The sequence below is a fragment of the Channa argus genome, chromosome 8 (genome assembly GCF_033026475.1).
Source record: "Channa argus isolate prfri chromosome 8, Channa argus male v1.0, whole genome shotgun sequence".
NCBI lineage: Eukaryota > Metazoa > Chordata > Actinopteri > Anabantiformes > Channidae > Channa > Channa argus.
The window spans coordinates 19675671-19788014 of NC_090204.1; the positions used below are offsets into that span (position 1 = coordinate 19675671).

Genomic DNA, 112344 nt, shown 5'->3' on the forward strand with positions numbered 1-112344 from the left:
AGAATTGTCCTGTATGTTTTACGCCACTTTTATGCTCCTGCGGTTCAGAAACCCCCACACAGTATGAACTATATCATTAAGGAAAACACTCATTTTCATTTGGATGGAAGATTGTTGCCCCTGATATAAATACCTGCAGTCGAGTCTGAACTGGGGCAGGGAGGGAAGAGGTCAGGGACGACGACGGGGGGAAGGCTTTCTTTTTCTGATCCAGGTACAGTGAGCAGCTCAGGAATGCAGCAGTGGCTCAGAAAGCAGACATCCTGATGGGCGGCAGATGTTGGAAAATATTTCAGAGCAACATGTTCACTTTAGCTAAAACGGTTTTTCCAAATACACACACACACACACACACACTCCCAGATACTCCGATATCTTATCTGTTCACAAACAGCTATAAAAAAACGGCCTCAGTCAGAATGCATAACAGTTCTGCACCACTTTCCTGCATAGCTGCTGGAAACAAGTCTCATTCAAGTGCATTTAATAATATATTACACATCCTGCATACCGCACAGGATGTGCCCACTGAGGTTTTACAGATTGCTTAGATAAAAGGCTTCTGAGGTTCACCTAATCACAAAGATGTGTGGATCCCCTGGCAGCCCAGATTTACAGTGAGCTCTGTTTTTGCTCCCACCCTCTTTGTTTCTTCCTGACCAAGAAAATTTCCATGTCTGCCTTTCATAACTTTACAAAGTGCCATACGACCAGACTGTCATTGGTCTTGTTAGGACAATGCAGCGAACTGTGTTATGTAATGGCGTCTGCGTGCATGTTATGTGAGCAGTGAGCTTTTGTTCATCCGCAGTTCTACTCTCTAATGTCTAGATAAGCACAGTAGCGAGGTTCACACTCCCTCGACTCTCTCGGAGAACAGAAAGATCATGTTTATTGTTAGAATTAAACTGTGGCGCTCCAGCCAACATAGCACAAAGCTTTAAAAACTACTGCTCTCAGACTCACAGGCAAACAAGAGTCTCACACACAGGCGCCCGTGCAATTAAATCACTCAACGACTACCTCATTCCCTGAACCCCAAATGTGTTTATATGACAAAGACATTAGCGTTAAGGCTTCATCAAGCACTACGTCATGCTGTGCAACCAGAAGCTAACAGGATTGAGAGTGACTATTACAACCCGCTGGAAGCTGCCGAACACTGATGTCAGTTATTTTACAACCCCCTGCTTTGTAATCTCAGGTTAATGTTCACTGTTATAAGCAACCCAGGAGCAAGAAACAAAAAAGGGTGAGAGCACGGCCACTAAGCACAAAGGCAGAGGTACAGTCTTGTTTTCAAATGCACCATCTGCTGGACAAAAAAGGGAAAAGCAGTCTGAGGAGGATTATTATTTTTTTTTTTCATCCACCTGCAAATGTTAAACATGTATTGTCTTAAATGTGCAACTGAGGGTGATGTTTTACAAGTGCTACTTTACACACACACACACACATACACACACACAGACAAAGCAGTGACACTAGTGCACTCTGCTCCAGATGCCCATCTGCAATTATATAAGAATACCTGATGAGGGGGTTTAGGGGAAAATCAGAGTCAATCCCTCCCAGGCTGTTGGGCTGTTCAGCCTGTGCTAGTGCAGTGATTATTTGCTCAAACAAGCTAAGCATTGATGGGAGCGCTCGGCTTCTTGGCATCTCCAGTCTCAGCCCCGATGGAGACTACATTGGACTGAATGATTGCCAAGTGAACAAATACCATCAACAGCTGAGCTAATGTTGACATTTGCTGCTCTCACTATTGTTTGAAATGGGCCGACAGACCAGTGAGAGCACATCAGTTGTACTGCTGCCTGTAATGCCCTTAAAATGTTAAACGGATGCTGCAGCTACAGAGTCTAGAGGATAGTGCTTTCCTAAAGAAAGTGCTACAGCCTTTTATATCCTAGAGATGCTCACAACTGGCACAGGAACGTTTAGTAAATGTCAATATCAATTTCTTCAAGGGTGTTTTAAATGTGCATCACTATAGTTTTCATCAAATTCAAAGGCGTTTTATTGATTTTTAGAAATGTCCTTTTAGCTTCTAAACAGTGGTGGGTCGAAGGAGCAGGATTTTGCTGATGTTCACATGGAACATTAAGTGACAAGAGTGATGTGTTTTCCAACTTTCGTTTCCCACATTCTGGGTAATTGCCGCCTGGTTTCCACTATTGTGAAAGGATAAGGTCATTATATTGCAAACCACTTTCCCCTTTAATACGGTCCCTGATTTCGTCTGCGTCTTTTGATCTCTAACGCAGGCGGCGTTTGTGCCGTGGAAATGTGGCTAATGAGTGGCAACTATGACTCTAAGGTTACTGCACTACAATGTGTCTGCTGACCTCCTCTTTTCGCCAACTGCAGTTAGGCAAACACACATAAAACTACAGTGACACTGGCCGTGCGTTCAGCAGTCCTAATGCCAGGGTCTGTGGTCAAAAACGAATAGAATAATCAGAGTGGGGCACAGTGATGTCCGACCTGTTTGACGGGAGTCCATGATCACATCAGCGGGATCGAGTCACGTGATTGGTTCAAAGGTAAACATCTTCTAATTGGATATATTGAGGTAAAACGTTTTGAAAAACAGCTGCAGACTCCTAAAAACTGCACAGAACTTTTAATGCTTTTGCCTCAGTGTCATAAAAATATCTTGATGCACGATAAACTTTGGTTATAATCGGCTCGACATATACAATATAATACAATAGCAATAAGGTCTAAGCACAGGTTTGTTTGTTTTTTACAAATAATCTAGACCAGGTGTGTCAAGGACGTCTCAACAGAGAGGAATTCAATGGGATGCCTACTCAGAGGATTAAAACAGGTTATGCTTTTATGCTGTGAGCTTCCCTGCATGTGTCTCTTTAAAGGATAATTTCAGTCATTGATTGATTACGGGCAAAATGAGAAAATAACCAAAGTCCTTTAAGAACCAAGGGGACTCATCACAGAGACCTCATTTTACCACAATCATGTTTTTTCAACCACTAACCAGATTCGTGACCAGAAAGGTGGTAGAAACATAGTCAGACATTGGTAATCGGCCTGCGTCCCTGCTTGCTGGTGTCCATCGTGCACCTATCTACCTGTTAATCTCATGGTCCAGACACAGAAATATTTGAATGGCTTCACAAGCTGGAAATACACAAGTCTGAAACTAACTTAACCTGAACAGCAAACACAGTTGAAAAGGGGACTGAAGCATCAGCATCATGATCGGTGGGATCATTTGGTGATTTGAAAATATTTTGGTGACATCAAGTCTACCTAGAATAATGTAGCAGGATAATAGAAATGACCAGAAAATCTTGCGAAGCATTGCCCGGTAATCTAGTAACTAGCTCAGAACGATAACTGGTTAATAATAGAACCCAGAAAAACACAGGCAAAAAGCTCACACAGTTGGTTTGGACTGTCAGATTGATGTAAGACAGACAAAAGGGGAAAAAGTGAATCACTTCCTGCAAACATCCCACAGGGAATCAGTCTCCAAGGTGACTGCAGCGACAACACTGCTGGGCTGTTTGTGTTCAAGTGTGGCAGCGGCATTCGTTTATTCTAAAAGCAAGCATGAGAATTGCATGTTGATTTGTGAAGGAAATGTTTGGGAAACATCCCAAAGATTGAGCCTGTGCTCCCTGAAACTGTCATGTTCCTGTTGACCAACTTGTTGCACTGCAAAATAACCATCTTTAGATATGAGCTTGACAATGAACAGGCCTTGCGAAAACCACGTGGAGTCTTCCAAAAGGTCACAGACGGCCTCGTTTAGCAGTACCTGCCTGTGCTTGGCGAAAAACATTAAGAACATTGAAATATGCACATAGAATTACAGACTTGATTTCAGCTAAAAAGAGTTTATTTGTGATCACTGAGAATGTTTTCCATCCGTTTTTAAAGGTTCTACTTGTTAAATTATTCTTTGAGTGCCATGTGAAAATGGAAAGGTGCTCAGGTGCTTCACTACCTGCTTTTCCTGATGCAGATGAATGTTCCCGAACAAAGTCCCCAGAGAAGAGCTGTGTCCCAAAGCCTGTCTCATTAAAAAAACAGCTTTCCACACAGTACAATTACGTCCTGCCCACCAAATCAAGACTAATTAAGTGTAAACCAACTTCAGATATTTCAAAGGCCAATTAAGTTAAATTGGAGCCATTATTTCCAATGCATGCGTTGCCCACAGTCTAAAAACAGCTCCGATTTAGTTTTAACAGCAAACAGAAAGAGAAACAGCTTTTGTGTGGTCGTTCTGAGCAACTTTATTGAGATAGAAAATTAAGAGAATTGCCAATATAAAATGAGAAGTAATTCACTCCAGACAAAGCCTCAAAAGAGAGAACATGTGTGCCGGCACCAGAGGATACTACTTTATACTTTCATCCATTTTAGGTTTCATCAAATTCTGTGGATTTTGAGGAATATGAAAGTGCAATATTATACAGGTATATTAGTAAAAGGTCACTGCTGGATGCGTCTCATTGAATAAACAATAGCAACAAGCTACCTGAGAAGTCATAACACAGCAGTTTAGTTTGGCATTTTGGGGAGAAGATAATGAAGATGAACCTAATTAATCTAATCTAAGTGTGAAGCTACAGGTAGCAGGGGATTAGCTTTAGACTTGAACATGGGTCTGAAAGTCAAATAACATTATCTCCCATTTGTTTGAGACATTTACATTTTTTTAAATTAATTTAGTTTGTATTTTGTTTTCAAGCAAAATGGTGTTGCAGCTAGTTGTCAGGTTCTCTCTGCCTGGAAAACGAATCAGAAGTCAAAAAACCTGTTTCGGCATGAGGCCTTGCCCAACAAATGGTTTTTATCACGAGGCTCTCATCCCAAAACGTCTGTTTTTCTAATCACCCGTAAAATCTTCTGAAATAAAAGTAGTAATAATTTAGAGACATCCTTCAGAGTGCTAAAGCCGGGCTTGACTTTTGTGGTATTTTTTAAAGAAAAAGTGGATGAGGGGTTGTTATCAATCTTCTCGTATAATTCTGGGCAGAAAAGTGAATGAGGACATTTCAAAAAATGTCCAATTACTCACTTAAAATGCTTATTCAGTTTAAATTTGTCAAACAGTCCAAAATATATGGCTACGGTAATAGGGATCCATGAGTCACATGTGATAATATGGCGCTTAACTTCAGAAGGCGAGAAAATATGTTGTCAAACATTGTCTGTCCACAGGCGTTAGAGTCAAAAAGAGGTTAGCAGGGGTCATTAAAGACACATCTTCAAAATCTTCAAGTCCCACAGCTGAGCCATACTGTGAATAGTTCTCTCAGATATTTCATGACATGGAAGTCTAATAACAATTATATACATAAAGTCCCAAAACAAGTTGCCTTTTATTGAAAGGTAATTTACACAGTGAGACACATTGTCACAAAAATGGGCATAACTTTTATTAGCTCACAGAGAAATGAAAATAATGAAGAAATTACTTTCACCTCATAATTGGTAAACAGACCGATATGCACTTCAGAGAATAATGTGTTTAAAAAATATTTTTTAATTTTTTACCTTTGCCTATGTGACAAAATGATGTTATTGTGATGATCACAAAGCAGGAGTTTATAACCAGCTCTCATTAAGAATAAGGAATAAAGATTATTAATGGGTGAGTGAAAATTACACCTTTTGAAAACATGGCTTCAAACTATTTCACCTCACGCTCTGCTTCATTCTTCAGCTTTCAGTCATATCACATTAATGCGATGAAATGGTGAAGGCTGAAGAAAACAGAAAAAAACTCAACCACTCTTTTTAAGGTAAAGAATGAGCTATGGAAGTTAATTGGTAAATAAGAATGATTACCTACAAATATTGCATTGTACAAACCACCTTTCCAAATGTGGATGTATAAAATGTCTTTATTTAAAAAAAATTCTTACAGATTATCTAAACCGAAATTAACAAAGATTATCTATCTATCCATCTATACACAAATACATACATACATACACACACACACGATGATACATTTAGTAAATTACTGTTGTTGTTTCTGACAATAATCTGTAAAATAAAAATAAATAAACCATCAATTTGCAGAACTGATGACAGACAGATGTCAATCAGATAAGTCCTGCCTCCTCCTTCATTTCATCATGAACATCTGGGTTCATCATTCCAATCCACAGCTGTCAGCGTTAATGGACTAATTCATCTTGACAGGGATGGATATCAACAGGCCCCGACTCTTTCACAGCATCCTCCTTAGTCACGCTAACCTCAGCACTCTCTGTAGCAGCTGACTTGTCATCAGCAGAACCATGTTCTCTTTTATGCACGGATTTCTGCTGCTGTCGCTGGGGTTATTAATACCACCATCAGCATAAATGTTCGCACTCTGTACTAGTTCATCTTTAATCATCTCCATGCCATCAGTGAGACCTTTGGTATCATCCCAGCTCTTGTTATAGGGTATTTCTTTCAGCACTCTTCACTACTGTCCCTGAGCTCTCCCTCCTCTAACTCTTTCTCTTCTGCTTCTCTCTTGGCCCTTTTCTGCTGTGGGGGTTCAATTTCAGGGCTCGTCTCTGAGGTTCCCATCCAGATGTTGGTTCCTCTGGGGGTGTGAGACCCTTGCAGCGATGGTGAAATGTGCTTCCTCTCATGGTCCACCCCTTCAGTCTTTGTTGCAATACTACTGCAGGCTGACACAGGTTCAGCTGAAACAATATTTATCATCCATTTATGAGGAGGATGATTAAACACTTTTAAGATGACAATAAAATTCTTACGTGTTCAAACTTATACACAAGTGATCATTTGTATCAAGATGGTTGAAGCACAGCGGGCTCCATGCTTAAACAGAAGCAGTGAGAAAGTAAGATGTCAGTAAGATGTTTTGGCTCCATGATGGTTTTCGGGATAAGGCATCGCGCCAAGCAAATAGTTATGCAATGAGGTAGGATGGACATGCGTGAAAGGAAGGCTGTAGAATAAATGACAGTAAAACCCATTTAAAATTAGAACCAAATAACCCTCAACATTAACTCCCCACAGTCTGGTGAATCACAAAACTAATTATGACGTGCAAGTGTGTGTAAAATTCACTTTGTCAGGCCAATGCATTTTTTTAACCAGTATCCTGCAAGAACTGATCTCCAAACAAGAAAAATTTAAAGTAAATGCAATTTAATTTCTTTCCTCTGCTGTGTCATGAGACAGTTAATAGGCATTGTTCATCTCTCATTAACCATTAACCTTATGGCACTTTATAAGAATCTAAACTTTAGCTTATTCACATACATACTGTACCTAAAATTATTATGTTGAGTTATGGGGGAGAATGGAGAAAACGGCCTAGTGTTAAAACTTTAACCGCGATATCTGTCAAACTTTGGCTTATTTATGTATGATAAAGTATGATAAATGAGATGGTATACATGAAACCTTTACCAGGAGCAGGAAGTCTTGCATCTCCACTTATATACATGGCATTCATGGTCATCTTGCTTCAGAGGAAACTCTAAATTTACTTGTACAGGGAGCTGATTTCCCAGTGATTCAAGAGGGACGCAAAATTGCAGACTGCCAACAATATGGTGGAATTCCAGAAATAGAAATTTCTTCCAGACGTCAGGAATTTTGGAATGTTTCTGAGGCTTTTTTGCTTTCCCTAAGGGGCGTGACACATAAAGTCAGCGCAGGGCCGTGAGTCAGCCGCCATCCGCATGGTTTTTGTGCCATATCCTATACCAGCAGCACTAGTAGGGCTCTGAAGCTTTGTGGCAAATTCAGCACATTTACAAACTACGGGCATTTTAGAGTCACCAGCCTAACGGGCTCGTCTTTGGACCGCGGGGAAAACCAGAGTTCCCAGAGGAAATCTGCACCAGCATGGGGCAAACACGCAAACCGCACACAGAAAGGCCACAGCCAGCAGGTGCAGTCAAACCGAGAACTTTCCAGCTATGAGGCGTCAGTGCTAACCCCTCCCCCACCATGCTGCCCCAACCTCACAACCCAATGATTCCACCTTATTACCTAAATGTAGCCATTTCCACCTTTGTCCAGGTTAACAATTTTTAGCTACAATTAACTACTTCTGGCAGCCCACCATCTTTGTCTGCAACCAGGGGTCTCTTCAGTGATTGTGCTCTGCCTGCCTTCACCATAAGCAGATGTCATGCTACTCCAATCTCCAAGCAGTACAGTACCGTGGTTTTGCTTTTAGCAACAGCCTCACAAGAGCCATGTCAACAAGTTTCTTACATTTTACTCATGGTTTATCGCATTAGGGCAGATTAGGATCACAAACCGAGCCTCTCAAGTGTGACATTAAATGGCTCACAGAGCAGCTGGATTTTGCCTATTTGGAGCTTGCTACAGCCTCAACATTACTTTATCCTCACTGGATACAGTGTAGCCACAGAGTCCGATTGCTTGTTATCACTTCCCGTCCAGCTTCCCAAGCCATGACATGTGGTATTATCAGAATGTTTCTATTGCGAACATAATGTGTGGCACCAACGCCTTATCACTGAAAACACAAATACACTCAGGCTAAAATTACCTCATTCGTCATTCAGTCCATCTGAGTCTGACAGTGTAATGATACTGAGGCAGATACTGTGCGACCATATTGTGCAAATCCTGATATGCGGCCACATTCTTCATTACTGCTGGCACTAAACATTAAGACACTGAGAGAAAAAAAGTTCATTCTGATATTCCATTTTCTCATTTTCTACCATTTCACAACTCACGAGGCCACTGTTCAGCAGAAACGCATGTCGGATCCTCTTTTTGGCCGTGGCTGCAGATGAGGTTAAGTTGGTGTGTGTGATGCTGTGCAGAACACACTCATTTCCATTGGGGTAGCATGTTGCCATAGTGAAAAATAAGGGAACAGTGAGGCTTAAAGTCTCAGCTGGAGAATGCCGGACATGATACAATGCTGCTGGAATCGGGGGAGTCAACAAGAGTTGGGGTTTTGGGACGACCCAGGTTTTTGATTCCTGCCATATATCCACCCTTTTGTTTAGTTACAGAAAACATATGTGAAAAGTGAAAAAAAAGGAAGCGTTAAGCTGAATACAATGAAATGAAAGAAATGAAATGTTTTGCGCAAAAAAAAAAAAAAAAAAAAGCATCAGTAAGTTTGTGCTGGTGCAGAGACAAGCTTAAGGGCAAGAGTGTTTTTGTTACCTGGTCCTTTTAGTGGATATTCCTTCCAGTGATCCTGCAGTACAACATGCAGCACAGGGTATTCTATCAGTGTTTTGTAGCTCAAGTTGTCCCTCAGGCTCTTCTCAATCACCAATTGATGGAACCTATTTTAGATACATTTGAAGCACAAAAGCCCAGAGAAGTGATTACAAGGCAGCACGACTATGGCATGAGTGGTAAACTCAAGCGAGGATACGAACAAGGACAGCAAAACAACGTCAACTGGCAATATGAGCGTTTTATTCCATGAGGCACACTGGTGGCTGAAGAACCTTTGGAGGATTTAAAAGAGATCTGAGCCATGTCTTGGCAAAGTCAGGAACCTGCTTGGTGTTTGTCTCAAGAGATGAAATCTGACTTTTCCAAGAATTAAAAAAAAAGTCCCTCACAGCCAGCGCCTTTAGCTTTTTCTATGGGAACATCAGTCTAGCTTTTGTTGTTTGTTCAAGTATTCCCGTTACGAATTAGAGACGGCCATAATTCAATAAATAAATGGATTCCCAACAGACATGGGTTCCATCTAAATTCAACACATGCACATATGTATAGCTTAGCTTTTCCTCATCAAGATACAAGGATTAATACAGTATATGCTGGATATACACCGATCAGCCATGCTGTGGTATTTGTAGAAGATTCTTAAAGTCTGGCAGCTTGTAGAGTCAGGGCTCAGGGGATCAGACTTCCTAAGAATCCTAAGTAGCACATCCACCTCAAACCCATTGTGGGTCCTTCTCGAATCATTTTTGCTGTGTGGCAGGGTGCATTGTCTTGCACCATCATCGATGCAAAAGAAAACATGATCAAAATCAAATCCAGCATCAACTTTTTAAGGAATGTGAGCTACAATAACTTCTCTACTGGAACTAATTACACTGGCCATTCTTTGCTCCCAAAATGTATTAATGAGCCTTGGCCGCTCATGACCCTGTCCCCGATACATTGGTTTTCCTTCCTTGGACCCCTTCTGGTCAGTACAGACCACTGCAGACTGAGAGCATCCCACAAGAGCTGCAGTTTTGCAGCTGTTCTGGCCCAGTCATGTAGCCTTTTGTCAAAGTCACTCCAATCCTTATGCTTGTCTATATCAACTTCAGGGTCAAAATGTTCGCTTGCTAAACTTTTCAATGCCATACATTTTTTTTTTAATGCAGGTTCTGTTATGATGTCCCATTGTCTCACCTGTGCAGAGCTCAACAGTGTGAATAAGTAAGAATGACTGATTCTCAAGTGCAGTGAATGTGAATGATATTAACAGATGTGAAGTTATAGTTGTGATGTTTCTGATGCAGTTTATGTGCTGTCTGACTCTCTAAAGGAGTGTGTCTCTCACACACACACACACACACACACACACACACACAAACACACACACACCCCTGATTTGTCAAATCATGGTAAAACTTAATGTCGGGGCAAGTTAATAAACCCATGCAATAATCACTTTAGCAAATTCTGTAGATGATTAAATATTATAGATAATTAAATCTTGATTAACTATGGACAATCTGTGGTCAACCATCATTAAATTTAGAATCGATAGACAGTCCTACTTGATATAGAGGCAGGTTCAGAAATATTGTTTTTTTTTTGTCATTTTGGCCTCTGTACACCACCACACTGTATCTGAAATGAAACACTGGAGATGTAAGTGAAGTCGAGAATTAAGCTACAATTCAAGCAGTGTGAGAAAACTGTGGCAATAACCTTTTGGGTTAAAGTCATTTTCAGTGGCTCCTAAAAAAATGGAACAAATAGCTGATGAGCAGTACGGCCACCACATCATTTGTCAATCAATGTGGTGGCAGTGTCATCTCAGGGGCATGTGTGGCTGCCAGAGGAACCGGGTCTCGGGTGTTTTTTTATGACCCCACTGTTGATAAAAGTAGCCAGAATGAAATCTGAAGTGTACAGGGTGCAAATCTGATAGGACACCGCTTCATACTGCAGGTGGATAATGACCCAAAACATACAGGAAAAGCTACCCGAGAGTTTCTCAAGGAAAAAAATATGGATTTCTTTGCCTGGAGAAGTTGCTCAAGTCGGTCACCTAATGTCAAGCCAATAGAGCAGCTTTTCACTTAATGAAGACAAGACTGAAGGCAAAAACACCCAAAAACAAGCAGCAGCTGAAGGCAGCTGCAGTAGAGGTCTGGCAAAGCATCTCAAGGGAGGAAACTCAGCATTTGGTCATGGTCCAAGGGTTCCAGACTTCAGGCAGACATTGACTGCAAGAGATTCTCATCCAAGTATTAAAGGCAATCCTGATGTTGGTAATTATGTTAGTTTGTTCAAATATTTATGAGCCAATTAAAATGGGGATGTGTGTATAAATATGGACATAATTCCTGAATGGCTGCCAAATGCCAAACCCCTCGTATTAATTCACATCTTCAGTGTTTCATTTCAAATTCATTTTAGTGGTATACAGATGCCAAATCCAAAAAAAAAAAAATGTATTGTTCCATCTGACTGTATATTGGCACCATTCACTGTGACTGTCATACCACTGACAGCCTTTAGATTATTGAACCGTTGTTTGTTTCACACCCACTCCCCAAGCTAATCAAAGACCTGCTATAACATGACATTTGCAGGTCTTTACTAAAAGGGTCTGCTTTCAAGAAGCCCTCGCCCTTGGAAGGGTTTCTTAGGTGGGCTAAATTAAATTTTACTTGACCCCACAAAATAAAATAATAACATAATTTTCTGGCTAGTCCTGCAAGACAGATTAAAAAACATTAGTGATGGCTTGGAGGCATCAATACACACAGGACACCTCTTGCCAAATGGCAACCAATAGTTGACATATCAGAACATTAGAACATTTAAAACGTCCATGTAAATCTATACAGAATATTAGACACACAGGTAGAAAACAATAAAGTAAAAAAATTAGGATCAAAGATTAAGCTGTAAAAACAGTTTGTAAATGTGTTATGAGTGAAGCAATTAAAACAGTTGCAGTGAGAATATAAAAGACTGCACCCTTTGGAAATGCGCTTTAAGAGACAAATACTCTGTCCATTCCATTTCTTTTTATGCCTAACTCGTAATAAATTCATGTCAATTGATGGCTTTTATTTCTGTGCGCATACAAGCTAAACTGAAACATACGTGTTTATTAACAACAGAGAAAGAAGCGTAGATGGCAAAAGCAGATTGCAACTCCCTGTGGTGTCAACTGGATTGTTAAAAACTCTGACCATTTCTAGAAACCCGGCTGGATGGATCAGCCAAGAACATGCACACATCTGGTCTCTATATAATGTTCTAGTGAATGAACGGAACAGAGGGTTAGACGGATGTTCTATTCAGGGAGGTTCCTATTGTTTTCCCTCCTCTGTTGAGACCCATCAGCGAGGAGATAGCTGTGGTGAGGAAATGATGAAAATATTTGCGTATTGAACAGACCTTATTATGATAACAAATAACGTTGAAAACTCAAGACTAATCTCGCACAAAATTGAATTGGACATGTTCATAAATATCCACTAGTTGGTAACAGCATTGTTTCTGCAAATACAACTAACTGTACAGTAACATATTGTAAGAAGATAAGCTGTCAGTTGGGCTCATGTTGAAGTCGGACACTGTCTGGATGCTATTGACAGCAAATGGCTTTTGGTTTTTGTTTTTTTAATGTCAGATTTTCTGTGGTTGCCAATAATATGTCCACATGCATCCTTATGCAATGACAGACCAGGGAATCGTTTATAAAAACTGAAAATGCACAAGTCAGACCTTGAAAGATTCATATGCTGCTTATGCCAAATGCAGAATGTCTAAAAACAAAAGTTAATGAGAAAGTGCAGACGTCTAAAATCTATGAGCCAAACACAGTATGCACTTACCGGCAGCAAGCAATACTAACGTTAAATTAGTGTTAATGTTACGCAGGCATTGCAATTCATTGTAAGTGTTTTACATTGAAAGACACACATTACTCATAATCTTGGCCGTGAACGGTTAGGGATTTTTCAAGATGGCCTAAATAAATATTGAGGTATAAAAGTCTCGGTCACTATAACTGATTCTGCACTGCTCAGTGATGATGTCACATTTAAGACTTCTGATTACGTGGCACACGGCTAGACTGTAATAAAAGCGGGGGTTGATATGAAGTTCTCACTCTATGCAAAATGCACTTTAAAGTCTGACTGCAACTCCTATGAAGATGGTAGAGACTCATTTCAGCATAGTTGAATTTCAGGCTAAACATCCTTTAATCACATAGTTGTTGCTTTTATGTAATATAAATCTATCTACTGTAAACAGCATGAAGCTTTCTGAATATATGGTCGACCTAAGCATGTGAAATATTAAAGCGTATATATTTAATAAAAGGGAAATGTGTGTTGTTCTACTCTTTATCTGAGAGATGACAGCTTGTCGTCTCTGCCATCAAATGTGACCATTTGAAACATTTGTTGACACTCTTCAGACGCCTTCGGGCACAATTCCACATCACTTTGTATCGACTATATCTTTTTGGACATACGTAGCCTGGCAAATAGCCTCAAAGAGGCTGTACAGAAGTAAGAAATCAATTCATTTAGAATCATTAACACAATCCATCTGTGACACGGAACAGTTATCCGTGGCTTGATATTTTGGTAACAATACCCCAAATCCTTCCAGCATTGCAGGAGACCGAAGGAAGCATCTGTTACACAGGAACATTAAGGTAGCTTTAGGGCGAGCTGAGAGAGAGCAGATCGGCAGGCTCAGGAGGACTAAAGAGAGGGTTTGCCACAAATATGCGAGAGAAAGCACCATTTCAGCAGGACAAAAACATCCCTGTCTTACAGGTACAAACAGTGGTTGAAAAACAGGGTGCGCACACAGAAGTTTCCTATTTGGGCTTCAAATGTAAAACATTTGGGCTCTGCTTCTGACACATCAACGGGCACACTGGTTCCGTGGGATTCAGCTGGCTGAAAGAAAAAGAAGCTGTAAGGGAAAGGAGGAGAGGGCATCCTCTGAATCCCAGGAGTGGAATGAATGAAAAAAAAATTAAATAAACAAATATCCAGAAGGGTGTGAATGGGTCTCTTGATGCACTGTCTCCTTTCCAGTAAGTGGATGTTGACTAGTTACACAGTCATATTTAGTTTAGCACAAGAACGTATGTGTTTGACTGGGTTGATATTCCAGTATACACGGAACCACAAATAATGCAGTCATACCTTTTGTGTTGGACTTGGCAAATGAGTTTTATGTAGTCATGCTGTAATACAGCTTGGGGGTTTGCTTCTAAGACTGCAGTACTGAAAATGATAGTGACTTTCTGACCTTCTTTGAAACTCCTAAAGGTCTGAGGGGCCTCTCTCATTACAGCTTTAGTCTGTGGCCATATTCTTGATATATCATATGACGGGAAAAGGTAAAAGAGAGAGAGTTTCGACAATTAATTACTTATTACTACAGACTTGGCAAGAAACTCGATATCTTCTTGTGTGAATCATGTTAATAGCTGCTAGAAGTCAGGTACAAAATCATTCTTTGGAAATGGGTTACACAATTACAACATGGAAGATAACTACTGTTGTGACTCATCTATTAAACATTTTGCAGGAAACATCAAGGAGACCAATGGCTAGGGACCTCTCTACCTTAATATCCCTATTTTATACAATACCACCTTTCTAGCACATACTGAGAGACCAAGGTACAATAAATCAATATACATAAACTGAAGTTCTTGATACATTATTTATCACCACACCCAGTAAACAACATTACAGCCATTGTAGAACAGAGCCTGGGGGCACAGACGATACAAATAAAGGCCTGTTCCTACTTTGAAGCTTGGCTTGAAATCTTCTGCATCTGTTTATGCATTCAAGCATTTTAAAATTCTACTTGTGATGCATGTTTTGCTCGAAAAGGATGACAGCAAATGCGGATTGCTGCCTCTTTGCCTCGTCAGTGATAAAGACCATGATGATTTCCACGCAGGTAGAGGAACATCACAAGCAAAGTGTGTGAATAAAACACTGGGGCAAGTGCTCAATCATCACACATTTAAACCGTAATGTCCTGTTACTGACACGGTCATGCAAATATCCAACCATTACCAATGCGGAAGACTCTGCATACGGCAATTATTTATGTGTCTGAATGTGGAATGGCTTTCCAATCTGTTTTCTAGCTCACTCTTATGTAATGAAAAAGGAGGAACCAAGTGTGTCTTATTTGTGTGATGTGTGAAGTTTGCATATATAACTGACTGTCACCTGAGCACAAGTATGGTATGAAAATGGTGTCACTATAAAAAAAGATCCAGAGACAAACATGACATTAAAAATCAAAAGTTTGTCCACTATGTTTTTTTTTTAGTATTTTTAAGGGTAAATTCAAACACGAGCCACAATCAAACAATGTTGTCCAGCAGCAGGAAACATTCGGGAAGATGGGGAAATTTCTTTAACCAGTCTTTTTAAGAGAATGTCCAGACAAATACTTTTTGGCCTCATCTTTCAGTAATTCCTCTTTATATGTGGCAATAGATTATTATTCATCTGCTTTGAACATGTGTGCAGCCCAGCACGTTTAGGCAAAAATCGAAGGACTACTACGTGTGAGTGTGTGTGTTACAAGGAAGAAGGGTGGGATGGGAAGTTTCCCGATAGTTCATGATGGTCAGGGAGGGTAAGTATTATAAGCACCGAGGATCATTATTCACTTCATGACTAAGTGAATATAGAGAACAGCGAAACAATTTGACAGCAGGCGAGGAAAATCGATATTCTAAACACAATCCTCTGACTGCCATTTAACAAAAGAGAATGGCAGGTAGGAGGGGAGAGAGAGGACACAACGATGGAACAACTGTGATCATAAAGAAATAGAAAGAAAACAGGATTTCCCTCCTAGGAAATTACAAGTCAGTGATGCCACGTTTATGAAGAAATATAATGTCCAGATAAACTGGATCAGCTTGTATACTTGGATTAAGGTCATGACTGATCACACAGAGAGCGTACGTGTGCAATCACAGGATTCGGATCCCCAAAAGAAATAGTAGCTCCCATGTGAATTTCTGTGGCAAGTACGGTTTGTGACAGGGAAAAGCTGTCATTGCAAGATTACTGTGCAGAATTGTATGGAATATCCTGTTCTGAAATTGATCATTTGAAGGAGAAAATTCTGTTTATTTTATTCTAAGGAGTAATTTTAATTACCTTGAATCATAATTACTTTACTTCGTGTAGGAACTGGCTACATTTGTTAAGAACTTGAAAACCGTATGAACAACCATGACAGATATGATTTAGAAAATGTAGATCGCCATTCAGGTGGTTGTGTGACTTACTGTACAACTATTCTCTCTCCCTGTGTTTTTTGCTTCTGTCTTCATTTGTCCTGTCCAACAAATATAAAAGCACATATGGCTCAACTAAAAACAAAGACGATTTGGAAGATTGGAAAGGTTAATCATCTATGACTCTGTGTTTATCCTTTGAATAAGCAAGTACCCAGGTTGTTATCCCGTAGGCAAGACCACAGTCTGTTATGCACCTATGACTTCAGTGACTCGAGAAAGACTAAACATATAACAACCATGAAAACATCATAGTCATCTCGGTGGTGGTGGTGGGGGGGGTGAAAAAAAAAAACAACAGGTGACAAGTACAGAGCGAATTTCACCTCACAGAGTTGGCCTTTCTCCCCTCAGCTTTCATGAAGACTTTCACGTGATCAAACGGAGCATTCACATAAATCTTCAACCTAAAACAGAAAGTCACATAAACAGAGGAGGTTAGAGAGTCAACTCCAACCTCACACAATGGAGACAAAAGACATGGGTAAACTGGCTGCCCAGTTTTTAAGGTGGCCACTGTAAAGGTCAAAACACAAAGGGCTCATTGATTGTAGCACAGCAAAGAGTCACATGCACACGTCTCTAGCGTACTGACCGATAGTGTGCATGTATAGGCTCTGACTGAGGCAGTGTGTGTAAGGGACATCCTCCACGCTAATGACTAAAGGAATCTAGTCTAAATGACCGGCTCAGTGAGATATCTGTTCTGTTACAGGTTAGATTAGAAATTACATTAGATTAAATTAGAAATACTGGGTTCAGCATTCAAAGAGCATTGTTCAGACTGCAATCCATGTCCAGAGATACATGAGCTTCCAAATGGGGGAAAAAGCTAGTAAAGAGTTGAAGTACAGCTGCGGGAATTATACAGAACATGGAGAGACCTTAACCAAATCCTATGTGACTGGAATTGGATTCAGTTGGTTTATACGAAAAATAAGGATTGAGGAAAAAAAAGAAAAAAGAAACCTACTGAAGACAGAAAGCCTACTCTGCCACTTTACCTATATATGTACTCTATAGGAATCATTCACATTTGAGTTTAGCTCCATTGCAACAAGGTGTGTTGGCCCAAATCAGCTTAGTTACACGTTTACCTATGGTTACTTTTACAATTTTACAGAAAAATGCATTTGAAATTTCTTGTGGACAGAACCTACCCAAGTAACCCAAGTTATATTTGTACCTTAAGATATTTTGTTATAAACAGGGCACTTGTGCACACAGACTGCTCCGCATTTAGTCTATAACTGAGCCATTATCCCTAAAGTCACTGTTCCCGAGCTCAGTTGCATAGGATCTGGACTAGCAGGCCGGCTATAGGGTCCATGTTGCAGAATTCTGTGTTTTGACAAGTGGTTCATAAATGCAGTGCTCACATCTTTACATATACACAAAAGCTCCCGTGTTATGCAATACTCCAATGACAATATGATGCAGTAGCAAATGAATGTGTCACACTAGTGTTTGTATTGAACGTGGTATTTGAGCTTGTACTCGCTTGTCACTGTATCTGCATTTAAACAGCAATTACTGTAAGAAGTTAAATTAGCTTTCTCGCCACGTTTCCTGATAAATTGAGAGTCTTGATAAAAGCACATCTTTTCAGCACTGCCTTTGGCTTATTATAAACACATCTTTGGCTTCAGCTTTACAAGATCTGAATCGTATAAAGCAAAGACAGAATATCTCTACCTAGCACATTACCATACACATATCTAGATTTTCCATCTGACTATCGGATCGGTACTCAAGAAAAGCAGAAGATTGATGTGGTGCCTCTATACACAACCAGAACAGAAATATAATGTGAAATTTAAGTGTCAGTGGACCAAAGCTCACTTTTGACGTTTCACAGGGTCCGACTCTGTAGGGTGGATGTATGTGGTCAAGATCTGCTCCAGGGTCTGCCTGTCAGACACCCTTAAAATGAGGACAGAGATGGCAGAGGAAACACCAATTGTAAGTGAAAACATGACGTGAAGATAAACATCCAAGTGAAACTGGATCTAAACGTAACTCATGTCAGACTACAGCAGAAAAAAAAGGTGCATTTAACTCCAGTATCGGAATGGTAAAGCCAATTTTCATTTTCTTTTGCTGTAAACTAACAATAATTGGGTTTAAGATCAGACAATGGATAAAAAACAAAATACCATCAAAATTTATTTACAAGAGCATATTATCAAATGGACAATTTTGTTATTTGATCCAAAAGCATTGAATAAAATACAGTTATTAAAATGTAATATCTGTTTGCTTTGACAAGCTTTTGCGAGCTTTGACTTCAGCCTCCTTTAAATTTGAATTAGATAAAAGGTCTGATGATTAATATGGCAAGTCCACTTCTTTGAGCTGGCAGCATGGTTGGATTACTGCATGATGTAGCTCCTTCCACTAACTTCAATGCATTTCTCTAGAAATAGGCGAATTAAATGTTTCTGTGGAACCCTGAATTCCTTCTGCTGCTACCATCATAAGTTACATCATCAATAAATATTAGGAAAGCAGTTCTGGAAGCCCAGGCCATGGCACTACCTGGATGTTTTATATGGTTAGCAGTTCATATCTTTTTCGACACTTTGGCTTTTCTGTCACTTTGGTAGAGGTTAGTCTTGGTCTCATCAGTCCATTAGTCTTTGTTGCTGAACATATATATCCCTCATCTCTGTACTTCTTACAGCTAGAGGCTTGTGAAACTTTCATCCCTGGTCTGTAGGGGTTGTTTGTTAGGTCACAGACAGTTTTCCTCGCAGCTCTCTCGATGCTTCTGCGGACAGCTGTTGCGTTTTTTTTTTTTGCCCAACCAGTTCTGTGTTTGCCGCTTATTACACCTGTGGTTTCGATCTTTTTCAGCATATTTGCAATGGTCGTATTAGCTATGCACAATGTTACTGCAATGCCTTTGATCGTTTCTCTTTTTTGAAAATCAAAATGACTAGTATTTCCTCCTATACAAGGCCAGCTGATCTTCTCCTGACTCATCCTTTTTAACAACCAAAAGTCTCAATGACATTAAAACCCAATGCTAAATCCAACGGGACTCTGATAAAAACAATAAATATTTTTTCACTATCAATCTCACAGTACGCACTGGGGTAACTAGAAACACTGGTAGGCCTCGTGGAATGGATAATGTTTGGATCATTTAATACAAAAGGGGCTTTGTTCCATGTTCTTTAAGATATGTTGGTAGCATCAAATAAAAGCTAAAATACTCAACTTGTGTCTCAAAATCCCCTTCTGCTCTTAAACCCAAATGTCAGTGTACAACTAAATTATTAGGCATGCAGTCCCGATTATTTCATAGGAAGTACCCCTTCTGAGTATCGATCATTTTTCTTTAAGCTCACATACAACTCGTCCATCAGCAGAAACAATCACAAGTATATTATTATTATAGATAATACATATTGTTGTGTAACTCACCTTCTTTGAATGAATTCAGTGTTGCTCTGGGGAAAGATAAGCTTCAGGTGCCACATGAACTGTTTTTCTCTGAAAAAGACAAAAAATAAAAACATATTGTTAGAGTTGATTAAAACCAGTAGGATGCATGTTTACAACAGAGACAGATGAGGTCACTAGTGCCCTCATAGTATAGTCTTCACAGTCAAATGCTAATGCTGTTGTTTAAATTGAGAATATGAAATGGATTCAGCTTTAATCAGTCCAAGACAATTCATCCGGCTGCTTCCAAGATCTTGTCCATCTGGGTAACTGTGTATGTACGTTTGACTGTTTGTGTAAATGAATAAACCAGAGTTACCATGGAGATCCATGACATATACACTCAATATTAGGACACCAGCTGCTGGATATCACATAATGACCACTTCTTCTGGGGTAATTGTTTGGGCAGTAGCTATAAAATGTGGTTGGGTTTTCTGGGTTGCTGGGCGTGCTTTACAACCAAACATTTATCCCCAAACCAGCTGCTGTGTTCATATCTACTACTGTCTCATGATACAAAAATAGCCCACAAAGTCTGGGAGATATGAATAATTGAAATAATTTCACCTTTTTTATCTTTTACAAAACATTTTTATCTTTGAAAAAAGCACATACAAGTAAATTTGATTGAACCAACAACTGTGAGATTGGTGGACAACCGCTCTACCTTCCTGCGCCACAGTCGCCAGTAACTTGCTATCACCTTTCACTCGTGGTCATAACCAACTGAACATTCTTGGAAGTTGCAGAACAACCACGAATTTCTCATGTTGTCATTATACAGGCAAGACATCAACATGCTTCTCCAGATTCATACCCCACGTACTGAGTGCTGAACAGAACTACAAAGTAATGCATAGACCGACGCCACAGAAGTTGCCACGTATAGGGTGGAGCTGATTCATCAAGCTCTCTTCAACATTAGAGTAGGGCAACTGGGGCCTTGACGGATCCAAGGAATGAAGTTAAAACATACCCTCAGAAAGAGGCAAAGCTTAATTGTAAGGTACATGCAAAGCCCCTTGTTATTAGAGATTTAGTATTAACCAAGGGCACAACTTGGAGGGTTTTTTGAGATCTGTAATAAAAAATGTTAGAGACCTTTAGAGTCATCTAAAACTAAACTAAAAAAAAAAAGGTTTTAGCTTCTCAGAGACTTGACGATTGAGATGAGATTTATTCACATTATGATGACTATTAATGGCAGCACCACATCTTTTGCCAATCCCTGGATTTTCATTTTACTCTATGCTGTGCTGGTGTTAAAGAGCTAAGCGGATGGAGGAATCATGAACTAATACAGCTAAATCCAGACTCAGATGCAGACACACAAAACGGCAATGAGGTGAGCATAACTGGTACACATTAGGACCCTCGACGAAATGCATATATAGTTTAGAGTGATCACGTACCTATAGAATCATGAAAACATGTATTAGAAAACACATCTATAATAAAAATAAAAAAAGAAGAACACACAATGAAATTGAGAGTAAGGAGGTCAAGCTGTAGCTAGTGAAGACAGCAGTAGGCATGTTGGGTTCGAAGGAAAGGAGCTGGGAGGGGATTCCCTACGCAACTGGAGGAGGGCACCTGACACCTCCAACCTCTTAGTCAGAGGAATTGAGATAGTTGCTTAGTTTCTCCTTTGGTGCGTCAGTGTATGTGCAGTTGCAAATCTAAGTGTGTGTGTTCGTACATGCAAGCAAATGAGGGTGCAGCACCAGGTGGGATGCAATTATTCTGTCATTACAGCAAATGGAAACTATGTTTCTTAGTGGAAAAAGGGCTTGCCCAAAGATGTACGCAGTCATTTCAGGAAAGGTCACAGTGCATGCCTGCGGTGAATGCCGTGATTTGTTGGCTATAAAAGTCAAAACACGTGAAAATGCTTTAAAAATAAAAGACTAATATTGTTACTTAACCGTTTACTCCTGAGGAGTTTTACGTTCTAATTCTGTTTATTTTGTCCCATTCTAAAACCTTAAAAATCTTAAGAAGAGAAAAACAAAAAAAGGTTGGTGGGTTCAAATTATTTTCAGCAGCACACGTTGCTTAGGAGGGATGAAAGCGGAATTGCTTCCCAAGGGGTTGCTGCTTCCTGTTTCTCAAATTGGCAGCTCAATAGTGTTTTGTTTCCCCTCACTAGGTTACACAAAAATGTTTTTGATAAAAATCACTAGTCTGGACAAAAACTTAAAAAACCCTTAAGGAAGGCGTACAGAAAACACGAATTCTAAAAACAATAGCCTGTTGTTTCATTTTTTTTCAAGAGAACAGCCATGTTTGAACTAAATAAAATAAAATACCTCACTGATTTGGCTGCACAAAGGCTCTTTTTGTATTACAGACTATTATCAACAGCAGAGAGAGGTATTTCTTACACACATACACACACACTTTGGATCAATCATCATATCCCAGAATTTTCATAGTAAAAAAACAGGAGTTTGTGTCGTTAAAAGCAACAAGCAGTGCTACTAACAAAGCAACATTTACATTTGTACTCCCCCCTTTCAGCCATACGACTTTTCCAACAACCAAATTGATAAATAACCCTTAATTAGAAAAATGACAATGTTTGTGTTTTAGCACTGAACCCTTTAAAGTCTCTTTCACATAAATCATCAAATCCTATATTTCTTCGAACTTAATCCGTGGGCAGCGAATGTGAGAACGTGAACGTGTATGTTTGTAAGACTAATGACGTGTGTGAGCACTTGGCTTTGTACAATTCGATGTATTAATGCCAACAAAACAAGAGACGGATCGAGCACAACACTCTTGCCTTTTGAATAGGTCCACTGAAATGACGTACTAGTTTGTGTTAAGCATAATGAACCCTTCAGCATTTTACGGTAAAACCGTCCTGGCTGTCTGTCTAAACTGAAATTAAGTCTGAGCAACTCTCTGTGGGAGACTTAAATAATTAAGCAGTTTTGGAGTAAAAAGAATATATTGCTGATTAAGTAAATGATTGGATTTGGTTGTGCCACCACCACTGGAGAGAAAAAGGTCTGGCTGGTGGTCTGGCAGTCAAAACAGAACTCCAACAGGCTGGATTAAGGATTGGACAGATCCAACAAAAATAGCGTAACATATGAAACCACGTATTTACCCATCAGAGGCAGATGTCACGAGTTGGGTGGCAAGTGGGTGTCAGTGGAATAAAATGACAGGACTCTGGAGTCACTCAACTGAGACACAACAAATAAATCCAGTATATCCCGTATATCCATGGTTGAATCCACAACCTCAGAGGATGGAGCGAAAAAGATGCCGATGGAAGAAATGCAGACAAAGATTTCAGGCAGCTTCATTATTTGCTGCACAAATTCTACAGTTATGATCTGGGTTTTCCTTCCCTGAGACATCCAGAAGACAAAGAAACTAATATGTTTGGGGTGTAAGAATTCATCACAAATAGCTTTGCGAGGCTTTGATGATCATTGCTGGCGTGACATTATCTTTACATATAGAGTAAGGACCTTACATGCTGGACCAGTGGACCTGTTGGTTAAGAGTAATACAAAAGGATAAACCAGGTCTTTAAAGCAGCTGCACTTGAGTAGGATTAATACTCCTGGTACCATGACTGCCTTTGCCACTAGTCCGTGTATTCTGCTGATGTAGCCATATTTAGACCAAACAAATCAGGGTGGCACTAAAAGAGACAGAAGTGTTTCATGGCCAAACGTCATTAACGATGCAGTTGCTCTGTCCAAGTAAGAAACTGTGTAATTAATTCGGAACAACTCATGAAAACCCAATTATTAAAATTCAGTCAACCGAACACGGCAAGCTTATGCTCTCTAGCACGTGCAGCACACTCGCATTTCGGATTAATTTACAGTTTGGAATTTTACTCAGAGCCAGAGAGCAGCATGTAGCTCACAGTCATGTGGCCAATTGTGATGACAGACTTTGCAACACTGATGAAATTGCTGCTTTGCCACTCAGATGTGAGGTTTACCTCGGATGGCAACCGGCAGAGACTCTGTTCTATATCAGCAGTGGTTAATCAAGCCAGTGACTGCCAGAAGACTGTCTGCTGGAGTGTACAAAGCATTTGTCTACAGCTGCGGAGGATTGTTTCATTTGAACTTAATTTTGGGAGAGAGCATGTGAGCATGCAAAGAAATGAATAATCGTCCCCCGCCATGCAATCTGTGGTAAAATGTGGTTCTGTCTGCTTTAAGTCAATTGGAACCTTATTTATCATGTGCAATATTTCTTATACCTCTCACATTTCTACAAACCTGTAATGAATGTCACTGCTACATTACAGTATTGTAAAAAAAACTGCATCAATTGGCCTAAAGGAAGTATTGAAAGCTTCAGCTGTGACTTGATGTACAAGTGCTTTTCCAGTGACCAGTCCCAGGGGGAGATGCCGTTGCTGATCGGTGATGTTCTGACACCCTATGGGAATAAGAGCAAACTATGGATGTTGGCAAGTTAACTATAGTTAAATTTTTACAGTTTTCTAGCGTCTGCAAAACATTGGATCCAGTGTAGTCTAGAATTTTGTAAAACTGCAAAAATAAATCTGGAAAGGTGCCTGTTTTTATCCCAAAAGTGCTATTCTGTTACGACTGGAGGCTAAAGATATTGAAGATGTTTCGCCTATAATGCGAAAGGATTATAATATTCGAAGAACTTTCATGGGAAAACCTGATTTGAAGGAGCTACAAGAAATGCTGACTTGAGGCTGTAACATGCTGTTGTGGAATGTACAGTATGTAGGAGAACATGCATAGGGTCTTTCACTAATGTTCACAAGGCTGCCGGCAAGTTTTGTGTTTTCTTGCATGAATGACCAAAATGTCTCTGCACTGGGATGTGGATTCATTTGTTTGATTTTCTAGACATGAGGAAGAGATGCAAGCAAAAAGATGTTGAAAAATATGATCTGAGTACACATGTTTTCAGAGAAATTAAAAGTCCTATCCTCTGACAGTCACAGCTGACACAGCTGGATCAGTTTGCAGCTGTTAAAAGATTTCTGATCAAACATAAGCAGATACTTCATTAAAATGTTTTATTGCTAAAAGATGAAAAACCCTGTCTCTAACTACAAAATTATTTTTGCTTCAGATTTCAGGTAACCTATAATAAAAAAAAAACATATTCACGATGATAAAAAAAAAGCTGTTTTTCTGTTAATAATCAGATCTACATTTTATACGGAGCCTATTTTATTGGCTAAACTGAAGAAAAAGTTTTACTTGATAGTGATTTGGAATTTGCCATTTGTCTCAATATAAAAATGCATTGTCAAATTAGTCCAATCATTCGTAGCATCCGATAGCTAATAGATTTTTTTGCCAATCTGAGTTCTCCAAAGGAGAATCTCATGTCCTCGCCCACGTGATGACAAGGAACAATTTCTTCATTCACTCGTAGCTTTATCAGAATATGAAGTTACAGCAAGATCGAAGGCAATTTGTTAAATCGGGTAACAGAAAACTGGAGCAATGCCCGTGTGAGAAATTTAGTTATTGAATTTCATGCTGCCTTTACAAAAATTTAAGCTAAAATCACAGACCAGCTTCTCTACAGACCTACTTAGTTCACTCAGTCCAAGAAATAAGTTTATGTGTAATAACTTTACTTCATCTAAAAAAGTATTAGCAACAATAAAACTTAACTCACAGTTACTTGCTGTTTAACATCTGTAAATTTCAAGTACAACAATTAGGTCTTTTCTAACAAAGAGAACTGGGTTCATTATGGCCGATTCCCAATATGTGGCAAACTAACACACATGGAATAAATCTACAGCAGCTTAAACTTCGAATTACCTCAAGTTCTTCCAGAAATATGTTCAGGTAATACCTACAGTAACTACATCTACACTAAGTTGTCCAGTCCACTCAAGCAGTCTATGAGAAAATGCTTTGCAATGCCAGGCTGAGGCTGTAGAAAACATAATTCCACCCTAACACAACTACTCCCAATGTTCTGCCAAATGCCAGCTATTATATGCTTACCCTCCAAAGGCTGGACTGAGAGGCAGCCTGTAATTTTTCATCAATCTCTTTACTGCATGTGCCTTGTTTTTGAAATTAGTCACCAGCAAGAGGTGGAAAGAAAATAGTTTTGCACCCACAATTTTATGTACAAACATTTAATCAAATAGACACATGCTCACACACACACACACACACACACACACACACACACACACCATTGCTAAGCATGAAAGCCCTCTCAAGTCAGCTGTCTGCCAGTAATGATCCTTCTCTGGCAGTGTGAGTGCGTAGCATGAATATGTCGCTAACCAGCTGCAGTTACACTGCTCACACATCTGCTTTTTATATTATGTACTTGGTACACTCTGAAGCACATTCTCTCTCAATCCCTCGCAATTTATTGTATTACTTTCATCCCATCCCCTGTGCCCATTTGTTGGTCTGTGAATACGATCCTGTTCACAGTGACACATGTGAGGCCATATCTAAGCAGACTAAACAAAGAAATTAAGACTGTGCAGCTGGCTTACGATTCTCCTAAGCACACGTACTATTTGCTGGAGTAGTTGTGAACTTTTCACACGCTGAACCTTTATAAAATAAGTATAACTTAACAGACACACGAGTCTCATCCTACAAAAGCTTTCTGTCATAATCTGACAAGCCTTGTGTGGAGAATGGGTAGTGCAGGGTTAGGGAGGGTGGATACAGTCTGCTATTACAACCTGACATAATGTTGCCTCATCCTGAGATGTGACGTGCACATTAACTTGCCTGCAAAACACCAGAGACAAATATGACAGAGTGGTAGATGTAAGGATGGAAAAGAGGGTGGTGAAAGGGAAAGTAACAACATAAAACCAGCTGGAGGGACTGACAAAGGGCTCTTTTAGTGGCAATCCTGATTGGGACCCAATGTTGCCCCTGGGCATTTTAGACTCGTAAAACTTTAATATGCACTTCAATGCCCCCCTCCCCAACCTCTTTTCTTCTTTGACCGAGGAATCCGAGTGGCAGGTCTCAGCCTCAAAAGAAAAGCAAAAATGAGTGGCAGTGGGCTGTCCAAAGAGGAATAAAAGGTGCCACAAATGAAAAGACCCCCAGTGGAATCGAATGAATTAGGAAAAATGCCAACGTGAAAGAAAAATACTAACTACTATTCTCGAGGGAGTAGTCGGTCTTTAGATGTGCAAAGTTGAAAACACTGGTAACTTCTCCCGAAACCAAAAGGAGATACCGACAGAAAACACCGACATTGTGTGCTAAATGTATGTCATTATGTATTAAGTGTATTTTAAATTGACCATGATAATGACATTTTCCCCCCTTTTTCCTACAATTTCATCATGTGGCCACAGCTTGTCTGTTTTTTTCCCTCTATAAAAACAGGGTCTAACAACACAGTGCTCATTCGAAGACTGAATTTCTGACTAAAAATCTTGACGCCGTAAAAAAAAAAAAAAAAATACCAAGGTCATCCAGCTACAATTGAGGGTAACGCAGAGAATGTATGTAATCATGTGTCAAATACACGTTTACATACGTTTTCTGTCCAACTTTTCTCTTCAAGCTTAGATAATATATTTACATAAATGGCCCTGATTGAATAGGAAAAGAATATTGAAATAATCTCCTCACTTTTATACTTATTTGTAACTGCCAAGAGTTTACATATTGAGGCTTAAGTGTGTTACTATGACAATGAAAGGGACAAATCGAAAGCTACTTTACTGCAGCATTGAATACAGCTCCCGTAGCCTTGGCTGCTTTGAAGTTGCAAATACATCAGGACTTAGAACAGGACAGAGATCCGACAAGGGGCCAAACAAATAGCTATGACTTCCCAGTTTAAAAGGCTCATGTCTCGTACATAACAGGAACCGTAACCTCGGCCATGTAATGTCTTAAACTCTCATGCAATTTTTGCTACCTTCAACTTCAGTGACACCTCAACTACCTCAGGTAACTTATATGATATTCATGAGCAGGTATCCATGATTGATCTTCATGCACAGGAGCGCCCGGAGAGAACCTAAATTAGGGGCCAGCTCTAAACAGAAATGCTGTTAGGGCTTCACAAGAGTGCCATCGTGTGGTAAAGCAAAACACCAGTAATCTGACAAGTTCATTTTTGTTACAGACAGAGCAGGACTTCACCAGAAAAGTGTTAAGAGCTGTCTTTGTCTGTGAGAACGCTTATTATAAACAGTCTCACAATGTTTGGACCAACACTTGTGCTGCTCGGATGGAAATTTAAACACCCGTGGTTTTACCATTACTTCAGCTTGCGTTTCGTCTTTTCCATGATGTGGTAACAACAGCATATAATAATTAAATATTTAAATATGATGACTATGGCTGAGATAGTAATGACGAAGTAAAAGTTTTTGTTATCTTCTTCTATAATTAATAAGGATTTCAATGTTCATTTCAACGTGCCAAAAGCAAACGGCAAGTCAAAAACAAGTGACTTGCTCACCTCTGCCGTTTTGGCTACACTGAAATATTAATTGTGCTAAAATGTGATGCTTTTGTACTTCCTGCACCATTTCATTTTTTAAATAACATTTAACGACAGTACAGATGCAGACAAAGAAGAATAATAAATCGAAAAGGATGTAAACTGTAAAATTTTTTCATTCAATCATCTACAGTTTACTCCAAACAACAATTCATTTTTTGCAATATGCTGAAGACACTTTGTTTTATCATCAAAAGAGAGCTGTTAGATGAAAGTTCAGAATTTCAGCTTTCATTTGATGGTATTTACATTCAAAAATATAGAGCACAGCTTCTTTTATATCAGATCACCCACATTTTATCTCTTCCAAAAGTATTGGAACATGTTATTGACAGGTGTTTATTGTCACCTGGGCACGTCCTGTGAGATTAAATGAGAACTCTTGAATTTAGCAAACCATTTTATAAGACAGTAACTGTTGTAAAAATGGTAAATCATCATGAAAGCCAGAAAGCTCTTTTTGGGAGAAAAGCAATGCATTTGGAATCTGAATGGCTGCATTGTGTAAACATTGGGAGTAGCCGATATAATAATACAATAATATTCGATACAATAATATGGAATGTTTTTTATGTTTTTTATGTTTATAGATGGTTAAAAAAAACTATTTTACATCAGTTTAGGTTTAAGTTAGGATCCTCTTACCCTTAAATAACATTTAAAGGACATAAACATAACCCTAAACCTAACATAACTGGTTGTGCATTGCAGAAATGATCAAGGAGTGTATAAAAGTTATAGTAAAATAATAAAAATTATATCAGTGCAAATGTTTGCATCTCATGAATCCATTAAAAATAAACTTGAATTTCTGATAAAGGAAAATTTAGTTTAGCTGAAAATGTATTAAATATTATGTTGATGAAAAAAATGTATTTGTCTTACCCTTTCACACATCACAATAAGGGGATTCAAACTTTTGCACCCAACTGTATGTTGTTTAACATATAGATATTAATATATAAAACTTTTATCAGATATGCATCTTCTGGCTGTAAACATATATGTCTTCAGTGTACTACTACTACAACAATAAAAAATATTAATCTCACTATTCCAATACATTGGGAGGGGATTTGATATCTGAATAACTGGGTTCTTACTTCGTGAAGAAGGTGGAATTTTCTCTGCTCCTAGTGAAGGTGACGGGAAGGAACCTTAACGTGATGTTCATTTTCCGGGCGTTGGATGCTAGCCTCTTTGCCTGGACGACAAAAAAGTACAGTGTAGCACAATAGTACAGTACAATATTAGAGCTGTAATAAGTTGATTTATTAACAAACAGACAAAAAAAAAACTAGCCAAAATTCATTGTGTAGGTCACTTTTAAGAAATTATGTCAGGTATTTTACTGAAAAACTGTGAATGCATTCCTCTACACTGTTTTCCGATAACTGATATAAAACTGATAACTGAAGATTAACTGATATAAAAATTACCATTACTATAGACAATATGTCCATTATGTGTATGTCAGTGTGCCCTAAACAGTACTGGTACATGCACAGTTCTGACAAAACACCAGTTGAGTAAATCTGGCTTAAAACAGAAACCTTCTATTCTTAGCCTTGAGAAGATTTGTTGTGACCACAGGCTGGCTGACATTTCAGTTCAGTTCAAAGCCAGGGGGGATATTCTCTAAGAACAAATAGGATTTATTGATGCAGAACATCTGTTCTGCATCAATAAATCCATCTTTGCAGGTTTCATTAACACTTAAACCAAAGATGACCTGTACCTTTTCTTACTGCTCTCATCTGAATTTGAAAGAACGGGCTTTTCCTTTCAGGCACTCATGTAACTCCTGCATGATAATTGGCAAGTAAAGACAGTAAAGGAGATTTATGAAAAGCTAGGTACCTGGGTAGTAAGACATTAATTCACTAACTCCCGAAGCTCATCGGGTGCCAAACGGTTATCTCTCACTAACAATAAGCCTCATTATTTTCATTAATTCGTGACCACTGAAGCAGTCACGGCCTCCAGACATCCCATAAAAGAACATGCATTACTCCATGCACGTATCAAATATCACTGTGTTTTGCTGTAGTAACTGTACAGGTGAAAGCTGGCAGAGAGAGTGAGTCTTACATAAATCGGAGTGTGTGGTTTGGAACAACAGCTGGAAGCATTGCGTAACTCCTACGCCACAAATTATACAAGAGAAGTAATAAAAGCTGAAAGAAAAAAACACTGAGAGGATCCTGGTTTCTACTGTTTACTATTATTGTTTTAACTTTTGGATTTTTTTAACAAGAGCATATCAACAAAACAATAACAAACTAACCTCAAAAGAAAATGTTGAATTTTGGAACCAGCATTTTGTAAATTGATAAAGTGATTATTTGGATTTGGAGAATATAAGGAGCAATAAACCTTAAACTTTGCTCCTACTCACAGACCTAAGAAATAAAAGCTATTTGACATGTTAATAGCTCCATGTTTCTCAAGAACAGATCTCAGATGTCTGTGATGCAGAACCAGAAGTTAGGTCACACGTTATTTAATATCAGACTGACAGAACAAGGTAAAACTGGTTGTGTAAGAAGTAAGTGTACAATTCGGAAAAGGGTATTGTTTACTGACTAGTGGCATTTTAGCAGCACGTTTAGCAGCAGCAATTTTCCTTTTTTTTGCATGTGCAAGTATGTTCAAAGCTTCTTTATTGTGTGCACTTGTCAATGCGGTACCTAATTGCGACTCTTAAATAATTTCTCTCATACACTTTCTTCAATGTTTCAGTTTTGCTTAAGCTGGACCAGTGTGTAACTCCTGAACACTGCTTTGTGCAGTAAAATACTTTAAATCTTACCCTGTATAAACTTTAAATCTTACCCTGTATTTTGCAAGAATTTGGCCCAAGATCGTTTTTCAGCACTTGAGAGAAGAGTCTTGGCTGAACAATTGTGGAGTGCTGCTCTTTTTAAAAGTCAACACATTAGCAGTAGCTACAAAAATGCAGCGAGAAGCATCTGGTTTTAGTTCCCTAAACAATTCACACGGAGTTTACTCTTGCACCGGTTTTACCAACCGAAAAACCTCTGACAGCTTTGTTTTGATAAATAAATACGCCGCTGACCTAATGTGAAGTCTCATAGATAACAGGTCAATTAGTTAGAGCTTAATAGAGTACACTGATGGGGGCCTGGTGGATTAATAGGTTGGGATGCAGGTTAGAATCCCACCACAACAGGTGAGGCCCCGCTCAGCCATCAAGGGCCACCTTGGTGCCAGTCCCAAGCCTGGACAAAATGGGAGGGTTGCGGCTAGAAGGGCATCCGGAATAACAAGGGAAAAAAAATCCCTCATCCCAAATCAAAGTGTGGCGACCCCTAAAGGGACAAGCTGGAAGCCACTGATGTATAATAGAGCCTTCTGACAAAACGTTTGTGATAACTATGATATCCAACTTGAGGCACTGGCATTTTTGATACCTCCTATTCAGTCAGAATTATTGAACATCACTGGCAACAGTGCAGAGATACTCCCTTCTTACGGGTTTTGAGGAAGGCTCACCCAGAACAATTTCTGCTACCGTATCTTTAAGCTACATCTCAATGACTCACTTTTGAAGTGGTACGAGGAGCCCGGACGAGATTGTCTCTGTTGGCACCATCAGCAAATCTCCCCGTATCCTCCAGAAACCTGTAGTCTACGGCACAGGTAAGAATCAAAAAGCAAAGAGACAAAAGTAAATGAGAAGCATTTCTTTTCATTATTGAAAAAAAAAATTGGGCAGGAGTAAAGAAGACACTCACCACTTAAAAGCGCCATTTCATCAAACTGTGACAGGGTCACAAAGGCAGTTTTATCTCGGACTCCACCACATCCTGAATCAGTTTTGTGTTTTTTCACACATATCAAGCTAGGAAAAACAAAAACAGACGTACGTTAACGACATATCAGCTTCCGACAGCTCGGATGATTGCTTTGCTTAGCATCAAAGCTAACTGCAAGCTGACAAATTCCAAAGTGACGCTGAAAAGAAAGGCACTTCAAGAGTATGTAAAAGCTGTCTGCCAATGTCTGCTTGCTCAAATGTCTGAAATTTTTCCCGCAATGGTCACAAAGCTCATCCCTTGTCTGATGCAGTGATTAGCCAATAAATCAATCATCAGGAAAATATCCTGAAACGATTTAGATAAGAATATTGCTAAATATTTCCAGCCTGCAAAATTTAAAGTTTCTCCAATTCCCGATATAACATCTCAGTTTGTAAGCAGATTATTATTATAAGTGCGGGAGCTGCTTGGTGGTATATCATCTACAGAGCAGAAACTACTGCTTTAGCGTCTATGTAATGGAACGACAAGAGAAATGTTTTATGCACTAGGATGATAATCTCACCTGCAAGAAAGTGTAAGACAGCCAGGGCACCTGTACTTCGCCTCCTCTGACCCACATACAGCACAACTGTTGGACAAATAACATGTCAGCATGGTACAAACAGAAACTGTAAGATGCAACCTTGCAAATAAAAGGGAATCTTGTGCTAAACACTGCGAACCAGGTGCAACAATAACGGTGTCAAGTTCGGATTTTGATTATGCAGATAACTTAAAGAAGGCTTGACTGTAATGAATGGGACACACAGAACAGCTGGTGTGCGTAGTTCTGTAGGCTGAAAAATCATCGGGGATAGTTAGAAAAAGACACACTCCCAGCAACGCTTCGGGTTTTAAAAGACCGTCTGCGCGATTTCAACCATCTCCGGGATATTTAACGTAAACACAAACCGTCAGCCAGCTGTGTGAGGCTAATATTAGCACTCGCTAACTGTTACCTAGCTTATTTTAATCCCCCTTAATACATTTTACATGCTTTGTTTTTTAGCTCATGGGGGAATCTGCTGATTTATTTGCAAACAGCACGGGTGTCAAAAAGTAGTTCCGTCAGAACAGAACAGAATAGCCGTGAGCTAGCTAGCTATCTAGCTCTTAGCAGTCTGCTCATGACTGTGTCCTTTAATCTACTTACATCGACAGAGAAATTTTCCTTTTCGGCCCTTTCTGCTCTTCTTCGTCCCCCCTACTCTCGTCTTGGTTCTCCACAGCTGACATGTGGTCCGTTGTTGGCAGACTTAGAGAGCACATTACTGCAAAAGCGTAAGCACACGTTGGACACCACCGGCGGCACCAAAACAAACCGTCTTCCGCCGGTGGCACAGGCAGCACGTGGAGATGAGTTCCGTTTGGAAACTTCCGTGCTGGCGCCTCCCGGTGTTTGTCGGTGGTAACTACAACAACCTCCAGTAGTGTTGAACATAAAGATGCTCAAAATCCTGATTGGATGAGCATTTATGCAACATTTGTATATTGTCATTCACTTTACTTATAGAACCTACAATTAAACACAGGTCAGCTTTTCTCTTAGGAAGTGAACTGTCTGCAGATGGTTTCACATCTGAGCTGTTTATTTTCCTAGAGAATCTAATTGGGCTTGTTTTTGCTACAGTCTGTAAAAAGTTTAAACAATATTACCTATTCTCCAAATGGCCTTATGTGACGAATGGGGTTAGTCAAAGCTGGTTAACCAATTGGGAAAAGTAAGCACCAAACAGGGGCCCCAATAATATAATTAGGGTCAACAGAATTGAATCATTCATTTCTAAAGAGACATGTCAACATAATGTTAACATATTTTTTTTACTTACTATTAAGTTTATTTATTCCAAAGTTGTTTTTGTATTAATCTGCTTTATTTGTGTCTTTCTGTCATGTTAACACTGAAAACCTCAGACAAGGGTTGGTCGAACCTTCCAATATTATTAACCAACTAATCCTTTCAGCTTCATTCCTGTTCATTTTCCAGGCATTTGAGGCTCAAAACAAATCTTTGCCCGGGGTCTCCCCATGTCAAACGTTATGACATTGCAGTTTAAACAGGAAGTTTGGCGTTTGCACAGGAGTGGCATTTTTCCACATTTCACATCACATGGTTGACTTTACCATGCTGCTTTTACATTTTACCACAATATGCCATTGTTTCTTGATGACAGGCAAAAGGAAATCTTCTGCTCAGTGTTATTTTCAGAAGAATACAAAAGTCATTTCAATTATTCATTTGAGTAGAGAAATATCACAAAGAGCATCTTTTCTGCCAATACCGCTGATTGTGCTCACACACATTCACCCCTGGAAACTAGCCTAGGCAGTAACAACAGTGACTCTTTCACTTCCCCCCCACCCATAATTACCCTGCCAGGGTATCAGTTTACATCTTCCACCCTAAGGCTTTCACTAATCTAAGATTTGTCTGAAGCAAATAATCTGTAGTTATATTAGTTTTATTTGTGTTACAGCTGCCAGAGTAACATTTTTTTTCTAATAAGCACAGAACCATTTGTGGTTAAAATGTTCAATTTATTTGTCAACGTATTTACACATTTCCATCCAAATTTATCCTCCACAGACTTTATGTAATTACACTTTGTTCAAATTGATATAACTTAATATAAAATAACTGTTATCTGTGTATTGTGACCCACTGAACCACCACTGAATTAAAAGTATGATAAACATAGTCACACAAACAATTTAAACATAAATACTTCTTTAGACTGAGTTGTGGTTGACCAAAAGGTTCTCTGAGAGTATAGCATACTGTAGTACAGTAATGTGGACACACACAAAAAGGGTTATAAATAAACATACAGTATACTGTCAATATATACACAGGAAATGTAAAAATTCACTGATGACTCATTCTTTGTTGCAGCACCAATGATAGATTTGCCCTAGGAACCTCTATCAAAATATGTAGTGTATCAAAAAATGGTTCATAAATTAAATTTACCAAATCAAAACAAGTACTTATAGAATGTAACCGGTACAAACAACACAAAACCAAAAAAAATTATTAACCTGACATCAGCAACTATTGTAGAAAGCAAATGAGCAGTGAGAGGTAGAGCACCATCTGTCCAGATGAACAGGTCTAAGGGGACAGGACTGAGACGAAAATACCGATGTCAATTAAAGCGAATGATTGGAAAAACGAAATATTGAAAGCAGTAACACATTATCCACATGCTATTGCACTATAATAAACCTTTATTTAGACAGCGCTCCTCCGTAGAGGCCTGGCACACTCCTTCGAGCTAGGTCCTTGTTCAGGATGGTTGGGGGGGTGTGTGATTTTGGAGCCTGGACATGCTGCTGCTAGGTGAGGCCATAACCTGTGATCGGGGACTAATTGTGGTTCAACGTGCAGCCAACCTAAGCACCATCTGAGTGAAAATTAGAAATGCTCAATGCATTTTTTGATAAATATTAGTATACACTGTTCTCCTCTGGCTTCCCTGGCTTGGAAGTTTCTCATAAACTGAGTTCCTCCATGTCGGTCGACTTTTGATCAGACTTTCACAAAGTCCCATTCAGGCTCTCCAACAAACATGACAAACTCCCATGGACACTCATTCCAGCTTGGTGTTCAAGCTCCTCTTTGGTAAGACGGCCATTTTTAAACGGCCTTGCATTTAAGTTGTTAATGAAAAGGTTAGAGGACACTGGCGTTGGCTGTCAGAGAAAGCAGACGGGCTCGATTTCGATACGTCGCTGACTGTTGGGCTTTGTGGGGAATTCCTGTATGTCAACGATGGGTAGCTGACGACTGTCCTGAGTATGGAAGAAGAAATATGACTGGTGCCAGCTGCCATCTTGGATCTGAAAGGGACAGAACAGTAAGGAAGAACATTAGTTCATTAATAGTCCAGATTTACAAAATACATCTTAGTACACTTGGAAATCTGTTGTTATAATTTCTTTCATAAAAATATTAGTAATTTGAGTAAACCAAGAGCTGTATAGTGAAAACATCTCCAAATCAGCCCCATAACTTACAGTAACTTCCATCATATGAACGAGGTGGTGAGATCCCCCAAATGAGTGTTACATAAGAATGCAAATGCACAAATAAATAAACCCTTTTTATGATCTTTGTGTATAAAAATGTCCATCACATCCAATGGTCAGTAAGACTTGGCCACTACCTCAACAGACAAATAACTAAGATAACTCCATAATGTACACATACATAAAAGATTGAGGAGTCGCTGCTTATTACCTTGCACTCATCTTTTAGCATGTGTGGTTCAAGTTGAGTGTCTTTCTCAAATATCTGCTTATTCCAGCCATGAAACTGGAGAGTGGTGTCTTCGGTAGAGCTGAAGCTGCTTGGTGGGCTGTCAGGTGGGTCATTTAGGCAGTGGAGAGTGATGCTGTGGCTGGCCTCACTGCTTAGCAAATGTAGGAACTTCATTTGGACTTTTCCTACGTCAAACTCCATCTGCGGGGGCACAGCACAGAAAGTAAAGGGATCATTCTGTGATCATAACCGCACCGAAGATGAGGATGTCAAACGCCTACAGGGCACGTATGCTGAATTAAAGACAGCATGATATAGATCACTGCTGAAGTTTTTAAGGTTAAATGGAAAAAAAAGAAAAAACAAAAACAACAACAAAATACTTGCTGCAAAGCAAAGAAATGATTTGAGCTTCATTAAACTTTTACCACTTGGGCTTTACCTTATCAGAGGCCAGTGGACGTAAACAGGTCTGTCCACCTGCAGTAAAGTTGCAGAACACCTCAAAGGCATCAGAAGTACAGCCCAGGTTTGGATCAATCCAGAACAACCCTAAAAGACCCCAATCCAAAGAGAGGACGAGCAGTGAGTCGGAGCAGGACAGCAGGATGAAGAATAGTTTAATACTTTACTGCCCATTCCCTTTCAGACACCTCAAACTCTCACCATCTTTGAGCTTGTGTTGACAGTCCAGCAGGTCTTTACATACACGAGCCGGGTTCTCCCTGGTACCCAGAGGCTGTTTGATGCTCTCAATCACACTGCTTAGGTAATGCAGAGTCTTCAGTATCTCAGTGTTCTGGTCTGGCAGGCTTATCTCAGCATTCTGAAAACTCTGGTCAACAATGGTAAAGACCACTAGGTTGAACTCTAAAAATGTACACATCGATTGCCAAAAACTAGCCACCCATCCATATGCTCAACTATCAGCATGCCAGTGAGTTCATCTATCAACCAGTCCACCCATGGGGCCCTTCCTCTACATAGAGTGAATGCTTTAAGGGCCTTACCTCTGTCCTGATGGCAGCGTTTGAATCCGACAGACTGTAGACTGCGGAATCCTCATACAGCCACCTCTGTGGATTCAAAATCAGGTTATAATTTTCAGTTTTCACGAAATATACAACAACCAGTGTCCTGCTGATTATTAAACTAAAACCTGTTAAGCTACACTCCTGTTTCCTGTCTATAAAAAGCATGGAAGTGTCAATACACGTCTGGTTTTTAGAGAAAACTAACATTATCTGAATACGCTTGTAGTGAGGCAAGTATTGCATCAATAAAACGGCACGTTCCTGGTTTCAGTAGGGGGTAGAATAACACGTTCCCCTCACCATAAACATAACAATAATTACAGAATGTGTGTTACCAAAAAGGCATCTGATACTTTTTTGCATTGTTACCATAGTTTGAGCAGGACACAGTCAATGATACAGGTCCAACACACAAACAACAGATATCTGGAGGTTTTTCAGACCTCAATCTCTAGTGAACCAAACCACAAAGGTGCCCTAGAAGGTCTCCACTGACACGATTTGTTAGCTCATCTATAGTTAAGCAAATTTAAAAAATACGGCTTGAGAATTTCCATCCGGCCGTCAGATCTATAGACACTTCTGTTTCTTTCTTTCAAGCATTTTGAAGCTTGCAGAGCACGACGGCTGGGTTTCAGGAGAAACGTAACAGCGTTTCGTCTGAAACTCTGCGTGTGATAAGTAACATGAAGCACTTACTGTCGGACCTGGGGCACCACGCGGTCCCTAAGGGGTGAAAAAAGAAAAACAGAGCAAACTGGTTCACTTTCCGATCAGCTGTTCAGTCTGTGTTTGACTGACTAAAATACAAACTGTATTATTCTTCACAATCAGATACTTTGTGATTATTTTTATATGTTATGTGTAATAAAATCCTGACATGTAATAACAAAGGTAATGCTTACTCTGGGTCCTGGACTTCCCTGTGGTCCTTGAGGGCCCTAAAAGTAGGAGTAAAACTGTGTTAAAATGGGTAAAATAATGTCATAAAAATATCGAACATAGAAAGGATTCATTCTTTTTTTTCTTATTGCAACGTCAAACACAAATTTACCACGTCATGAGCTGAAGGGTTTAAAAAACATTTGTTGTGTAATTAAAGTGCAGCCTCACAGAAAAAGACCAGGTGCAAACTCATGATTTAGTTTTTCCTTCACTTTTCTCTGTGATGCTCAGAAAAAGAGCAGTGGTATTTTTACGGTCCCTCATTGTGAAGGTGGTCACCTACTGCCCCCACCGGCTGGCCGGGAATGTTGTGCGATAACCATCCTACCAAGGGCAGCTGGACTTTATCAAAGATGTTAGTGGGGTTTTTGTTTCTTCAGATTCACATGTGTGAGTGTATGCACATATTTGGCATCGTCTGTTTGGCAAAAGGCTAGAATGACGGGCCCATTCCTGTATACAGTCCATTCGTGTGTGGTAGTGTAAACTGCCATGAGATGTAGACTGAACTGAGATTCTTATTTTAGTTTCTATTACAGACAGACGTGTCTGCAATGCAGCGATTATGCCGATTTCACTGTGGTTTACCATGGTAACATTTTGACAAGGCATTTCCTCAAGAGCGTTTACATAAGAGGATCTCGGAGTAATGCAAGGCCACACAGCAACCGTCCGGAGATACTGGCAGCATTCAGGAGGCATCTTTAAACACCGCCTTCGAGATTTACAGCGAGCTGCTTTGATAACTAGCCGAGCAATTCTTTCTTGCAAGGAATTTGCAAGTCTGACACTTAGTATAATCCTATCATATGTTATATCAGGATGTAAGTATGCATACTATAAATCATTATCATATCATCTTGACAAGCCCTCCGATTGGAACAGATCTTACCATTTCGCCATTGCTTCCTTTTGGACCCCTTGGTCCCTGTGAAAAAGAAAAAAAAAAAAAAAACACCCACAACGTAAATCTATGTGGATTTTCAGCATAGCAGTAATACTCCTATTAGCACATAGTGACTTTTTTAAAAATGTCAATTTTTGTTTATTGTTACATACTGTAGGGATTTCAAAGTTCAGATCATTAACTTGTGATAATGCATGAATTAAATATTTGCCTTGTCACTACATAGGTTAATTCTCAACACACACACACACAAAGAACATACAGGCTTTCCCGTTGGGCCGATCCTCCCTTCAGGGCCTACCGGTCCAGTAATTCCCTGAAAAGAACATAAGTGTTGAAGAGGAATAAATAATCCCACTTGATTACCATTAATAATGTGGTGTGCCTCATTATTAAACTTACCAGAATACCCATGGGGCCTTTAGGTCCAGGGAAGCCTTTCAGTCCCAAATCACCATTCGGTCCCTGTTTGAAACAAAATTCGCTTTTACAATTCAATTTACACGTCTTTGTACAGAGACTGCAAGCTCTAGGACTCTTTGATCATCTTTGGTTCATTCTTATCCATTCCGCTAAATTCTTCTTTAACGGTTTCAAGTCTCTTACCCTTGGGCCTGGAAAGCCCTGCAAACCAACCATCCCAAGATCTCCAGATTCCCCCTAAAAAAGACAAAGACATTCACAACATAGCAAGTGGCCTTGGATTTTACACCCTATTAGCAGTAAATTTAGCATGCATTTGACAAAAACATTATTAAAAAGTATACAAGGACACTCTACACAAATAATTTAATAATTTAAAAGAACTGGGGCACACACATAAACCTATATGATCACCCAGTGTCATATACACGCTGTGGGACTGAGTGTCTGCACTGTACTCTGTCGGAGAACTGTTTTTACAGGCAGTCACTAACATCCTCTAGACAGCTCCACACTGGGCCTAGTGGCTTTGGCCGAGATCTATACACGAGAAAACGTAAAGGGATCGGCCCCAAGGGCCCGAGTCTGCCCTTGATTTCACAACCATCACAGCAGATAAGTAGTGGAAGAAGGATTGAATTTTGTTTGCTTTTCTCTTCTTTCAGCAGAATCACAGAGGTAAAGTGGAGCACCTCTATTCTGGTCTCTGGAGGGTGAGGAGCTTACATAACTTGGCCTTAGCAGGCAGAATGTTTCCGTTCCTGGCCTCACCCAGACCATTTTTTACTCTGGAAAAGTGTCAGACAGATGCATTTTTAACCCCACCACAGTCTGGCTACCTACCAGAATTTGAAGCTCATATAGAGAAGCTTTAAAAATGTATATGAATAAAGTGATCTTTCATTAAAAACCATCCCTAAGGATGGTGTCAACTTAAGGTTATTGTCAAAACCTACACTTTTTTAATTCAACATTAAAAAACATTTTACAATGAATGATTACAGAAGAAGGGATCAATCTGTGGATCAAACATTATACACATGAGAAGGTAGGAAAACAGTTTTACATCACATATTCACATCAGAAGAACTGATCACATATAATTAACAGGAAACAATACTATATCTATACTATCAACATGTCATAATGTCCCTTCAAAAAAGCGCTGGCATCACAACACAACTATTGACACAAAATTATTCCAGGCTAAAGAAATGTATCTGAATCTGATTTTTACATGAAATCCTCACAAAGGTCTGTGTATACTTACTGGTTGTCCTTTAGGTCCTGGGTCGCCCTTCCTACCCTGGTCACCTGTAGCCCCCTCTACGCCTTTGATCCCGGAGGCCCCTCTGTCCCCTGGAAGTCCAGATTCCCCCTAAACCAACAGAACATTTTGCACAACTTAGGAAAATTTTTTTTTTTTTTCCATATTTGTTCTGGATAGACAAAGCGCAACAATTTACAATACATCAGGTGTATTTTCATGGCTGTAGATTCTTTCACCTTCTGACCAGGTGGTCCTCTTTCTCCAGGCAGTCCAGGAAGTCCAACTTCTCCCCTAGGACCTGGACGTCCAGCAGGTCCCTCTTGTCCCACTAAGCCCCTCTGAGCCTAAATAAAAACAACACAGTGTTTCCTCATAAGATAGTGGCAACACTTTTGCTACCTGCATTGTTTATATCCACGTTTACAGGTAGCTTTCTCAGCTTTGGGAGACATGCCAGTAATAAAACTTTTACAATATATAAGTGGCTCTTGGATCAAAGATCTTGGCTCAACAAACGACATTGCAACTCAGGTGATGATGCATAGTAATGCAAATGTAATAGTACTGCAGTGTAATACTTTTCACAATGAGTAACTAAGGCGTTACTTTAAGTAAAAAAAGGATAACATTACCTTTTGGAATAAATCATAATAAGTGCCTTCATGAAAACACATACAGTGCATCCTGAGAGTATTCAGACCCCTTTCAAATGTGTACATTTAGTCTGATACAGTCTGATACTACACTTTTTCAAATGAATTATTTTAGGAATGTTTTTTTTTTTTTTTGAGAATAAAACTGAAATTTTACATTGGCCCAAGTATTCAGACCTTTTTTAGAAGCACCTTTGGCAGCAATTGGAGCCACTTCGAGTCTTTTGGGTATGACGCGAAAGCTTCTGCACAGCTCGGTTGGGGCATTTTTTTTTAATAAGTGGACAGCCATTTTCAGGTATCTCCAGACATGTTTACAGTGTTCAAATCAGGGCTCTGGCTGAGCCACTCTAGGACATTCACAGAGTTGTCCCTAGGCCACTCCTGTTAGAATCGTTTTCATGTTGAAAGGTTAACCTTTCCACCCACTCTGAGGTCCTGAGCGCTTAAGGAACAGGTTTTTATTAAGGAAATCTAGTCCTAGTCCCTGCTGATGAAAACCAGGCGACAAGCACTTGGAAGAGTCCTGGTTGTGTAAAACGTCTTCCATTTGAGAACTATGAGAACTAACCTTTTTTCTAGATCTGTGTCTTTCAATAGTCCTGTCTCTGTCCTCTGCAGACAGTTTCTTTGACTTCATGGCTTTTGCTCTGTTACTGTATAGAGAGGTGTGTCCCTTTTCAAATCACGTCCAATCAATTTATTTTACCACAGGTGGACAAGATGTAGAAACACCTGGGCAACGATTAAGCGAAATGGGAGGCACCTTAGGTTCAATTGTTGCATAGGGTCTTTATACTGAGGCCAATGTCATATTGCAGTTTTTCCTTTTTAATAAAGTTACGGATGTTTCTCAAATTCTGATTTCACTTTGTGATTATGGGGTAATGAGAAAATGATGAATTTAAACAACGGTAGTGACATGCTGCAACATAACAAAATTAAAACAAGTGAAGGGGACCTGAATACTTTCGGAATGCACTGTTTTCAATAAGAAAATGCCATTCATCACCTGTCTTCCTTGTTTTCCTGGTGGTCCAGGAGGCCCAGTCGCTCCTGGAGCACCGTCGGGCCCTGGGTAACCCTTCATTCCCTTAAGTCCCGGTAAACCAGTTGGCCCCTGGAAAATGCCACATAAACTCAATCTCATTCTGAGAGGGATTTACAGACACACCATTATACTTATAACAATATAACGTTTCCACACTAGTTTATCCTCTTAAATAACCAATCGAATCAAAAAATAGACCTAAGTAAAGAGATGGATTCTTGCTGAACCAAAAATAACTCCTATGCACTGTGATCAGGTTTACTCTAGTATACTTGGATCTACAGTGTGTAACATTTCTCAAGTATTTTAGTAGAAATGTGTTGCAAAACTCATTTTATCGCATTTTTAAGGGTTTGCTGTCAATGTCTCTTGTAAAGTCCGAATTAAAGCACTGGCAATAATGCAGCGATATTGGCCCTTATATGGTTTTTGGGGTGGGGCTTGGCCCTCTAAACAGCCACAATTCCAAAAATCTTTGCCTACTAGGTTTTGCAGGATTGTTATTTATTGAAACATAATAATAATAACTAAAACCGGAAGGGCTGTGGAAAGTCTGCTGGAACGTAGCAGTAGAACAGCAACGGGGGGAATGGTACTGCTCATTTTTTGGGGAGTCAAGCCTAAGTAGAGAGGATATAATACTTACTTCAATGCCAGGAGCTCCATTTAGCCCCCTTGCTCCTTTCTTTCCTGCTAAGCCCTGGAAACACACACATGCGCACAAATAATAAAACATACATAAAAAATGTACAACTAATGCAATAATAATGCTATAAGAGGTGAGTGATAAATCTCACTCACCTCTTATAGAGGAGCATACATTTTATTGACCGTGCCCAATATGACTTATTTGGACAAGCCAAGCCCTGAACAAGCCCTGATATTATGGCTGTCAACGTTAATACCATTGCAAATTTATGCAAATGTAGCTTTGTTTTTCGTCACTGGTGCTCTTCAATCCTACACTCCCTGTTTGATGACCTACCTACCTCACCTGTGCAGAGCAGGATTGTGAGTAGGAAAGCTGAGCGATTCTCCAAATTTTATTGGCACTTAAATAGTGCACTTAGTGACGTTAACAGTTGTGAAGTCATAGTTTTGGCTGTAAAGGCAAATTTCTCAAGTTTTTATATTCTGATTAGCATAGAAGTGGACGAATTTGAAACTAATAAACTGACAACAGTGAAAACAGCATATTCAAAAAAACACTAACAGTTTCCAGTGTTTCCTGCCAGACTGCTACATTATTAATATTTCTAATCAGATGGGTCTATTGTACAATATACGTTGCACATGATTGGCAGTGCTCTAACCAAAGCCAAGTGAAATAAATGAATAGAAACACTCCCAGACTACTGAAAATGTTATATAATCAATTCTGCATACAAGCTGTTTCACATGTGGAAAAACCTGTGAGTACTTCACTTAAAAGCATTATGTGGAACTTGATTAAGACGACTCATAGATGTTTCACAGGGGAAATTAAATTATGTAATCAAAAGGCATATCATCAGATTTAAAGTCCAAAGAACATCTACAGTAAGAAAGTTTCAACAGAAAGCTTTGATGGCAATTTTGAAAACCACTATATCTGAAAGCCATTTAACTGCCAGGACAAAAGCAAAACATGTGGACAGACATAAGCTTTCAGTTTTTTCTCCATTAACATTTCACCATCGCTGAGCTGCAATCATCAAGTGTGTTGAACAGGCTCAAATGACAAACAGCTTCAAACTTTGTATCAGCATGCTCATGAGGTGACAGGTGAAAAATGAAACACCAGGCTCTGGCCAAATGTCTGTGGTTGGTCTCTCACTGGCAGCAAATAGGAGGATTTATTTCTTGATATGAACCCAGCCACCCATACCCAACCCTGTTGGCAGTGGCTGAGTGAGACTATGTTAACTGAGTTAGTGATTTAGTTGAGAAAAGAAGGCATTTCACTACAACAAAGAGCAGTCTGGTAACTGAAATATTTTGATGCTGAAACTGTTCATCTTGTTTACAGGTATGAGATCAGGAAAACCATTGGCTTTACTTTACAGTCTGACTGGAAAAATGTATGCTCGTATGCCTTCAAAGGCGATTGTCATGGACTTACTGGAGCTCCCATCTCTCCTTTTGGACCTTGTTCTCCAGGGAGTCCTGGTGATCCCTGAAAAAAGTGTATGAACAATAAGATAATATGTGACTCCACATTCTGTTTACTTGATAAACATGTGCAGTCTTTAAGAAAACCATCTTTGGCAAAGACAAACATGTCAAATTACAACATAATCCAATGTATAGTGTTACGCTGAATGTGCAGTGCTTCTTATTCTAAATCTGAATATTTTAGACACTGTTTGGGCCAACTTCAGAGAAACACTAAGACAAAAAAATATTTATATACTTAGTCTCAATACTGACCCTGGTATTTCTATATAATAACATTTACTGACTTACTGGTGGGCCTTGTGGTCCAATTGCACCACGAGATCCTGTGGTACCAATATGGCCCTGAAACAAATTTTTTAAATATAATTACATTTGATGACATGTCTGTAAAAGCTAACATTTACAATTCATTCTCCCATTCTTAACTGAAAAAAAAAACAACATTACCATTATACTATCAAGATAGACCACAGGTGTCTGTAACTAAACACGACTGATAGATTCTGCTCTCACATGAAGTGAAATAAAAGCAAGGAAGTACCTTTTAGCGTATTTCATAGCTGTCTGGGGAATGAGCATTCAATTGCCAAACTAAATATTAGCATTTTTTTTTTTTTATGACTTTATGGTTTATCTCCAGTAATGCTTCCCAGGGCTGCACTTAAAACAGTTAGACAACTGTTAGCCAACAGTTGGGGCCGCGAAATGAGAAACAGTACTTAATGACTCATATGCACCTCCCACACTTTTTATTAGAAGTACATTTACTGCCATCCAGCCTACGAGAGCAATACCTAAGAAGACAATCTACCTAAGTGGACGTAAGAAATGTCTTGACAGGGCTGGAAAAAAATGTGTTTTTATAAAAGAACCCTATTGCATCCGTCTTTTTCTTCATTACAGTGTAGACACATTTTTAGTCTGGAACACCAAGACCACTGTGACTGTGTCTGTATGCACATCTGCGTGTGTGTATAATTTTTGGAGCAAAGAATCCGTGACAAAAACACCAGATTTCCTCAGCCTTATTCATGGGAATTATGCAATCCTACACAACTTGTGTGGTCCGCCCCTACCTGACCAGAGCAGGATTTCAATAGTGCACTAAAGGACTACAAAAAACAAGTAGACAAACACCTCGAGCACTCACTGTGTAAAATGTCTGTCTGAATGATGTAATTGTTTTGTCTACCTGATACCCTTCGTCCCCTGGCTCTCCACGTTCTCCTCGTTCACCCGGGGGCCCCTGTGTAGACACATATGCACACACTCTATGGCTGTGACCTGTGGTTCTGTATCTTTACTAATGTAAACTGGAAAGGTGGAATTTCACCACAGATCCTACTTTTAGATCATTCACATTAACTTTCACTTCTGATGTCAATCAAGTGTTTAAGGATTAGAATGGAGAGTTTAAAGGAAAGCAAGACCTACTGGTTCACCTAAGGGCCCTGGTGGTCCTGGGGTCTTATTGTCATCGCCTGGATAACCCTGGAATGTAACAAACCAAAACATTATCATACATAGTGTACATGCATGCAGACCTACAAATGTGACTTTGAAGCAATTTGCATAAATCTACCCATTTATTTATTTGTTAAAATTAGTTCAACTCAAACACTAGTTTAGGTAACAAATTACCTTTTCACCTTTTGGCCCTGGTGGTCCAGTGGGGCCAGGCTTTCCAGGGTGACCCTAAAAAACCCAAACATCTTATTATTGTTCCTAAGGATTCAGTAATCCTTTTCCTTGCTACAACATGTTGTTGAGGTCCACCTTGAAGGCTGTCAGCATATTAATCAGAACTGTTTAACTATAAACACACTACCTTGCAGAGAAGCTCTTACATTGTGTCACTAAAGGATTTAGGGTTTGGCACAGACTCAGGAATCACTCAGCAACAAAAGTCAAGTGTAAAGGAAACCTGAGACCCTCTGCACATATAAGCACATGTTCAGAGTTTGGGACAAAATTAACTTGAGGCACTGTGTTCATATTATGCAACCCAAACCCAGTATTGTTGGCAGTGACCAGGCTTTCCAGGCCTTGGAGTTGCCTTGAGAAAAAAAACTAGCTACATTGTATTATTTGGATATTTAACAATACGGAATAATAGAATATAAATCTAAATATATATACCATAAGGATGACAGGAATAGGTACGTCAGCTAGAATGATCAACTTCTTCTAAGTGGATTTAAATTTGATGTATAAAGCAGATATAACACTTTTGACTTGATCCACGTTCTTGGTTTTGGTAACTGATCAATTTCTGAAACATCCCACATCTGTTTTGGGTAAATGCACTGTATGTCTAGTATACACGTGTATCCATGTCATATGTTCTTTGTACGAAACCACGGCCTGGAAAACTCACTGTGTATCCTGCCAGTCCTGGTTGCCCTTCTATGCCCATGACTCCAGGTTGACCCTGGAAACAACACAGAAAACACACACAACAGGATGCTGTGAAGCAGTTCTAGCACTGTTTGTTTTGCTTTTTTCCTTCTCTGTTTCAGTTAAATATAACCTTGGCCATAAACAGACACATGTGCAAACTGAATCCAGTGATCATTATGACTAAGCTGTAAATCCTTTCTCCACAGCTTTCACAACATGGTGTTAGTGGTTGCGCTGAGAATCTTCTACGAGGGAAACAAAGCGAATGTCCTTCGGCTAGATTATGCAAGACGAATCCCCAAACTAACATTTAGAAAAGATTTGCTATTGTGATGTTTAGTATCAAATCTAAAAATTGCCCCTAGGTGTGAATGTGAGTGAGAATGGTGGTCTGTCTGTGTGTGTCTCTCTGTGGCCCTGTGAAAGACTGGCGACCTGGGGGTACCCCGCCTCTCGCCCGAAGACAGCTGGGATAGGCTCCAGCCCCCCCACGACCCAAATAGGATAAGCGGCGACAGATTCTGGATGGATATTTAGTATTAAAAATACTACAACACAAAATTAAATACTAAGACTATTGCATTAACTACATTTCCTGAAGTATTTAACTAAAACACTACATGAGTCTAACTTGCACCATATTTAGGTTTCTACATAATACATAGTTATTTTAACACATGAAACATAATAGCTGTACTTGAAGCCATCTTTTCCTTAGCTTCAAAATGTTTGAGAAGAAAAGGTCCTCACAGGTTCACTCTGTTCTGAAGAACAAAAACAGGTTAATTTCCAAACCTGCCTCAGTCTAATCAGGTCGGTTCTCAGTTTACTGCTACAGATCTTGGGTCTTGTGTGTCGACATATCCAATACCTGAGTTGATTCATGAATACCCAAGAGTACATGGTGTCAGGTGAGCTCTGAGATGGGAGACAACTAATGAGATTTCTGAACTTCAACGCTCACCTGGGCTTTGTTCTGATAACAGAAGTGCAGCTGAGCTTATTTTAAGAGCTGGGAAATACCTCATTGGTTACAAGATATTATACTGAGATGGTACATTAGATAGGAATATATACAGTTGTCTTTGAAACAACACACAATTAATTTTCATTTACACGATTTAGAATTAGTGACATTGGATTAGCCTTGGATGTATATTTCGGTCAGGTCTGGCTGGAATCTTACCTGTATCTTAAAAGGTTCAGGCAGGTTTTCTATGGGTATGTTTTGGGTTAAGTCCAAAATTATGAATCTGTGAAGAGTTCTAGTTCAAAGCCACAATAAGATTTTGCAAATTCACTATTCCCTACATGTAAGACATTCACATGCAATTAGATCAGAGAGAAAAAAGGCAAGAAGAATGATAACTAACTGGTGGCCCTCGGGTTCCCCTGGCACCTTTTGGCCCTGGTTCGCCTGGCTGACCAATGTCTCCTCGTGTGCCTATTTCACCAGCAAGACCAGGGGGTCCTCTTTCTCCCTATACAGGTGTAGCATAATAAAAACGATAAAAAAGCAATGACAATAACAAAATGGGATATATATATATATATATAGGTATATATGGAAGTAGTGACATAATCCAAACACAGCGTTTAACCACCTTTTGCTGTAGGAATCATACATTTGTGTAAGAAAACATGTCCATCAATCTATCAAACCATTTGTCTTCTGTCTCACTTCCAGTTAGGTACTTACTCCCCACTTGAGTAAACAGCTTAACATGCAACCAAAATAATAGGTGCATGAAACGAGATGACTCAGTGGTTCTCTGGAACTACTTGAACATCAAAGTACAGTTTTGGTTAGTGTACTACCTTTCCCGGCTGTTTAGCTGGTGGCAGTTAAGCTGCCAGGAAACATGCTGCACTGAAAAAGTGGCGGTAAATGAGTCCCTTACCTTCCTCCCATGTCGTCCCCTGTTCCCTGGGGGTCCCAGTTTTCCTTCCGGTCCCTTTACAAGGAAACACAACAGAATAACACACATTTTCTAACTCTATTTTATATTCAGTGTCATTGACAACTGCAAACTTTAAACACCATCGGATCTCTTTCTTCAGCAACTTTAGCTGAACTCTAACATTTAATTTTGTCATATTTTGGATTCAGTTTCAGTTTGTTGACTGTTCTTCAAAGCACAAGTAAGCAAATCTGATAACATATAAACACCAACCTGCGGACCCTCATTTGGCAGCATCTTGACAGCAGGCAGTTTTACAAGCAGATGTGCACAAGATGTGATCAACAACTTTGTTGTTCAAAACCTTTTACCAGATTGTTTGGCTTTCAAAAACGTGAGGTAAAAATAGCTCTGTGAAGCACCTTTTCAACACCGGTGACCTTCCCGCATTTAGACACTGTAAAACATCTACAATCTGTGACAAAGTCATGCCCCAGTAACAAAAGGACTTGAGAAGGCTGACCCCTGCTGGGATCCTGAGGCATTATCTGGTTAAGAGGGCTACTGTATGCTACTCCATGAGTTACAGTAATTTAAAGATCTAATGGTGTTATTTTTATTTTTTATGATGACTAATACCTAAAAGGCTGTGTAAAGAGTGGTGAAGAATTAAAGGTAAAGCATAGTGAAGCAGGAAGCGGGAGAGAAGAATGGGTTGATTTTATTTAAGTTGCATATACTAGCTTTAAAACTGACAAACGTACACGAAAGCCTTGTTTCCCAGGCTCTCCGGGTGGTCCTGGGGGTCCAGGGGCTCCTTCTATCCCTTTATCACCTGGCTCTCCGACGGGCCCACGATCACCAGGTTCACCCTGACAGAGGTAGAGTAGCAAACAGCCAGAAATGCCAGAATGAAATATTGTTAAGTTATAATATATGAGTAATCTTGCATAAACAGACGTGTCATCTTGCGATATAATAAAGCTGACAAGCTTCTCTTCCTCATACATTCAAATTGTGAAATTGTAAGGAGGGACTTGGTTACTAAATGAATAGAAATCTCAGTATATGAATAGGGTTAACTTATTTAAATCCTGCTAATTCTCTTTGATGAAGTACAGCAAGTGGAGTCTATTATAAACTCATTACTACTGTTGCTTTATGGGGAACACAATTAACATTAAATCCATAACTCATTTTTAGTAAACATTACCTTGGCTCCATCTTTTCCTTGGGGGCCATCTTCACCAGGAAGACCATGTGGACCCTAGAAAAACATCACCTTTTTACATATTTACAATTTACCATTTACTTCAGACTGCAGCTGGCATTGATTGTCACTAGTGTGTGCAAAGGCACTTGAAACACACAGTCCAGTCAATGTGTCTTGAGGTACAATTGTACGTCACTGCCCCAAGGTCAAAAGTTAAACTGCTGAAGTTAGATACAAAAGGGTTTTGAGTAGGTATTAAGTTAGTAATGAAGTTCTAAAACGCATTTCTACTTTTTGTCAAATCACTACAATGGTGAGAGCAAGTTAAAAATTGAGGAAAACAATAGATACTGTTTTAATCTTGGTGAGAGTCATTTTCTAAATTAATCGTATTATCAACAATCAAACAAATATAGAGACTGTTCCCACAGGTGCTCTGAATAGTTCCTCCAGCGGTTTTGTGCCGCTTCCTTCAGGCCCTTGTACAGCAAAAGTGCAAATCGGAGCATCTGGGGCACCATTACTCAAAAATACATCAACTATGAATTTTGGAATGAAGAAACGTGTCACCTGGTGGATAGGTGTGTCTGGCTGACAGATGTGTTTTTAAATCAAATCCAAACAGCATAGACGAGTAAGCTACTCAAGGTTGCAGGCTGACAGACACTCTGCGTGAATAGAGGCAGTTTATTGTTGGTTTTTAGTGTCTGTATGGGTATTGTTGAAAATATGATTAATGTAGAAAATGACTGAAGCAGTGCTTTAACGTACCCATTTTGTGAAAACAATGAATGTCTTTGTTATGCATACAGTATGTATACATACACATAGCGGGAGGCACCGTAATAACGTGATTATCTGTTATTACTGATACAGAAAAGATGCAGTTAAGAAAAATAGCCACTGCAATTTCAGTATACAGAATATTCGATAAACAGAAAAGGCCTTGTCCTTTGAGCTGTGCATAGGAAACTGCTGACAAACACTGCAAAAGGTCCCAAAGCTCTTTTGTCCAAAAATGTTCAATTTCTCAGACATCATCTCGTTTTGTTTTCTTCTATCAGTTGAGATAATTAAGCACTGTGCGACAGGTCCGTCGTGTCTGGTGTTTATCAAACGGTAAAGAATGGTGAGTTTAAATCTCTGTGTAGTACAAAAATGTGAGACTTGAGTTGTCAAAGTGTTTTTTTACTGTATATAATCTGTCGAACAAAACCAATTCTATTAGTCTGCTCTCTTCACTCGACTAGATGTCTTCCTCAGAATGAGGGGGAGCAAACAAATGACCGAGTTAGATTTACCCAAACCCAAGGAAAGAAGGGATAAGTGGGATGTTTGCAGTTACTCACTCTAACTCCCTCCTGTCCTTGCTCTCCTTCAGCACCTGGAGGCCCAGCATCACCCTGCAGGGACATAAAACACAACGTGGGTATTCTAGAGGTCAGAAAAATGCTTTTAATTGTATTAACACTTCTACATTTAAACAAGCCACTGATAGTAAATGGAGGCAGTGCAAGACTTGACATCAGCTGTTATGTCTTCTACACAAGTTCAGAGCTTTCCACAATCGTTATAGGTGAAGTTCAGCATAACAAATAATGTTTAAGATACATGATGGTGAGAGGGGTGGTTGCAATAAAACACAGTAAGGTTGTACTGACCTTTAATCCCGGCTCTCCAATTGCACCTGGTTCCCCCTCTGCACCAGGCCCACCCTACAAAGATGGGCCAGGCATGAATAATATTTAATTTGTACTGTATGTACCAACTGCTGTAAGACAAAACAATAAATAGGTAATAATTAGGAATATTTATTATAAAAGTACTTCAGGTCCTTGCTCTCCCTCAGGTCCAGGTTCTCCAGGAGGTCCTTTGAGACCCTGCAAAAAAAGATGCCTTATGAACAGTAGATCGATGTTCAGTCAGAGTTTTAAAATAGCTGGAGTAAGAAAGCTGGAGACCAGCCAAAAGCAAGATGAGACCCGTTCAAAAGAAACATGCCTCCCAGCACTATTGTAACATCTCACCCTAATAAATATTTGTATCTGATTGTTTGACATGCTTGATGCCCCTGAGGGGTCAGCGGATTTCCAGAGAAGTCAAGAACTGGAGGACTAATGCAAAAAGGCAGAGAAAGGGTACTGAGCTTTAAGTTATTAGGAACACTACAAAAGTATTAGTTCTTTAAACCTCAAAGAACTCCCACCTAAATAATTAAAGTAAAATTATTTCAGCATGAGAGCACATGTGAGACCCAGCTTCTCCCTGAGGACTTTGTAAGTAGCAACGATTCTCTGCATACTATCTCCACCAGTCTTTACAGATTCCAGGAAGGTCAGTTTTAACAACGCGTGGGGTGTTTAAAGTTTCCAGGAACATCAAGAGTCAGAAGAACAGCATTCTTACTGATTCACCATGAGGTCCCCTCTCCCCGGTGCTGCCTGGAATACCTGGTTTACCCTGCAAACACACAGCCATGTCATTCGTCAGTTGTGTAATTAGAGAATAATAGATGTATAATACTAATTACCAGTAACCACAAACATGATAAGTGAGACATTTTGAAATGACTGGACTTGCTATTCAAGTCCAAATAGAGTGTTGCCAGGTCCAACATTACAGAGGACATTAGTGTGTGTGTGTGTGTAAGAAACAGATGGTTTATCTGACTATAAAATAGATTTAATAGAATTAGATTTGTGAAAAAGGGACTAGCTGTGAAATAAAATAGTTACCACACGTTGTGGGAAAACTACATCCTAATTTATCATAATAAAGGTTTCACAAAGCAAATTAAATAAAATTTTCATGCTTGCAAACATGACAAATTTTGAGGGGGATTTTTCAAAACACAAGAGGGCGCCATGACTCCAGAGCTGGAAAAAAAAAAAAATGCCATCACCTTGAGAATGTTAACACTCTCAATGGCAACATAATATCACAATATCAACAACAGCATCACCATCATAACAATAATTGACCCATGAATGATAACAAAGCAATTTCAAGTGAGTGACTACGCTCTTCAAGTGTAAAAGAGAAATTTGTTTTAAGTGAGATACAGAATTAGGAGCCTCTTACATAATTTGCCAGTCTCTGAGCTTAGGGGGGTTTCGACCCTTATAGGTTTTATTTTATTAGTTAAGTGGTGAAATTGTTCACATTTCTAGGAGGAGTTAAGGAGAAACAAAACTTAGAGAGGGGTTATGACGGCTGTTTGCATTAAGCATAGAAAGGTTATTGCATTAATGATTTTTCACACACTGAAAGACGCAAGTTTCGTTTATCACCATTTTCTTTCTGCTCTTCTGCCTTCTCTCTTTAAATCCCTTGTATGGTCATTTTTTAATTTCAATTTTCTCAAGGAATGTTGGTTTGGTTTGATTAAAACTTATTTAAACTGAGCAAATCCTTTTGTTGCAGCCCATCAAATATTACCCTTGAGGTCGGCTTTCTTCTTACTTAATGTTTTGTAGTGGTACACAGTCCATCCATGCATCCATTATCTGTAACTGCTCTTCTTGTGTAGGGTCTGTGTTCTCACCTCTTCAAATCAAATCATTCTCAGATCTGCTGTCTCACAACTTATGTGTCTAAACTGCAAAGTTTTAGTTTGACTTCGTCTTTCTAAGCCTGGGAAAGGGATGCAGTAAGGGCCAAGGGGCCAGGCTCCCGAATGGAAACCCCTTCAAACAACAGGCTATGACGTGGCCTCTGGTAAAGTAGCAGCCACTTCTTCTGAAACTAACCCTTTTTCCACTGCATGGTAGAATAATTGATGGCAGATACTTCATTTTCCACTGCATATATAGTTCCTGCTCAATGTAGCTGGTGGCTAAATATCGCTGCAAGCTGTGATTTCATCATTAATGCAGATAGACACAGGAACAATGGAGGATATTAAAAAAAATGCTCTTTTTGATTCCTGCTATGTTGCTGTTTTGAGACACAGCTCATTTTTCTACTAAAACTTCCTTTTCTGTGGCTTTACTGGAGCAAATAGTAATTCAATATCTTACAAGTGAGAAGAGGTTGAGACATTATTTGACATTTCTGTGTTGAAGAGATGCTTTTTGCTAAAATTAAAGGAACGATTAAGGAAAGCATCACTTACAGGCTTTCCAGGAGGCCCCCTCTCTCCTGGACTACCGGCCTTGCCCTTGAAAAAAGAAAAAAAATATTGTTACCACGTCTACCTTTTATGCATGTGTGTGTGTGGAGGGGCGGTTAACATGACACACTAGCTTTGCCACATGTTTGCACTTACAGTTTATAAAAACAAAACATTCTGCCAAATTATTAACAAAAACAAATGAGTAACAAGATTCCCTGTAAAATGGTTTTTAACATTGAAATACACAATGTAACTGTTCCAGATGGAGGCATAAAAGAATGTTGTTAATCTGGTCAGAAGTCTTTGAATTATACGACACCACTCAACATTAATAGCTGTTAAAGCTCTAATATTTTATTGCTATATGAAGAAACATTTGAATTAAATTTCTTTGATTATTTCAGCTTAGTGTTCCAAATTGTCTGGCTCAAAAAAATAGAACCATAACAGCTTTCTAAATATTATTGCCTCTTACGTTATTTTCATCACATCATAAATCTGGCTCTGTATTAAACAGTGACAGAACATTTTGTCTGAAGTTCGATGATAATACCTCTGTGTACACTCTTTTAGGCTTGGTTTTATTGGGATGAATGACTGAAACAGTATGAGAGGTAGATATACAGTAAGCCTCTTTTGCTTCTAGTATAAGTTGCTGGACAGGGTCAGTGGTTCGATCCCCGGTCCCGGCTATATTTATCGAAGTGTCTCTGGGCAAGACACTAAACTCCCAACAGCCCTGTTCCATCCCCAGCTGTGCAGTGGTGGCCCAAGCCCTTTATAAATCGGGGAGGGTTGCGTCAGGGGATCCGGCGTTAAAACTGTGCCAAATCAACATGCGGACAATGATCCGCTGCGGCGACCCTGAACTCAGCCGAAAGGAAAAAAAAAAAAGAAGTTGCTAGACAGTAAAATCCTCCTCGATCTATTGCACAAGCAGACCCCCTGAGAAGAGTTCCTTTGCCAAAGCAAAAATGGCAGTGACCAGTGTTTGAAGGGAGCAACTTTCGCTGAACACAAAGAAAACAAACAAATAAACATGAAAAAAGCAGATTTATGGTGAGATACTGTATGGAGAATCGTAGACAACATGGACTTAGCACAGCAGAGCTTGCATTGGGCTTTACATTTGTCAGCATTAATCACCTTAAAAAGATCCACGGCTTCCGGCTTGTCCCTTCATTAATCATCTTAAAACAGCTCGAAAATATATTTTTTGTCCTAAGCTTACCTGTGGAGGTGAACTTCGTATTGGGCCCAGTTTTTTTTTTTTTTTGCCCACTGGTATCGGCATCAGGACATCTCTAAAATGTCATAAAGCAATAGTGTACATTTGTCTGCCCTTGCCGAAAGAAATTCAAAGAAGTCTTGTTTCTCCAGTTAGCTAATGTTGTTGCCATCTTCGTACAAATAAATGTTCCTTGCCATAAGGTGTTGGTATTTGTCTGCTTTTGCAGCAATCGCAGGATACAGACGTCATCAATACCCTCACTAACGGTGAAATCTCTGGATTATTACCAGATCTGAGCGGACTGGGTAAAAGCTGCATAATGACAACTGAAGAGGACATTTGCATTATCACATACAGACCCTCTGGATAATATCTAGATAGACTCAGGTTTCCAGTGCATGTCTGAAAGGGGCTTGAGGTAACTGTGCCTATCTATCTGCACACCAGCGCTCCTCATAAAAATCATCGCAGAAGATTGATTCAAATTTACATTTAAATCAAAAAAATTAAATAAAAATTGAATATGTTTTCCGTGAGGTTAGAAGTTGCCCCTCAACAGGGGCAGGCCTAATACGAAATGCAGCAGGATGCTGAATGGAAAAATGTTAAGGTGTATGTAAATGGTACTTTCTCATTTTTTATGAACGTAAAACATTCATCCTGAAATGCTTACTGGACAAACAAATATTTACTTTGAAAGTATATTTACACTTACCTGTCTCACAACTTCCTAAACCTTTATCAACATTTCCTCCTTCCTTGTTACTCCTAGACTGGCTTGTATAAGCTGAAAGATGGTTGTATATGCATATTATTTCAAACAACACTTACTATGAATCCTGGCTCTCCTTTTGGTCCGATATCACCCTTTTCACCCTGCAAAGAACAAAAATGGCAGATTGTGGAAAGGCACTGTTTTCCCCTGAGGGCATAATATTAATAAATGATTCATTAGCTGTGATGAACGATATAACAAAAGCTATTTGAGCAAATAATTAAAGACACATTTCAAGCAAAAGTACTACATCTACCCAATAGTGTAGTAGATTGTGTGAGGGTGGTATGTAAGTTTACCTTGGTGCCCTCAGGACCTGGTTCTCCCATTGGGCCATCTGGACCCAGTGGCCCCTATAAAACACACCTTTTTACTTAAGAACAGGCTAGATTGGAAAACATTAGGCATCAATGGAACACTTATTCATTAGCATGTATTCTTGTTTGACAAAACCATCTCTCTTTGTTTGTCACAGCACCAAAGCAGAGGTAGTGTGACAAACATCTGTAAATACAACACAGCCCCCTCCTCTATTTTTATCTGACCACACTTTTACATCTTTTGCATCTATATACGTGTGCTGTGTCTCCACCTTTGATCCTTAACCTCTTGGGTCACTTTGCCCCGTTTCAGCTCCAGGAGCGTAATGTTTTCTGCCAAATGTTTCCGCTAAATGCTACTGTCACATTTGATTAAATTAATTTCAGCTCCTGGTCCTAAGTTGTGATAAATTCCCTAAAGCTATTAACCTGCATTACCTTGTATCCCTGATACATGTCATCAATCCAACTACTGGTTATCTAAAAGTATTAACACACATTATACAATAAAAGTGTGATTAAGGAAATTCGAGTGAAATCCCCATTATATTGTTTTGTTGATTGTCAGTGGCAAACACTGAATTGCATATCTGCATGCCAGAAAGGTAGGAGAAAATGCATTCAGCTATAATACAAATGCTACTTTGCAACTTTCAACTCAATAGTGAGCACACAAGCACAAACCAGGAACAGAGCAATGCGTTTAGAACTAGGTAACACCGTAGAATTGTTGTGCCCATTGTTTGCAGACCAAGCGAGTTTGTCCTGGAAGACATTATGACAATCAATCTTCAGTTGGCGAGACTTCTACAGTAGATTTGAGTTGGAATTGTAATTCCTGGAAATTCCCAGGAAATCTGGTCACAATTAAAATCCTAGATCTCTCGTTTCTTTCTAACCTGAAGGTGTCATTCTCGTAACAGCGACGCAGTGCCTCACCAGTATGACCACACCATATCCGTTTGACATTACCATAATGTCTTCCACCTTGTGATTCATGGGTCTGTTAAAACTGCTGTAAATCCAACCCAAGTGGAAGCATAAACACATGTCTTTTAATTGCTTTAACCTCTTTTTATCTGCATGGAGCTGTGATGCCAAACAGACATCTGTCTGACAAGTAAGGTTTTTATTGTCAATACTGAGTCGGAGTAGACTCCTAGTACTAACTAAAGGTAGAAATAACTCTTACCCTCCTGCCCTTTGGCCCAGCGATACCCGGGCTACCCCTCTGCCCCTGTGGACCCTGAAAAGAAAAACAATACAAAATCCAAATGGTAGTGAGCGACAGTAAAGATATGGTAAGGAAGCTTTCCATAGTGTTGCTTTGACATGATGCAGTTAGTCCACACTACAATGTTGAATCACAGGCACAACCTACTGTAATATCAGACATTTAGGACAGTCTACATTAAATCATGGGAAACAGGAAAACCGATCTCAAGTCATCCTCTACAATAACAAGAGCGCATTCCTCCTCTTAAACAAACTCAAGTTTAAGACAAGTTAATCTTATAGTTTGGGCATTTATAGTATCTACCCATGTAAGGAGATGAGTCAAAATAAAGTAGTTATGTAAAAAATAAATCAATCAAAAACTTAATAGATCAAAGTTAGTTTGAAAATGTATACGAGAAGTACCATCAGTAAAGATTGTTCTTTTTTCATTGCATAGACAAAGACAGATCTACATGCAAACACCTCAATGCCAAGAATCTCTATTTAGCAACAAGGTTTTGACACTTACAGGTGTACCTTGCATGCCGATGTCCCCTGGACTTCCTGGTAATCCTGGATAGCCCTTATACCAAAAACAGTATAGAAAGGTACAGAAAGAATTATGTCACTGTCTAACAGCATGTGGTACTGTACATAGTCATTTAATGTTAGAACCATTTATTTATTACCATTTATTCAATCTATGCTGCACTATACACTTCTTAGGGATTTTCTAAATGACTAGAGGGCAACAACAGTGCATCACTGGAAAACTGCACAGTTAAAGGTTAATCTGTAACTGGAAAGGATAAATCCGGATCTGTAGAACAAAACCGCGGAAGTAAAAAAAAAAAAAAAAAAACTCTTTCACTAGCAGTGACTTAATCATCCAACTTGGTGGGGAACCCAGGCTCCTCGAGGGCCCAGCCCTGCTTGTTTCCCATCTATCAGTGCAGCACAGCACATTAGTCATACTCTCGTCAGTCAGCCAATTAGCGAGCCTGCAAGCCAGTCTGCCAGCCAGCTAGGTCAGGATTGGGGCCAAAGCCACAGGCATGGAGTTATTTTGGGACAAAGGACTGAGATACAGGCCAGCCTCCTTCTACAAACTCATACAGCATTAGACAGTGGAAACACAGCAACTTGTTAGTACAAATCCGTTATAAAAGCATTCACAGCAAACACAGTAGCTGCTATCAGCCTGGAACTATCCAGGCATTCATTAAACACAATGCATAGATTTAAAATAGGTGTGGCACAATTCTGTTTTTTGGCCCTGATATGATCCAATTCCTTGGACCTCAAATACATCTGGCAAAACAGATTCTGATCTGATGCTTTTGTTTAGCCATTTTAGAATAAATGTTGATTAAAAATCTATCGGACACATTAAATTAACAACTACAGACCGTAAGCCGTAACACCTTGACCCACATTATAAAGGCCTTGGTTCAAAAATATTACGTTTATCATTTTAATTTACTGATACGGTATGAATGGGAGAATAAGTGGGACAATGTGACGTCTCTAGCTAATATGATGGCATCTTCTACAGTCAACATGTACACCTCCACTGCTGTGCCTGAGCCTGCTGTGAAGGTGAACAGCACTGTGGCAAAACTACGAGGTTGAGATTGCCAAAACCCAGAGTTCAGGAAAGTACAGATTGGATTGGGATCAGGGTTTTTTACATATACTGATACTTGAAAAAAAGATATGAGGGAGATAGCAAAGCACAATTAGTCGTAATTAGTCATCCTTCATTTCCATGAACTTAGCTTGCAGCTATCAAGCTGCGAGGTTGACAGAACTTGACTTGCAGCTAAGTTCATGAACTCAGCTTTGTAAACTCGGCCAGACAGTGATCCAAAAGAGATACTGAAAACATGTTTTTAAATCCAAACTCACAATAACTGCAGAAATTCTTGAAAAGAAAAAAAAAAAAAAATCACGAGACTGGAGCTTGTTAGTTCTCTGTTAAGTCGGCTTTCATTTCCATGAACTTAGCTTGCAGCTAAGTTATGTCTGCCAACACTTACAGCCAGAGCTGCTTACTGGTTTTACATTGATCATAGGTTCACATTTGTTAATGAAATGTACTGAAGCTCTGGGCATTTACCAACACTCCTTCAAGAGTCAGCGCTCTGTTGTATATCCTGAGTAATAATACTTACCCTTGGCCCCTTCTCCCCAGCGGGACCTGTTGGACCCGCTGGTCCTCGATCGCCCTGGTAGAAAACACAAAGTCTATTATAGTAAACTTTTAAACATCTTTTTAAACCCAGTGATACATTTTTCATGAATCCTCAGGTTTGTTCCACAAATTCACCCCTCTGACCTAAACACATCTGCTTTTGAAATATCGCCTGGCTCTGATTCTGAGAGGGATGCTTTAACCCTTTGGTAATCTGATCAACCGGAAGATTTTAGCCAAGTAAACACTTGATCTTGTCATTTCTGTCTTGGTGTAATAAGTATATTCTCTCTTCATGGTTACCCCATGTCGGGTTAACATAAGGCAGGGTCTGAATTTCAGAGCAAGGTCATGGGAATTGTGCATTATATTATGATTCCTGCAAATCTAGCCCTATTAGTGCTGTATATAATAATAGTTTTTTTTTTAAAAATATACATTAATGGCTAAAACATAAATCTACATCAAGAGAACTACTTTTTTTTTTTTACAAAATACATCAAAATCCGACAATGGACTAGTGCAAAAGGCAGTGCGAGTGAGTCCAACATTAGATTACACCTCAGGATCCTTGGACAGAAAGGTTCTCTAGACAAAGTACTTCCCTCTGGCAATGCCTTTGGTGAAATGCATACATTTATATGTCGGCAGTGCATTGACCCTTATTTCTCTTTCTCCCATAGTTAAGCTTCTGCAGGTATCTCTGGATTTAGAGTGTATTTGTTGGGTCTGCAATCGATATGGATATAATTTTAACTTAGGTTTAAGGTGAGACAACAGCACTTACTGTATATTGATATAGCTTGATGGCTTCCATAGTACTTTGTCATCTCTCTTCATAAGCTTTCTGCGACACCCTGCTACAACTACCCCACATGCATCTGTGTGGCACAAAGCATCAGTGTCCACACTACATAGAATTCACCTGGAGAACGCAGATTTTTTTTTTTTGCTGATTTCTCTGGCGTAACCAGGGTTTTAATATGCTTTTTTACTGAATGATCAAAGGCTTCAGACATGGCAAGGAGCAGAATATAAGACTGAATAAAAGGAATAGAGCTTGTTTTTGAAGTCCGCTCAAAGAGTAGGACATGTGGGAAAGATTTCAAATTACTAGTCTGCTGCATATATATGAGAAATCTAGATTCAACACCGTCCTGTTGTGAAGATGGTAACTGCATAGCTTACAACAGAGCTGGTGACAACTGTTGCCCTATATGCCTTGATTTTACAGCTGCAAAATCTAAATTAGTTGCTACTTTTACTTTGCCAAAAACGGGGGCTGAATAATTTTAAGTGCAAATGTAGATATAGAAAATACAGGACAAAATGACAAGCACAAATTCATAAAAAATTGAAACAACTAGGCTATAATTATTGTTAAAGACTAAAACTAAATACATATCTGATTATGAAACGAAAGACGGGTCACAATCAGTGGAGGTGCTTGTGACATTTAGCTTACTGCATAGAAAATGGTAAGATATATATTGTGTATGACCTTACAGCCTAAATACAATGTTTTCCATATCACCCAGAAATAATCTTCACTTAATTACATAAAATGCTTTAACATAAACCTGTTGTGCATTGGTGCTATAAAGCTGAACTGAACTGAAATCTAGAGAGAAAGTGTGTTTTCTAAAGACAAGTATCTGTGTGTGTGTGTGCGTGCGTGTGTTTTAGTAAAAATCAGTGTACATCAGATTGGCCGTGTTAATACTATAAACGTCTATATAGTTGTTTCCAGCTTTTATGATTTAACCACTCAGCTCCACTTCCTGCCCTATTGTAGTTTTGTTTACTACTCATCATCAGTCCTAATCACTTTCACTTGTCCCTCTGGCTACATATATACTCCGCTCTCTGCTCACTTTCCAGCCAGACTGTCTTGTGCTCACTATGGTCCTGATTCACCAGCCATTATTTTGCCACACAGATGGATTTATCCATTTTTTTTTTTTTGGCCAGTCTTTTGCCTGACCAGTCTGTCCAAGGAGCAGGCCTGTCTCCCTGCTCTAACTTATTCCCTGCCGGCCTGCAGGAGACACTGCCTAGTAGGACCCTATTTGTCACCCAGAAGACCCCAGACCTTTCCCCCACTTCAACTCTTCTGTCTGTCAGCTTTTACCTTTGCCTTTTTGAAAAGTTTGATTTGGACCTTGATTATTTAGCTTTGAACTTGAGCTTGAGCTTTGAGCTTGATTGCGTTATCCCTTCACTGACCTCACCACCTCTCCCTCCAGTTGTTTTTTTTTTTTTAAGCTCTCGTCTCTCCAGCCTCCTCACAAACTGATTCTCCGCCCCTTTGGACACCTGCTCACCTGCCAACCTATTACTCCAGGATCCCCTCGTCCTGCCTTTGAACCACCACACTGTGCCCTCGCCAACCAGCACTTCCCCTTTCTCAAGTAAGACAAACAATATACTCCAGAGGTCAATCCATTTAGTTCCGTTACCTTGCTCTGACTATCTCATACACAGAAATGACAAGAGACTCTGATTCTGCACTGCAACTCCAAGCTGAGAGCCTACACTATTGGTCACCGCCCCCTCTAATCCCCTTCCTTCTAAGGAGCCTTTTAAAAATCTCTACTGTGCTCCTCTCTTTGGGTCCAAGCAAACGTACAATCTTTACACTGTCTGCGGTTGGACACAGTAAGATCCAAAGAGCTTACTCGATAATGGTAACATTACTTTAACAATATTTTTGTTTGAGTGTTTATCTCTGCATGTGTTCTAGACCCTCTGGGGCCCCAGGCCATGGCTGCTAGACAGAGCTCTAATTAAAGGAATCTGCAAACCTCTAATGCTGACTGACAGAATAATGAGACTACTTACCTTTTCACCGGGAACTCCTATCACCCCAGCCATCCCAATTGGACCTACTGGACCCTGAAGAGAAGAGGTAAAAAAAAAAAAAAAATCTGTTGAGCACAAACAAATCAGCAGTATGTTTGTATGTGATTCTAAGGATTTTTTTTCCAACCCATTTTGACACCTGGATTGCAAAAGATTACAGCGTAATGCTTGTGTGTGTAAAAATGAGCGGCTGCTGACTTGAAGAGAAACCTGTATGATGACCTCTGATGCCATTTTACATTTCACTACGGTTTCAACATGCACCGAATGCAGTAATACAAAATATTAAGTGCAAAACATTGATTCCAAATCTTCATTCACAAATAACAAGGGACAAATATTTTTGACTAAGGACAACCAAGAGTTCGAAGGTCGTGGTCTCCCGCCCCGGGTGGCCGTGGCCTTTCTGTGTGGAGTTTGCATGTTCTCCCAGTGCTTGCGTGGGTTTCCTCCAGGTGCTCCAGTTTCCTCCCACAGTCACAAAGCTATCCAGGGTGTACCCCGCCTGTCACCCGATGACAGCTGGGATAGGCTCCAGCCCCCCTCTCCCGCGACCCAAATAGGATAAGACGTGACAGGATTTACTAGAGCTGTGGACTTACTAAGGTATTTTTTGGATACAACAGCAATGATTGGGAATGAGACAGAAGATAATTTTACAGTACAGTGTAACACGACACAAATGGTCCCAAAAACACACTACTTAATAAAAAAAATACTTGTGGGGAAAACACTAATTAATGTAAATATGAAAGTTGTCAGAGAAGCTTAAACCACTTCCAGATCAGTTGTCTGCAACAGGGGCTGCGGTTTGGTTCTGCGCCAGACTTTCGTCAGGACTATCTGGAGCTCAAGACCCAAACTGACACAGGGGTCACTGGGTTTAGTCATTCACTGCACAGTGCAAGTGTTTTCAGAATCTTGAAGACAGCCCACTGCACAGAAAGTGACGCCATACGATTTGCACTTTTCACAAGCCAGACTAAAGCCAAACATCACACTAATATGCCACATTGCTTGGTAACTAAATGTCCGTGTCATTGTAATCCTTTATTCCTAATAACAGGCTGTGTTTTCTGTTTCGGCCAAACACACAAACTCAGTCTGTGGCTGTTACTCGCTATGGGGGCCATCTATCACTGTGTGTGTTTCTTTTCTTGACGTATTGCACACTAATTAGCCCAAACCTTACATCCACCAGTTTTAATGTTGCAGGGAGCCAGGATCAGCATTTGTGGGAAAAATTCACCACAAAAGGTATCAAGTACTACACAAGCTGCTCTTAGTGTAGTGTTGATCTTTAACGATGAATCAATAGAGTAATTTGTAAAAGATCCTGTAATATTACTCTACAGTGTTAGTCGACATCATGCTTTGGCTTCTTGTGCTTTCTTTGTAAAATGCATCTTTCCAATAAAACTTACTTTATTTTTAAAACTTTTGTTCAGCTGAATCCTCCTGCCATTCCCACATAGTGACAAAAATAGACTAGATATTGTAACGTATGTTTTGATGACTAAAATGACACATGTCAAGCAAAGTCATAAAACTATGGTCACTAATGATCACTGCTCAAGGCTGCTGCTGCTGCTGCTGCTGGACGTTCAACCCTTGACCTGCTTGATTTGAGTACAGCATTCAACACCATTTCACACAATCGATTGGACAACTTGGCAGCTTTTGGTATTACTGGCCTTCCTCTCAGCTGAAGCACTTTATATTTCTCTGGTCATACCCGTTTTGTAACCTTGCAACCTTTCAGCACTGTCCTTCTACAGTGGGTCTTCATTCCACACCTTCTGACATGCCTTCGTAGGTTATCGTTTAGGTTTAATATAATGTTTTCTGCTCTGTAGTTACTGTTTGTAGCTTTTTTGTGTGCGGTGACCTGAGAGGAGCCTTTAAATGAAGTATTATAACATTGGTAGCAATTGGATTTTTAAAATGGCTAATCCTGATGTGTCTGGATGTCTCATAAGCCCTCTACCCCCTAGAGGTGCAACTGCAGCACAGGTACAATCAGTGTGCTTCTCCACATAGCTACTTTATTTGAAAACCACTTTGTATGTTACAGCAAGGGAGAGAATTTATGTGCGTTGCCCCTTTACCAAAGAATGTGACAGGGCCATGAGATGAAGCTTTTACAGTACTGTTTTGAAAGTGATCTTTCAAAAGTACTAATATAACTACCTTTTGTTGTTTAAAGTTCTCCCTCTGAGTTCTGCCTCTTTTTACATCCACATGTACTGTAAGTACACACCAAATCAGTGATGTGAAAATGGTTGACGTAAAGTGTAGAACGGATCCCAGCAGCCAATCTAAACAAGGCACTGAATAAAAACTGACGACCTCAGGTTTTGGCACATTGACCCTGGGGAAAGAGATGTAATGTTTTTCATTAGAGGCTTCATAGCCTTAGGCCTTAAGCCTTAAGGTTTTTTTTCTTTCTGTTAAGCCCCATGGTTTCTCTCATAACAGCCCTCTACTGAGAAACTCCTTAATCCGCCTCATATGTGCACTGCAGCAACAGAGTCCAACTCTGGCCTGTTTGGTTGCCTCCACTTTGCACAGAATGCAAATATTAACATTAAGGGGCCTCTTGAAAGGACAGATTTACTTTGAACGTTCAGAGAAGTGGTGTGCATCTAAGAACCTTACAAAGGGGTTATGTCCCAACAGTATCTATTTTGCTTTAGGATTAACTGATGCCTGGGGGAAAAAATGTGTCTGTCTGAGGTAACTGAAAGAGTCCAAATACATGTTAAGGGACAAACACTAACTGTATCGATTTACATTTTCTACGTGATTTATTATACTTTGACAACATGCAAAGTAGGTGTGATTCTTATGCAACAACAGATGTCAAATGCACATTCGCAGCCTTAGAGTCATAAGCAAACGTGCACCACAAATTAGGTCACTTCCATAGAAGATATTCAGTTGGTGTTCCTCCTATTGTAGTGGGGCATTAAGCCAATTTACTGATGAAAACACTTTTTTGTTGGTCAGAAGGATCCAATTTTTTATTTTTTTTTTTTACATCAAAAGTACAGTACAATAAAAGTGGGTCAGGAAAACAGGACATAATCAAATGCTCCTGTATCTTCCTGCTACACATGAGGATTTAATTTAATTGTGGAACATGACATTATCTTAATAAACTGTGTACAGTCATCTTTAAGCGAACCACTAACAAGAGCACAAAATAGGCACCACATTGACATCTGAAGAGGGATTTTATGTAAAGTTACTAATCTACAGCCGTATGGATGCTGATTGTCATTACAAGTGTGAAAACGACTTACTTGTGGTCCGATTTTTCCAACATGTCCCACGTCCCCTTTCTCTCCCTGCAAGCAGAAAACATCAAACAGCGTGCTCGTTAGTTTCCTGTAATAAAGGGAGGTCTGTCACCATCCTATCCTGCCACTGGTATTAACCTCTCAGGCTATTGCAAGTTTATATCGAACTGTGGACCAAATGGAAAATGATATTTAATTATAGTTTTTTTCTTCTCTCCTAATTAAAAGCATGTTTACAACAAAGTGGGTCGTAGGCTCACAATAAATGGGTCACAAACATGCCGGCACTGACATCAGATGTCAGCACTAGACTGTAATTTGGAACAAAATCTAGAAACAGAAAACCAACTACAGCCAATAAAACAGGGTGAGGAAAGGTATAAAATGCTGTGGTTTACTAAACTACGAATAAACAAATATTATAAACGGTGGGAAATAGTCATAAAACTGCAAGTGTATCTAAACTGTATTTCTAAATGGAGTGCAGTAGTTATTTTGACATTTCAAATGTTTACATTCATCAGTGTTTCCTCCAGGATTCATTTCAAGACTTATGCTGTTGTAGGTGACCTCAAGTATGCAACACTTGAAAAGCTTCTCTGATTTCTCTGCCATGTATACATGTCTGCTGCTGTGGAGAACAGCCTCCTTCGGTCAGGACCTATAGTACCTTTCCACCTCACACTGGGGAGGCTTAAGTGAAATAATGTTTGGAGGTATTTTTTTAAGATCAAATGTAAAGCTGGCCGCAGGCATGTAGGGTCGGGTATTATCTGAATTTGATCCATTTTGATTCTACTTATCAATTCCGGGTCTAATTTTCTGATTAAAACAATATCTGTTCTCTTATTGTGGTTTCTGTCCCTTTTTCTTCTGCTGTATTCTCGTGCCACCTAATTGGGTACCTCCCACACGTAGACCATAGATGGCAGTAGAGAGCAAATCTGCATCAGAACAAGGAGAAGACAAGCTCCATTTGAACCAACGCACGGCTTGGGTAGACAAAGGTGGGATTTTTGCAGTACTTATAGGGTTTTCAAATACAGTTTTGTGGTTCACCTGTAGAAGAGACATAACGTTTAGTCGTGACTCGGGTTGGTTTGGCAAAATAGTGTTAGTCTTAGTGCCCTCACCAGTTACATTGAAGTGCAAAGCTGTTTACAGATGATTTCTGAAAAAGGAACAGTCTCTTGTGCACTGAGGAGACAGTCCTGAACAGAGGCAGTAGACTGCAAGGGGTTATTCAATGACCTGTCTGGCCGTTTGACACTGTGCTACCTTCAATTTTTGTTTTTAAATTCGTTTTTCAATTCTTAAATGAATATTTAACACGTTTTTGAACTCTGCATTACATTACAGAACTACTTTGGCGTTATTGACAAATGTACACTAATCAGCCACAACAATCATCCATGCTGACTACGGTCCACGAGTGGTGTAACAGTAATATACAGTCACAGTTAATTAATGATAGTACAGTTACTACATAATGAAAGTAGATTCACCATTAACCCATCAGGGCCAGGTTCGCCTGTGTAGCCTTTCCTTCCAGGTCTTCCCTACAAAAAAGAGGCAGAGAATTAAATCACTTGCAAAAGGGTCAATGTGTACGTTGATCATGTCTGTGTGTGAGCAGTATGTGAATCTTACTGGAGGGCCAATGCTGCCAGGTGGGCCGAGTGGTCCTTCATCACCCTGGGGAAATACAATACAATTCATCTGACTTACTATTAGAAAAAAAGCACGTACAAAAAACACAAACGCAGACAGTAGTTAAGCAGACATGTGAAACATAGCTGACACATAAAAAAAGCATAAAAAGTAAGTAAACACATTTGAAATTTTTAATTTATTTAATTTCTAATAAACTTTATTGACATTTTTTCACTATGCTCCTAAAGCTTCTTAAACCAAAGCTGTCAGATAAATGTAATTTACAGTTTCACAGTTTCTCATACGAATACATTTTATTTTTGCAGCCCTCATTAACAACTCGTCTCAAGGCACTTTACAGTTTTGCAAGGTACTGACCTTAATATATAGAGAAAACCCAACGAATCCCCCATTGAGCAAGCACCAAGTGAAGAGCAAAAGTACTTTACTCAGATAAAGCCTTTAAGTAAACTTTATTTACAACATCCCTGTTTTAGCAACTTTGTCCCACTAGTCTGACTAAGGTATTTTGCTGTTATGCAAAATATCCCACTCTACTCAACTGTGAACAGTTGCCAAACAGAAGCTGTAAAATTCAGCATTATGCAAAGCGTGCGATGTACACCTTGCGAAAGCTTCTGCTCCTTTTTCCAGAGCTGGAAAACTGTGATCCTTCTTTTTCTAAGGAACCAATGATAAATCATGACCTCACCTAGTGGAACATGCCCTAAGAGATACTGCAAAGAAAAAAAAAATGACTCGCATCGAAGCCAGAACAGTTTTGAGATACACCGTGTTAGGTGCATGTGCCAATGGAAACCTTTTGATGAGCAATACTTTCCATTTTCATTATTAGTGAGTCATGAACAAGAACACATGTAAAACAAGTTGGGTGGTAAGTTTTCTCACCTGTATTCCTTTTGGCCCTGGTGGTCCTTGGGGACCTCTGGCACCCTGCAAACCCTGAAACACAGCCGGAAGTGTAAATTCCATTGGAGGCAACAAATTGATGGATGGATTAATGAATGGAGGGAGATTGGTTGCAGTACCTTTGGTCCAGGTGGGCCGTTGGGCCCCGGTACTCCAATGTCCCCAGGAAAGCCCTTGCAAAAACAGGAAACAATATCAGAAAATGTTATATTTATACATATGACTAGATGGTTGAGTTTGATCCCACACAGTAAATGAGCTCCATGCACTTTTTTGTTTATTACAACTGCGTTTAAAGTGGGAGAGATAAAGGCAGTGTGCTAAAAGCAGCTACTCTTTGCAAATCAGTGAAAGAATCTCACATAAATCTATATCAGACGCAGGGGCGGGGCTCTTTTGGAGTGTATAGCCCGGCTTGTGTAAGACTGCTGTAAAGCTAGTGACTGACGGCTACCGAGCTGACAAGGCTAAAAACTCTTAGGCCTGTGCTGCCTATGCTGACATGATCACTCATTTCAGAAATCATATCGGCTAACTGTGGCCTATGTGACCTAAGGTTATGAGGGACTACTGAAAGTGGCAAGACAAACAGTTTTTATGAGAAAACAAAATAATGTAAAAAATGATATTTTCTTGATGCAATACATACACATTATCAAGTTTTGCTAACAAAATTTCACTGCTGCTAAGAACTATACTGCACTAGACATGGTTTCTTGATTTCCTCTTTCTTAGTGTTTACATTTTAAAAATTGTCTACATAACCTTCTAGCAAAATAACCCATTCCACTGCACTTGTTGGCATTAAATGTGTCTGTGTCAAAAATGTCTTACGAATTGTGCACTTTTGTCCGCATTTCCATATTTGCACTTGGTTTCCTGTTTCCTGTTGTAGTTTACATTCTCTTTGGTTCAACTATATGTAGCCTATGTGGTCCTGGGGGAAGGTTGTGTTGTTTCACTGTATGCGCACACTGTATGAGGTTGAAATGATAAAAAGCGACTTGACTTGATTCATTATGCTGCCATAGATTGCAATCATCATTGCATCCAACAATAGGTTTATGAATGCCGCTCGTGCATAAAGGACTGCAGCTCATGAGGCACAAGGTCAGTGGTTCGATTCCTGAGTCCTCCTGGGTACATTTAAAAATGGGGTTGAGGCAAGACAGCGAACCGCAACTTGTTCGTGGTGCATTCACATTGTAAATAGATGTGATAAATACTGATTAAACCTGGACAAATAAAACCAGCTACAAGCTGTTAACCTCTTGTGTCCAGGGCAAACCAAAGTACAAGCCAGAAGTCGAGCTGTACCTGTATTCATATCTGTGCCGAAATGGTCTCAATAACAAAATTGTTACTCTTATCAAACAAACTCCCTTCCTTCTTCCCCACTGTCCCTACCTCCCTCTCTGTGGACTTTCATTCTGTGAAACTTATTTGCTATTTGCTTCTATCCCCTCTGCGCACAGTGGATCATTTTTGGTGCATATGGGGCTGTGTGGCTGCAGACAGCTCAGCGGGACCATACGGTGCAGTTTGGTCTATAACAATAAAAAAGAACGACTGTCACAAGATCCCACAGCACAGCTGGACTTGCCTCACAGTACACGCACTGCTATAAAGAGTGGTTTTGTTGAAACTATTCAAGGGTTTAAGACAAAGGGCAGATTTTGGTGTAAAAGAAATACATTTTATTTCCCCATGATTTTCTGCTATTAAAATGTCATAGGTGCCTTTAGACAGTGTGCCAAGTTCTTAAATTAGATTCTAACTTTCAAATACATTATTTTTAGACCTAAACATCAACTTGTTGATATGTGAGAAAGTTAGGGTTTATTTTTTTAAGTGTATAAACCCTGACCTTTTCTCAATCATGCTGTCATTTTGTGTATTTTTATATATCACAAGCTCACCTGCACTATCTACAGTACCAGCAAAATGTTACACTGTGTACAAGTAAACTAGCAAAAAAGATGGAACCTGTCTTTGGTAGCTGAAGACTGACTTTCAGTAAAGTATATCCTATTAATTTTATGTGACTGAACTGTAGGTACCATAAACATCATGTAACATAACAGTAAGTTTGTACACTTACAAAGCTGCTACCTTCAGACAAACAAAAAGCCGAACTGCCCACTATTGTTACCAAAAGGTTGACTTTTGTGCAAAAGGCATTAACCACTGTTCAGGTAATGTGATCATGTGTAAAAACCTGAATTTATTTTATATAGTTTTAATTTTATGTGTTTTATTGCAAACAGTTCCTGCACCTCCTTTTTCCAAAAGCTTTGTGGAAAACAGAATATTATTAATATGCTAAATGTCAAAGTGTCTCTGGGCAAGACACTGAACCCCTAACAGCCCATTCGCCTCGCCGGCTGTGCAGTGCCGGTCCAAGCCCGGTAGAAACCAGGAAGGGCATCCGGCATAAAAACTGTGCCAAATCAACATGCGGACAATGATCCGCTGTGGCGACCTCAATGTCACGGGATAAGCCGAAAGGAGATAAATAAATAAATAAACAAACAAAAGAAATTAATTAATTCATTATTAAAAAGGTTGATCATATCACATGCACAAGTCCTACCTCAGGTCCTGGAGGCCCAGGTGGTCCTCTTGCACCCCTCTCACCAATTTTACCCTGTTCAAAATACAAAACCCATGAAGACAAAGAAATGTGCACCTTTCTTTAGTTCATATTTTATATTTTCATTATTAAATTGGCCGAGTGGATCTGAAATGCTATGACTGACAATGATGCTACATTATGTTCTTCTCGCTGTTTGATATATCTAATGCAACAAAAACTCAATCCTACTAATGGGTGTAGAACTGACCGATCAGCCATAAAACGTGATGCTTGTGCTTGGTATGGTATTGGCCATGAAGGTGAAATTGAGGTCACTCAGTCAGTCATTTGACCTTTAACCCTTGAGACTTAATGTTGCTCTCTCTCTCTCTCTTGCACTTCACATGTAGACATGTTGGCTTGTGTTATCTAAATATCAATTATTTACTCATTATGTTATTCACAACATGAAAAAAAAGTTAACTAAAAAAATGCTGAACTGATTACAGAACATTTGGACCTTTTCCCTCTTTATAAACAGATAAAGGTGTTTTTTCCGCCTCCTTAGGTGAAACAGTTGATCCCGTCTAGAAACAACGTGCTCTGGATCCGGGCGGCTTCCACAGTTAATGCCTCCAGAGGGTGAGTGTCTTGTTTCTAGTGATCAGAGTTCACTAACAAGCAGCTGTATGATTACGCGGACTTCATGTGAATTTGACAGTACTGCCTTCACTTGAACAAGTTAAAAAATAGAGTTCACGCCTCACTGTCATGCCCTGTGTTTACTGGGTTTTGTCTATAAAAGCTGTACAGCATGCAAACTCACACAAACATACCATTGGTCCTGGTTTCCCTCTTGGCCCGGAAGGACCAGGAGCACCAGTGGCACCCTGAAAGATATGAACACACCTTTAAGCTGGTCTCACGCACCCCTTGTGTCTGGCTTTTCATCCATGTTTAATACAAGCTTGTCTTAATGCCTATAAACACGTACTCATATGAAAAATGCATACGATGTGCGCTGCCTTTATGTGATTATTCACATCAATAATCACGAGTTCCCACATACAATACATTACATCTAATTATTGGTAGAAGTGCTTGGATTAATCTTTCTTGACTTACCTTATCACCTTGGAACCCCATCTCTCCTTGTTCGCCTCTTTGTCCTACTTCACCCTGAATTTCACAGTGTTATAAAGAGATATAACACAATGCTTTCCTGCCACAGTAATCACAATACGGCCATAAATAAAAAAAGAGAACCTACACACACACACACACACACACACACACACTGATCAGCTACAGCATTATCACCACCTGGTGGTTTCACTTGAGTAAAAGATTTGAAGTGATACGTGCAGTGATAGTTTTTGTAAGCTAATACTTGCACTTTTGCTTGAGTATTGCGTTTGTTCACTTCTACTCTGCAAACAGTGCATCATACATCACATCACATTTTGCCGCGCATGGGGCTGTGTAGCCACAGACTGCTCTGAGAAGCAATGCTGAGCCTTGACCCCATCAATGTCATGACCAGCAGTATTCATTTTGTGGCTGTTACGTTCATTAGTAATGAGGTGAAATATTTTACTTTTAACTACATTTTATGTTATTTAGTGCTAAGACATAAACTCAAATCGAAAGTTAATGTTGCACTGGGCCAGTGGACTTTAGATGACTGGAACAAAGTTTAGTGCACTGTTGAGTCAAAGTTTGAGGTGATTGAATCCAAGTGAAGAAGTGATACAGAGCTCCTGAAAGGATGATAGATTCCCCTCTGGACAATGACTGATTGTGTTTGCAGCAAGACAATGACCCAAGCATTCGTCCCAGTTGTGTAAAAATGATCTGGACAAGAAAGTAGCTGCTGGAATACTCTCAGATGGCTTGGCCAGCTCAATCACTAGAACTGAACCACACCGAGCAGGTGTGGGAGAAGCTAGAAGCAAAGAGTTCAGGAACGCTGCCCAACCAGCACAGCAGCAGACCTTTAGGAAATCACACCTGAGTATCTGCAAAAACTGATCAGTACAAAGCCATAGATTTGTCAGCTAGTTCTTGCTGCAAAGAGCATTTTATTAAGAATGGAATGTTTAACATGCAAACTTATTTCAATTTAACCAAGGAAAGATAGTAAAAATATATATGTGTTAGTGTTTTCAATTTTTTTCTTGCCAGTGTACACACACCTACACACATTAAGGGTTGGATTTCAAATCAATGTCTCCAATAGCCTTTTTGCCCACGTGCAGCTATATAAATGTTTAATATTAATATGAAAGTACATTTATATACATAATCCTACACACTCTTATATTATGTTTAATTATGTGACCGGGGTTACTGGCACATTATACAAGTATACATTGCAATAATATAAATATTTAGATCACCTTATCACCTTTCAATCCAGGTGGGCCGGCTTGTCCTGCTGGGCCCTGCCACAGAGAGAAAAGAAGGGAGGAAAATGGATGAGTTTGTAAGAAGAAAATAAGAAAAAGGACTGAAGGGGGTTGATGAATTACTCCAGCTGAGATTGTGGCAACAATTTCGAAACTTAATTCTGAAACGGTTTTGTCTTTATAAATTTAGACGTGACAAAATATGTATGGTGGTACTTGATATATAACAAGGAGCTATAATTCATACATTTCACTTTAAAATACCAATAACATTAATCTTAATGTTCAATACTTTCCTAAAACTTTGAGCATTTCCAGTAGCCAATGTCAACCCTACCTGAGGCCCCCACAGACCAGGTAGACCCCGTGCTCCTTCAGGCCCTGGGTCCCCCTGTGGAGAGGAGACATTTAGATATCACAAACACATCACAGCTCTGCACACCAGTACCAGCCCACGGCAGCCACTCTAATTGACAGACGGGAGGTGTGAATGGCAAGAATCGGTGGCTAGACCAGAAAAATACCCTTTACAACAAGGCAGGCAGTTAAACTGGTAACTGACTGGCTGCTTTGAACAGTGACTGCTGTAACCATGTCAGTAGCAGGGTTGTTCTGGTAACAATATGTGTTGAATTGGCAGAATCCCCAAGCACGTGCAAGCACATCCACAGTATGTACTTGTTTGACAAACTAACCAAACACCATCTTTGTTTATATGTACATTATATACATGCAGCCATAGGATCCATTGTAATAAATATTTGCATTAATATTTGCATTTAGACATTTTAGACCCTTGAGTTCAGCATTGCTCAAAGGAGTAGGAGAGAAGTCCTTCTGTCAGAAGTTGTTCCGGCGTAATATGCTAAAAACTTTAAATTTCAACAAAAAAAGGTCTAAAAACAAATGTTGCTACTTTTATGGTACTTTAATCTGTCAAAAACTACAAGTGAGAGAGAACATGGATGAATGTTATGTCAGCAAGGCCATATGGCTTAAACTATGAGTCCATCTGGATTCTGCAAGGCCAGTGTTTGATGCCGAGGCTCCGCTTTGGTACCGCAGCAGGGCAGACACACATCACATGCACTCTATTAAAAGAGGCTCTCAACAGAGAACACATGAAAAATGACGTAATGAAACAAGCTGAGATGAAGAAGAACTTTTCCCCAGAAACTCGGGAGTTCACCAGGATGGATGAAGGGGATTGTATACATCACCATCCCACACAGAGCCTTTTGCTCAAATGCTGTCAAGATGTGGCCTGACTGCCAGGTGGATAGAGAGCATTCAACGACTTCTCTCAGTGGCGAACGAAGAGAAGTGATTTAAGACTTGACAAAAACCAGATAGTTGCATTCCCACACATCTTGTTTCAACACAACCACTGTGGCCTCAGAAAATCAATCAAACATAAAATGCCTCAGCACCCAGTGTATCATATAATATGTTACAGAATATACTGTACTTGAAACGGAACCGTGGGGAAAGTATATTATTTAATCATCATACCACTGAAAATTACCAAATACTGTCACACACAGATCAGCTACAACCCAGTGGTTTTAATATAAAAGCATGATGATACATGATACATGTTTTGCCATAATTACCATAATCACTGGTCTTCCTAACTGAAATACTTGTACTTTTGTACTTTGAAAATTTAATGTAGCTAATTTGCCTCCTAGTTTTACTTGAGTGAAAGATTGAAAAGTGGTACTTGAAGACGACCATTTTGCTTTAGGCAAAAACCTGCACTTTTACCTGAGCGTTGCGTTTTTGTACTTCGAAACATTATGCATGCAGTACAGAGTGGCCATGGTGACCCTGGTCCTTCATGACTTTATTAAAACTGCAAGTGTTAGCGTTGTGGCTAATGGATGTAAAGCAGCAAACAATGTATTTTACTAAATAAATAATAATCAGTAATAATAGACTGGTTTCATTCCTGCTCCTCTGCAACGGGTAAAGGGGTTTAACAGTAATTATTCATTTGGCAACATGTGAACACAGAATGTGCAAAGTCAAAGATGTTACAAATGCATAGGTCTGTGTAAGTACATCCTCAGAGAGTTTGTACGTGGCTTTCTGATGCTAGAAAGGGGCAGTAAATCAAAAGCAAGAATTAAGTAATGTGTAAGCATGAATTTGAAATTGAGAGCATGAACGAACTTATTTAACCCTTTAAATTCCACTCTAAGAAATACGTTTGCAAAAAAACATTTATTAGTGAAATTCTCTTGCTGCCTCTTCATTTAGCAATATTTCAGGTTCTGTTTATCAGATTATTCAATCAAGAAGCAGATATGCAAGTCCACCAGCTGTTTGAGCTGCCAATTTAGGCTAGTTTGGGGCATTATGTACAAGTCAACCTGTTAGGGTTAAGACCTCTTATCAAAAGCCTCATTGGTGATTACACCGGTAACATTTAAGTGACTTGTTCGCAAATACACTAATTGGACAATTACTGAAAGTAAGCGAAAGAGTCATGAGTGACTTAGCTTTGGTAGTTAGACACTAAAGCAAACCCTAAAAGAGCATAAATAATAAATTGTAAATAAATGCTAATAAACCCTGGGTAGGTTATTAACCTGATACAGTAATTAACTGAAAAAACAAAACCCTTGTTCAAGTACTACAACAACGTCAAGTAAAGAAATAGCCATGCATGTATGGCACATCCTGCTCTCCACAATCCAAACCCAAATCAATCCACCGCAGACAGATGGACAAGGAAAAACTGCACAGACAAGCAATAATGAAATCAAAACTCTGAACTTGTAACTTGAAAAGGTAACAAATTAAAAAAATATTGCAAAGGTGAAACTCACCCTCAGACCAGGGAAGCCACCAATGCCAGTTCCACCTACAGGCCCCTGTGAAACATCACAGCAACATCCTAAGTACACAGGACAGAACACTTACAGTACTGCACATTCCTCGTTCTCAAGGCTGAGCTAAAATACTGGAAGTAACTTTTTTTGTGAAACAGAATCATAACAAACTGCATTTCTGAGACACAAAAATGAATGAGTCGAGACTGCTCCGCAATTTGTATAACTGCCCACTTGTAAATATTTTAATGCATTTGGCATTTTGGTATATGTAACGGTAATAAAAGCCCTAAACACTCATAACTAAAATACATTTTAGCATTTAAATCACTTTATGCCAGGGAAAGCCCAGTTGAGTGTACTGTATTTGTACAGTCAATAATGAAAGAAGACACGTGGCAAGCAAAGACGCTCAGACTTTGGAGACGGTGAAGGCAGAGATGTCAACTATACAAATAAAAAGGACAAGTGAAGTCACCAGCACGAGACATCTTACCTCAACGCCATCAGGACCAGGAGGCCCCCTCTCTCCTACATCACCCCCCACACCCTGTGGGGAAAGTACATGCATTTTAAATTTAACAAAGGCAGGTCAACAATTTCTATATAGGACATTGTTTACATTGTAAGTTTCTATTTATCTCCTTTTTATTTTCTGTCAATTCATTTCTTCACACTCTATAGTGCAAAAAAAATAAATCTATGTGTACATACTGCGTACATATAACAATACATTTCCTTAAATAACTGCTCAAGATAAAATCTGTACTGACAGTGTGTGAAAATAATATTTATTTAATGAGGCAAGATAAATCTATTGGGGAGCTTGTGGGCTGGCTTACAACAGCCCTCGGGCCAAAAACTTTGATCCAGTTAGCCAGACATGAATTGTTCAAGTTCAAGAGAGAATGCGAGAAAGTGAGAGAGAGAAAGAGAAAGAGAGAGAGAGAGAGAGAGAGTCAGATTAAACTGACAATGGGCTTCCTGCCTGCTTGGCAACTTCAACGGAGAGAAGCTAAAGCTTGTTTTTAAAACATTAGATTTTCACATTGTGAGCGCTCTGAGTGGACATTCCATCTGTCTCCATCTTAATCTAACTGTAATTTTTCAGTGCAACTATTGCCTAAACTTGGCATTGCAGCACCTATGCTAAAATATACACCATCACATTTCCAAGGTGATTTACCATATCCTGACCGGCGTTCTCCTGTAAACTATCGCCCTTAGGTGTTGCGCTCTTTCAGCACTTTCACAACAGATGCAGTATAAAAATGAGATAACATTTTTATAAGTTTATACAATCTCCCTAATTTTCCTACACACGACAGATGATTGCTACTGGAGCTGCCTTCCCTCACTATTGACAACGATGTAATGCTTGATGAGATTTTTCTGTTTGCACACAACTGTAAACTATGTCAGAAATGAAAAAATGGATTAATTCTTACGTGTCTTCCTTTGGGGCCAGGTTTTCCAACAGGACCAGGCAGGCCCTAGAAAAGGAAACAAGTAAAAGAATAACTTGAATCTGAGACATGAAATGGTGTTGCTCCCGGGAAACAACTAGTTTTAACGTCTTAATAAAAGTAAGAGATTTTATAGGCTATAGAAAAATAGAGAGTAAAGAAGCCAAGAAGAGGTTTCAGCACACTGACTTAACAGTTCCCTTGGGACAAACCAAGCTGACGTGCAGCAAGCCATAACAGAGATCATAAAGACAAGGATTTCCTGTGTGGTTAGCAGTGCACCATAAATCTGAAAGCTGACAGCACAATGCTGATTAGGGTACGGTACTAACACAAAATATATTACAAAATTACAGGTGAGATTCACAGGTGAGATTTTTCAATTCAGCCATCACATTTAAAAACGGCTTGCATTCAACGTAAACAAAAATAAATCACTCACTTTCTCTCCCTCCAAGCCCAGAGGTCCGGCAACGCCTGGAGGCCCAATGAAACCCTGTAAAATAGCAGTTCACATTTACTTCTCAAACATCTGCTGGTGGTGATACAGTATTTCATTAGGACAATCTGACCGCAAATTTTCTATGCAACACTGACCAAATCAGTCACAGCATACACACCTACTATAGTGTGCAGCGATGTGATTGATGTCAGTTAGCAGCAGCACAAAAAAGGACTGTTCACCTTGGATGACAGTTGGAATTTCTGCACAATGAGCAATTAGTCTCCTGTACTGGTGTAAACGTTTGCCTGGTGGTAGTGGTATATATCAATATACAAGCTGCTCACCTAAAGTACTTTGAAATGTCGGACTATGTCTAAACTCAGCCCCTCACCCTCTAATCCCCGCTTGTTGTACACTCGGCTCTTCACCTAACAGAATAAAAAAACACAACGTCACACATTCATACTACGTCGTTTTGTGACTGTGACCACTGGGGCCGATTGCTGGGTTCCTTGTCATTCTGTTCCCCAGCCCATGGGTGACCTGCTTCTCCCTTACACACTAAACACATTCTTCCATCAGGTAAATTGCAGTGGGGCCACAGGCAAAATCTGGAGTTAGTGCACTGATTTTAGCGTTGTATCTTTAATAGTCTTAATCTTTATGTGAAAACATAAAAGCATAAAAACACGTTAGCTGTACTTCTACTTGACGACATGATGATTTTTTTTGGTAGCATTACCTTGGCTGCATTCAAGTATTTGTGTCGGCTGGCAAAGGATGGAGTCAGAATGTGTGAGTCATTTGTGCAATCCTGTCTTATCAGCGCACTGTCTGTCTTTGTGCCTTTTTCCCTCTGCCTGCCTCATTTCTGACACGGTAAACCTAGCTGTGCTCTCTCTCTCCGTGCTCCAATGCTCCACTTCACTCCCGTCTTTCACTAACTCATTTGACCATCCTCCTTCTGCTTTCTTACTTTCTGCTATCCGTTTTTCCACCACCCCGTTTCCCTCTCATTTATGCACGTATTAAAGAGCTTGCTAAGGAATAAACCATGGTAAGAACCTGTACATCTTCACAGAGACACAGACAGACTTCCAGGAGACAACGTATGAGAATCACAACTCATGATGCTTGGAAGTCTCTCTGCAGCACTGCCATAGTCCTTTTAGGAAATGAAGTGCTTAATCAAGGGCTGGTGTAGAAAAAAAAAAGCCATAAAGAAAGAAGAGTGGTACTTGTACTTACACGGACACCTTTAGGCCCTAGGTTACCTTGTGGCCCAGCTGAGCCCTGCAACAAAGCAAACACTGTGGTAAGTGGGACCTGTTGTTAATAGTGCAAACTCACATGGTGAGGGAACCTTAACACATCAGATTGTGGAGTGTGGACCCAATCAACAGACAGCTAAGATAAAACATACACCTGTGGTTTTTGTACCTGACATACAGTATGGCCATTCCTACTGCAGGTATTGCACATTGTTAAAGTCTGCACACTGCACACATGACAAACTCAAGGAAACTGAATTCTAACAATCATGCACTGGATAAATGGAGGAACTGGAAACGTATTTTTGTATTTTTCACTGCACCTGCCTGCCAGGGAAACCTGCAGCACCAACTTCCCCAGAAGGGCCTGGTATGCCCTGCAGCAAAGAGAGAGAGAGAAAGAGAGAGAGAGAGAGAGAGAGAGAGAGAGAGAGAGAGAGAGAGAGAGAGAGAGAATAGTGAGATTAGATGGATGATAAAGTGAAGGAGGAGAAACAGATCTCTACAAGCTTTGCCAAGTCAGGAATAAAACAAGTACTGTTCATTACAGACACATACCCCTAAAACAACCATGTACCTTTCTAACCCCCCCCCACACTGGCTCAGTCTGCTGTTTTTCAGCTCACTGTTAGAAAGATACTTTGCTCTTGAATCATTCAGCTTCATGCTCTTGTCCCGTACAATTTGAAACAACCATTACATCATCACATATATTAATATTTTATCTGTGACACAGAACAAATTGCCAACCTACAGTAAATTCTTATGTATGCTCTGCAGGATTATGGTAAATGTAATGGTTCTATGTTTTTTGTTGATCAGTGCTAATATTACTCTACTGGGTGCTTAGATTTAGATTTTACATTTTAAAACCAAAATTTAAAAAAATAACAAATAATCTAAATGGTGCCTGTCGATGTCATCATTCCTTAGTTGTAAGACTGTACAACGCACTTTTTAAATCTTTTTAATCTTTAATCTCTTTGCGGTTGAGGTTCGTAGTAGAATATCAGTGGTTTCTAGTAAAAAATAAAACTAGCACATAACTTTGCTGTCATCCGCAGAATTACAGCATTACTGGCATTGAGGTAATTCCTGGCATTCACAGCAATGAATGCCGTCCTTCTTCTATAAACCTCTTAGATAGACATCAGAAGGCTATAATGAGAAGGGGTCTGTGTAATGGGCTTGTTAACTGTTAGCATTTTGATGAGGTGAAGACTTTTTCCATCAAAGAGAGCGTGATAAAAGAGAATGCTGACTAGAGGGGATACGACTAATGTGACTGACTTGTGTCGCACACAGTCACAGCAGTGCGTGTGTACATGCCCCCACATAAGTAACTGCATGTACAGTATCAGTACATGCAGTACATGCGTTTTTTTGTGTATTTATGTGCGAATTAACGTGTAACTTCCATATGACAGAATGTATCTCCAATCCTTGTCTTTAAGGGTTTTCTTATTTGACCCACATGTCCCATCAGTGCTAATAAGAACCGCTCAGCTCCGAAAATATAAAACTTAAACAAATACACACAAAAGTCGACTTACTTGTTCACCTGGTAGTCCTGGTTGACCTGGATAACCTTTAGGACCCTTGACAATGTGATAAGACAAATTCATTGAAAGGGTTTACAAATATTTCAAACAAAAACAAGAGGCTGTAAAGTCAGTTTGGAAAGCGACAGTGAATGCTAATATGTTTAACATGTCTGCTTACTTTAGGATGCTGGAATGTTATCACAGAGCAAAACATTACAAGTACAACCAACACTAATTCCCATATTACTGCCAGTCACATCACAGCCAAGGTTCTGTTAAAATTAGATTTTTGACCCGATGATAGCAGCACAATGGAGTGAATAGAATTCTGAGCATGTGAATGTCCGAATTACGTCCAAAACACTCATCAAAGTCGTTAGCATCATCCTTGACAATGATATCAGCTAACACGTTTTATAGTATTCTCTCCAGTAGTGCTCAAAATATTTTAGTTGATTACATTAAAAGGCCAACACAGTTATATACTTTTCACAACTACAAGCTGCTGAGTACAGCTGCAGTCCAAGCTTGTGGACACTGAGCAACTACACTAAACAGCTACGACTAAGGTCAAAGGCACCACGGTGGTTTTAATGAGAGAAGGTAAAGCACTGCTTTTTTTTACTGGTCTGGTCAAACCTTGCATCTCCAAGTCAGTCTAATGTGTTAATTGGAAGCAACATTCATGAGATTCTCCACTTTTAGATATATGACAGTTGCTGACCTCGTCCGGCGGGTATCCAAGTACCAATACCAGAGAATGGATACGCCCATCATTACCTCTGGCAAGCTACCCCAGTACAAGACCAGTATTAGGACCACTTTGAGTGTATGTATGTGTATGTGTGTGTGTGTGTGTGTGTGTGTGTGTGTGTGTGTGTGTGTATGGATGCAGTGTATTTTTGCACTTATACGCGTATATGCCTGCTCCTAATTCTGAAATCTAACTTCTAATTCATTCTTTATCAACTTCAAAACAATGGCAAAGTTTTCTCCTTTTTTTTCATTTTGATGATAGAATTCTTTTGAATGTGCATAACCAATGTAACAACCCCGACACGTTATTCAAAACCATTTTGTAATTTTAAGTATTGTACAGTGAGTCTTCTATCTTTAGCTACTGGTTTAAAGAGAAGCAGTTTAGCACACTCTCACCGGTAGACCTGGAAATCCTTTCGGCCCTGGCAGACCTGGTGGACCTCTGTCACCCTATCAGAACAAATAAAAAACATTTGCATTAACTGTGGATGTAGTAACTGAAGAGATCAAATATTATTTGGCTATTGTGCAAAAAATAAATCTCAATGCTCTTAACTCTTACAGAAAACACAGATGCAAAAAAAATAATTTTATACAGTAAATACAGTAAATTGACACTGATCAAAATGTCATCATCTATCCAAATCTAAATAATCCTGTTTCTAAATTTAGATGTTGACTTCACCGTTTATGATGGCTGTAAAAAAATGTTATGTATTTTGAGCAGAGGAAGCCATGGAAGACGGAGAGTTTAAACATGACATACTACTTCAGTCAATGGTTTCCAACAGTGGATATATTAAAGTGGTCTCATTAAAGCTGTTCAAAACCAAAACCGTATGCTAAGCAATGGTATCCTACTCTGAAATATCAGATATTATGGGGTAAGAAGATGAACAGAGACTTGATAAAGAACTTTAATACAGAAATTCTATGAGGGGCATAAAGATGCTAACAGCTGTGATAGAGTTGGACACTGCAAAGACACATGCTAAATGTTTGGTTTTTAGTGAAATTCACCACCTGACTATCCCAGAAACGATCCCAAGGAAAAAAAAAATTCCATGTCAAGTTTTATTATGGGTCTTCTATGAATCAACAAAACATTCAAATCTAAAACGATACGATTGTATTTGGAGCTTATTTAGTTCAGAATCCTACTAACTATCTAAAACTCTCTGCATATTCATATTTACAATTTATGTTGTTGTCGTCGTCATTTTTTTCTGCTTTTTATCTTAATATTAGATTTTTACGTTACTGGCAGACCAGTGGAACTGGGCCCAAGTCTACCCCCCTTCAGGATAACCTTTCAAATTCTCCAAACACGTACACAAACGACACAAGGACGTAGGTGAACACTGACACCAACAATGCTGCCGTCGTCTATGAATAGGCAGTGGTACTTAGCAAGTACATGTGGGCCCTAAGAGAAACCAGCTGTGGTAACGCTACACAATTAAGAGTGAGTCAGAAGTGCAGAGAGGGGGTTTAGAGAACGATGCCAAGTCAAATAAATGAGATCAACATTACTGGTTGAGCATTTTAACAAATTTATACAGAAAACATTGTATTACATTTGATTACAAAAATCTGTGTAATCATCCACAATTTATTATGTATTAAATCAGGGGTAACTAATCATATGCAGATTTGTTAAATATTCTTTGCCTTTTTATAAACCGTTTTACTGCATTATTTAAACAAACATTTTAGTACTTTTCACACTACGATGGTCAAATTATTAACCAATGAATTCAAGAGCAGCGAAGAAAGCAGTAAGTGATCAGAGGCTGTGAAGTGAAATCAGGTGAGATATGACGGTATGATAATAAATGATGATGTCAAGAGATGTGTTACTATCAAAGGAGTAAACGCTATGTGGGGAAAACGCAAAAGATTAAGAGAATCCAAAAGTACTGAAATGCCAATACCAACCCGTTTGTGTCTGTGCTCGCGTTCTTCGCGTTGATTTATGCTTTCTAACCACAAATGCAGTCTTCAGAACTGAACTTTGGTCTCAATCGAGCCAACATATGCATTCAACAAAATATTTGGCCCTGGTGTTCCAATACTTTTGGAGGGGACCCAACAGGAAAAAAGAGAAAAGAAAGAGGCTGGTGGCAGATTTGTTACCTTCTGTCCTTGTGGAGCCTGGCCTGGAGAAAGCCCAGGATCTCCCTTTGAACCCTGGAATAGAAACAGAGTCACAGGGTTAAAAGGTCTTAAACGACTCATCTTTATTTCAAATCTTTACAAATTTCTTCTTAATTAACCCTTTCACAGTACAGTCATCTGTGACACTAACAAGCCAAATCTGAAATATACCAGCATGAGAATAGTTATAAAATGATGACGGCTCAGAGACTTCATTTTGAGTAGTACAAGAACAAAAACTCTTCTAAAGTCTAGACATCTTCCCACAAAGTCATTACCTCTTGTTACAAAACAGATGGTGCCCTTTTAGACCAAGTAAGCCACACATTTCACATAACCAGACCCAATGTTGCACAATATAATGCAGCAAGATTCTTGCCCCCACACCGTTGTGTAGCGGAAGCCTCGGGTAATGACAACGTTCAAACAAAGCATTATAACAGTCGAACATGGAGTTGGACATGTTCAGGACAAGCACTGAAATTATTTCATTTAAGCTTCAAAATGAAAGTACTTCTAAGTAAAGTACTTCACTTCTAAGGATAAAAGCATCTGGCAAAGGTTTAGGGTGTAAATGTACAATAATGCTTTTAAACCTCCCTCTGGCTTCCCTGTATTAAAAAACTCCTTCAGATGATGTCAGCTGGATGAGTATTTCATCATAAGGAGTTCAGATGATGTCATCTGGAGGAACTCTGGAAATACTGTTTGCTCATGATTACAAACTCCATAGTGGGAGCAACAAGATGCCATACTCTGAACTAAAGGTTCCTCCAAAAGATGTCATTTGGAGGCATTTTTCAGCTAGAAGAAGATATTTTAATAGAGGGGGGTTTAATGGCATTCATTTACCTGTTATACCCAAAGTAAATCCAAAAGAAACAAGTTAAATATCAGTAAAGGTGTCCACCTTTTCTGGCATGTACTATGGACACAAATGTCAGGAGAAATTTTGGTTCTTTCCTACAGAACTGCTTCAGCTCAGGCATATTCGCTGCCATGGGTACCATACCTGGTCCATGTTAATGAAGATGTTAACCCACCCGGCTGATTCCTCCAAGTGTTTAGCAGTTACTCTACAGTTCTTTTTTTTTTTTTGTGCCTCAATGAGCCTTTTGTGTTGTGCCTTTAAAGTGATCTTGGCTGCAACATCTTATAATCTTACCTTTCTGGACAATATGTCTAATGGTGGACTGATGAACATCTGAAGTGTTTGACATTCCTCCGTTAACTTTTACAGCTACATCCAAATCAACAACTCTTTGATACTGCTTGTGAATAGCACACGGACCTTGTTGGAATGATTTAATAAATAAAGTTATTATTAAGCCACCCCTGATTTCTTGTATTAATAATTGGACTCAAGGTTTGCTAATACCTGACTCCAGTTCATGTTAAGTGGCATAAGTGTAATGTTGGCATCACTTTGTAGGTTTAATGGCCGTGTTCAATATAGAGATGAAAGATCAAATCAGCTTAAAAATAATGTGTTTGTGGAAATTTGTAACTTCAGTGAATAACACAGACTAAGCTCAGCATCAGGGAGTATATGCCGCTGTATTTGTCTTAGCAACCAAACACAACAGGATATAGTTTCACAAACTGAGACAAAGAGTCTCTCAATCCATATTCGACCTCCACAAAGGCATTTGGGATGTGAGGATGACTCATCAACAGGCCACTAAGGTATTAGATTTTGATGATTACACACAAATGTGGGTGTACAAGCTGAAGGAACAATGAGTAAGCAGACAGTTCTGTATTATATAATAACCAATCACAGTCCCTCAGACGCAGTGTCCCAGCAAGGTCAGAGGTCACACAGAAGAAATTCATCTTCTTCCTGTTCTGTTCAACTAATAAAGAAAGAAATCAGTACATTCCTCACTTTATAATCTAAGTTCTTTCCTCCATAACGCATTTCATCTTTAGCTACTATATGCAGTAGTTACTAATTTACTAACTAATATGTACTAATAAGCAAAACATTTCATATCAAAATAGATATGAAAGTATGAAGGACATTTTACATGTCCATTGTTTCTTTCCCTTGAGCATGACTATTCTTTCAGTTATTCCACTGACTGCAGTCTTTCTGTGGTAGTAGCCCTTTGGCACCACAGTCATAGCAACTGTGTGCATGGAGTTGCCCACGTCCCCACTCAATTAAATAAAAGCATCTGGTCCCATGAGGGAAAAAGCTTTACGGAGTTAAAAAAAATAAATAAAAATGCTGTCATTTTACATGGCTAATGAGCCTGGATTAGCACACGTATTTCCTGTGCTGAAAACTGGTGAAAACCAACTACTTCCTGAGAAGCAGAGAGTAGCTCTCTAGGGAACCATCTGCTACAATTTAGCAATTTTATAACAGACTGTCCTAACGCCGCTAAAAATTCGGAACAAATTCAGGAAACAGTCAAGCAACTTTTGTCTGCAACTTTCATGATTGCTATAGAACATGGAAGAATTTTAGAGATTATGGAATGATGGGCTAATAAGTAAAGGTAAATATATCTTCACATATTTTTAGTACCTTTCAAGAGCAGACAAAGTGATTTACAAAGGTAATCAATTTAAATTTTGGAGCCTATCCCAGCTATCACAGGGCGAGAGGCGGGATACACCCTGGACATGCCACTAACAAACCTTTAACAAAGCAATTTAGTCACCAATTAAGCTAACATGCATGTCTTTGGACTGTGGGAGGAAACCCGGAGGATTCCCACACGAGCACACAGAAAGGCCATCGTCGGCCAGGGATGCGAACCCACAACATTCTAGATGTGTTGGAGCAGTGTTGAGAAATTATAGCCTTGTAAAAGTAGAATTCATGGCAGAGCTGCTGTATTGAATTGCATTAGATTGTATAAGTCCAAGCTTTGTGGCAAATAGTGGCAAATAGGAAAAAGCTGATAAAATCTTGGTTCATGTTTGCATTATGGTGTATGGAAGACTGCCGAAGAATTAAATGTAAATTGTTTTCATAGTTCTGGACTGTTAGTGTATGAACAGCAGACAGAACCTAATTTAAAATAAATATTCAAATATAATTATAATAATTTTTCCAGTAAATATGTGCTATATTGATAAAAAAAACATATGGTGAAAGTCAAATATGACACTAGAAAGCTGCCTCTAGTGTCATATAAGCAACGCTAATATAAAGTTTTGCTTTGAATCTAGTTGCAAATTTTCAATTACCTCAGAATTAATGTTTCTAATGATTCTATATTGGCTCAGCACAAGTAAGTAGATGAACTCATTTCCTCCTGTTCTGAATTACTCCATTCAGTGTCTGCCTCACTTTCCTTCATGTTCATTTGTCACTACATTGCCTGCATCTGCAACATGTGCGAGACAGTTGCCTCATACTGCAAAAAAGTGGGATCTGTGACACAACGATATAACCCTAATACTTAGAAAAGTGGACGTTGGTGATCTGCACACTGTTTTGTCCCTGGTTCTGACTCCTAAGGAATCCATTTACCGGACACACTCCCCAGAACCTTGTCGGGCACATTGGAGCCGTTTTTCCGCAACCATAGAAGAAAACCACTCACCTTGGGCCCAGGTGGTCCAGGCTGTCCTGGGTTTCCATGTGGACCAGTGAGACCCTGTGAAACATGCAGGGGTAGACAGAAAGAAAAAGAATGAATGAGAGAGAGAATAATATTTAATTACTTTATGTTTCTGACAACAGCTCAGCACTTAGGAGTAATTACTCACAACACTCTAGACTTTTTATATATATTTTTTAAACACACATTAAAGATACAAAATGTTGGTGGAAAAGGGGAGTGGAACATTTTAACAGCTGGTAACTTGAAGCAAGAGGTGGCTGTACCTGTAAATGAGACAAGCACAATGTAAAGGAGGATTTTAGGACAATTCGTCCTTAGCTCCGCTTTAGCTCAGGCATTATCTTAGGATGTGACTGTGAATGACTCTTATTGTTCATTCCACTGCATCTGTATTGGGTCGAGGTCTCGGCTTTGACTGGGCCACTACAAAAAGACAGATTATGTGCCTCGAAAGCCATTTTGCATGAGATTAGTCAATGTCCTTCTGCATCACCCAGCTTCTTCTTAACTTTAGCTTGCAGACAGACACCCTGACATTGTCCTGTAGGATAGATTGATTCTACAATGGCAAGCTGTTCATTCTAGATTCATTTAATCTGTTTGTGTTTTATCGGCTTAGAAATATTGTGTTTGTTTTTATTTGTAACCCTGGTGAAAATCAGATCACATTTTATAACCAATCTATGCAGAAAACCAGTTTCCTTATTTTTCCTTTACATAGTTACACTGTATTATATTGTCAGTGCACCAAAGCAGTTTCATTCCTTGGACATTACAGGTATGCAATGAATGCAGAATTACATATACACACTTATGCCAACAACTGTGCGTGCACTTTTATGTGCACACACACAAACACACACTCTAAATACAGTACATTCTTGCACATCTGTTGCCCTGCTGCTTTTTCTGCACTATGGCCAAGAGCTAAGAAGAAAGATCTCCCTCTGTCTTTCTTCCCTTCTTTCACTGTCCATTTTAAATTAGCAGCTCGATCATGGATTTCACAAGAGTACACTGCCAAACAAAATGAAGGAATAGTGTTAACTCTGAAAATTTGTGAAGCCATGGCTTGGTTAAAAGTTTCGTTATGCTGCATAGGGGTGATAACAGAGTGTTCCCAGTTAAGTTAAATGCTTAACTGGGAATTGCTTCATTGCAAAATGGCAAAAACACACTATAAAAATTCCGTACAGGCCTTTTCTCGACAAAATACTAGATTATTGCATCAATGATTACTTCTCCAATGGAATAAAGGAAGGTCTAAAAGTGTTATTTATTCACTTGACAAATGCCCACAGCAAATGGCATTACCTGGAATATTAATTCCTAGTCTGATAACTAACAGTTAGATGCAGAATGTCTGCTGCTCTGTGCTGAGACGCAACCACAATACTTTACACTTTCCTCAGCTTCTCACCACATAATGGCTCCAAGGCTCCTCGTCTTTCCTTTATGCCTACGTTCTGTACTTCATCATGTTTCACGGTCTGCCACCTCTCTCTGTCTATTAGCCTGTTTTCCTGTCTCTCTGCCTTCTAATATCCCACTCATGCTCACTGTTGAAATGCAACAGCGGGTAAGGGCGCATTCACACCGACTTGAGCTGTCTGTGAAAATCAAATCCCTCTCATTCATTTGGAGCCATACCTTCAGTGTTGCAGGGGTGCCAATGTATGTGAAGGAAAACATCACGGGGCTGAACCTGCCTCTGGCATGCTGTTAAGACAGCCAATCAAATCTAAACATGCACATTCCTGTTCCTTATTTTTTAGGTTTACCTCACAATCTTCGTGAAAAAGATAAATATATCAGTAGCAATAAATGTATATGTGATGACTAACCAATAATGCGTACAATACACACTATAAGCACTTTAAAAGGTACTTTTTTGACTGCTAATTGATGCAAATGTGTAATCAGCTAATCACATAGTCTGAGAAAGACAAAATATCCAGAAACTCAAATATCCACTTGTTCCAGCAGGAGTATGAGGAAGGCAGTCCACAGACAGTCACCAGATCTCAAAACCAGTAGAGCAACTTTGGGATGTGGTGGAATGAGATATTTGCACCCCGGATGTGCAGCTAAGAGAACAAAACAATGCCACTCATGCACGCACACACTTGTAGTAACAGCGTGGATCTCATTGGATGAAAATACGAAATTATTTAATGTCTTATGTGGTTCAGAAGCAGATGATTGAACATATCTATAAATAATACAGCATGAAGTTAATATTATTGCATGTGTAGGAGAGGATCTACAAACATCATGACGGAAGTATTTCCACACCTCCCCTCTAACACATACCACATCCATTTAGTAAAATGTCTAGTTCGGTTTGAAGATGCCTTCGGGGCCTGTGGTATGATCACAGGCATTGCATCATGACAGCTTTGAGATCAGAGTGGAAACACAGCCGCTGCTGCTGGTGGCATCTGGAACGACTCGGTCACTCAACCTCGATGCACCAACAGTGCCTCAAAGTAAAGTCTCTAATAATCAGATGTGTGTTTGATCGTGCTAACCTGTTTGTCAGCACCCCTTACCCTGACAGATGCAGCTGAATTCTGACACTAAATAGTGGCAAAACACGTATGATAAATGCCTCATTACTCCCAGAGAAAAAATGAAAATACAGTGGTTACTGTACATTGGTTAATGTGTTCTTAGTGCTGCTAATTGGCAAGTTTAGTGCTTCCAACACAGACTTGACCTTAACCTCTTTGTAGTGATAAAAAGACCAAAAACCCAAAACAATGATAATCCCTTTAAAGTGACAAGGATTTCAGACCCTACCCTATACAAAGGAATTTCTGCTGCAAGACAAAAATTGTTTCCCACACTTATATATAGTGAGAGGGCAAAAATGCTCGTTTACAGATGGTTGGTTTACAGATGGCTTTGTGACATTATCTTTGTACTGGTTACTCACCCGAGAGCCTCTTTTTCCTGGAGGGCCAGGTAAACCAGGGGGACCAGGAGGACCCTAGATCAGAGACAATGAGAGAAGCATACGAATGATATAGAGAAAGAGGGCGAGAAGGCGAAAAAGAAGACACTATTTTAATGACAAGCAAAAACATGCACTTCCCTTTCCAGTCCTCTGCAGTGATAAATGTGCGTATATTTATGCTTTGAGCTTTGAGCTTCAAAGGAAACGTGCAGTTCTTTTCAACTAACCGGTCTGTTAGCAAAGCCCTGAGCAGAAAGGTGAAATTACATTATAAAGCCTTATTAATATGAGCCTGACACCCTCAAACTTTTGGTCAGCAATCAGGATAAAACCGTGACCATCCGCCAAGCAAAGATCTTTGCCATCATAGAAAAACACAGAAAACTCCAAAGCCTTAGTGACTTACCCAGACGAAGATACACAAACCAGACCCACACTCACTGTTTAAATCATGGATTCCTAAATTTAAAATGATGCATACTGATAAGAAATAACAAATTTAACATGGAGTAATAATCTACAAACTGGTACTGCTGAGACTCACTGAGCCTGGCTTTATTCTTCTCATCTAACTAAAGACATTTTTGTCTAAGCTGTCCATTAGAAAACTAATCGGATTGGAGGTTCAGCTTAGCAAACCAGTGCACCAGAAGAGACTGTGGTATGAACTAGGGGTTTGGCTAAAGCCAAAACTTAAAGGGCAGAAAGGCTGAAGTTTTTCATGCTGTTGAGCTGTCTTGTGTTCTACCAAGAGTTTCTATTATTAATTTGACCACATGTGTATCGATAAAGATTGTCTAAGTACAGAATAATTCAACAACAGCATGTTCCACAACGACCATACATCAGCTGAATCAACTCCTCTAAAACAGTTTCAACCGTGCGACTTTAATTAAACAATAAATCTACACTAAAATATCCCTGACATTAACGGGTTTTTTAAAAAATGAATGATGTGAAATCCATCACTATTACTGATCCTCTCAGCGGACTCTTACAGACACCGATGTGCTATAGTAATATTACTCACGAGCATGCACTACTGTTCAGTCACCACTGTAGTATGCTCGAGGAGTCTCTTTTATTATTCGGCGGCTCAGACTTAATCTTAGACACATTAACATAGTTATGCTGGCATAGGATATCCATATCGGTTATGGGTGTTGTCCTTAAATGCACAATTTCATTTTCCCCTCCTCCCCACTTTGGTAAGAGCAGCGGTAGAGGGACATAGTAAGGAGAACGAAGAGAGGGAGCGGCAGAACAAATGCGTAAATCAGAGAAATCAAACGGTCTTTTCTGATCGTTACACAGCAGTTATGATCAAAAACACAAACACAGAGCTCATTTCTCTCGTCTGCTCATCCGTGGCCTCTTTGCTCGGCAGGTGTGTGCATGTGCAACCTGAAACTGGATGCATGCAAAGTTTAATATGCAGAGCAGTGAAATTAGGTCTGACAATATGGTTTTGTTAAACCAAGTCTTGTAATAAGTGTATTTTTTAAGACCCAAGAGAGGAGATGGCGAGAAGAGGGGAAATGAAAAAGGATTTTATTAATTGCCGAAAAACCAGAGAGGGCAAAACAAAAACTCAATCCAAAGGGAGGACAAGAAAACACACACTAACCAAGGGCAAACAAACAAGACGAGGCAAAACTGTGAAATAGAACTTAACAGGAAAAACAGAAATGATGGTAAAACTAAGGATGATCAGATAAAACAAATGGGCAGAAAAGGTGTGTGGCATAAGGAGGTGAACAAACAGGAATAGTAAATGAAACAGGTGAACATGATGAACAAAGCAGGTAAAGAGGATGAACTGGCAGGGAATGGTGAGGAGAAAGCTGAGGTGAAAACAAGGTGAGAAGAGCAACCAAAAAGACAAACCGGAAATGGAAATAAGGTGCTACAAAGTAAAACTACAAAACAAGAAGCAACAAAGGGAAACAAACAAAATTCCAGGTTCATGAGTCCAGGCATAAGCGAAAGGAAATTATATTCATGGGATGTTTAAGTTTGAATCTGATATATTGGACTCCTCTGGTAAGTTCCAGTTTTTGTTATGCAATATTTATACAAATAGCATGGTTAAACATTGTCTTTCATAACTGGTAGTCTGCGTTAGGGTCCTGGCAGACATGATCCATAAATCATTTGATTTTTGCGGTTGATCACCTTGTTGGAGAACAAAATTATATCCAATAAGTACTGAAACAATGATTCAAAACTTCAGAGAACGTCAAATTAAGTTCATCTGTAAAGATTAGAGTGCATATTGGGTGGATTCGGAAATTTCACCCGAATTATTCCCCCAAATTCGGTCATTTAAATCCAAACTGAAAAAAACAAATGCTAAACTAACCCATAAACCATATGGATATCTCATGCCAGCAAAACAATGCTATTGTGTTTACAATACATAAATAATTTAAGGTTTAGTTTTTCTTGAAAGGAAATAGTAACCTGTCACCTTTGACCTTGAATTGAAAGTACATTTTCTGCCAGTGTGTAGATTGAAGGTTGAAGATTCCACAGTTGTCAGGATAACATTTAAGATTTTTCAGGGAATCCCATTCTGGTGAAAAAAGTTTTTTTTAATTCTACAGGCTATTTTTGCTTCAGCCTAATTTTACTACATTGTGCAATATTCAGAACTTTAGATAACAAAAGAACATAAAACAAAGACTTCACAATTCCATTTACTATTCTGAAATATTGGGACAGCAAGAGATTATAATTGGGTGCTCTTAAGCGTCATTATCCTAGCAGAGCAGTGCACAAAGGGAGATATGAACAAAGAAACAGCTGTTTGTTCCTCTAAACTCCCACATGCAGACACATGGAAACTGTGAGCACACCACCGCCTTCACCAGGGCCTAGAGAAACTGAGGCACTCACACAGTAAAATGGTAATATCCACAATACTTCATCTGTGCAGCCAAGACAAGATTAAAATCCATCCCATCCCAATTTAGTCAATTCCAGAAGTCAATTTTTCTTGAAATGTGATAAATAAAAAGAAATCTCTTTTAAATTGTTACCTTGTGTGACACTATCTCTGCTACAAGCCACATTCATTAGGTGACAGTGGGCAGCTTATTATACCTTACACACAAATGTGGTATACAGGTTTCATATTCAGGGAAAAAAAGAGGACTGCTAAAAGATTCAAAGCAGCAAATATCAAGGATTTTATTACCAATATTATTAGAGAGAGCGAAAAACTTAACTTGATGCATCTCTGCTTTGCAAAGTTTGCTCATCTCCAACTTTTGCAAAAATGTTTTTACGTGCAATTAGACTGCCAATTATCCGATCGGCCTAAAGTCAGACAGAAGATTTAGCTAATAAAAAACACCTAATAGAAGTCTTAGGTCTTCATTTTTTTTAAAAATCAGACAGTTCCCATTGTGAATCAGCTGCGTGTGTCTCCCATTTTCTTCTCTTATTTCTATTTCTTAGGCTTTCAGCTTGTCCCTTTAGCGGTTGCCACAGTTGAACATGTTCTGCACATTGATTTGTGCATGAGTTTTTTTTTTTATGCCGGATGCTTTACCTGCCACAACCAAATCTTTATATTCGGGCTCGGGAGCTTGATGGCGGGGCCACACCTTGTGGGCTGGGATTTGATCCCGCTGCCTTCTGTATCCCAACTCGATGTTCTATCCATTGAGCCAACAGGCCCCCTCTGCGGTGCATGTGAACAGCGTTCCCCACGTTGCCCGAGAAAGCTAATTTCTCGGAGGACCGTGGCTGCTTAGAGTAAATCTGTTATCCTCTTCCATGCTGCCCTTTCATTAATCCCAAGGAAAACTAAGAGCACTTCACATATTCACCAGGGAGTGCACACTTACTGCGGGTTGTATGGAGCCATGATTGTTACATCCCAACAACGCTTAGCCCTACTCTGACCCACCCTGAAGATGGATAGAATTGGGTTCCTTGGCCAACTTTCACAACACTCTCCAATATTGCAAATAAAAAACAACAAATATATAAATGTGCATATTAGGTCTAAATTCTTATGCATTTTTCTATTTAAAAAATACACTGCAAACACAGACAATTTAGGAGTGAAAATAAATACTTTAGGGGGAGAATAAAAATGTTTTGCATAACTGCTTGTATCATCATTTTCAAAACTACACCTCTACACCTCAATGCAGTGCAGTGCAACGCTGCAAAACAGTTGAACTAACATCTTCAAAACAGCTTCAAACCAAACTTAACATTGTCACCTTTATGCGTAAAGATTTACTGTAGCAGTGTTGGATTAGGCCGACATAGTTTTAGCTTGGTGTTTCCAAGAGACTGACAACTGTGATGCAATTAATTTCAACAGCAAACAGAACATTGCCATCTTGCCTAAAATAATAATAATAATAATAATAATAATAATAATAATAATAATAATAATAATAATAATAATAATAATAATAATAATAATAATTTCCTGCAAAGACTAGAGAAGATCAGGTTTCCACCTCCTGTGTGAAAAGGGCTTAGTACAGTTGGCAATGAGAGAGAGGGCCGGTTGACTGGAAGCTCCTGTCTCATGGAGGAAGGACGCTCAGTTTTAAGATAATACAGTATGTGGAAAATTAGGCTGATAGTTTGAGCACATATTTTAGCATCTTCATATCAGTTAGTGAATAAAGGTTGGCACACACTTAAGACTGACAGTAAAGCCAATTATGAAGGTCATGTGTTCATAACAACTGGTCAAATCTACTTGGTCAGTCAGTGCCAGTCTGAGAAAACTCTTAAGGGTGTGCTGTGAAAAGATTCTAGTCTTTAGTCTAGCTGACATTAAGCTTATGCTTGTTTAATGTGTGTTTCAAAAAAATACTTTTATTGCATGTAAAGTAATGAGTTTGGACATTGTCAAATAAAGTAATGTCACACCCCACCCCACCAAGTATACTGTCAGATCTGCTAACTTCACCAACTGTTACTGAAACACCATATGGAATGATCTGATGTGTAATCTCTGTCAATTAAATGAGTTGACTTATTCCTTATGATTCAGGGAGTCTTGTGCATTTTTATGTCCTTGAATGTGGCCTTGAATTTTTGTTTTCGTGCAATCAGCACTAAGCAATAGTTCTTATTTCTTATATAGGTGCAATGTGTACTTGATTTTACACATTGCACCTTTAAACATGATTCATTGGAAAAGGGCCTACGGCTAACACTGCATCATGCCCATAATACTGCAGTACAGTGTGGTCAGGCTGCAAAATGATCAGCTACGTTGCTGTGCTCACCAGTACTAGAGCTGTGTCCCACCTTTTGCCCTGCAGGCACTTTATAGCTGAGGTAATGCTATGGAAACTGCTACAGGACTCCAGGCATCTTACACCAGTACATACACTCTTTAAGTTAAGATTGATCAGGTATATCAATAAAATGCATAGAAACGTAAGCAATACCTAAACATATGAGCTATATAAGCATGTTCTGAGGTAAGACTATCCTGACACCCAGCTTGGATGAGAAGGCTAGATGGACAGCTATTTTGTTCTAGCTTGGGTATATCTCCAACCTTCAGATGAGTAATCCTCTCTAACACAGGAGAACAACTGGCTGGCGGAAATTCAGCAAAGGAATGACATGTTATTTTAACAACTTGTAGATGCATGAAAAAAAGAACTGCGCTTAGACAAGTCATCACCTCTAAATCGCTACACTGCCCTGCCAAAACATTTTTTCATATATTCTTGGTGTACGTAATAACTTAAATAGAATTCTAAGCAAAAGGGTCATAAATTAGCTTTGATGGTCTTCTATTGATTTCTTCCTTTTGATCATGCACAGCAATGCATGTATCCCACTTATTTCAGCTCATTGAAAACATAGATATGCTACCTATTAGTAAAGTCAGTCTCTTACCGGAGGACCAGGCTCTCCTTTGGGGCCACGTAACCCATCTTCATAGTCATAGAAGACATCTGTCTCTTCATATCCGTAATCATATCCTCCCATGTCTACGTCATCATAGCTGCCATCCTGATCATGCTGTTCTGAGGTGTCCACCGTATTCTCTCGGTACAAAGTGGTGCCGTTGCCTCTCAGATATGTTTCCTGAAGCTGATGAGTCTGTTGGAAATGAATACGTGAGTCCCTGGTGCTGGTGATGGAAATATTCCTGAGTCGTTCCTTAACTTGACTTCGCGTGGCTTTGGATATCAGACCTGGGGTGGCATGGGGTGTCTGCAGGCTCCCAGAGTTGCTCTCATTTTCTGTGCTGTTCTCAGAGAGATCGCCATCCCCCTGGGATTTCCTCCATTTTGCCAACACACTTTTGGTAGTGGTGACTGGTGTGTTATAAGCGAGATCCAGCACGGCCTTCCTAGTCACGTTAGGTGAGCTGCGGTTATCAGGCTGAAGGGAAGAAGTGGTAGAGTGGACAAAGGGATCTAATGAGGAAATGTGCCTCTGGTCCCCCAGTTGAGGTTGTACTGATGGGTTCAAAGTGGAATTCTGTGTGACCAAGGTACCTGGAGACAGTTTTACAGCTGCTGTGGGTTTTATTGGGGTATGATGGGTAGCTGCTGCTTGAAAAAAGGTTTTTGTCAAGGGGTTAGAAGATGGGTCATTTGCCTTAATATCCAAACCAGAATGTGTCAGAGACAATCGGTGAGTGTCGGCCAGCCGGCACTGTTTTTTAAGGAAGCTGCAGTAGCGGGCGGCAACTTCGGCAGAGGGATAGATATCGAGTTGGCATATTCTGCCATTGAACGGTGCTGCTTTTGAGTTCATCCTCCCTAGAGTGAACAGGCCTCTAGAATCCCACAGTGTCTGAGATCTGCCCAGGGTCTGCTCCCGTTGCTGCACTGCCCCACAGTCCGCATAAAAGGACACCGAGCGCGCATGAACACCAAAAGCAAAAGAATGCTGGCGCCCATCCTGCCAGTCGTAGGTGAAGTAGACGGAGGCTTTCTCTGCAGTGTATATCGCCACTCTGCGTGGCAGCAGCTGAATGCCAAAATGGAGCCTGTCCCTGCCATCTCTGATACTAAAAACAAAAGCATTATTTGCTCGCCAGGAGCTTAGGCTAACCACAACTGAAAACTCCCTTCCAACCTCTGGCGGGAACAGACTCCCAGCTGGAGCTTCATAAAAGGTATCTGAGTCGAGTATTATCCCATATCCAGAAACAGGAAGATTCAAAGATGAGGGAACAGTGGTATAAGAAGTCAAATTTGAGCTTGTCCTCTCGTTGTTTGTACTGCTGGGGGCCGTAAGCCCCAGTCGATAAAGGATATCCACTCCTGTAAAAGAGACATTGGTAAGGTTAACATAGATAGATGGGATACAAAGCCGGTAGTAAGCAAAATAAAATGAAATCCAGTTAATAATTTTAAAAACAAGGTATAACAGTGAAATAACAGTCAAAGTTAAAAACTCATAATAAAGTCATTTTAAAATACATATTCGTCCATATGGTTATTAGATCTCATAAATGTAACGCTATGCAAAACCATGATTAGTAAAAGTAAACTTGATATTGAATTTAAAACATGTATTAAAGTCAGAAGATGAGATATCTTCATGGTAGTTCTGGTTGAAATTTTGGCAGTTGTGTTCTTTACTGGAGACGATCAATAGACAAAAAGTCTTTCTATATTCACAATCTGAAAAAAGTAATAGTACTTGAAAGGTCTGTGTCAAACAAAGTAATTCTAAAATGATAAAAACCATGATTAAGTCTCCTTTGTCCTATGCTGCTCAAAATTGAAATTACTGCCATAAAATGCAGAATCCTCGCCACAGGTTTGAAATATACCAGGAGAGAACCAGCAGATGGCAGAATTTGTCTTGTAAAGTGCCAGGAACCAATAAAGACTGTTTAAACTTGTTTTGCTAGTGTTGAGTTTGACAAAATTGTCTGACATTGGGTTCTTGACATTACATTTAGCAATGCTTGGAGGGTCCCAAAGCCAAACAGAAACTCTGACTTTTCTCTCAAATTTCGGATGTGTTACTCTACACTACAGAGTTTATTCTGCCTGGTCACAGAACATGATATCTGTATCCTTAGTGTTGCCAAAAAAAAAAAAAAAAAAAAAAAGGAATGCGGCCTTAATTTATGCGATTCCACAAGGAAAGTAGACCAAGAGGAGGACAATCATAAAGTACAGCTATACTGTAGATGGCTAGAAGTGCGTCTGTCAGCAAAGCTCTGTCCTTATATTCCTTATATTACAGCTGTATGCCAATCAGCCTCTTGGTGATTCAGCCATACCACTAATGAAGATTATTATCTGAAGTTCAGGAGCAGGAGCACACCCCTATCACCCCTCTGGTCCATTGTCTATAAATACCCTCCTGCCATGATCTGCACAGCATTCAGGTTTTTTCGTATCCCAACTTCCTGTTTGTTTGTCTCCATTCTATTGTCTTTAAAAGGGCCAGGGGGTCTGCTATGCATGGAGCAATAGCAGAGACTGCCCAAAGCCTTTCAGATCGTATGTGTCCCGGCCCACGGTTTTAACACTGCTGCCATTTCTCTATTCAACCATGATTCCTCATCCCAGTCTTCATCCCATTTTACTATCCATTACAGTTTCTATTCAGCAGATACTACTTATACATTTTATCCTCAACAAACTCTTTCTTCTTATCAGATTTGAGTGTGGGATGCTCCCTCGACTCTGAAGACTTGGTGGTAACACTGAGATTTCAGTTTGGCCTATGGATCAGCAGTTATGTCTGGAGGATGAAGAGTAAAGTACACGCTGAAAAGAACACCCTGCCTACAGTGAAGCATGGTGGTGGCTCTGTGATGCTTGTGGAAGGCAATATGGATTCATTTAAGCATCAGGAAATCTTAGAAACAATTGTTGAAGAGTGGGTAACATTGGAACTTCCAACAGGACAATGATCCCAGGCCCCCCTCACCAAGTCCACCAAGCCATTGTTACAGAAAAACTCCTGGAAGAATCTATAGGGGAAATTACAGTCATCTGACTTAATCCCCTAGACAATCTTTGAAAAAGGTGGTTGCAGCACACAAACCCAAGAATATTAGTGGAGGCCATTGCCTAATGGGGAATAGGCTAAGATTCCTCAGGACTGCTGCGATGAAGCTGGAGTCCGGCTATACATCACATTTGCAGCAGGCTGAAACTGCAAAAGAGTGCTCTATTAGGCACTTGTCATTATTGTATTAAATACATTTGGCATTCATAAATTTGGATTTTGTGTTGAATTTGGAGGAAGTATTTGCAATACAAACACTTACAAGTTTGTACATTTCGCCAAAACACCTCATTGTTGAGTCCATCTGAACCTGCAAATGCGTTTATTTGGGACTACTACACACTACATGAACACGTTTAAAGAAGAGAAAATACTATCAGATAAGCAAACGTATTTGAATGCAACTGCATAAAGCACTGCGTACTAATAGCATTTTAACCAACAAATTATTTATACACAAGTTGCTGGATAAACCAGTCACTGGCCAAAAACCAATTTAACCAGTAAATGCAGCAGCCAGGTCTCAAAAACCTGCTAAGATACAACCAGATTTTTTTGTACACTGCCATTTGCTAATGAAAGAGCCCCAAATAGAATATTACAAATACCAATAAAAATCACAATGAGTCAGTTTTTTTTTTTTTTTTTAATCAGTCCTTTGTTTGAGTGGTGAGCCATTACACCCTTACAACAGTCTCCCTATGTCGCTGATGACCTCTCCCATTCTTTCCCCCTTAGTTCCAGAAAGGCAGCTGTGATCCAGATGAGCAGCTGGGACTAGAGAAGGCTGGAGCTGAACTAGGATACAGGAAACCAGTCCACACAGCCTTTATGAATCAATCTGCCATCAGAGATTCATGAGAGCAGCTTTCCTGAAAGCAGCCCTGTCATTCTTTTCCCATGGCCACAGGTAATTCTTCAGACAATTTATGTTACCTTTTTTTGTCAGTGAGACACAACCAGACAAATGAGTAATGGCTGCTCAGTCATTTAACTTGATTGGACACAGGAGTGTGCAGTTTTGGCTTTGAGTAAAGAGCAATCGGTTGTACGTGAATGAGATGAGAATGACATGTGTCACATATATTAGTGAATTAGAAATTCGTAAGGTTGGTTTATCACCAAAATACTGACTTTTGTGTTTGTATGCTTGTGTGCACGTGAGGTAAGTGTGGGCATCTGTGTGTGCTGGCAGTAGCCATATGGAAGCCTGTGTATCTGCATGTGCGTGAGTGCATGGTGTTGGTTGTTCTGGTGAAGAGATCTCTCTGAATTAGCCATGAAAATACCTCAGACTACCCTGAGGTATTTTCATGGCTAATTCAGAGACATAACGTTATTCGAAAGTTGTCTCTTGACTCAGAGCATTGTGGGTTTACATTGTTTAAGAATTTAAGAAATATTTTGGATGACGTGTATATATACAATACAATATTTTCACCTTTCACACTAATCCATTGCATCAAATTTAAATGCCAATAACTTTTCATTCTGAAATTTCAACAGCAGACAGCTCTAAAGACATGATAATACTGTACTGTCTCGCACATCTGACACAAAGACGCCTCTTACATTTCCATTACTGCTTCAGAAAGAGAGACAATCACACATATAGTTTTTTTTTTTTTCAACCGTTAATCGTTAACTGCCAAGTAATTCATGTTCCAGCTTACCTTTGTGTTCGAGATCAAAGCCACTCACTTTTTTGGTCAACACACAGACCTCTGTTCCGTTTACATGCATTGTGATATATGGCCTAAATGCCTTTTCACGATCACTTGACTTATGATGATCTGCACTTATATAGCGCTTTTCTACTTATTGGCACTCAAAGCGCTTTACACTGCTTCTTATTCACCCATTCACACTCACAATCACACACACTCCGATGGGGGAGCTGCTATGCAGCTGGCCAACGCTCACCGGGAGCAACTAAGTTGGGGTTCAGGGTCTTGCTCAAGGACACTTTGATTGAACCAACAACTGCGATATTGGTGGACAACCGCTCTACCTTCCTGCACCACAGTCGCCTCTGCAAAAAAAAACTTGTGCACAAATGGTCCAACGTAGAACTTTCTAAACTAGCTGGATTAGCAGAGAAGGGCGAGATTAAGTGACAACGGGAAAAGATCACAGGATGCTGCAGTTACGTAGCCCCAGTTTGTGGCTGTCTTGTATTAATGTTACTTACAGTCCAGTCACAGAGATAACCCACTGATACCCCATCAATACATGGAAACGTTTAAAACCAGATGGTTTAAAACCTCTTTAAACCATCTGGATTTAATAAATAATTAGATCTACTGGACCAAAAGTATTAATAATCCATTTTCCTATGTGTCAGAAATGATTATTCCACTGAGTTTTGCAAGACAGTGTTTAATGTATTTGGAAGTGTGCAATAAACTCTTACATTTTGAAAACCATACTAGCACCATCTACGCCTGACAAAATAACAGTATACACATAATTAGTCACATGAAATCCAGAGCACTATAGATAAAAAGCTACACAGAATAATAATGGATCCCTGATTGATTTTCTTTACATAAGGGGCAGCAGACATTTATGCTTGAGAACTTATCAATATCAGGTCAACTTCAAATGACGTGTAAATAAACGGTTGCATATTTCTGGCAGTGGCCCCAGCAATATGTCCAAAAAAAAACAACATATCTTCAAAATTTATTAGAGTTTTCTATTTATTCTTTTGACAGCATTCTTTCTTGCTGAGTGAAGTGCCTTCAAGGTAGGTACAGCTAGAGGAGGGATATTACTCACACTGCTTCAAAGAAATGTATGAAGATGTACAGTTTCTCTGGACTCCAAAGACACGTGTGTTAGCTTAATTGGTGACTCTAAAATTGCCCAAAGCTGTGAATGTGAATAGTTGTATGTCTGTGTGTCTCTCTGTGCTGGTCCTGAGACAGACTGGTGACCTGTACAGGATGTACCCGGCCTTTCACCCTATGACAGCTGGGATAGGCTCCAGCAGTTACAGATACTGGATGGATGGATGTTTTTGCGGAGCCAAATGAAATGTGCCCATCTATAACAAACGGTTACCTTTTAGTTCTAACGTTTAACTCTTCTCATTCTTAAAAGAAAATGCAAATTTTACGATGTACTTCGCATTTTCTTTGCATGTAAAACTACACTGGCCAATATACCATTAATTTGATTAAATTTACATTTCTCAGCTTCTCAGCATCATCTTGGTGATGTGCGCGTGAGCAATAGTCACACTGCAGGATGCAGCAAAGTATTTTCCAGCTTGTTACCAAAAGAGAATTCGTACAGCTCTAATTTTCCATGACTTACCTATGGTACAAGTGAATTCTTTATGCTCTATTAATTCTGCGGATGTGTTCAGGGACAGGTGTTATTCTTTACAGTGTTTAAAATATGCAATAATAACAGCCTGGCTAGTAGTTTTTTCTTTATCTCTCTAGGGGACCAGCATAGTTTTTTTAAATCTGGTAATACATTATTTCTCTTGAGTTTATGTAGACAAAATAATCTACTGAAATTATGGATTTCAAGATCACATTTTCTGGCCATATTTCCCAGCCCTACGTCAAACATTCAGGGTCTTCTCTGATGGACCACATATGGGTGCAGCCATTAAAAAGGAATAAACAATAAAATTGCAGCTTTAAGTTACGTTTTATTTTTGATCTTGCTCTGCTAAATTGTTCCTAAAAAGTAGGCATGGTTTGGATGTAAGATAACGTGATGCTGCGGATAGATTAAGTAAGAAAAATCAAAAAAATAAGTTGCACCAGCTGACAATTTTGCTGATGATTAGTTGTGCATTAGGATTCTGCCGTTTACCTTGTGCTAGGTGTTCTTCTTCCCCAGAGAGTACTGCTGAGCATACTGACAGGAGCAGGAGAAAGTTCCACCTAAAGGGGCACACAAGCAGAAATGGATAAGTTCGTTTAAATAATTTGGATCAAAATTATTTAACACATATGAATATTTTTCTTTCTACACTTATATATGCATATGTACATATGTGTTTCCCAGACAGACTTTTTTTAGACAGGCCGCCCAACTCAGTAATAAATCCTGCAGGGAAACACCACACTAGAACTTCAAAATGAATTCAAAGCAAATACCTGGGCGAGAGGACAATGACAATGATATACACAAATGTCCAGGAAATTCATGACTGGTCTTCTTGCTGTAAGGAAACACTGTTCATAGCACTTTTTTTTTTTTCCTTTTTCCATTCATAAAAATGCATGTCAGGTGCTTTTTACTGTGTAAAATATACTGAAAATACAGAAAAAACACAGGTCTCTTGTCTCGGTGACAAGTGCGAATGCGGGACAAAATGGCCACTAAAGATGTGGACTAAGGAGCCATGGACTTTACTAGCAGTGCTCACCTCTGACATGTGACGCTAAAAGCAAAACACAGGTGCAATTAAAAATATAACCCAACTAGGTTCAATTTAAATGAGTAAACATCATGCAAACATATAAAAAGGCACTAACATCAGGGAATGGAGTCCCTAACTTACATCTGTGCCTGCCACAAATGTCCGATGAGACAACAGTTAAATCCACTACAGCCTGTGACCTTACAGGGACTTGGCTCCTACTTTGGTAGCGCGGGAGAATTTGGGAACTTTTGGGAACAGCTAACCTAAATTTTAACAACACAAAATGCCGAGTCAGCGGGTGGGGTTGGCTAAAGTTAGCATAGACACCAGAAGGAACGTTCGCTAGCCAGCTAGCTCTACAGCAAAGTCTGCATAACATGGTTTAAGGCAACAGCAATGAGTCGGCCAACTTTTTGGAAATTAGACATAAAGTAAATGTAGTCGTTCATGGTCCCATCCAACCCACCAGGTGTGTCCCTTAGCGAAACACCCGGCGCCCCACTGCTCCCCTCAGGGAGATGGGTTAAATGCAGAGAAAGAATTTCATTGTAACATGTATGTGCAATATGTACATGTGCTCAATGACCACAATAATTTAAATAAATAGAAAAGAAGCTGTTGCCCCGAACTTTGAGGTCCCTGCATAAAGCAGTAGAAACATCTTTCACAGATCAAACCAGTACATATTGTACATCTGATACTAAACGAACTTTCTACAAACCATATCATTTCAGCCCAATATAACAAATTTAGTGAAAAGTATATCATAACTTTAGAACTAACCACTTACGGGCTAATTCTGACTTTGGCTACAGATAAGAGAGAGAACGAGAGGGAGAGAGTACATTTAAAAAAAAAATAGCAATTTGCAGCACATGCCACTGGGACCATTTGTATTTTGTAAACCGAACTATAAATTGCTAAACTAAGAAAAACTTCCCTTTAGGGTCACTGCTAATGAAAAGAAGCAGCCCCAGTCAACATTGACAAGAAGCATTTAGAAATGAAAGCAACATGGCTCCTCTGTTAACAGCATCATTCATCTTTGATATTTCGTATGTGAAAATATATATAATTTTTAACTATGTTTTTACTCTTTCCAGACAATTGTGGAATTTGGAAGCAAAGCTATAAGCACAAAGTGGGAAAATGTCCAGCTAAGATGAGAGAGACCTTTCACTCCTGCTTTTAAAATTATAACTATTTTATGTAGGCAGTTTGCTAAGCAACTTGTGTGTGTGAGGATTTTTAAAATATTTAAAGATATCTTCCTTCTTTTGCATACTTAGACCTAAAAGTACTTTATGGTTTTGTCCTTTAGTCCTTACTGACAACACCTCTAGGTGGCACTGCCCACATACAGCTAGAGAATGGCAGTATGTACTACATACAACGAGTAAAAGGCCAAAGGCCAAATTAGAATATATCCATTGCAGTGACATGTTCCATATGAGATGTTTTAAATCAGGTGCAAACACGACTAGAGGATGTGTAAAAATGATCGCATTCTTTCATATAACGCCGGCTCTGTCCATCAACTCCTCTCTCGTGTCTGCAGCACAACCATTAAGACACACCAATACTTGTAAATCTACTCAGATTTTAAGGATTTGTTTGTTTTTTTCCTGGCTATAGATAACAAATTATATTGCTAAAATGCACTTACAATAGGATGTAAAGTCAAAACACACTTTCATAAGCTAAAAATTACAGATCACGTGTAGCATATCCCATGTGTTTTTAGTCATTAATAATGGCTGAATGTGTCTGGCCGTGCGTGTAACTGTGTCAATATAATGTCTGCGACCAACTACATCATTTGAAGTATATTATCATTGTGCAGAGTTTGTAACTGTAGGAAATTTGGCAGGTTTAGTGTTGAAGCACAATACCATCTGATACATGGAGTTTAGCGTTATCTTAAGTTTCTATTTGGAGTTACTATGATAGTTTGGTGGGGTTTTTAATATTTTGGAGCAGAATTCCATATTGTTCATACTACAAGTGGGAGTTTGGAAAATTTGCATGCAAACTGAAATAAACAGAGTTTTATATTTTGCATAAAACAGTTACTGATATAAATGGTCTTGCACTTATGTAGCACTTCTCTACCTCCTTCACCCATTCAGACAACTGTAGGGGACCTGCTATGCACTAGGGTTAGGGTTCAGTGTCTCGCTCGAGAACACGTTGACATGCGAAAGGACAAGCTGGGAATCAAACTAACAATCCTGGGATTTGTGAAGCACTGCTCCACCTCCTGGGCCAGATATAAAGAACACTGACAATCTGCAACTCTGAATATTCTCACAAACTCTGTCACATTGAAAAACCTGTAAGTGGCTTCTGGCATCTGATGACTTTCAGCACTCATGGTGTGATGGTAGTACAAAAGTCCTGCCATCAGTCACAGGCAGCTGATACACCTTACACATCCAGGGACTTTTATTTGAGTGTGATTGCTATAATCCCAGCAAAGTGGCTACCACTGTTCGTGTGGCCCTGACTGACAGAGATCCTTAGACAGACAGGTGTGTTTGGTTTCCCACAAAATGGAGCTTTGCAAAAGACATGAAAAGGAAATGTGATTGGCTATAAGAAGAAGCACCATGAGCTGTGCTTGTCACCTGTTCCCCACATCGAGAAAGTGGTGCGACATTCCTCGGCCGGGAACACAGACATATGCCCAAAGCGAGACGAAGCCATACAGGAAAATGGGAGAAGCGGGGAAGGGTGGGGGTATATGAACATGATCATTCTTGTGTTGAGAAAGGATTAAACTGGCATTTATAAAGTAGAACTTAAGAAAAAACCTAACCGAATTTAAACTAACTAACTAGCATTCCATTTTTGAAGAGTCAAGTGGGGCCACGTGATGCTGATTCAGACAGGTTTTTTGCTGCCTGTCTGTCACGGAGACGCGTCTATTTAAGGCCTCCCTGAGGCTCTGCCACCGAACAACCCTCCGGTCATTGCTTTTGAACATGTGCAGTGATGTAAGCACAAATGGTGGAAACTTTCCTGCACCTTCGCCTTCATCCTTGTGTGTCAGTTTTTAACTATGGTGTTTGGGTACATTATAATTGTTAACATGTGTTCGGAACCTCATGCTTTATATTCAAACAAACGGGAAGTGGGACAGACTCATATCCACACTATAGGCTCCATGCCGATCTTCAATTTCTTTGCTATCTAGTGACGGCACAATATGACATGCTTCTCAGTCCTAGAAGTTAATGGAAAAGACTGCTGAGAGCAAGACAAAGCTCCCCAAACACTGCTCTGTTGACTAAGGGAAATACCACTATGTGGAGAGTGGGTGTCAAGTCAAGACTATAAATAATCACAAGTTGAAACTCCCCTTTGCCAATCATTCCAGCAGTAACAGATCTCGCCTTTCTCCCCCTCAAAATGAACTTGGATGCCTAACAATGGTTCATTCAACCGAGGAAAATGGGCAAATGGAGAAGCAAAGTGTTCATTGTGGTTTGGCAAACAGGAGCAAACCCACTTAAGTCGTGTTTTGAATTCACAGGAGGAAAAGGGAAACAATTTTCTTTCGTTCGTCGCGGGCGTCTGTCAGGGGGAGGCGACTTTGTGAGCAGCGACATTCACTACTGTTTACATGTCTAGTTTGGCAGGCACCTTCCCAAATCCATTAACAGCAACACGGCATGCAAAGCTGTTAATCTGAAATGTTTAACCTCTTTAAGGAATAAACAAAGAGGAAGGGATACCAATCAAAATGCTGTTAAACTGTGCTGTGGGTAAATCCAACTGCAGCCTCTCTTTACTCTGCTTTTGGTGGAAAAGGTTCTGTGTAAGGACATGTTGGACCATCTTAACAAACCTGATGGGAGTCACCTTGACTGACCTGTTGCATTTCAACCCTTCCGTTGAAAAAAGGTTCAGCCTTCGGAATACTGCAGCAGGGGATGTCGTAGAGCTTTGAAAGTGCTCCACGTGGAGTCATATTCAGAAAATTGAGGTTTAAAGAACTTGACCTTGGAGCTTGTATCTAATCACCTCTAAACAGCCCAAAATGTGGTGGAGTCAGGCCCAAGTTTTAAAGTGAGTGGAATTCCCTGACACACATGCACTGACACAGTGCTCCAAGTTGCTGCATTCAGACTTTTTATAGTCTTCACTTTGCCAAGACATTAAATAGTGACAGAACTACATTTGACACATGAACAACTGCACCCATTATTTAGGGATCCATCATTAATAAAGGAATCTGGGCTTCTTTTGCTGTTCCTGCATGCGCCATCTCTTCAGCTGAACCAAAACATTCCTGGACATGAACAAGTAACTGATGCGCAGCCAATATCTGTTCCTATTGGCCGTGTTTCAGGCTTAGCACCTGTATCCTGATCATAATTACTTCATTACGGAAACACTAAGTGGGCCTGCATTCTCATGTCCAAATGGCCAACGGCTAAAATTACCAAGTCAACCATTTTCATGTTTCACTTGATTGTAATTCCTCATTAGCCGAGGCTTGAAATACTTTTCATTTGATTACCAGGCCACTCGAAGCAACAGATGAATAAAAACACAAATCATATCGTTCTCAGAGATCAGCGTGTTGTGCGCCGGATGCTCCTCGTCTGACAAAGAGCCAAGCGTTTGAAAGCTCACTGGGGATTGGTGACTGGAGTCAAGAGGTCGCTGTAGACCAGAGTAAAGATTGACTTAGTCCACGAGGCAGCGAGCGGACAAAGGGCTGTGAGTAAACTTCTACTGGCCTTTATTAGTCTTACTCTCTTCCCTTTGCAGAAGGACCTGCAGATGTTAAGTGGGTTAAATGCTCTGAATCACACAGAGAGGCCAAAACCCCTATAGACACTGGTGTGGAGAAGATGAGCAGGCTGTGATCCCACAGTGGATTCATTCATATTTTTTCAAGGCGATGTGATTTCAAGACATCTTACACCTTAGTTTACTTAACTAATGTGTGTAAAAATAGCTCCTAAAAATGTTCACAGTGATGTCTGTGGATTGTCCTGATTAATCTTTGTTACGTTTCACCACTTCTCTAAGTAAAATTCTATTTATCCTTCCTAAAATAAGTCTTGCCACCAAAGATGTCAGCAGGCACGAATAAAATCGTGACTTACTACATCACTAGACATCATTAGAAGTAGAAGGTTTGTCATTTGGTCGAACTGAAGTTCAGCATCACCCAAATAAAACCAATAAATCCATCCCATCATATCAATTTGCACTACAAAGTGTTTCTTGGTACAATTTACAGTAGATGGAAAACATAGTCAAGGGCCTTATTAAAGTAATTATAGTAATCAGATATGATGGTAGCCTCATGCCGAGCAACAGTACCTGTACTTAATGTATCTGTACTTCATCTAATGACCTCAAGTGCTCGGGAATACTTACACATTACATGAACAACATGGAAAAAAACCACCTTTGTATATTTACAGTAGACTGGTTGGTGGTCCAGTCAAGTCAGCAAAATGCATATTCACCGATTCGTATTTATATCCTAACACAAAGGATAACGTCGTCCCAGATCTCACCATGACCAATAGTGTATTTAGCGTTTTTTTTTTTTTTTTAAAGAGCATCCCTCAGTGATTTTTTGAATCATTTCAGCAGCATTATACCCCCACAACAAACCTTCCAGCAAACCTCATGTCTCAAGTTAGTGTACTTATGCTACATTAAGTAATGTGTACTATAGAGAGCTAAGACAGCTGCAGATGTCTTTGTGAACTTCCTTTTCAACTACCCCCACTTCTAAGATATTAATCTTTTTCTTGGGGGGGGGGGGTATTTTTTGCTAGACTTTTCCTTTAATAGTCCCAATTCTCCAGTCCATTAAGTACTGCCAATCTTCACTTCCCAAAAAACTCATCACTTCACTATGAGAGCCTTTGTAGTTGGGGAGAGCTCTAGGTCAAGTGTGTAATACATGATTAGATGTGAATCTCTGCAGCTGTAAAGTCCAGTCACTGCCAGCAGTGGAGCAGCAATGCCTGCAACAGTGGATGATTGTCTGGAGCTCAGGAGCCAGTTAACCACTGATGCATACACACTAACTCTCCCAGTGAATTCAAGGGGAGGCCACCCTTGATCTCATTCAGCTCTGCTCTGCAGAGAGTCTGCATAAGACTCTGAGTTTCACGCTCAAGGGCGAAAAGCAAATATGGAATCCTAATATTTCAGGTCCACTTTGTTTTTTCAATCAAGCTGGCACCATAAACTGAGAACTATGGGATTCCCGGAGATTTCAGCTGTCTTTCAATCATATCTGGATGGCATTCTGAGTGCAGGCCACTTGGATTTGCTTCTGATAGCAGAAAATCCACTTCCTGTTAAACAGCCTACATGGACATGCACATTTCTATTGCCTGAAGGTAACAGGACAACAAAGCCTGCTGCATGCTAGATGTCAGTAACACACATGTTAGATCTCCACACACTGACTATTATTCTTAAGCTTCTAGTAAAGATGTATCACTGATATGGTCATCAAGCTTATAACAACTGCGTGGTTTCAATATAAGTGATAAAGGAATTACCACATGGCAATCAGGTTATAATAATAAAGTTCAAAGCCAAGTCCTCTCGTGACAGCTACATCCATCAAGACCATCCATAAATAAAAGTTCAAATACACCTATTCATGAAAATAATACACTTGGACAGGAGTGAGGTCGTGCGCAAATAGAGCACAAACAATGGGGTCTAACTGCAAAGACCCTAAAAAGAAAGAGAAGGCAAACTCATGGCGATGAGTGTCTAAATGTATGGATCTATTGTGTCTGTCGGGCTTTGATGACAGAAACTTGTCAACTGGCGCCGCTGCCAGCAACACACGCCAGAAACCGGAACAGCGATAAGAAGTCGGGTTACATTTTAAATGAAATCTCGTCCTGGGGACCGTTTCAATTTGCACTCTCGGCCTAACACAAGCACACAACTCGACCAAACGGACACTTACGTCGCTGCCGCGGAAACGTGTCCACTCCTTGTCCGTTGAGCTCCTAAATGCATTTGTATGCATTTGTCCAGGCAGCAGAGATCTGGGCGAAAACAGAATCACACTCGAGAGGATGCCGGCTCATGGGCTTAACCCTTCGGTACGAGCCGGAGGACGCGTAAACTGGACGGAGGAGTACTGCCAGCTCAGAATGTCCTCATCGTCTTGCAGTCCCAGGGGTGAGATCTCTCCCACTCGGTCAAAGCTGAGCCTCTGCTGCGCGCAGAGGACTCGGGCCGTTTTTACCCAACGTGAAGACGCGCAACGGCTTCCAGAAGAAGAGTCGAATCGGAGAGCGGTTAATCGGGAATGGCAGTGTGGGCTGCTCTGTGAGATCAGGGGAATGAGAAGTCCGCTTCCTCTCTCAGAGTGATCTCCAAACACAAGAGCGGATCCAGCTCTGCGCGTCTTTTCCTCCAGGCGGTGGTTTCTGCTATGTGCCTTGACTTGCACTGATGCAAAGGGACCTGTATTCTGCCCAGCACAACTGCAGCTGGCGGTGTTGGGTTTCACCAGTTACTAACTCGTGACACTACGGATATAGTTTTGGCTCGTGTTCATCGATGCCCTTTGTCTAGCCCGAGTTTTAAATAGAGTGGAAGTCAAACCTTATGCAAAGGCAATAAGCTGACACGCTGCCCAAAGGGGCTACATTAAGGCTCATAGATGTCGGTTTGCCAAGTCATCAAATAGTGAGAGAAATAAATTTGACATAAGAAAATGTGCACACATCATATATGATCCATCATATACACGAAAGCACCTGTGTTTTTGTGCTGCTTAGGTGTTGTGTTCCTGCATGCACGCCCAAAGTGGGTGAAATGCTCCACTGAGCACCATAATCGTTCTTGC

General features: G+C 39.7%; 2 protein-coding genes across 2 annotated transcripts; both read right to left on the minus strand.

Moving 5' to 3' along the window:
• Window positions 1–5867: 5867 nt before the first annotated feature.
• znhit6 (zinc finger HIT-type containing 6) lies at window positions 5868–33630 on the minus strand. Its single transcript, XM_067513094.1, has 10 exons — window positions 33446–33630; window positions 32816–32881; window positions 32227–32333; window positions 32035–32120; window positions 29572–29672; window positions 19949–20017; window positions 18362–18442; window positions 16846–16926; window positions 9172–9296; window positions 5868–6686 (listed from the first exon to the last, which is right to left on the minus strand). Exons 1-10 carry the CDS (start codon window positions 33559–33561, stop codon window positions 6448–6450), a joined length of 1071 nt encoding a protein of 356 aa, XP_067369195.1. The 5' UTR covers window positions 33562–33630; the 3' UTR covers window positions 5868–6447.
• A 2195-nt stretch (window positions 33631–35825) lies between these two features.
• Window positions 35826–112002, minus strand: LOC137131920 (collagen alpha-1(XXIV) chain). Its single transcript, XM_067513806.1, has 60 exons — window positions 111454–112002; window positions 103931–104001; window positions 97004–98385; window positions 91091–91144; window positions 88132–88185; window positions 84548–84601; window positions 82808–82861; window positions 81662–81706; window positions 80432–80485; window positions 80086–80130; window positions 78835–78888; window positions 78375–78419; window positions 77423–77476; window positions 76924–76968; window positions 74427–74480; window positions 74081–74125; window positions 72807–72860; window positions 72518–72571; window positions 71700–71753; window positions 69226–69279; window positions 69086–69139; window positions 68174–68218; window positions 68029–68082; window positions 66527–66571; window positions 63201–63254; window positions 60340–60393; window positions 58695–58748; window positions 58140–58193; window positions 56927–56980; window positions 56684–56728; window positions 54622–54666; window positions 52914–52967; window positions 52334–52387; window positions 52169–52222; window positions 51857–51910; window positions 50508–50561; window positions 50059–50166; window positions 49295–49348; window positions 48767–48874; window positions 47371–47424; window positions 46635–46688; window positions 46428–46484; window positions 46186–46239; window positions 45282–45335; window positions 44938–44991; window positions 43483–43536; window positions 42798–42905; window positions 41369–41476; window positions 41133–41240; window positions 40046–40099; window positions 39842–39904; window positions 39702–39755; window positions 39425–39460; window positions 38493–38528; window positions 38287–38313; window positions 37564–37629; window positions 37220–37388; window positions 36996–37105; window positions 36533–36754; window positions 35826–36132 (listed from the first exon to the last, which is right to left on the minus strand). The coding sequence occupies exons 1-60, from the start codon at window positions 111504–111506 to the stop codon at window positions 35989–35991; spliced, it is 5163 nt and encodes a 1720-aa protein (XP_067369907.1). The 5' UTR covers window positions 111507–112002; the 3' UTR covers window positions 35826–35988.
• Window positions 112003–112344: the final 342 nt, after the last annotated feature.

Bases quoted from the DNA above. Each gene is read 5' to 3' on its own strand.
- znhit6 (XM_067513094.1), bottom strand. From the start codon at position 33,561: ATGTGCTCTCTAAGTCTGCCAACAACGGACCACATGTCAGCTGTGGAG. The intron at 18,443-19,948 runs GTGAGTTACACA...CCTCATTTTAAG, and splicing joins ACTGAATTCATTCAAAGAAG to GGTGTCTGACAGGCAGACCC. The intron at 9,297-16,845 runs GTGAAATTCGCT...TATCTAAAATAG, and splicing joins AGAAAGGCCAACTCTGTGAG to GTTCCATCAATTGGTGATTG.
- LOC137131920 (XM_067513806.1), bottom strand. From the start codon at position 111,506: ATGCATTTAGGAGCTCAACGGACAAGGAGTGGACACGTTTCCGCGGCA. The intron at 72,861-74,080 runs GTGATCTAAATA...TGTGAAATTCAG, and splicing joins CTGGATTGAAAGGTGATAAG to GGTGAAGTAGGACAAAGAGG. The intron at 69,140-69,225 runs GTACTGCAACCA...GCTGTGTTTCAG, and splicing joins ACGGCCCACCTGGACCAAAG to GGTTTGCAGGGTGCCAGAGG.